General features: G+C 42.0%; 8 protein-coding genes across 16 annotated transcripts; 3 read left to right on the top strand and 5 right to left on the bottom strand.

Moving 5' to 3' along the window:
- The first annotated feature begins 4056 nt into the window (after positions 1–4056).
- dnm2b (dynamin 2b) lies at positions 4057–30718 on the top strand. 5 transcript variants are annotated; one of them, XM_078166063.1, is made up of 20 exons: positions 4057–4472; positions 7865–7938; positions 10568–10717; positions 10811–11014; positions 12195–12293; positions 12544–12704; positions 13063–13205; positions 13292–13427; positions 13876–13943; positions 14337–14475; positions 18418–18504; positions 18628–18698; positions 22328–22382; positions 23750–23860; positions 24573–24682; positions 24805–24916; positions 25877–26044; positions 26171–26394; positions 28429–28671; positions 30539–30718. In XM_078166063.1, exons 1-20 carry the CDS (start codon positions 4312–4314, stop codon positions 30576–30578), a joined length of 2556 nt encoding a protein of 851 aa, XP_078022189.1. In that variant the 5' UTR covers positions 4057–4311; the 3' UTR covers positions 30579–30718. The 5 variants fall into 5 exon arrangements, with proteins under 5 accessions (XP_078022189.1, XP_033479888.1, XP_033479887.1 ...); XM_033623997.2 differs by lacking the exons at positions 14337–14475; positions 30539–30718 and adding exons at positions 16126–16264; positions 28977–29969; XM_033623996.2 differs by lacking the exons at positions 14337–14475; positions 30539–30718 and adding exons at positions 16126–16264; positions 28974–29969.
- Positions 30719–31682: 964 nt separating this feature from the next.
- On the bottom strand, positions 31683–39528 carry tmed1b (transmembrane p24 trafficking protein 1b). Its single transcript, XM_033624923.2, has 5 exons — positions 39251–39528; positions 37652–37749; positions 37361–37550; positions 33506–33673; positions 31683–33399 (listed from the first exon to the last, which is right to left on the bottom strand). The coding sequence occupies exons 1-5, from the start codon at positions 39500–39502 to the stop codon at positions 33349–33351; spliced, it is 759 nt and encodes a 252-aa protein (XP_033480814.1). The 5' UTR covers positions 39503–39528; the 3' UTR covers positions 31683–33348.
- Positions 39529–46972: 7444 nt separating this feature from the next.
- On the top strand, positions 46973–50137 carry LOC117255769 (tumor necrosis factor ligand superfamily member 14-like). Of its 2 annotated transcripts, none has more exons than XM_033624946.2 (8): positions 46973–47180; positions 47292–47381; positions 47718–47989; positions 48759–48827; positions 48942–48975; positions 49078–49149; positions 49272–49509; positions 49685–50137. In XM_033624946.2, exons 3-8 carry the CDS (start codon positions 47792–47794, stop codon positions 49902–49904), a joined length of 831 nt encoding a protein of 276 aa, XP_033480837.1. In that variant the 5' UTR covers positions 46973–47180; positions 47292–47381; positions 47718–47791; the 3' UTR covers positions 49905–50137. The 2 variants fall into 2 exon arrangements, with proteins under 2 accessions (XP_033480837.1, XP_033480838.1); XM_033624947.2 differs by having other exon boundaries at positions 46977–47180; positions 49700–50137.
- Positions 50138–54287: 4150 nt separating this feature from the next.
- LOC117255777 (uncharacterized) lies at positions 54288–56632 on the bottom strand. The gene is made up of 3 exons (XM_033624956.2): positions 55988–56632; positions 55832–55865; positions 54288–55501 (listed from the first exon to the last, which is right to left on the bottom strand). The coding sequence occupies exons 1-3, from the start codon at positions 56207–56209 to the stop codon at positions 55107–55109; spliced, it is 651 nt and encodes a 216-aa protein (XP_033480847.1). The 5' UTR covers positions 56210–56632; the 3' UTR covers positions 54288–55106.
- An 18804-nt stretch (positions 56633–75436) lies between these two features.
- On the top strand, positions 75437–85726 carry LOC117255053 (phospholipid phosphatase 3-like). The gene is made up of 6 exons (XM_033623605.2): positions 75437–75907; positions 82335–82492; positions 82610–82896; positions 82992–83049; positions 84536–84712; positions 84803–85726. The coding sequence occupies exons 1-6, from the start codon at positions 75700–75702 to the stop codon at positions 84893–84895; spliced, it is 981 nt and encodes a 326-aa protein (XP_033479496.2). The 5' UTR covers positions 75437–75699; the 3' UTR covers positions 84896–85726.
- Positions 85727–87800: 2074 nt separating this feature from the next.
- adgrl1b (adhesion G protein-coupled receptor L1b) lies at positions 87801–119667 on the bottom strand. Of its 3 annotated transcripts, none has more exons than XM_033624109.2 (25): positions 118792–119667; positions 108948–109067; positions 106458–106671; positions 105838–105947; positions 103471–103678; positions 102639–102903; positions 102196–102535; positions 101818–102111; positions 100097–100200; positions 99772–99957; positions 99618–99656; positions 99346–99526; positions 99100–99222; positions 98707–98924; positions 97290–97463; positions 95710–95922; positions 95394–95614; positions 95174–95240; positions 94937–95025; positions 93075–93243; positions 92831–92980; positions 92635–92731; positions 92438–92548; positions 91063–91086; positions 87801–90744 (listed from the first exon to the last, which is right to left on the bottom strand). In XM_033624109.2, exons 2-25 carry the CDS (start codon positions 109015–109017, stop codon positions 88757–88759), a joined length of 5655 nt encoding a protein of 1884 aa, XP_033480000.1. In that variant the 5' UTR covers positions 109018–109067; positions 118792–119667; the 3' UTR covers positions 87801–88756. The 3 variants fall into 3 exon arrangements, with proteins under 3 accessions (XP_033480000.1, XP_033480003.1, XP_033480002.1); XM_033624112.2 differs by having other exon boundaries at positions 91063–91083; XM_033624111.2 differs by lacking the exon at positions 91063–91086.
- A 2007-nt stretch (positions 119668–121674) lies between these two features.
- On the bottom strand, positions 121675–123397 carry nxnl1 (nucleoredoxin like 1). 2 transcript variants are annotated; one of them, XM_078166064.1, is made up of 4 exons: positions 123266–123397; positions 122650–122915; positions 122185–122274; positions 121675–122055 (listed from the first exon to the last, which is right to left on the bottom strand). In XM_078166064.1, exons 2-4 carry the CDS (start codon positions 122883–122885, stop codon positions 121719–121721), a joined length of 663 nt encoding a protein of 220 aa, XP_078022190.1. In that variant the 5' UTR covers positions 122886–122915; positions 123266–123397; the 3' UTR covers positions 121675–121718. The 2 variants fall into 2 exon arrangements, with proteins under 2 accessions (XP_078022190.1, XP_033479128.2); XM_033623237.2 differs by lacking the exon at positions 123266–123397 and having other exon boundaries at positions 122650–122967.
- Positions 123398–123819: 422 nt separating this feature from the next.
- On the bottom strand, positions 123820–129971 carry LOC117255740 (nucleoredoxin-like protein 1). Its single transcript, XM_033624894.2, has 4 exons — positions 129794–129971; positions 126808–127067; positions 126609–126698; positions 123820–126448 (listed from the first exon to the last, which is right to left on the bottom strand). The coding sequence occupies exons 2-4, from the start codon at positions 127041–127043 to the stop codon at positions 126073–126075; spliced, it is 702 nt and encodes a 233-aa protein (XP_033480785.1). The 5' UTR covers positions 127044–127067; positions 129794–129971; the 3' UTR covers positions 123820–126072.
- Between the last annotated feature and the right edge of the window lie 2562 nt (positions 129972–132533).

Below are 132533 nucleotides of genomic sequence, written 5' to 3'. Positions count from 1 at the left end.
ATTTAGTCAGTTTCTTGGGGAATTCATCAGATTGGGATATAATCAACAGAAAACCCTTAACTGGGCCGTGTTATGAGTCTGCTTCCTATGGCTGAATGTCTGGGTCTTGTGTGGCAAATAATGATACACACTGCATTTCAACAAAAAATAATGATAGATAGTAATCTCTTTTTGTTTAATTGTACAAACACCTGTATAAGTTACTGTAATGTGGATATTTCAAAGGTCAAGAACTGGTCAGCCTAACCAATTCCTGTTCTCTCTCCAGTACAGAAACCATATCACATCATCAGTTGATGAGGAAACTCTGATGGCCCAGGTGCATTACACAAGTCTGTCCATTTCATGTAATTAACTGATGAGTCCTGTCCACAAATTTGCACTGTGGAATTACTGAATGTCAAAAATGTTACATTTGGTGAGATGTAAAATCACACAGCCACAGAAGAAGATGGAAATCTGGTCAAAACCATATGACAGTACCTTATAAGGCAGCGTAGCATCCTGGGATAATTTCCTCTGTGATGTTATTAACATATATTATAGACTGCGTGATGTCTAAGCTTCAGACACTTTAATGCACCCTCTAGACGTCTGCACCGCAGCGTGTATGTAGTGTCATTTTTGTAGTACTCAAATCTTAGGTATACTTGCTACTATCCTCCTCTCCCAAAATGGCCTCAATAATGAGTGATGTTTGTTTCTTCCTATCATTAATTAGAGTTAATGAAGGGCAGCAGATGAAGCAGCACTTCCAGAGGTCAGCGACTAAAAAATGATCCTCCGCACTGCCAGGAAAGTGGTCAAACAAAAGCATGAAAAGACAAAAAAAAAAAATGTTTTGATGGATCATCCACACAAATACATCAGAAATGTATTAATCAGTACCTTGATACTATTATCTGCTCTGCAAATCAACACACAAATGTGAAAAGTGTTCAGACTCCTTAATTTCTTTCCATGAAGGCTCGGCCAAGAATACAGAAGGTAAAGATGCTCCAAAGGACTCAAATATGCTATAATTTTGCTGCCACCAAGTGACAAGTCTTTGAACAACATGTCTGTGTTGCCATTTCTTTGCTACAGTTGAGGAAGAGGCTGGCAGGAAAGCTTCATCGCCCTCTTGTGGTGAAATAAGTAGGAATAATATATGTGAAGGTATCTTTAAAGGGCACATGATAAAGTAGGAAAGAGAAGTGTGTGCAGCTGGAGGGAACTAAGGAGAAGTTTCTATCCTTAATTCTTTGCTGTACCTGATGAGGTAAGTTTAGATGGCTTGTTCCACAAATGTAGCAGGCTAAGTGGGGCCAGGAGGCAACTCCAGTAGCTCGACAGCTGGTGGACTCTGAGGTAAGTCACAAAATAAGAATATCTTTCAAACAGCAGTGGGACAGGGCAGCAGATAGGCCTTAATTTGTCTAGTCCAAGCTGGAGAGTTTATACGTTGTCAACTTCAGAGAACATCTTCGTAGATACTTTGCATACGGAGTCCATTTTGACTTTCTTGTGTCTCAGGCTCAGGGATGCTGGGTCTCTTTACTCAGTGAGACACCTAGAGGACTCAGAGCAGGTGTCTTTGTTTGGCTCCTCTCAGAGTGAGGAGAAAGAGGTGGCATTATGGCCTGTGGACTGGTGGACCATGAAGCAGGTTTGCTGGGCGTGGACTCTTGAACAAATGAGCCGTTAGCCACAGACACCCATTGCTGTAGAGAACAAGGACCTTTTCCTTTTTGGTTTGCCAATTTTGGTATGGGCTTGGTTAGTGCAAATAGTGTAGATTTATATCTCATCACAAGTGCTAGACATGCTAAAGGAGTAGTTTTGGGAAATATACTTTATTGCAAGGAGTTAGATGAGGACACTGACACCACTTTAATGTCTGTACCATAAATGTACAGGTACCACCAGCAGCTAGTTAGTTTAGCTTAGCATTAAGTCTGGAAAGGGGGGAGCAAATTTGTGTTTACTTGAATAGTGAAGGCCCTACTCTCAATCTGATTGGCTAGTACTCATTGGCCTCTTTGGTTGGGTTGGTTAGGTTTCGGCAAGAGGAGTGAGATTGGTCAGAGTTAGTGTAAAAATGTCACGGTAAGCCAATCAGAGGCAGAGTAAGGCAGGTCATGCCTTTGCTATGCTAGGAACTGCAAATTTGCAACACTGAACAGTCATTGTTGTTGAGTTTTTCAATTTATTAATTTATTTTTATGGCATTTTGAGCACCACAAGCTGAGCGCCATGTAGTTTAGTCAACATTGTGCAACTCACACCAAAATAATCTAGTAATTGAGAAAGGGCACAACAGGTAAGAGGTAAAACATGTGGTTTTGATTTTGGGGTGAACTGTCCCTTTAATGTCAAGTCTCAGCAACTCAACTGCTCACTTCTTACTCAAGCTGGTAACTATATCATGAGTCATATCAAGGGCACTGCCTGGTTTGACCTTTCAGTTGCTAAATAAAACAACAAAAACAACAAATTAAAGTCAGGCAGCACACATGAACAGATCTTAGATCAACTGAGCAAGCTTCAGACCATATTTTAATTCAATAACAACAAACATCAAACCTGGTCTGTACATCCATACAACAGTAAGCATTCTACCATTAAATTTAAGTCAAATTGAAGGTTTAAAAGTCACACTAATAATTTATAAGTCCACACAGAGACAAACTGATGATCCACTTCTTCTTAAATGATGAATCTAATTCTGTCTACATTTTCAGTTAATATCAGCAAACAAAAGCCTGTGTGCACCTTCATCAGAAATCTGGCATTTAACAATTAAAAGATATTAAAGCTCCTTTAAATTCAAGTATGAATGAATCGGTTTAGTCTTGTCATGTTTTTTTTTTTTTTGATAAAGAAAATTTAAGTGACAAGTCCGTTTGCAATAACTGATAAGCTATTGTAACCTCCTGAGACCTTGTGTCCTCATGTGAGGACATCACCTTTTGGGTTTACTTGACCTTCTACTTAACTAAGACCTGTTGTCCTCATTCGTGGACACTTTTTTTTTGTGCCATCTAGTGGTAGTAAGAGCACAACACACTAATTCATGTAAAAAGAAGATGACACCCATCTCCGCCAAGTCAGTCTGCAGCTGATCCTGACACATAAGTGGACAAGGTCCAAAACCTGATCACATTTTATGGTTGAAACTTGTTTATTTATGATTAATAATGTTTGTAGTTTGATATGGCAATACATTTGACCACTTTTAGCAACAGTAGCAAGGTAAGACTGAAGAGACTGGGACTCTATTGTTGTCTCATCTGAGGACATTAGGACTTAATTGATGTCTTGTTTTAGGACATTGGGACTTTATTATTGTTTCATTTGAGGACACTGGGACTCTACTATCATCTTGTTTGAAGACACTGGGACTTTATTATGGTCTCATTTGAGGACACTGGGACTTTATTGTCATCTCTTTTTAGGATAATGGGAGTCTATTGTTGTCATCTTGTTTGAGGACACTGGGACTTTATTATGGTCTCATTTGAGGACATGGGGACTTTATTGTCATCTGGTTTGAGGACACTGGGACTTTATTATGGTCTCATTTGAGGACACTGGGACTTTAGGACATTGGGACTTAATTGTCGTCTCATTTGAGGACATTGGGACTTTATTGTCATCTCATTTGAGGACACTGGGACTTTATTGTAGTCTCATTTGAGGACACTGGGACTTTATTGTAGTCTCATTTGAGGACACTGGGACTTTATTATAGTCTCATTTGAGGACACTGGGACTTTATAATCGCTGACAGAGTTTAGTCTTTTATACTTCCTACTGATCCCAAATATTTAGGAGAAATTAAAAATACATGCTAAACAAAAGTTTGAGTGCACCATTAAAAGCTATTTTTTGCAAATGAACCCTTAAAATGTTCCAACGCCTGTCACTCCTCCTGTTTCACAAACTGTACTTCAGAAATGATGACATGTATGTTTACATTGACAGACGTCCCAGCTGACCAATGACAGAGGAGAGTGACGCTATGGGCGGAGCCACAATCTCCGGCGGAGGCTGGGTGTCGCCTGACCGGATGATGACAGAAGTTTTCGGTTTAATGTGGCTACTTTTATCATGCAATCATCCAGCTAATGTCGTCTCCAGTGCTCTGACCGCAGTCGGGACCCATGACTCCAATCTGCTGTGTGTTTTAATGAAATAAACTCACAGACACTGTGACACAGTGCGGTGCCATCTGGGAACTTTTGCTGTGCTGGAAGAGCGACCCTTTGGCTCTTATTTGACCGGGGAGCAGAGCCGGATAGAGCCCGCTGGGCTGACCGAGGTGCCGCTATGGGAAACCGGGGGATGGAAGACCTTATTCCCCTCATAAACAAGCTCCAGGACGCCTTCAGCTCCATCGGACAGACGTGCAACTTGGACCTGCCGCAGATAGCGGTTGTCGGCGGCCAGAGCGCAGGGAAGAGCTCCGTGTTGGAGAATTTCGTCGGGAGGTTGTACAAAATATATGTAGTCTTGGAGTTATCTGACATTGTGAATGTTTTTTTTTTTTTTTTTTTTACTTTAATGGCTGTTGCTTGTGCCTGTTGCGCTTCTTTCAAGACAAACTGCGCCGGGCTTTTGCGTAAAAGTCGCCAACTAAGCACTTGGTTACGCGCTGTGTCGGTGCCTCCCAGTTCATAACGTTTTTTTTCTCCCAACGGATTCTTTCCATTTTGGAGCTGAGCTATTCACCAACCACAATTACGCATTTTACGGAAAACAACAGCTGTTGAATCACAAAAACGGAGGAGAAATGGGTTTGAAGGGTGCATAGAAGTGATTTTAGTGGATAAAAATGAACCCTCCTCAGCAGGAATAAGATCTCTGATCTGTGCAGTCGCTGCTTCTCATTAGGCCCAGTCTGTCAAACATTTACAAAGGTTGTTTTTCCTTGAGATTTTGTTTCCTGGTGTTGTAAACACATCTTTATAAGCCTCACATTACATAGGTCAGGGTAATGTTTTACTTTGAAGGGTGAGGTACAAAAAGATTACTGGCAGGTTTGAAGAGGTCATTGTCAGACAGATGAAGTATTGGAGGCAGTGCAAATACTGACAGAGCAAATGGAAATGACTCCCAGCTTGCCTGCACTGCTGAATATCACAGTGAGGTTGATGAATGAGTATAAAGGAATTTGAATTGTGGACCCCCGGTTGATGACAAATAGCAGCAAACCAACTGTTCCATCAATGCCATGTGTTTGGATCGCTCTGCTCGGTTTATAACCATGTGGAAAATAACCACTTAGCCAGCTTGTTGTGCAGTTGAAACACTAACTCACACTTTGGGAGAAGATCTATTCATGAGGAAAGGGAAGGGGAAGAAGACATGTCTGTGTTGCTGCCGCAGAGGCCTAATCTGCTTTGTGTTTTTATCTCCAAAAGACGGTGCCCAGAAAAGGGGACGCTTAAATCTTCGACATGTTAGAATGATTCCACTTGTTGTCCAAGAGATAGGGAATGTTGATTAGCCAGCCACGTCTCCTTTTTTTCCTGTTGCCTTTTGTCTCCGAGTCCCAAGCAGTGGCTGGGGGAGACAGTAGGGGCATTGATGTGTTTGTGCTGGGGTCATCAGTGATGTCACCAGCTGCACTGTCATGTGTATATGACACACTGGGTACCAGATACCCACAGGAGGCTACTTAGCTGTTTTCCTGTTTGTTAATTAGCCCACTGACATGAAGGAGTGAGACACTGGCTCTGCTTATTTATTCATTCTTAGTTATTTGGAGTAGGTCTTAGTCAGTCAGGGCTGCAAATAGCAATTATTTTAATTGTTGATCAATCTACTTTTCATTTTCCACTTGAACATGTAGATCAATGGTTCTCAACCTGGGGGTAGAGACCCCTTCAGTGATGCGCATGATTAATCTGGGGGGTCACAAGACGATTAATTAGAAAGAAAAGTAGATTTGGACATGGTTATTCTATAATTTAATTATTTTGTTTGTGAAATATTGAATATTTTTTCCTCTTCAGGCCTCGAACAGTTATTCAAGCATTAAAGTCTGAGTTGTTTTCAAGGAAAGAAATCACTCTTTTGTGCTCATATGTAAGCTCCTACAAGCAGTGGTGCTTCATTTCAAATTCTAAAAACCAGAATGGTTGATAAAAGCATTGCAACTGGTTATTGTCATTACTGATCAATTTGTTGATTATAATTTTTTTGGATTAATTCAAATGTTTTGTCCACCCACACTCCAGAATGAAAAGATATCCAGTTTGTACTGAAGGAAACTAGAGAGAAGCAACACATGCTCACAGTCAAGAAGCTGAAACCAGAATAAATTTGACATAGTCTCTTCAATGAATGAATCAATACGGAAATTGTTGCAGATAAATTTTGTTACAAATCAGTTTGTCGAACCAATTATTTCAGCTCTTGTTGGGAGCCAATTATATAAATAAAGTGTAAAAAAATAACCAAAAGAGCCTAAATCCTCACATTTAAGGAGCTGCAACCAGCAAATGTTTGGTTGGGATGTTTACTGGATAAATGACACGTTTTAATTGATTACCTGCTTTTTCAGTAAACGTTAGTACCAAGCAAGATGTAGTTGTTGAATTTTTTTCACTATATTACTTATTCATTCTGTTCAGCCATTTTTAAAATGTCTTCGTCATCTCCTACAGTCGCATCTCACTTGGACTGCGCTACACTGCCCCCATGATCTCCAGTGGTACTGTGCTGTTTGTTCATATTTGTAAGTTTTTAGAAAACGTGCACAGATACGGGCGAAATGAATACAGAGTACGAACACAAGGCGCTGTCCGTGTCCGAATACGTATCTACTGATGAGCATAAATGAGTCATTATATCTGCCTTTATTTTGAAATTCCCGTGGCATATCTGTGTCACCATTTCTGTCCAAGCGCACCTCCTTCTTAAAGTTTGAACAGTGTTAGCGGCCTAGTACCAGGCAGACAGGGAAAAGCAGCCCGAATAAAAGACAGTGAAGATGTTTGCAGATGTTGTCTCATATTGATCACAGGCCCCTTAACAGAATCAAATCAGAATCATATTGTGGCAGACTTTGTGATATCAGCAAATATCATATCGTGTGAAACTTGAGATTTACAGCCCAAGTAACGTATTATTCATGATGTGCTTTCATAAGTGACAGGAAGAGATGAGGAAAGAGGATGGGAATCACTGTTGTGTAACATCCTGACTGCTCTGTCAGCAGTGGACAGCAGGCACAGGGTGTGTGTATGTCTTAATGTATGTGTGTGTGTGTGCGTGTGTACGTATGGCCTGCTTACCTTATGCTAAAACTACTCAGTCTTTGCTGCTAACCTGGCAAACACACAGACAGAAGGACGGACAGACATAGACATATTCTCATAGCCTGGAGAGATGTGTAGTCAGTGACCTGGAAATAATCACAATTCTATTGAACAGTTTCCGTTGTGATGAATGTGCGTGTAATGAGAAGGAGAAACAGAGAGACATGCTTCTTTCCTTTTGCACTATTTATAATGAATAAGGTTGTAAGGCAATCTTGGCCTTGCATTAATAATGCACGAATGTACATGCGTAGACACCAGGGATGGATTTTAGAGCTTGTACTCTTGTTTTAGTAGAATCTGAGACAAATTCAGTACTTTGACATGTTTAAAGATGCTCATGGGCTTTTTTCCCCTCAGTTTGTATTTTCTGAGAATAAAATATCATGTTGAATAATTAATCAGGGATCGATGAGGAGCAAGCTCGATATCTTTTAAGATTTGATCTGACATATTGTTGTGACATGTCCCTGTCAGCCTAATGGCCATCGGCCTGTCAGTACTCTTGTCCCTTGGTTGTCTGTGTGTATTAAACTTTATCTCTGTCTCTCTCTCAGGGACTTCTTGCCCAGAGGATCTGGCATCGTCACCCGTCGTCCTCTCATCCTCCAGCTGGTTAACAGTAAAGCAGGCAAGTTGTTTACATAAGTCGGGTTGGGAAAGGGTTTGCACGCTAAAGCCCTAACACACCAAACCAATGGTTAGCCTTCGGTCAGTGTCAGGCCGTTGGTGGCCGCCTGTTGCCCTAGTTTTTGCTGTGTGTCCTGCACTGTCGGCTTTTTTCGGCTAATTCAGCATGTTGAATTGGCATCGGAGACAGCAGAACCCATTTGGGAATGAAATCAATGTGATCAGCAGTTAAGCTCAGTGCATGAGAAGAGAAATGGAAGTGAGGAAAGTAAACAAAAAAATAAAGTCAAGGTAGAGTGAGAGCAAAATTAACTTGTTATATTTTGTAAGATTATTTTTCAGCCATTGAGGTCTTTGTTAATGTGCTAACTGGCTAAGTAGCATCTTGAATCCATTCTGTCGGTCTTCCAGTTTCCCTTTTTATATGACAATTACAGACTACTGCCACCTGCTGTAACAGAGTTATCTCCTCTCACACAGGCATAGAATGTTAGTATAAGTTGGCCGTTAGCTGTAGTCTTTGTGGTGCATTCTAATGCAACTTTTTGGCCAAGACACAGGCGACATGAGGCAACACAACAGTCGGCCTTTGGTGGCACTAGTTTCTTTATGTCAGTTCGGTATGTCTGGACCTTTATCTAGGCTTTTCAAGACCCGGTTAGGTGTGTGTAGCCAAAACAGTCCAAGCTAATAATGTTGTCACCATACTGCGACTTTAAACTCTGATGCGATGCTAGTGTAAAAAAAAACCCGATACAAAACAATACGTAGTACCTCTTTCAAAATCATGGCAAATAGAAATAAAAACTAATAGGCACTGACATCCACTTGTGTGGTGCTGCCTGCTTGTGCCTCTGTCTTCAGTTATATGGTGGGTTCATTGCTGGAGAGAATGCCTTTACTTTTTATAGCTTCCCTACCTTTGATCATGCGGCAACCTTCGCTGCTGAAAATAAAACCAACATGGAAGTGCCAAATACTGCAGTTCCTTGAACAGCCACTTGAGGCTGGCTCCAGAAATGAATCAATCCCCATACAGACAGAGCGCAACGCGTCATAATCTGAAAGCCACGCCCCCAAAGGGGAAACGAGGCCCACTCTCCCCTTTGCTACTTCGCTCGTTCGCTGTCATTCTGCCTCCGCAGCTGCGCCTTCAAGTCTCCACAACTGAATTGCTAGCTAGCGAAAATTATTAACTATAGCTAGCTAATAATTAGCTAATAATAAGATGGCAAAGGATTATTTTAGCATGCTATGCCTACCAGAGAGGCAGCGGTATATTGATAAGCTTAATATTGCCGGTCTGCCTCAGTGTCCCTTCTCCTTACCTTGCTCGTCTTGGAAAAAACATGATGTGGAGATTCTTTTTTAAGAAGATGAGCATTTCGGCATGCTCCTACTACCTGCACACATTGTTGTTTTGAGACATGCCTCTACATGCTGGCAGATTGATAGAAGTGCTAGAGCGGACCGCTGGAATGGACTGCTTGAATCGCGGAGCGCTGGGCACAATTATAACAGAAGTTGCATTCATACTGTCAATGCTTTAGCTTAACATAAATACAGTTAACTGTTACTCTAAAAAATACATTTGGAGGGTTTGACAAAGTGTGTGCTGCACACATAGGCACACCGAGTGTCGGGATCCCACAATTTCTTCCCTGTTGAAGCCTCACGTTTTATTGCCTGTATCCACTTTTGTCTTCTACAAGGTTCCGTTTTTCTGCTCAGCAGCTGATAAAAGCTAAGCTCTGGGTTTTTATTGGCCGTGCAGCCCATCACACAGCAACTTTTCAGCATTTGGACTTAGGGAAAACTCACCAGGCTGGAAACAGAGGGGGAAAGTGTGAGGGGAAAGTGGGCCTCGTTTCCCCTTTGGGTGCGTGGCTTTCAGATTATGACGCTTTGCGCTCTGTCTCTATAGACCTCCAATGTTAAAATTCTTCACTTTAAAGCTAAAATAAATATGTTTACAGCCTTGCCAAAATACAGCTTGGGTCTCTATAGCTAAATTTCCCATTCATGACAACTGTTCAGTGGGTGGATTTTTATATTACTTTTTACATAAGGCTTAAAGTTACACATAATTATGGACGTGGCTGCTTTGAGTAACAGGCTGTCGGCTGACAGTGTCCTCAGCTTCTCAGTTCTATCCACCATTTGTTCCTCCATAGCTCCACCCTTCGTCCAAAATATAGTCACTTCTGGCCCCAAAAAAACAAGAAGTCGATAGGCGAAATGTCAAACTCTTCAAAATGGGAGTCCACAAACCAATGAGTTATGTCACGGTAGCTTTTTTTTTTGTACAGTCCATGCTTTCGATGCTATTGAATGTTTAATTAACAGAGATCATATCATTTTTGACAGTCTCACTAGCCAATAGAAATTTAGTAAGAATCAGAAACAAAATAATTAATTTATTCCAGTGCAAAAGGTAATAAAGTGTGAAAATAATGAAAGTCAACTGTCAGCACAATTTAGTCACCATGTAGTTGTAAAACCATCAAAATCTCACACATGTGCCAACTTCCCCTCTGTGCTGTCCACCTTATTACATTTGTTTTCTATATTTGTCTCCCATCAGTCCATCGCCTTCTCTCCTGTCTCAATCTCTCATTTTTTCCATGTAGAGTATGCTGAGTTCCTGCACTGTAAGGGACGCAAGTTTGTGGACTTTGATGAGGTGCGTCTGGAGATTGAAGCAGAAACTGACCGGATCACGGGATCCAACAAGGGCATCTCCGCCATCCCCATCAACCTCCGCGTCTACTCCCCTAACGGTAGCACACACAAACAAACCCCGCCTTCTAGGTGTACGTTTTTAACCTCCGACTAATTCCTTTCCTTCCTCCTGCTCCATCACCATCTCTCAGTGCTGAACCTGACCCTGATCGACCTGCCGGGGATGACTAAAGTGGCCGTGGGAGACCAGCCTCCAGACATTGAGCACCAGATCAGGGACATGCTGCTGCAGTTCATCACCAAGGAAAGCTGTCTGATCCTGGCCGTCACCCCAGCCAACACTGACCTGGCTAACTCCGATGCCCTCAAGATTGCTAAGGAGGTGGACCCTCAGGGTAAGGAGACCTTGTGATACATTGGGGAAAGTTTGTGTGTAGGATCCTGTTAGTCTGTATGTCTTTTGGTACCCTTTCTCTGGATATTTTTATAAATGTTATCCATTTTTGGCTCTAATTTGCTATGAAGCTAATTACTTTTTGCTGTACCTTGAAGCCATTATCACTCTTTTTCTTTTTATTAATCCTTGCCTCGGTGCAGGAGCCGGCTCGTCACAATAATTAACAGTTACATTATTAAAAGACTTCCTGGCAGCATAGATATATTGAATAAGATTAGTAGAGATGTAATTAAATTTAATCACCCTCACCTTTAGCCTTACTTCATTCAATCCAGAAGATGTTATTAAAGGTACAGACTTGTAACTGCAGAAATGGTAAATAGTCTGCGTTCATATAGTGCTTTTCTAGTCTAGTGCTTTACACAACAGGCACCACATTCACACACACATACACTGGTGGCTGAGGCTACCATATAAGGTGCCCATCAGATAATCGTAAGCACAGTCACACAGCGATGGGCACGGCCATCGGCAGCACTTTGGGGTTCTTACCCGAGGACACTGCAACACATACTGCAGGGGCCAGGGATCAAACCTTCTGATCTGTAGATGACCACTCTACTTCCTGAATCACAGCCGCCCCAGTACATAGGGTAACAGCTACAGTTTGAACAGCTTTCCCTTAACTTTTCATCTTTGTCTAATACTTTGTTTTATGACCAAATACCTGCAAAACTAATGGCATTCCCCACCAGCCTCAGCTGTAGGCTACACTGTGTTAAATGCTGCTGCTAAGCAATTGCTAAGCAAATGTTAGCATGCTAACACACTGAAAAAGATGGTTAATGAGATGGTTAGCTTTTTATCTGTTAAACATCAGCATGTTAGCATTGTCACTGTGAGCACGCTGATGTTAGCATAGCGCACTGCTTTGCCTAATGCTGTGTTCACACACACTATGAGCAACAATGCAGCATAGCCAGCTACACTGGTGTTGGTCCAGTGCTCATTAACGTAATTACGTCATCACAGGATGTGTGTGTCTGCTTGCCACAAAGCACCTAAACTGAATGTCATCTTAAGTTTGTATTTGGTCAAAAAAAACAAAGATAGATAGATGGTAGAAAGATAGAACAAGATAGATAGAACAGTCAAAGCAATGACACTTTTGTCTTTAGGCCTACGGACCATTGGTGTGATCACCAAACTGGACCTGATGGATGAGGGGACGGATGCCCGAGACATCCTGGAAAATAAACTGCTGCCGCTTCGCCGAGGTGAGACCACTGTATACACATTCTGCTACACATTAGCTCTCAAATTAAACACTGACCATGATGTTAAATTGACTATCAGGTTAAACTTCATTGTGTTTTCGTCCACATCAGATGAACAGCCCCTCTGATGCACAGTTCCCAGATTTTAGACGTCGTCATACTTTAATATTTTCTTGAAAATCCTCTGCGATCAGTGATGGTCTTTAGTCTACAACCCACAGAGAACAGCAGACACCTTTTCTTTCTTCAGGCTACATCGGGGTGGTGAACCGCAGTCAAAAGGACATCGATGGAAAGAAAGACATCCGTGCTGCTTTGGCTGCTGAGAGGAAGTTCTTCCTGTCCCACCCGGCGTACAGACACATTGCAGAACGCATGGGCACACCACATCTGCAGAAGACCCTCAATCAGGTGAGACACACACCTCATCATACACACACACACACACACACACACACACGCACATAGAGACATGGAGTATGTTCTTTTATAAAGCTCAGAGAATGGTGACAAATTGTTGAAGATTAATTTGTTAACTAATATTCAGGGCTGAAAATATTATTTCTGGCTTGTTTTCCTTTGTGCTTTAATGTTTTTTATGTTATCGCATTAAGATTTTTTTTTTGTTTTAAGTGAGTGTGTACCAAGGGAGCACACATGGTAGAAAGAAATAAAAACAGATCTCCTCAGCATTAAAATTCTCCCTCAGGTCATAATTAAAATGAAGTGATATATTTTATAAAGATGTATTATTTTCGTGTCTCTCCAGCAACTTACCAACCACATCCGCGACACGTTGCCCGGGTTACGCAGTAAGCTGCAAAGCCAGCTGCTATCACTGGAGAAAGAGGTGGACGAGTACAAGAACTTCCGCCCTGACGACCCTACACGCAAGACAAAGGCCTTGCTCCAGTCAGTACACACATTCCGACACACAGACGCAGACACACAAATACATTACTTCAGGACATTTCATGTATTCTGTGTACGATCCGTAGGATGGTGCAGCAGTTTGGCGTTGACTTTGAGAAGTGCATCGAGGGATCTGGGGATCAAGTGGACACCTCCAACTTGTCAGGTGGAGCAAAGATCAACCGCATCTTCCACGAGCGGTTTCCATTTGAGCTGGTGAAGGTGAGTAGTGTGAATTTCTAACATGATTATCATCATTATTTTTTGTGGATTAGTAGTTACATTTATAAAGCACATATTTTTGCATTTGTCATTTAATTTGGCAAAGAGCTGCTCTCTTAATTGTTAGTTAATTTTTAACTGTGTCAGAGGATTGTTTATTTCTAAGGGTGAACAAGTGCGCTCGTAGTTAAGTTAATGAATTCCTCTGTGACTGTTTTTGTGTTGACACTAACTGATGTGGCAATCTTCATAAATACTGGTGTCATACTGTAACCATGTTGCCTAAGCCCTCTCATAAATCCAGCGCTAAAAAAGTGCACACAAACCCACAGACTATCCCTCTTGTCTGGCTTCATGATCGACTGTGTGCCAGTATATAACTGGCAAAAAGAGGCAGCATTTATTCAGCATAGGACAAATACAATCTAAACTTTGCACTGTGTCTTAGATGGAGTTTGATGAGAAGGAGCTGAGGAAAGAGATCAGTTACGCCATCAAGAACATCCACGGAGTCAGGCAAGCCTGCAAATTGCACCTAACATGTCACACACGTTTGCCTTCACTGTCTTTGTGTCTGCAAACATGTCAGCCAGCTTTTTCCCTGTTTGTTTGTGTCCATTAGGCTTTTTCTTCAAGTGTCAATATCTGTCTTGGTTTTCATTTCTTCATTTAGTGTGTCTCTTCTGTCAGTCTTTGTTTTCCATTCATCTGTGAGCCGGTTTTAGTCAGCCCTCCTGGCTGCTTGTCTTCCACCATGTTTTCTTCCACTGCTCCTCATCTGATCTTCCTCAGTGTCTGTTTGCTGATGTCCTCCATCCATGTGCCTGTCTCACACTCTTCCTGTGTGTCTATCTACCCCCCCTCTCCTGCTCCATGTCTCCATGTTTGTCTTGTCTGTATGTCCTTCAGGACAGGCCTGTTCACCCCAGACCTGGCATTTGAGGCCATAGTGAAAAAGCAGATCATTAAGCTGAAAGAACCCTGTCTGAAATGCATCGACCTGGTCATCCAGGAGCTCATCAACACAGTCAGACAGTGCACTAATAAGGTATCGCTGCATGGTCTCCTGCCTGGCTGCCACACCCGTACATACACACCACAGAGACCAGCCAACGTTACAGCTGCCAGGGGCCATTTTGGGGCCAAACTGTTTTATAAAGCAGACGTTTTAGTTTTTTAAGCTATATGCTTTTGGATATCATTTTGGCATCTTGGGTTCAGAGGGAGGGTTTAGTCCTGCTTTGAATTTCACTTGCATGAACATCAGTGAAAATACTTGATTGTTCTGGCTGTACTGCAGTGCACTGAAGTGGTGTCTCTGAGAGGCTGTGTGGTTAGAAGCAGACAGGCTGTTACATGTTCCCATACAGGTTCATTACAAAACAAGCTGCAGGCTTGGTTTTAGGCTACAGCTTAAACAAGACTTAAAAGAATATTTCACCCTTAAAGTGGCCATTTGTACATCAATTATTCACCCTGTGTTACACTGGATTTGTGCCGAAAACTGAATTGAAGTTACAGGGGTCCACAGTTAACAACAGCAAAACTATATGAAAGTGTCTGTTTACAAGCTCTCACACAGCTTGTGCAGAGTAATCTAATTTTAATTTCATATTCTCAGTACTTCCCAATCACATTCATTTTTGCTAAACCTTACTATTTAAACACTTCCGCATACAAGTAGCACACATGGGTAAGCGCATATGTTTGAACTCGGCTCGTACATTCCACTGAACAGAGATCAAACGCACACACTACATGTGCGTGAAACTGTTCATGCCGAAGTGTTTAGATATAAATTCTTTAGCAAAAAAACATGTCTTTGGGAAGCACTGAGCATATGACTGGATAAATTAGTCTTGGATTATGCTGCACGAGTTGTGTGACAGCTTGTAAACGGGTATTTTGATATAGTTTTGCTGTCATTAAACATGGCCCCGTTTTACTCAGTTTATGGATTCTCCATTCACCATGGAGGCATGCGAGAAAAGCAAAGTATTCTTCAAGTAACATAGGGTGAGTAACTGATATAAAAATGGTCATTTTATGGGTGAAATATTCTTTTAAGACTCTACAGTTGTGCTAGTGGCTCTATGAGGCTGCACTTGTGGTGCTTTGAGCTAAATGCTAACATCAGCGTGCTAATAGGCTGATGTTTAGCGAGTATAATGCTAATTCAGTTTATTGCTAGCATCAAAGTACTGGACAAGTTGGAAATTTGACCAAGTAGTAGCGCAAGAGGAAATTTAAGGGAGCACCAGAGTGATTATGATTCATCGTCTGGGAAATATGACTGTCTGTACAAAATGTCATGGCAACCCATCCAATAGCTGGATCAAAGTGGTGAACTGAATGACACTGCCATTCATAGAGCCGTGCAGCTAGCATGGCTAAAGCGCTGTAGGCTGACTCTTAACATGCATGTGAATAGGAAGCTGAAATTAGAGTGAACACTTCTGAAAACCTGCAGCTTGTTTATGTTCTGTACATGAAGTAGAACTAACTAAATACCTGTTTTTTTCTCATATTCCTTGACCTTTATCATTCTTTTCCTTTTTGAAACTCTTTCTTTCTGTTCTATCCAACTTTATTTTCCTGCCACCGTTCCCTTTTTCCTCGTCATGGCCCCCACCCATGCTTCACCGCCTCCTCCTTCACCTGACATTAAACCTCCAATTCCCATGATGCCTCACCACAGGACAGGCCTGTTCACCCCAGACTTGGCGTTTGAGGCCATAGTGAAAAAGCAGATCATTAAGCTGAAAGATCCCTGTCTGAAATGTGTCGACCTCGTCGTCACCGAGCTTGCCGCCCTGATCAGGAAATGCACTGAAAAGGTAAACAGGAAGAGTGGAGGGGCAGATTTGAAAATGATGAATACAGAGAGAATGAAGGCAGAAAACAAATGCAAGCAGAGTGATAGAACAATCAATGAAAGGAAAAGAGTCAGAAAAATGTTAATCAACTAACTTGTCACTGTCTGTTGTTGATCGTTCCCCCTCACCGCTGCTTGAAGCCCTCACTCAGCACACGTCCCACCCACCTTACTCTGTGGTTCCCCTCTTTAATGACAAATCTAAAAGAGCCCTCTCTGATCCTGGACCCCTACCAGCCCACTTACCCCATCAGCACTGTGATTGGTGATTTATGTAACACTCCCTCACCCTGCCTCACTTATGAAATCAAATCCCCGCTCACACACTAATAGTCCTTTTCCATACACGTGCTGGCTTGACTTGACTTGGCGCGTCAGCTCAGCACGACAGGGATTTGCGTCTCCGTACAACAGAACTACCCACTTGAAGGTGTCTTTTACTGATGACGTGCTTGAATTTGTGAACCAGTGGAACATTTTTTATCCACCCCGCTGGTATTATAGTGGTTAACAGCTTCTTGTTAGTGGAGTTTTCCTTTCCTTACCTTTTGGCACTGCATGAACTCATGCCGGATGCCTTCTCCTCCAGCTTGCCTGCAGCGTCTCAGAAGCATAGGTATAGTGCTGCTGGAGTGCACTAGAGCAACCCTCTGCTGATATTTAAGGCTTGTTGATTGAATCACAAAGTCCAATCATGCATTGAGTAACATGCTAAAAAACATTCCACCTTAAAAGCTGCCAGTAGCCTTTGAGCAGCACAGTGAATTAAATTATTTTTACTCAGTCTATAGAAAGCTAACTGTATATGAAATATGCATCACTCCTCTGAAAGTTTCTTGATTGACATGTTGCTCAGTGGTCACTGAATGTTGATGCTAAGTAGTGATAATGAAGCCCGTTTGACCTCACCGCAACCCACCTGGAGGCGGTTGGGCGCGCTGTTGGCCCGACTCGACTGGGTGTGACTTAGCGCTTAAACTAGTAATGGAAATGCAAATCGATTTTTGACTAAAGCACCAATGGAAAAGCCTTTTGAGAAATTTCGCTGCTTAGAAAATGACACAACTGTGGCTGTGATAGCCTGAGTGTCAGACTGAAGCTCCCAGAACCTTCAGTCTGACATGGCTTCCATTGAAGGCGATTTACAAGGGGGAGGGAATTTGATTTTTTCCCTAACCAATCAGTAGAGATCAACGACTCACCCAGAATCTGACGTCATTAGTATCCATGCCTTGGGGGTGCCGAAAACAAGCGAGCATTGCCCGTTTAAAATGTCTCCGTCGCCGTGCACGCCCAGCTGCATTGCTGTTAAATCCAGTTTAGCAGCTTCCTTAATTTGGTCCTCCATTAACGGGAGTAGTGGCGAAATACCTCGATAGCATCGTTAATGTGGTCTGTAGGATCTGTAGCGGTCGCCATTGTTGCTATCCTTACCAGTTACCCACCGGCGTACAGCTTGACATCATCGTGGCGCTGATTGGCTAATTGCTAGACCCCCGGCGTTCATTGGTCCGTCCATCGTTTGGATGAGATAAATCGCAAATTCATTGAAGCATGCCAGACCAGAGATGCAAGCCTACTCAGTTGAGTGGGCGGGGTCTATGGTCTGGAACCAGGCTATGGCTGTGATTCACTCTGTGTTGTTAAGGGAGATTTTAATGTATTTCTCCTGTGATACACTCTTTCCTGCACCACACTAATAATCCACCCCCCTCACCAGACTCCACCAGACCCGACCCACTCTTCATCTCTTTCTGGTCTTTAACCTGATCCTTTTTTTCCACTTCCTCTCTGATTTGTTGAGACTCACTATCAGCTTGAGATGACATTATGCTTATGCTCACTGTTCCCTCACACTCGCTGTCACCACATCTATAGCTGACAAGAAATCTCAAGCTGATACGGAGCTCATTAGTGCATGCCTCCTCAGTTTTAATGTGTCAACTGTCCTGCCTCATATTGTGTGTTTATACTGTATCAAACCTGTAAGTGGTTGGGTGTAGCAACTTATGAGGATACACAGTGTTCTCGGTGTTGTCTAAGCCTACATAGGTGTGTGTTCTGTAATCACGGTGCCTGCAGCAGTGGGTGTGTTTTCTGTGTGTGGGTCTACAGCTGGGTTCGTACCCTCGGCTGAGAGAAGAGACGGAGCGAATCGTCACCACCTACGTCAGGGAGAGAGACAGCAAGACCAAAGACCAGGTTTGTGTGTGTGTGTGTGTGTGTGTGTGTGAGATAGAGAGAGGAGAAAGATGCAGCTCGCCCATATATTCGTACAGTCTCACTTCTTTGTGTACATAACACGTGTAATGTTTTGCCTGTCAGGTGCTGCTGTTGATTGACATTGAGCTCTCCTACATCAACACTAACCATGAGGACTTCATTGGATTTGCCAAGTAAGATACTCACTTGAGAAACTTATTAATGAGTTTTATTATAATCAGAGATGAAGATCGTGTCCAAATTTTCTAGATCTGACATGATAGGTCAGTTGACGTGAAATTAATCTGCAACCATTAATTAAGTTTTCAAGCAAAGATTGGAAGGTTTCATCCTCTCACTGTGAGGATTTGATGCTTTTTTGCTGTATTTGATACCAAATCTTTGCATTTTGGACTGTATAAACCAAACATAAGTCATCCAGGGCTCTGGGACATTCAAATATTTTGTAGACAAAACAATAATCCAAAATATTATCAGCAGATTAATCGCTAAATCCTCAGGAAAATAATCATTAGGTGCGACCCAATTCCTATTCAAAGATAAACTAAGCAGGATTTTTCTAAAAAGCAACGTTTTGACTGATACAGAAGTAATCCCTCTCAGTCATCTCTTATGACCCACTTAAAGTGTGCAGCGGCATAATTATTTGCGGAAACTCTTGCTCAGTCAGGAACACTTTAGTCGAAGAAAACTTTCATTTGCAGTATTAAATTTGGCGGTATGGCTCCGTTCTGGGGCCTCTTTGCCTTTCCTCAGGCTTACACATAAAGCCTCTTCCACGTGCAAACAGGGAAAGCCTAAGGCGGAGAGAGCACACCTCTCTGCCCTTCCACATGCAAACGAGAAAAGCCGTAAGGCAGGGAGAGCACACCTCCCTGCCCTTCCATGTGCCTACATAAAAAGCCTAAGGAGAGCAGCAGCAAAGATCCCTGGGAACAGAACAGAGCAGCACCAATGACAAACAGTAATAATACTTACTAATAAGTCAGACACAGCATGAAATAGGGCGCCCTGAATGAGATTCCCCAATTGGTTGCATAGAAAGCAATCATGTGATCAGTCAGCTGACTCATCAGTTGACAGGGCTGCTTGAAATCAGCTGATGTAGCTGGGATGTGAGCTGAGCTTGACATTGTGTCCTGCCTGAGCTAAGGCTATGCTCAGTTTTTCTTTACATTTTCTATGCTTGGGAGGTTTGTGGGCGTGTAGCCCCACAGCGCTCAGGTGAGGGCGGGACTGTATTAAAAGGTAGTGACCAATTGCCAGATCATAAGAAGCAGGGGTCCAAGAGATACAATGTTGAAATAAACACAAATATAGTGAGGCAAAAATCCAAACAAAAGTGAATCTGGAGTTGGCTTTCACTGTCAATTTCACTCGAGAATGTCTTTACAAACAGTAACTGACAGTCCTGCATGGTTTACCTTTAACATCCCGCCAGTCAACGCGTCACGATTGATCAGTCAAATGTGAAGATGAGTGTGCTTTTTAATTAAAAATTGCTGAAATGTTTTCCTGTGCTGGGAAGAAATTAAACATTTTTAGTATTCATAGAAAGTTCAAAAAAGTTGACTCATGATTACCGCAGCCCAACCAATACTAGATTTTTGAGGCTATTTAGCAGTTTAAAAATCAAACATTTGCATTGCCAATATTCCTCACCTCAAATATATCTTTGCCATTTCTGTATTGTAATTTTTTGTGACTTAACGGTATCTTCTTATGGCTCGGCTCTGAAACCATAACAAGTAAGGGAAGCACATGCGAGGGTTAAACTAAAAGACAGGAATTTTATTTAACAAACGTTAAAGTTTAACAAATATAAAGATTCTGAAACTAATAAAGGATGCTGGCAGAAAAACATGCTGCCAGGTAAACTAAGATAATGCAAAAATGAACTATAGAGAAAAACAAAAGAACTTAAAATAACATAACGTGACACCAGGGAGACGAGGTCTGCCAAACATGACCAGGATGGGGCGGGTTTTACGGAGACCTGGCCAGTGGCCAGCGGCTTCCAGTTCCCAAACAACCTCCAGCTCCAATCAGCCAGAAACAGGAACACTGAAAGTACACACAAACAACACACACAAGCCCTGGCAGAGGCCCTGGGGTCACTACAATCTGTCAACAGATGATATTAGCTAATACTGGCCAGTTGAGCTTTTACTAATATCACCACCATTTGTATTTCAAAACCGCAAAGTCAACATTACCGAGAAGAATTTGTAGAAGCACATACAGCTGCACTAGTCGTCCTTTACAGGGATACTTCTGTTTTTCTCAGACTTGTGGAGTTGAACAGTGAGCTCTCCTGCTAGCTTGTGGGAGCAGTGCTTCTTAAAACTGCCTAAACATGAAACACAGATTGTTTAAAAATATGTGCACATTTTCCTATAATTAACTGTTTTTCTGAAGATATCCAAAAGTACAAAATCCAAACACTTAGATCATTTTTTCTAACCACTAGTCTGCATCTGTGACTTTGGGTACAGTAAAAACATGAAGGCAATGACCTAAATAATTAAGTCTACGTATATTATTAAGAGTTTATGATTTTATTAATAGCTAAAATAGGGCTGGGCAATATGAAGATTTTATATCATTACTGACACATGAGACTATATAGTGTCTTAGATTTTTGATATCATTGTTGGTGATTTGTCTCCCAGTTCTAGCATTGATTAAGTGCTTTTGAGAAAATGTAAAAATAATTGAGACTAGTCCATACCCACTACACAGTTGTCCACGTACAGTTTCACATGGTGTGTGTTTGGGATACAGGTCATAGGAAACTGCAGATTAAATAGTCAACTGAACCCATTAAGAAGAGCAATGTATTCAGACAGAGGTTTTATGAACGTGATAGTACGATTGCTTTATTTAAAGTACAGTAGTACCATTGCCAATAGTGGGATAGTTAGTGGGCTAAAACTGTACATTAGTAGTTGAGGTAGCACGTTGAAAGGCGGATAGTTAAAGTGTTTATATGTTGTATTGACTTAAAAGTGGGGCGCACTGGTAGTTCACATGGGAAAGGTGTGGCTAGCCCTTGTTGCAGCGGTAGAGGTTGGAATCCGTCCGTGATTATGTACAGCATACCATACCATGACTTAGTCATACCAAAAATTAGCAAAAAAACAAACATTCAGCCACGGGGGGAGCCACAGCGATCAGTCACATTTTAGCTATTTTTAAGCATTTTTCTGTTGTTATAGCGCCACCCAGTTGCCCAGTTGAGTTAAGTTTCTCCAGTCACCTTGAGGCGCCCTGTTCTACATGGATATGGCGGTTAGGCCTAGATATGAAATTAGCTCTCTAGCACCCACATTGTGTTTGATTGGGTCAATAATGGAGGGGTCCCCTCAGATTATGTGTGGTCATATGCCTACAGAGTTGCATGGTGATCAGTGAAACCCTTGAGATGTTATACACCTTTATGTGATGAGCCACGCCCTCCACAATATTCATTGCCTTATAGAAGCTCAGTTTTAGTAAGTTTTCCAACTTTTGCCAAGAGGGAACTTTAGATATTGGTCCCTAGATTATGTTCACCAAGTTTCATGCAGATCGGTCAAACTTCCTAGGAAGACAGAAATTGTGATGGGCACCTTTTACCAGTTCACTGAGATCTTTCTGAGATCTAGACCAAATTAACTTGGGCAGAATAATAGATTATGAAAACAATAGTAGTAGTGATATCATAAATATTTAAATAATGTAATGTGGTTTTGTTGAGCTATTCCTTCATCCTTGGATTATATTATACCAGAGTTTATGTTATTGAATGTCTCTCCTGCAGTGCTCAGCAAAGAACCGCTGCCAACGCCACCAAGAAGAGAGTCATGCCCAATCAGGTAACTCACCACACCACGTAAAGCTATCACACCACTGAAGCATCATAGCAGCTGCTCTCTCCTCCTTTTTATTTCTTGTTCTTTATGTTGTCTCAGCCCATCTTTCCTTTCCATTGTTGCCCTTTGTTGCTTCACATTTACACACTCTAGTCTGTGCCTGTGTTGTCTTTTTTCTTCATTTCCCTTTTCCTCTTTCTCCTCTTCTGTTCCTCCTTTTTACGGCCCAGGGAGAGATTCTTGTAAGTACCGTACCCCCTCTGCACCTCCATTTGTCACTTCCTCTTTGGGTGGGTGGGGGAGTCAACGGTCACTCGGGGCCATGTCGAGAAACAGGATTTGTGCTCCTTGATGGAGAAGAGGGAAGTGAAAGAGTTACATTTACAGATATATCATGAGGAGTAGATACCCTGTAACAAGATGGTGGCCTTTCATCCCAGTTTTCCAAGTTTCTCACCCAGCGAGTAGGCTGGGAAAAAGTTTTTCCTCATCTTGTTTTGGTTCTTTATTTTTTGATCATATGTGGGATGTGATGGAACATACGGAGCCTGTCTTGTTATCCATGTCTTTGATTGTTACATGGCAGTGTGAACAAATAAAGTGTGAGTCACAAAGTAAGCAACAGCCAGCAGTTTTATCTGAGCTTCAGCCCTCGTTAAAGTGTTCCCATATAGAGTCAGCCTGCAGAGTCACCTCACAATCAGCTGTATGTTACAGCATTGCCATAAAGCTTATTTAACAATGAAATGCATGCATAGACATAAGAGGGACCTACTTAAAAGTAGACTGGGTGTCAAAGAAATCCGGCTCTTTGGTGCCGAGCTTGTCTATGCCTGAATAGCTCTGATTATAATGGCAGTATAGGGAGAGCATGCTTTTTAGGCCGCAGGGGAATGTTTTATTGCAGCACCTCAGTTTGCCACTGAGACAAATTGGTGCACGGCCAACTCTCCAACTGTAAAATACACTCATTGTCACAGAACTGGGTATTGCACGTCTGCTTATTATCCCTGTGTGTGTGTCTGTTCCCTTTGTCTTCCTGTCCGTCAGTCTGACAGAGAGAGGGATGCAGAGAAGGTGACTTTTAATTGGAGTGTGTCAACATTTATTTTTATGTCTCTGTTTGTTTGTGGTGTGTTTTCAGTTTCATGCAGTATGGGTGGATCTGACTGCACTCTGCTCTTCTTACTGTAAATGAAAAATACCGTTGCACACGCATGGCTTTTCTTGTGCTGTATTTTGATGCCAATTCTCTGTGTTTTTTTTTTTTAATTTCATTTGTTTCTAGTATTCTGTTGGCTCTCTGTAGATACATATTACCCCTCTTGTGGGGTGTGTAGTTTAGTCAACTGTTGGGCTCTCGTGTGCAGGTGATCCGCAGAGGCTGGCTCACCATCAACATCAGTATCATGAAGGGAGGATCCAAGGACTACTGGTTTGTCCTGACCGCTGAGTCTCTATCCTGGTACAAAGACGAGGAGGTAAGGCTGTTTATGGGACATTAAATGATTGGAAAATTTGTGACTTCTTGTTTTATTCTTGGCGATATGGAAAGATATCACAATTATTTTGACCAAATACCGCAATATCGTTATTGCGACAATATTGTGGGGTTGCCAGACTTTCACAGGGCTGACACATAGAGACAGACAACCATTCACACTCACATTCACACCTACGGACAATTTAGAGTCACTGGTTAACCTGCATGTCTTTGGACTGTGGGAGGAAGCTGGAGTACCCAGGGAAAACCCACGTTGAGAACATGCAAACTCCAGCTCGGGTGGAATCAGGAACCCTCTTGCTATGAGGCGACAGTGCTAACCACTGTACCACTGTGTCGCCTAAATAAATAATCATCAGTAATGTGGATATAATGATGAAGTGGGTAAAGACAAATACTAGAACAGGTAGAAATGTTTTGGTAAGTTCAGAAAATTACATCACTTTACTATAATGCAGCCTTTAAAACCAGGAAAAGACAACACTCATGATAATACAACATCCAAAACCTAACAAAATACAGTATACAGAAAGGAGGCGGGCTTGTTTTCGAAGATAAAATTTCCAGCATCTCGTAAAGTAACACTACAGTAAAACTGAAGTCATCATGTGTCACGGATAGTAAATGTTTTATTTGTTACAGTCTGCCTTCTTTTATATTCATCATCACATCACTGTGTGTTTGAACAGGAGAAAGAGAAGAAGTACATGCTGCCTCTCGATAACCTGAAACTGAGAGATGTGGAGAAGGGCTTCATGTCCAGCAAGCACGTCTTTGCCATCTTCAACACAGAGCAGAGGTGCGTATGCTATGATCCTCCAAAACAATCATGTTGATGGTGTTGTATCTGCTCTGATCTTTGGTTAATGTGTATGTGTGTGTGTGTGTGTGTGTGTGTGTGTGTGTGTGTGTGTGTTACAGGAATGTGTATAAAGACCTGCGTCAGATTGAGCTGGCATGTGACACTCAGGAGGATGTAGACAGCTGGAAGGCTTCCTTCCTCAGAGCTGGTGTTTACCCAGAGAAAGACCAGGTACACCAGAGTGAATTCGCATTTCAAATACTGTAGGCAGTTAACAAAGTGTATTTACAAAGGACTCCAGCTGTTCTTGAAATGCTCCATAAGTATATTTAAAGATAAACAGAACATCGGAGGATTTTTTACTTACTTTTGTCGACTCTTTGCATAAATTTGGGTGAAAAAAGTTTGTGAACAAAGTTTTCCAACTCAAATTACATTACTTTTTTTGTCTTTAAATTGAAATGTTGCTGGAGTACGTTTGCAGAGCACAGATGCTCTTTGTATTTTTTTAGCAAAGCCCTGCCACACAACCACATTGTGTGCAATTGCTCATTCAATTCACTGCTCTGCTGGTCCAGAAAGCACTCTGGGGGATCCAATATCCAGGCCACAGCTTCCCACTGTTTACCTCCCGTGCTATTATACATTCAGGTCGTTTACTAAAGAGAGTGTATCCAACAAGATCGAAAATACTGGTGTAGTGTGGACGGAATGCTGAAACTGAAGAAAAACAGAAGTGCCTTCGTCTGTATTTGTATCACGGTGGACAAATCTTAAGTACGCCCACCCTCTGATTCCTCGCTGGTTAACACTGTTAGCTCTGTCAGCACTGTTGCCGTTGTTAGCGTTGGTTATGGAGCTCCATTAGCGGCTTTCTGGCTCAGCTGCCTCCATATTGAAAACAATGTGCAGACAATGTCTGATTTAGACTCTGAATTATAGATATGCTCTGAATACCCAAATACAGCTCCTTTAATTTAAGAGTTTCACACAACCCACTCGCATCCATCCCATTCTGATTCAAATGGTGCCTCATCCTTATTGGTGCTCAGAAGTGTGACATCACATTTTTCACTTCAAACCAGTACAAAGTGTGCAGACAAAAACTTAGAACTTATTTTAACGGATCACACTCACACAAACCAAACATCTCTGCCGCTGCACCCCTCACCGCTCCTCCTCTGTCTCCAGGTTGAGAGCGAAGACGCGATGAATCCTAGCGACACCGTGTCCATGGACCCGCAGCTGGAGCGGCAGGTGGAGACCATCCGCAACCTCGTGGACTCGTACATCGGCATCGTCAACAAGTCCATCAGAGACCTCATGCCCAAGACCATCATGCACCTCATGATCAACAGTGTATGTGTTCTGCTTTATCTTTTTCCCATTAGTCATATTAGATCTAAAGAGGTATGATAAACAAAAAGGAGTTGCAGTAACATAGGTGGCTCTTTCTTAACCTACTTTTTCCTCCTCTATTTCCAGGCGAAGGACTTCATCCACTCTGAGCTGCTGGCCTACCTGTACTCGGCCGGGGACCAGGGCAGCTTGATGGAGGAGTCAGCAGAGCAGGCACAGAGGAGAGATGAGATGCTGAGGATGTATCATGCTTTGAAAGAGGCCCTGGTCCTCATCGGAGACATCAGCACCACCACTGTTTCCACCCCAGTGCCTCCACCAGTAGACGACACCTGGATCAAGGAACCAAGGTAACAAACACGAATACACACAAATACATTGGCTGATGTTGGCTTATTGCAGATATATTTGTATCTGTGTTAAGCAGTGTTGGGAGTAACTGTGATTCCAGTACTTTTGGTGGTAGATAGGAATGTAACTTACTACTTTTTCAAATTACATATTACAATTACAGCTACTGGAATTTAAATGGACAGACAAACTCAGCCTGTTTCCTAGATAGTTTTCCTGGTTATAATCTAACATTACCCGCAGTGATGTGTGGCTCATTTAAGTGATGCTCAAAACCCTCTGTCATGTGTGTGTGTGTGTGTGTGTGAAAGAGAAAGAGACACAGAGGGGAAGAGAGACGCAAGGTGAACTGTTGCACCCAGTACTTCAAGTTATCAGTAACGTTACTCGGAACATTGCAGGACCCACCGTTCAACTTGCACACATACAGTATAATGTACAGGCGTGATTCACCCGACCTTACACAATAAATTGTGAGAATCAATCAATCAGCACAAGACTGTTACTGCACACAGCGGCTGACAGTTCAGGTCATTTGAGCTTTCTGCCCTGGAAATATCGACATAATTTATCACTCCGAGATCAAGGACAAAAATAGGTCTGTAGTTGTGAGTTACAGTCTGTGTGCTGGATTTGAATTACTGTTAAGGTTACAAAGGATAAAGCTCAGTGTGTTTTTTATTAAATAGCTTTTATCAGTTTAATTCCATTAGGCCTTTCATGATGAGAAATCACTGTCACATGTCTGATACACAGTCGTAATGTCATTTTACTCTGCGGAATGAGGAAAATCTGACGTGTGTTGCTTTATTTGAAGGCCTCTCCAGACCCAAATAAATAGGCCTTAACATATCTGTCATGTTTTATTGTTCAGATACTTAAGTTTCATCATATTGATAAAGAATAATCATAGATAACATTTAACAGTGCCACAGCAGCACAAAATAATATAGCTATGTATGTGTGCATCAATGAGAGAGTTGAAGCAGATATTACAAGGCAGAGCAAAAGTTACTTTCCTTTGCAACTAATTACTTTTATATGCAGTAATTGATAAAGTAATTCAGTTACTTTTAAGGGAACCTTTATTCACTTGCACAACACTGGTGTTAAAAGAAATGTCCGTGCAGACAAGCCAAACTGGGTTCAAGGTAATTTTAGAAGCAGTGTCACCATTACATAGTTTGGCCACTAGAGGCCACTGACATGTTGAGTATTGTACTATACAGTGTCCTGTCTGGCAAAAAAATAAATAAATAAATAAAAATCGAAGGGAAGATTGTTGTTTATGTTATGTGTTTATGTAAAAAAAAATCTCTTTGTAAAACATCTCCAATCAGATAGCCATAAAGGGGACACACAGACATTGTGTCACATTCATTATTCATTATTATCGTTATATTTTATCCCTGTATTTTAACTTGCATGATTTTATATTATATTTTATCTTATATTCTCATTTTGTTAGTCACTTCTGTGATTTTCTTCATATATATATATATATATATATATATATATATATATTTAATTAGCATTGCTCAAGGGAGCCTGAGACAGCGACTGCCTCTGTAATTATTGTGCATTTGATGATGAATAACTTAAATCTCTGGGGTCCTGAGCTGCAGACTCTCTTAATCGGGATCATGTTATTGCTACACAAATTTATATTTGCACACCAAAATAGCTTCAGGGTATTACCACCTGATGCAAATAAATGAAATAATGTGTCCTCAAATAATATGTTCTTGTATTTAAGCATATAATTGTCATTCAATCATCAGTTTTGTGTAATCAACCTATTGAAAATATGCATAGAAGTTGATGATGTTATGAGAACATATGACATCAACAAATAACGTAAAATAATATAAGATTATGTTTAATTGGCTCTTATAGGTCCTAATAATGTGACTGATTAGCCACAGTGAGATTTATCTTCCATGTTAACAGTCCTCAGTGAACTGATGGTGTAATCAAGGACACCTCATATGAAATGTAACTCCTCACTCATTAGCATTCTGTCCCTGTCTCAGTCCACCGGCGTCCCGCCCTGCCTCAGCAACAGCGCCCCCTCCTAGCCGACCCCCGGCAGTGAGGGGGCCCACCCCGGGTCCTCCGCCCCCTCTCAACCCTTCACCAGCGTTCGGAGCGCCGCCAGTACCGTCTCGACCCCCGGGCCAAACGGCATACGCAGGCGATCCCAACTCTGGTTCTGTGCCTCTTGTTCCTTCCAGGCCGGCCCGCGTGCCTCCTGCACTGCCACCAGGGATTCCAAGGTAAAATCGTACACACACACACACACACACACACACACACACACACACACATACAATCTGATGCTTTTTTTGTGGATTTGGTATTGGTGGAAGTTGCTGGGGCAACTGAGGCTGCTGGTGAAGGGTTGAACTCTGTGTTCTGGCTTTTGGTGTTTTGGGGAATCTTTGGCGCATGACTATATGATGATATTTTTCCTTGCATGTTTCTTCTCCCCCTCCCCCTCCCCCTCGCCCTCCTCCTCCTCCTCCTCCTCCTCCTCCTCCTCCTCCCCCAACACCTCTCGTCCTCTCTCTTCCTGCAGCAGAAGACCCCCGGCTGCTCCCAACCGACCCACTGTCATACGTCCATCAGAGCCCTCCCTGCTTGACTAGAAACACACACACACACACACATACACACACATATTAAAACATTACTTTTTGTTTAAACTTTTATATTTCTCTTTTCTTTTCTCATGTATATTCCTATAACTGCAAACTTTGTCCTACTGTAATTGGTAATCTGATGCTGTTTCAGTCTGTGCATTTCAGAAGCATTATGTATGTAATTTTGACTTAATGTGTAGTTAGTTTTATTTTTTAACAAAGATATGAGAGCTTTTCTGCATTCTGTGTTATGAAAAGGGATAAATTTGATGATTTTATTGATTTAAGGTTATGAACCAGCAGGTCATCTTGAATATTTTGAAATGAAATGTGTCTTAAAACAATATACGACTCTTAACGTTTATATAATGGTAAGAAAACTCTTAGATTTTGTTTTTTTGTGAGATGAATACGTGCTAACATTTGTCCGTGATCTTACACACTAAGCACCTCATTAAGTAAGCCGCACTTTCTGATTAAGTCTTTTTTCTTTTCTTCATTGGTAGATTTTCAAAGCCTCCAGATGAGCTTATTAAAATCAGACTGACCAATGAAATTTGTATTCTTCAGTATTTCGGCTAATTACTTTTATTACAAGATTTTTCAAGCATAATACAGTTTCTGTGTTTCTTTATTTGTGGACCAATTAAAGCTGAGACAGAGGAGGAGGAAGGGTGTTGGGAGAAAGCGCAGCAGTGGGCGTGCGGCGTCTTCCAGTGTATTACTGATAATTATACAGTAGTTGAGGTGACCTTGCCCGGTGAAATGTCCTGACAGTTACCTCCCACCACTTCTCATTCTTCAGTGCCTTGAGAAAAAATTATTTTGTAGTTACTTCTTATCACCTTAAAAAAGTCGTAATGAGAAAAAACGGATCATGAAAGGAAAAAGGTGTATAAAGTGATGGACTGAATAAAGGACTAGAAAACAAAGATGTGCTGGCTGGTGCTTGTTTTTGCTGTTAGACATTTTTTTGCCTCATTTCTTGTCGTAACTGCACTACCGAGCCTTTCTTTGTCTGCTATGTTGTTGTTTGATCTGCCATTTCCATACACATGACAGTAAACATGTAGGACATGTACATCCTGTCACTGTATGATAGCGTCAGCGCACAGCTCACTGAGTATTATGTACACAACAGAGTTCGGGTCACCTCTTGACTCGCTCAGTAGTCAAATGGAGACGGCCATGCAGAACAAGAACATTTCACTTTTCTGTGTGCAGCCTGGCATGACCTCCCTTCCTTCCTACCTTGCTGTATGATGGAGCTGTGGGTTGCCGTAGCAACCGTGGTTGCCAGTAGCAACACACATTAAAGACAGTGTTACTCAATGCTTTTTGGGCTGTTCGTAGAGTCAAGCAGGGATGAATAAAGGTATGCAATCTTTCTGTTTCCAAGAGATCTTCTCCTTCTCTGTCAGCTCGTACTGATCCACTGGTGAGCAGAAACTGATCATAAAAAATCTTATCATGGTTTTCTTGTCATGGTCTTCTCACACAGGCGACCTCCGCATGTCCCCTCTCGTCCCAACCACTGGTGACAGAAAGTCAGATGTGGAGCACTCCAACTTGTAGCCACACGACAGTCTCAGTCAGCATGAGCTGGAAGAGTCTGGCTTTATGTCCTGATTCTGAAACTGTTGTTTTTTATAAGACATTTTAGGATGCAGAGTAACAACAAAGGCTGTGGCTGGATCAAAGCTGACATCCTGCTTCGGTCCACAACCTAAGAATGATCCTACTGCAAATAAATAAATGTTATTAAGCTTATATGGTGTTTCCAATATTAAATATATACTATAGAGAAATGATAATCTGTTTTTTTCTGCATGTAAGTACTACTGAAATACTTTATCTCATGATGTTTTTTCAGTTGAAATGTGTGCCAAATTTTGGGATGGATGGGTCAACTAGGATATGGGAGAAAAACCTGTGTGTGCCAAATTGAAACATCAAGAAATTTTATCTTGAAGCAAACTTGGCAGAAAGCACAGCACATGCAGTATGTTGTTATTTCTTCCTTCAACACTAAAGAATAAAGTAATTTACAATCCTCATGCATGTTTTTTCTATACTCATAAGATACTATATAATGTCATCTGTGACTACGAACTACAAATTTAGATCCAGGCTCTTCTCTGGCAGGCTTACACAGCATTATAAAGCAGAACTGCCTCAATGTAACTTGGAAATTGGACAGTTTCAACAAATCCAGTGTTTTGTTTTTTAAAGTATTTCTGCTCACCGACAAGTGCATTTAAATCATGCTGATACTTAAAGTATGTGATCAAATAAACTTGGTATTTAACCTTTACACCAACTTCAACTTAATGTCAGATAATGTCAAAGTTGTTTTTGAAAATGTTTTTTAAGGTCAGACATTAGGGGGAGCTACATCAGCAGAAATAAAGTGTGTGTGCATGTTTGGTCTCAGGCAGCAGGGTTATGTTAAATTAAGTGTGAATAAGAGATACAAAAAATGACGAAATAAATAGTGTTTCTTGGGGTTTAAAGCTGTGTCACTTGATCATGAAATGTGGCAGCTTCTCATGATTAACATTCACGATATAATCATCACAGACACATTTAAAGATTATTCTGTGTATTGCCATTTTGAATCCATCAAAGATGACTCACACCAAGTGTTTCCTGTGTAAAAAATGCATTTATTAATATCAATGACTCCCATGTAAACCTGATTTTACTTACTCTATAGAACATGAAATGAATGCCTGTTCTTACTTTTAAAAAAAAACACACTCAGTGGCTGAGCAGAATCGAAATATCACATTCTGTTATCACAAACATACATCTGAAAAATAAAGAAAGCTGATCATGTCGAAGATCGAAGCCAGAATCACACAAACACACATCTAACAATCAGTACCTTCACACTGAATTATCCTGATACATGTCTGAACTGACATACACATACGTATTTATCTGGAAGAGTACTGACATATTGTACATTACTGGCAATCACACTGCAAATCACATCTCCTTCTTATTCTACATTCTTATTTGTCAGCATGGACTTGAACTGGCACGCGAAAAGAAGTCAGTAACATCTCAAAAAAAAAAAACCTCAGCATTAACACGGGTGTAACCAAGGAAACACCCGGTCAGTTGGACAAATCACTGATTTAAAGGAAAGATCTTAAAAGGGACCTATTGTGCTTGTTTCCAGGTTCATATTTGCATTTTGGGCCTTTATTAAAACATGTTTACACGCTTTGATAGTCAAGCAACACTTTATTTTCCTCACACTGTCTATGCTGGAACACTTGTATTCACCCTCTGTCTGAAACGCTATGTTTGGCTCCTGTCTCTTAAGCCTGCCTCCCAAAAAAGCCATGTCTGCTCTGACTGGTCAGTGTTTCTGTGTCTGTATTTTCTGCCATGAAAAATCACCATAACCAAATCAACCAAACCTGCTCAAGCAAGAAAATGATCTGAAATCAGGGAGAAATTAACGTCAGTAACCAAGATTACATGTTTTCTGACGTTAGGGTGTAGCTACATGTAGCAGCTAACAGAGAAAAGCAGCACTTTCTACCATGAAAAGCCACCAATAAAAGCTTCTAAATACAACCGGACACGTTCCAGCAGGAATTTGATCCGAAATCAGAGGATACGAACAACATTAGTGCCCAAGCTTACATGTCAGCCTGATGTAAGCATGTAGCTACATGTAGCATTGGGTAATGTAAACACTTGCTGTAGCATACCTGGAGCTATGACCATAAAGAAAAGCACAATAGGTCCCCTTTTAACTGTCAGGAAAAATACACCAACAACACTATTGCACACTGTTCTCCCTTGTAAACCAGCAGACTCGGAGTTCTGTGGATCAGTTTTTCAGGTGTGTCATTTAACCGACCTTTAACCTTTAGCAACAATAATTTAACATTTAATGAAAAATTCCTAAAACCTCTTGTCAGTTTCAGAAACAAAGGACACCTATACTACAACGGTTATCGTTCTATGCGGGCAGTGCCTTTAAAATGCATTTCCTCATTGGTTTGTGGTGAGATTTGGCATTAAAGGCACTAATGAAATGAAATAACCAAGTTTATCTTCCTCATCTGGTTACCCTTCATGACTTCATAGTATGTTATTATTGCTCACAAACTGATTTAAATGAGATTTTGGAAATAAAATAAGATCCACTGAAACTGGTGTTGAATGCTGGTGTTCACACAGACCAAAGAAAAGATATTGGAGCATAATCTGAACGGGTAACCAGCTGGACATCTTGTACTGGATTGTTCTTCTTCAAAGGCTGTCTTTAATTGTGACGAAATAATCCCTTTATGTGCAGACCCTCCGCTTGTCGTCAAACAGTTTACGGACAGTGTAGACCTGGGAAATGGAGAAATAAACACAGACAGCATGGTGTTGATTAGCCAAAACTTTTACCGGTTTAATAGCCATATTCCCCTGTGTGGTGTGTCAGTGCTTCGTTTACCTGGGTAAGAGCCACACACAACATCACCAGCACACTGGCGCAGGACCAGAATGAGACCCTCCACAGGTTGTCTTCCAAAAGATTTCGGTCCCGTGCCTCAAAAGCCCGCAACACAGTCTGCATCTGCCGGCTGCGCTCCAAGCGTCTGTGCAGAGAGTCCATGGACTCCTGAGGAAATTGCAAGAAAAGTTGTGGGTATTTAAAAAAAAAAGTGGTGGCTGTAATGACAGAAAAGTAGAAGTAAGAAACATAGAAAACAGTCACAAAAGTACACAGAATTTTCAATCACTATCGACACATCCTCTGTTGCAGGTCATGGTAACTGTGTCGGCGGGCAAACCATAATATTGGGTCATGCAACCATCACTGTGGTTGTGTCTAACTAGCCTGACCCACAGAGCAGCTGAATGTTTCCAGCTGCTGTTAGCTGGTAGGACTCTTCTAGGAGACACATCTTAGTTAAAGGTTACAACTGACGTATTTTATATTTTCCATAATGTCAGCAGATCCCAAAACCAAGACTGCGTCTTTCAATACTTTCCCACTTCCTCAACCTGTCTGTGGCACTCTGCCTCAAGCTCAGTTTGTTCCTCCTAAAGACAAAACAACAACGGGCCAGAGATTTATAGTTTCAAAATGAGTCTAAATGATTTACCGCACGGCTGGCCACTGTAGTTTTCAGCAAACATTATAAGAAGAAGAAGAAATCTATTTTCAGCCATGGATTAATATGCTCTGGTGAGTATTTACAGCAACAGGACAGCGTATTTGGGACTGACTGTAAATAACCAACAGTACATTTGCTCATCATGATGCAGGAACATGTCACGCAGTGCAACAATGAGGCTCACTGATGTGTTTTTTTTAATCATTTTTTGGACAACAACAAAGCTCTCTGGCACAGAGGGATACAATATAAATATCAGGCTTTGGCTACAGAGACGATACGCGTTAGTAGGATCAGTGGATTGTTGGTTTGGGTATTTTCATGGGATTTGCTGACAATATGAAACACACAAAATAATGCTAGCCTCATCCTTTGAACAGCCGAATTATCAAGAAAGCCTAATGGCTGGTGGACAAAAATCAGCTGCAGTCGTTATTGCCTTTTTGGGGAATTTTTCTTGGGCAGAATGTTTATTTTTTTTAAGAAGTGGATCAATTTCTGTACAGATGCAACACACCTGGGGCGCATTTTAAGTTTGTACACACACCCACTTAGGTGCACACCCATGAGCGCCTCTGGAGACTTTACAGCTGGGCAGTGACGGTCTAGTAAACCAACAAATGATTACAGGTAAGATAATAATGTCAGAAGGCAGATTGCTTTTCAACGCCTTTAATTACTCCATCCATGACTGTATCCTTTTTAGCGAAGTTTAGAGCAAACAAATCTGGAGGCAGGCGGCACAAAAAAAGTATTTTGACATTCTGAGTCAAACCAATTTAATTCAAATTATATTTTGAATATTTTTTAATCAGGAAAATTGGAGACAATATTTTTTTGTCATGCACGATGCCGACCTAATGTTAGTGTCCAGGTGTTTCCCCACTGCTCATTAATGTATGATAGCACATTCTGTTTTATTACAAATAGTAATTCAGTGGTATCATTACCACCTGGCTTCCTAGTAGGGGCTTGTTTTTATAATCCTAAAAACATTACAGCAAACACACTCCAACCTCTGCTTAAGGATACTTTCATTTGCTGCCATTTTAAACATACTATTACAGTAACTTGATTACATTAGCTTTATTAAAATCAATCACAATTAGCTTGTCTTTAATAAAGAGACATTCGTCATGGCTTGGTAAGTTTAGCAGTTAATCTCATGAGCATTTATTTGGTTAGCTTTGCTGTGACACGTTATGTTTATTGTATTTATTGGTTACATATAATGTAATCGGACTTTGACTAAAAAAAAAAAAAAAAAAGTTTAATTACGCATCTGTCTGTGTCTCAGTAACCCTTATAGAGTACTATAGTAGTGTATCCCAGGCCTTATAGTGCTGCTGAGCACCATACGCTGTGCTGAACATCTGCTCTCAGAGCAGTAAATACTCTGTACCTTGGGACACATGCATTTCTTACCAACAGTGTAAGTTTCTTTCTTACTTTACCTGCAGGAATTAGAAAAAAGTGTTGGATGTATAGATTATTTAATCTGTGTTGAGTTATGTGTTGTAGGTGCCTAAAATTGCCCTTTATTTTGGATTGCTTCAGACCACTATCACTGCAGGAACTTAAGATAACTGTGTCACTCATGAATCCCTCCTCTAGTCCCCTTGATATTATCCTAATAAATCAGTTTAAAGACACAACAGAGTCACTCGGCCCTGAGCTGCTGACTATCATCAAGAGTTCTCTGTCATCTGAAGTTGTAACTGATCTTTTCAAAACTGTCTTTGTTGAACCACTACTGAAGGGACCTGGTTTAGATCCCCCAGACTTGGAAAAATTTCTGGCCTATCTCCAAACTCAACTTTGTATCTAAAATCCTAGAAAAGGTAGTGCTGAACCAACTATTACATACACTCAACAACAACGATGTATTTGAAAAACTTCAGTGTGGTTTTCGCAAGCTGCACAGCACAGAAACTGCGCTCCTAAGAGTCACAAATGACTTACTGATGGCTGCAAACTCCGGTGCATGTTCTGTGTTAATGTTGCTTGACCTCAGTGCAGCTTTTGACACTGTTGACCATTCCAGTGTTATAGACTGACTGAAAGAGTGGGCAGGTTTTACTGAAACCGCTCTGGACTGCTTTTCTTCACGTATAACCAACAGGAAACTTTTTGTCACTGTTGGGGAATGTTCCTCAAGAAGTGCTCAGCTAAAACATGGCATACCACAAGGATCAGTTTTGGGACCTGTTCTGTTCACCCTGTAAATGCTGCCCCTGGGCCAGATAACAGATCATCACAACTTCTCTTTCCATATCTACGCAGATGACACACAGCTCTACCTGTCTTTTAAACCCTCTGACACCAATAAATTAGCATCTCTTCATAGTTGCCTGTGTGATATAAAAGGTTGGATGTCCCAAAACGTCTTAAAATTCAACCCTGAAAAGACAGAAGTTCTCATCATTGGCCCTGAACATATCTCAAAAGCAAATTCAGCCACTCATCAGCCCCCCTCACTCTGGTGTAAAAAACCTCTGAGTTATTCTGGACAGTGATTTGACCCTGGAGCAACATGTATATAAAGTAGTCTAGTCTTGTTTTTACCAGCTGAGGATCATCTCCAAATGTAGGTCACTTCCGTCCTTAAGTAACACAGAGAAAATCATACATGCTCTTATATTCTCTCGCCGTGACTACTGTAATGCCTTGTTAACCTGCCTAAACAATCGATCTATACATCAGCTCAAAATCATTCAAAATTCAGCAGCTACCCTTCTGACCAAAACAGAACGATCCTTATACATTACACCTATTTTGGCCTCCCTGCATTGGCTTCCTGTCTCTGTCAGAATTCATTTTTAAGTTCTTTTAATCGCATACAAGGCTCCCAATGATCGGGCACCAGAGTATATCCAATCCTGGCTACTCCACTTAAAGTTGCCCAGCTCTGCCACTACTGTTTACAAGCGTTAATGATGGTATTTGGTCCAGAGACGAGAACTACAAGAGCAAGGACAGAACTAAATTGTCTTCATATAATTCATGTCTAGTTAAAACATGATATATCTGCTCTGTGTTGCACCTACACAGCAGCTATCTCTCCTCTTATTCCCTGGACGTTGTGTGAACATTGGTGTCAACAACAGGGGGTTATTAAGAGTTCAGCTGCACAGTGAACTAGATTTCCTTTTTTGAATGTATTCTTAAACCTCAAACGAACATCTCACCCGGATGTCCTCCAGCTTGTACTCCAGAAGGCTTCCATCAGGCTCGTCTAATCCCGGCCACTCTTCATCTCCACCCACATCTCCTCCCTGACCCTCGATGATGATCTCAAAGAACACCATCTTCTCTGAGAAGCGACTGAAGCTGTTGTCAAAACAGATTTCATAGTCTCCCTCCACCGTGGGCTCCACCCTGCAACAACAGGAAATGAAGTCAAAGATAAACAGACAGATCCAACACCGCTGGCTCTGTAATATGAAATATAATCGAGGATTGAGTGAGGTCGCACTGACACGTGGACTCCGTCAGAGCGTCGAGACTCAAATACAAGCTGGCTGCCTTCTGGAGAGATGACGGTGAAGTCAACATCCATACCAGCACCTGCTATCACCTGGATGTGCACACACAAATACAAACACACACTGAGCAACAAGCTCACAAGAAGAAGATTTTGAGATTATGTTTGTTCATTAGATAATGACAAAAGAGATAAAGACAGAAAAATACTGTATGTGAAGAAAGACAGGGGTATAACATGCACCAAAGGTCCCCAGCTTGGGTGGTACAGGCACGTTGTAGTCACATGATGTGCATCTTAACCACTACACCACCAGGATGCCCCAGGTCAAACATTTCCAAGAGAGACTACGTGTGCATTTTAAGAGAGAGTGTACTGTCGTCTCTTGGATTGAGACTCTCCCACTTAACAAACACACCACTGACTAATAGGCTAGAACTTTACATTACAAGACGTGTCCCTGTGTAAGTAAGTGTTTAATTGTTTTATGTGGTGCTGGAAGTAGAGCTGAAATGATTAAAAAATGTTCCAAAGTCACTATTTTTAGCATTTCTAGCTCATTTTCTTTGCCTTCTGTGACAGTAAATTGATTTTATCTGGATTTGGGACAGGTTTTTGGCCACAACAAGCAATCTGGGACATTATGGTGGACATTTTTCTTTATTTTCTGACATTTTTCATGACTAATGGAAAATAAATACTCTGCAGATTATTGGATTTTGAAAATATCTGTTGGCTGCAGTGGTAGACTGTTGACTTCCCTGTGCAAACGGAGCTCCTGTAGCTTGGGGGGGCAGCTGCTCAGAACCACTCAAAAGTGTTAAATTAACTCTAATGAGCGTGCATCCTGTTCAGTAAATGAGCACTGTGAGCAGACTTTAACATTCTGCTGCTGACCTTTGAATAGCTGAAAGTAGTGTCTGATGAAATGCCAGACAACAGCCATTTGGTTTCCCTCTCCTCACCCACTCAGTTCACCCAAAACTTGTCTGCTACCAGGAAACTACAATTGTCATAGTGTCTGTAGTTTTCCTGGTCTGCTGCAGGAACAACCTGCTGGATGATCAGAGGCTACCAGGATCTGAAACTTTCAGACATAGTTTCATACACATGGTGACTCATTGAAACTTGGCACGAGCAATGTGTGTATTATCTCATTTCCTGTGGAGTATTTTGCTATCTCTAATCTGTGTGTGTGTGTGTGTGTGTGTGTGTGTGTGTGAAGCTCGTGTGGTCATCTCTGTCGGGAAGTCATTATTTGATTGCAGTCTGCTGTTACTAGATATATACAGTTTAATTTGAAGTTGTGGACTTTTTTTTTGATTCACAGTTTCTGGAAAATGTGAGCTACAGTCACGCGGTTATTATATTTGTCGCGTTAACTCCCACGATATAAAGTTAATGGAGGAAGCTGTCATTAACTGCAGTTATAGGGTGTCAGCATGTCAGCTAGCTAAAGGGATAACGGTATGTTAGCCATTAGCGTGTCCCTGTATCGCTGGTGTAAACCTTCAACATATAGCATGTAAATGTGAACACAGTGAGTGATTATGTGTGACCACACACACACACACACACACACACACAGAGTTACCTGATATTCGACCTCCATCGTACCATTCTTTACTGCTGTCTGAAAGAAACACTCGGATCTTCCGGCTTGCAGCAGAAACGTAAACTCGCTGTCTAGGCTCTGTCCGAAACAGCTCACAGACCCTAAACACCACCCCAACACTACTGCGAGGACGAGCAGTCGCCCTCCGCTCGCCTCTTTCCTCCGGAGAAGGTCCATGGTGAAGATATTTCCACACACAGGGCTATCTAAGTTCAGCCATCTCCTTTGCATCCCTCTTCCGCAGCAGAACTTTGCGATGACGCGATTGGCTGGAGGCGACGATGTTGCGAGCCAATCAGAGGAGGAAGAGTAGCAATCCTCCTCCAATCACTGCAGGGCTGAGGTGTTCACTCAGAAACCGTGATCCCCCACCTGGTGCCACTGATGGCGTCATTTAAACGTTAAATCATAATGTGGTTATGTTTTTCAGATACGTCGATAGCGCTAATCAGAACAACAGCTGGGTTGCCAGGTTGTGAAAATTCTGTCTTGCAGGTGCATCAGATATAGACGGGAAATTTTACTTTGCAGCTACATCTTTTGTGGTTATGAAGCAGCTGTTGTTGTTGAAACAAACGTGTTGAATAAACTTTAATGAACTGTGCAACCTATAGTCAGTGGGGCCTCCAGAAAACTTTCATAGGGGTGACCACACAGGGCCACTGAAAAATCCCCCAAACCAAAACATCTGCTCTTACATATGCTGGAATTCACATATGCTGTTGAAGCATAAGCGAAAACTGTGTCAATATTAGAGTTAAGGAACTGCATAATGACACACTTTGGTTCCTTATTTTACAGTTAATATTACAAATTTGCTGATGTGCATACACAATACCAGCAGAGTTAAAAATCTGAGTACCACAATCCTGTTTAATATCGTATGTATCATTATGTAACTGGTGGACTCTAGTGTTGTCTGCATTGTGTTGATATGAAGAGGCCCAGAATGTGGATATCTTTCGAGGCGACCTCCGTTTATTCCTGACAACTTTGACAGCAAGAGGTAAAAACAAAATCCTCTGTCAATTTCGACCATACAAGTCAAGCCCCTCTCCCATGGAGTACAACAGCAAAAAGGGCGGCCATGTTACATTCAATTCAGTACAATAAAACACAGAAAATATACCTGACAGCAAGAGGTAAAAACAAAATCCTCCATCAATTACGACCATATAACTCCAGCCCTTACACAAATTAGGTGACACAGGGAAATGTTTGCATATTATACAATAAGTTTAGGCTGAAAAACCTATAGCTTAACAGCACCAAAACAAAACAAAATACTACAAGAGCAATGTCGCTTACCTCTCCCGTGGAGTACAACAGCAAAATGGGGAGAGGTAAGGCAGGAGGTACCCCTTTATAGGTTGGGTCCCTCCAAAGGTGAATGTAGGGGTACAGAAACTGACTATCAAACACTCCACATCTTGACTGTGGAGGCCTAAGCATGTCAGGTAACTGAAACTAATTTTGTGTAATTATAATTCCTAATATTATAAATGTACATTTGACTTCGTCACACATATCACTGCTGTATAATTGACCCTGTTACATATACATGTCAGAGGTGATATGCAAGCTGAATGTCCTTCTCCTTAAGAAAGACAAATATACAGCTTTAATTCAAAGGAGTGCATTGATTGTAAGGAGCAAGGCATTTACTGGGAACAAGTCCTCTCAAATTTAGAGGAGACTGGTGGTTACCTGTAGAACCATTTTCATTAAGATATCTTGAGGTGAGAATTCTAAGGACCCCTTTGAATATGGCCGTGCCTGTTTCCTCATAAAAAGATTTAGCCTAATGGATAGGTGTGTGTTATTTAGCCACTTTCCTAACAAGCTATGGTGACATTGTTGGTACTAATGGATGCCTTAGGTTGTTTAAGTTCACAAGATATTACTTACTTCCTGCTAGCTCAAAAATGAGTATACATCACACCCTCTTAGATAGTAATATAGGTCTCCAGTTATTTTCCAGAGTGGGAGGGCCACCAATTGTACTGGGGCCATGGCAAAAGTGTGCATTTAAGTAAGTAAAAGCTTTGCCATTTGCTCGTCTCCCCCAACAAAAATAACTGAACTTTGATTTTATTGTCTTTAAGAAGCTGCAGTGCATGGTAACTTGTAAAACTAGACAACCTAAGGTATCCATCGGCACCATCCATGTCAGCTTGTTGGAAGACGGTTAAATAATGCTCCAAAGTTAGGCTAAATTATTGGGAAAAACTGACATGGCCATTTTCAAAAGGGTCCCTTGAACTCTTTCCTCAATATAACTGAATGAAAATAGGTTCTATGGGTACCCATGAGTCTCCCCTGAACTTGAGAGGGCTTGTTCCGTGTAAATGTTTTGTTCTGTAGAATCAGTGCACTCCTTCAAATTCAAACATTTGTCCTTGTTAGGGAAGAGGACAACCAGCCTATCTGAAGAACAATGAATCACCTGGCATGTGTAGATATTGCACATAACACATTAAAACAGCACAGTGGTGTAGTGGTTAGCACAGTTGCCTCACAGCAAGAGGGTTCCTGGTTTGAACCCAAGGTGGGGGGTTTGAACCAGGGTGGGCAAGCCCTTTTGTGCGAGTTAGCATGTGGCTACTAGTATGAACATCAACATCCTGTATATTGTAACTGATGTTGACCCAGCATCTGGGCCACAACAGAGCCTTATGGGGGAGCTGGCCTATTGTGGGCATGATCCTTTCCTTAACCCCGTCAGGCTCAGAGAAAGCCTGTTTATTATGATCTCAGATTTAGTTATGGTTGGGGGGAGAAATAAGGTGACACAGGCCTTCCTTTCCTTACTTATTACGCTTGATAGTTCCTCCTTCATGCACTTACTACAGTAGACACACACTTTCACAGGATGCAAACACTCATTAATTTAATGCTTTCAGTTGTTGTGTCTTGTGTCAAACACATACTGCCGCTACTTTTGCACTCCACTCAGTACATATCCATTTGATCATTTTTACATATCACAGCAGGGCAGACACAGCTGCAGGTAATCAACTTAATGATGGGAAGGTCTGTTGGCTAGAAAGCAGAGACAGTAACAGTAAATATTGTCAATGCTTGCTAATTAGCCCACCCAAAACAAACCTAGCCATGACTCATTTTCATAGCTGCCGCTGTGATAAGGGTCCTGACAGGAAAATGAAAGTACTGAGTTTGCACAGTTTATGAATGCTTTTTTAGTACACACAGTTTACACCACAGCTTGGGGATTTTTGACTGTGGTTTTTGACGTGACATATATCGTGGCTGTGACAACGTGACACAACTGGCATGTGCTGGTCATTGACTCCTGGTAATGGAATCAGTAACATCATACTGAAACAATGTCTTATATCGTTTTGAACTGAAGGGAGTGTGTCCATAACAGTTTTCCCAAGCTGTGTACAAAATCACTCCCTTGCTCACTCAGTCACTATGTCTTGCATGACAGAAATTAATCAGGCCTTTTTTTACAGCAGAAATTCTAACGACTCATTGGTGATGTTTACATGCGCACAAGTATTCCTCTTTTTCCGGATATGACAATATTATGAATTTGATACAGGTCATGCAATCAGCATGTCTCATTTGGATTTTCTAGGCCTTTTTCTGAATTAATCATTTTCTGAATCAGACATGTTGGATTTTATTCAGGTTGTAGCAACATTCTCTGGACATACAGTGCATCCAAAATATGCATCTCAATTTAACAGCTGCTTGCGAAACACGGCGTCTTGCCAGATTACGGTCAGCTCTGTGTGTTGTCATGGATGCATTGTACACAATCCAAATAGCAGACAGATACAAGGTTTTTTTTATTATATTACTTTATTGCAGGTTTTGGAGATTACAGAATGATTTCATCAATTGGTTTATTCATCCTGCTAGATTTATAATTTTTTAAACAGACAGATACAAGGTTAAGGTAGAGATGCATACTCAAAAGAAAAGCCCACATTTCTGTTTGGAAGTAGAAACACACCTACTTCTAAACATTAACAGGTTTTTGGATATATGCAACTATCACAATGCCAAACTTTCCAAGAGGGTGGTTAAAGGAATGAAAGAGGGAAGCTGTGTTCCCACAGTTCAACAAGTCTGTGGAAAACGGTGGGAAAAAATCCAGTTTTAATTCAAAGAAGCAAAATTTTTCCACTTCTCCATATTGTAACATGATAAACGACATGTTATGGCACACCAATCGCAATAAGCAAGGCTGCATGTAAACGAGAATATCAGTGGAATATTCATTTTCATTTGCCATCTTAACAGCTTAGTAGGAATCTTTTTATGAATACAGAAAAAAAAATGAAAATTTTGTTCATATAAACGTGGACATTGTGGGAAAATCACAGGTGTTGATAATAACAGGAACAATGGCTTAGTCCTGGTAAGCCATGATAGTGAAGCAGTGACTTGCAGCGTCAGAAACCAACAAAACCCTTTAATGTTAGCATGTTACGTGGCCGGTTGCCGTTACAGTCAACACCGTCAGGGGGAAACAAGGTGGGCCAAGGACGAAAGTTAAGACAGCGAGAGTCGAACTGGGGCAGGCTGGAGGGGTGCTGGATGGGTCCAATAAACATCAACTTTCACCCGAGAGAGCAGTGTTCACGCACCATAACATTCTGAAGCCAAACCCTGTCCTTTTTTTCCTAAACCTAACCATGTATTTTTGTTGTTGAAGGAAAAAAAAAATTGCAGTGTTGTACCAATGTAGTGCGTTTATTTTTAAAGAGACTGTATGTAAATGGTAAATTTCATGTGAAAACTTAAGTGTTTTTTCAAAGGAGACAGTGTAACAGGCAAAACTTGACACAGTGTCCAAGAACATCAACAGCCAACGCACACAGGGTACCTTGCACATCGTATGTGGACGTGGAAAGTCCATGACCAAATGTCAGTATGTGACAAGGTCGGTGTGAGAATGTGTTGGTGAAGCAGCTAAATGGAATTCAGCCGCTATTATTTGTTAACAATTTACAGGGAAGTTTGAATGTGTCCTCAAACACAGTTTACCTAAGCAGTAATTACACATATACAAACCACCCTCATTTTGTGTCATTAGCGGCAAGTATCACACAGCTGTAATTTTGACATAGATCAATTGTGACGCAAGCATTTTTGTTTTATTGGTGGAATTCCCCCGGGTGAATTATTGACTCCTGGACAATAGCTGTGACATTAGTAATAGCACCGTGTCATTTAGCTGAACCACAGCCAGGCTTGGCCCTGGTGTTAATCTTGCTGGTTCACTTTAAAGGCTAACTGGGATACCTGAATGGAATGGATTTATCATTAATGTTATTAGTTACACCTGTGCTCTTCCTGAAGTGCAAGCCCTCCTCCCCACGAGCCTGAGCAGCCTCATCCCTGCAGATTCAGACCGTGAAAGCAAAAGGGATGCCAGTGACGGCTGATTCTCTGAGCCGCTCACCTACTGAGAATGCAGTTTGCAACACACATCGTTTGTCTGCATTCCTTTTGTACGAATGTCAGACACCCACAGCCTGAACAACCTTTGTCCTCTGCACCAGCACATCAGTCTCAATACCTTATGAATGAGAAACAAAGAAGTATAAAGAATATAAGCAGGACAGGAGCACCTGGTGGCCTAGTGGGTAGAGCAGGTGTTCCATATACGAAGGCGACGTCTTTGCCGCAGTAGCCACAGACTTGATTGTGGCCTGTGGCCATTTGCTGCATGTCATCCTCTCTCCCCCCTTCATCCATCCATCCATCCATCCATCCATCCATTTTCTAACCGCTTATCCTCTTGAGGGTCGCGGGGGGGCTGGAGCCTATCCCAGCTGACACTGGACGAGAGGCAGGGTACACCCTCAACAGGTCACCAGACTATCACAGGGCTGACACATAGAGACAGACAACCATTCACGCTCACATTCACACCTATGGACAATTTTAGAGTGACCAATTAACCTGCATGTCTTTGGACTGTGGGAGGAAGCCGGAGTACCCGGAGAAATCCCACACTGACCAGGAACCCTCTTCCTGTGAGGCAACAGTGCTAACCCCTGTACCATCGTGCCGCTCTCCCCGCTTCATGCTTAAACTAAAAAAATATTTTTAAAAAAAAATAATATAAGCAGGGGTGTGTGTGTTTGTAAAAGGGAATCGAGAGCAGTATGGGAAATGTTATTTGGCAAAAATAGGAAATAGATAATTACTAAACATGTGATAGGAAAGTGAGGAGATAATAGAAAGCCACTGAGAGTATGAGAAGAGGTTTTTTAAAAAAATTCTTATTTTATGTGCTATTTAATGTGTGTGTGTGTGTGTGTGTGTGTGTGTGTTAATTATGTAAAAAGTTACTTCTGGGGTTCCACACATGTCCAGGTCCGTCTCTCTCTCTCTCTCTCTTTCAATAACTGCATTTATCAAGAAATAACCGACTGTAGGCTTCCGTCTGTCCTCCCTGACTCTTTATCTCCACTGAACACAGTGTGCATGTGTGTGTGTGTGTGTGTGTGCGCGTGCGTGCATGTTTGTGTGTTAAAGTGTGTGGGTAGCAAGTAAGTCAAAGTGTATGTAGTGTAGTTTCAACATGTGGAGTCTGTCATGTCAAACTGCCCCCTCCTACAGCAAAGAAAAAAAAGTTTCACTCTCTACAAAGTGTGAATCATCGCTTTTTTAGAATCAAAATACTTTATTGGACCTTTAATACATTTTACATTTAAACTGCAGGGAAATAGGAAAACATGCAAAGTCATAAGCACATATGAAAAGATATGTTTGATAAAGAGAGGGAGATGAAAGTATGTCTCACAGTACTTGGTTCAGAGGAAGAGCAAAAAAGAAGAAAAAAAAAATTATAACACAGATTGCCCACATTTCTGTACTTCTACTCAGCTGTCCACAGACATATCGTGATGTGGGATGACTTTCGTGGGATGTTGCAAGCATAGCAGAGCAGGGAAAGGACATGGTACCTAGAAACAGAAAACAATCAGTGATAAATCACCCATGATTAAAAGACATGCGGGAAAAAAGGAAGAAGAGAAGAAGAAAAAAAGTGAAGCAATCATTGAAAAAAAAGAAAAAAACAGTGACCGTAAACATGGAAAAAGAAAGTGTTGCCTCATGAGGCCTTGCATTTGAGCCGCGGTTTTCTTCACCGTCTCCAATCCTCTACAATACATTAGTCATTGTAAATCACTGCCACTTCTTCGCTGAAACGAGATAGCAACCACGAGTTCCCGTAAATATTTTTGTGGAGGAATATATTTTACAAAGTAGCAGCCTGACGGTCTCTGTAAATGTGAGCTCAGGGTGAGTGATACTGTTGCATCAGGGTGCAGATGAGTTAGACCGTGGGTGATAGTGTGCAAGGCTGTGGTAGCAGCTGTGAGTAGTGGTCAAAAGCAAGGGTGTGAATTTAACAACTTGACCCCCCCTCAAGTTAGCCTCCACAGCCATTCTAACACTTAAAATCACACGGCGTGGCTCAGTGGGTTTAAAAAAAAAAAAAAAAGTGCCAAATGCCTGGCGCGGTGAGACTGAGCGATTGTGCAAGTTTCTCAGAAACTGACAAGTAAAAAAAACTAATAATTGCTACAGACACTGAGACAAACAAACCAAAAGTGCTAAGAGAACATGACACATACGGAGTGAGAAATTGAAGAAAGAGAAAAGGAAGTGTCAGCTGAGGGATGATAACTATATTCAGTAGTCGTAGGGAGTGTCCCACACAAACACACACTCTCACATGCACACTACTCACCCTCTCTCTCTCTCTACCCCAAGTCATCTTCATTTCCTCCTTACATGAGCTTGCTTAAAGAGCAATATTAGCGATAGCTGACAGCAGGCGAGCAACACAAGAGGTGAGGGAGCACAGAGAACTGTCCGCAGCGGTGCAGAGGAGGAACTTTCATCTTCTCAGAAGGTGAGGCATGGAGAAGCTGTGATACACCGTGGCATATCAGAGAATGTCATTAATATTATTTCAGTTTTAACATAATGTTTGGGGACATTTTTGTCATTTGAAATCCCTAAGGTGTCAGAAAGGAGAGTGTGAAAACCACCCTGTGCTACTGGATGGTTGACTGAGCTGTGGGGGAACATCTGGTGCACATTTAAATCCAAGGTAATTTCTGTCTGATCTACCTTGAACAAAAAATAGGATTGGTTTTTTCTTTGAAACATTGGACTTGTTGAAGTTGCCTCTTCTTGTGTGCTTGCAGTAGTCAGGTGGTGTAGAAATATATTTCCCAGAAATTGGTTGCATCGCATGTACCTAGTAAGCACAGCAGACTTAACTCCCGAGGCCAAGTCTGTATGTGTCATGTCTTTCTCTCATCCTGTCTTGTATTTCTTTGTTTCTGTCTCTCCACTGCCTCTCCCTGTCTTGTCCCCCTGCCTTTCTTATCTCCAGATTTATTTATTTTTTTTGCTTTACCTAACTGTAACCTTGTCTTTTCAGAACCTGTCCCCTGCACCAAATCGTACCCTTTGACCTTTAGCCCTAACATCCCATTTGGAGTGTGATCTGGTGGGATGGCAGAGGGCGGTGTGCCTACATGCCCCCAGGTATTTGTGGTTGACAGCCAAGCCAACTATGTCTCTGTGCCCAGTGGAAGGAAAGCAAGATGGGCAAGAGTAAGCCAAAAGTTTCTTCTCCTGCTGGTGGGACTGGCCCTGTTGGGACTTGTCGTGGAGGGAATTTTCATCTACAGTCTGTATGAAAAAAGTCAGGTGAGGCTGTGTGTGTGTCTGTGTGAAGTGAGAACCCAAAGCACTTGGAACACGTGGAAATTCCTTTTCGCGAGAATTTCCCTATTTTCCTTTACGTCATCACCAGACGCGCACTACCGGACAGCTACACACATTTTTAAGTGGGTGGTCATTTGCGCTTGAAGTTGCAGGTCCAGAATGACAAATGTGTGAAATGGACTTGTTCTCTAGTTCTACTTCCCTTTCTTTTCTCTCTAGTGCAAACCCACAATATAACTTCACTTTTCTACGACGGTTTCATAACGTTGTTTATTACACACCTGCTGCTATTATGCTGTACACTCTGTGTGTTATGTAATATGCACTACGCTTAAAAATCAAACCATAGAGGCTGTGCAGTGTCCCAGAATGACTCTCATTCCCTTACCAGCCTGTATATTTCTCAATAGCTCACTTCAAAGGCAGAAAGTTGTTTTCGTGTCAACTGTATATCACATGAGGCTGAGACCACAATTTTGATTAAACTCATTTAAAATGTATTTTCTGTTTAACTTTTTTAAAACTTCAGGGCCTCGATGTATATTTTAGTTTTTTAGTGTGTGTGTCAAATGACCTTATGTCTTTCTCTCTGTGTACATTTCTTTTGGTTTCCACAAGGCAGGACACTTCCTGTTCTTACGTACTCCTTGAACTTTTGACATCTTACTTGCGAGCGCACACAGATTTTGTTACTCACCCACGTGTTTGTCCTGTATTTCTCACCCTCTTTTATCTCATCCTCTCCCGGCAGGAATTTTCCATCTGTAAGTTTCATCCTCTCTGCCAGAACCTGTCCAATCCCCAAACATCTGGCCAGCAGGTAAGTGTGGGTGTATATGTGAGTGCTGAGCCATGAGTTACACTGACGCACAACCTGATTTGGATTGTTGTTGTTGTTGAGTTTTTGGCTTTAACACCTTTTTTTCTGTTTCAGGGTGGCACCAAAATGGGTCAAGTGGGACATAAAGGTATTGAGTTACTCTCTGTTATTGTAACTGATTAAGATGAGCCACTGATTGATTGATTGATTGATTGATTGATTGATTGATTGACCCTGCTTTCTTTAACAGAGTCCAATGAGATTCCCACAGTGGGACCACTTCTGAAACAGGTCCAGCAGAAACCCTTTGCTCAACTGACAGGTTAGACACCTCTAAACACTCCAAAATATTGTATATGATCTTAATGATTAATTTGAACTGATCTCCTTTGTTTTCTTTGTTCACACTAACTCTTCCTTTCTTCTTCCTCATCTTCATACCAGGCTCCAGTAATCCTTATGGGAGGGACAATGTGGTGCTGTGGGAAAATGTACATGGCGATGCTGTCACCTACAACATGGGCTATGACAATGGCCGGTTGTTGGTAGTGAAGGCTGGTTACTACTACCTCTACTCCAAAGTGACAGTAAATGCTGTACAGGACTGTTCGCTTATTCAGCACAAAGTCATGAGATACACCGCCTCCTACGGAAAACCAATGGAGCTTATGAGATCAAAAAGGTTTGTCAGTGTACCCCTCCTTACTTCCTTCCTCTGTGGCTGCACATGTGCTCACAAGTGCACAAGTAAACTTGGGTGCAGCCAGTTTGTGGCTTTGCTTCTGTGCATTTGAATGCAAGTTAAAATCAGTGCTGTCTTCATTATGATGTGGTAAGTTTGCTTTCTGACATCTTAGGCATGTTTCCTCCAGAAACCGCTGCCGGACCCAGGTAACCCCGAGTACAACGACTCCAAGCGGGGAAGATCTGTGGAACAGTTTCCTGGCTGGGATCTTTCACCTGGAGAAGGGAGATAAAATTTTTGTCACACTGAGTGATATACAAAAACTGCGTCAAGGATCTAAAGACAATTTCATGGGGGCCTTTATGATACTTCCAGGCCAACCGCAGCAATAATACCTCTGTCCTACATCAGATTCTATGCTTCTGTGTGTTAATTTACTCCATATGTTGTGATGAATTTTATATATCTAATATATATAATCTAAATTATACTGTACACAATGAATGTATTTCAATCCCTTTATGAGAAAACAACAAATGGTTGTGATATAAAAAGTACCTGATATTCAGGTTATATAATTCTACTTGATTTTTGTTTTGTGAATAAAATTCAGTTTTCTATCAAATGGAAGTGTGAGGTGGCATCAGTTCTAGATAAGGTCATATCTTGGACTGATAAGTTCAATGGCTAAAAATCTTTCAATGACAATCTGCAGAAGAATACAAACAGATTTCTTCTCTGCTCACACGATAAAGCGTGCAAACATGCAAGACTGCTTGTAACCAGCTGTGTGTGTGTGGTGCAGGATGTGGTTGAGTAAGGATGCACTGAGGAGAGGATTGAGGGGAAGAGTTACTTAGGTGCTGAGGTCGGTGTGGCTGACTCAGCACTTCTCACAGTGTACACAGGGGAAAGTTTTGCAGCCATTGCAGCTGCTTCAAATGGAAAAAAAGGCATATGGAGATACAGAGATGTTAAGTCGAGGAGAGTTTGTTAACCAACGAGGGAATTCTGCCTGAGAATTGGGTTGGAAAAAGAAATGCAAAAAGCAAAGTGTTACAAACTCATGACAAAAGTGTGAAGACACAGGAAAGCATGTAGACAGGTAGACAGGTAACCAAATGTATATGTGAGTGGAAAGACTGACCTCAGATGCAGCCGAAATATGTGGGTCATTTCCTGCTCTGAGACACAGATAATCATCTGCGTGTTTGAGCGAAAACAAACACACAACAAGATAATGCTCTTGCAGCTCGAGCATACAGGTTTGGCACAAAAAATGTTGCTGTTTCGGTCCTTGCAGTGTTTGAAGGTATCAACTGAACTGCTGCACTTAAGTACAATTTTGATGTACTCATGCTTTATCTGATTGTTTCTATCTTGAGCCATTTTTTACCTCTACTCTGCCATGTTTCAAAGACAATTATAGTCATTTGAGAACTGCAGTTTTAAGTTATGATTATGATTTTGCATGCATCACATATAACCAGTTTACAGAATATGATGCATTGCTCTAAATTAAACAACAGTGTTTATGTAAATAACTTCTGGGGAGTTGGGGTGTAGTTGAGGTGCATTGTTGGGTGCATGGATGCACCTCATATCATCTCACTACTCCATTGATCAACAGGTGACGGTAATGCAGAGAAACACAGGAATGCACCAACAAAGGAAAGAAGAAGAAAGCCAGCATTTTGACATGCATGTAAACAAAGCGTTGATTTAAATTCCTCCTCCAGTTATGTCCCCTAAAATGTTTGACCGTGACTATTCTGACTTGTACCTGTGCAAGTTTGTCACTAGAGAGGTGTTTTTACAACACTCTACCGGAGGGGGTGATGTCTGTGCATTTTTCTAAAATCTGCAGATTCAAACCGCAGGAGCTAGATCAGGTTGATCACATATACCAAACCTGATCACTTCCCAAAATCAGAAAGACTTATCAAACAGACTTCAACACAACACCAGCAAGAGACCTGAAACCTCCAGCCCAAAGTGCACTTGTCAGAGAGCAAGAGTTTGCCGTCGCATAGTGAAAGTTTTGACGGCAAATACAGCAGAGTGTGCAGTTTTACTGGGTGCAAACCAGACCATGGAGCTTCCTTCCACTATTTCCCAAAACCTCTTCATAGCAGATATTACTGTGTGTTTCACAGTCACTAACGCTGTGTTAGCTGTTAGTTTGTTAGCCTACAAGCTAACAAACAGCATAAACATTCTAATGTGTCTGCTAGTTGCCAATTTTGGTGCGCAACAGATTCCTAATATGAGTCGAGGTCTGACTCAGGCTCAAACATGTATGGCGGAATCCTTGCAGTGTTTCCTGTGATGCTAGCGCTAGCCATCTTGATGGGCAATGCTCTTTCACTAGTCAGCATTGTGCTGGAGAAAACAGAAAGTAAAATCCTAATGAATTTCTCAAAAAGGGAGAAGCTGTAGATCTGCTTTCACACCATTTTTATATTTCTTTTTTAACTATTATGTAGGAAAATCATATTCAGCTAAATATTAGTAGCATGTAAGTATTTTTAAATAGTGTAAAACATGTCTAGAAGGGACTTTAAGTACTTTAGAAATTGGCTTTGTATATTTTTTACGCATGGAAATGTACCTTCAGTGGTGAGTTTTCTTGTAAACATAGGAAATGTATGTTTACATCACCACAGCAAATTTTGATGCTCTTGAATTTAAACACGTGTTGAATGTATTTTCTCCCTCACAAAACATTTGCCAAACATTTTTTGTAGTATTTTCAGTCACACAGTTTACACTCATGCTTAGTAGCCTGTAGTCTTAAGTGCTTGTGCCTGCAGATCAGTTGAACAGTGAGAAACCACTGTCAACAGTGAATTGCATCACCTGTATGCATGTGCACAATACAGACGAAACAGGGACTCACAGCTCACAGCTCCTTACCGCTGCTAAAGGTCAGACACTTCACAGGGAGCCTTTCAACCTGCGATAACACAACATTTACATAGCATCACCTTTTAAGCTGATAAAGCAAACTTTTTGACAAACAGTTGTTTATTTATGTATCCAGCATGGACGTATTATGAGACAGTGGGCCTCTGGGCACAGATATTCAAAAGGCCCCACCACCTCTCCTCCATAGGAACAAGACACTCAGACTTTGAGGTGGTTTTGCCTCTTTTTTTCGTCTCTTTGTGGTAATTATCCATCTTTTTGTGTAATAGTTTTTTCAAAAACAGCTTCCAAAGTTAAAGTTTTTAAAAAAATATCCATTTCTGTGGAGATGTTAGCAGGATAGACGGAGTTTTTGGAAAACGATGACGTTGCAACCCAGTTCGCGCATGCCCATTAGGTGCCTCGTAACCACAACAACAATGGCGGATATATGCCGGGTTGTTTACGTTTTGTTGGCACTTTTGGGACTACTTACCAGCTTACAAATGAACTTAGCACTGCTGCATCAACATCACTGCTACATCGGCGAACAAAGACGTCTGTTGTGCCCAATATTATTAAGTGCATAGCAGCTAACTATGCTACGTAAGGTTAAAATGTAGTTTATCATTGTTTTTATCACTAGCGCCAAGAGGAAAACAAATCACTGTGCATGCATCACAACTGATCGTGTAAACCCGGATTTTTTTTTTATACCGGATAAATAAAAATCTGTTTTTATTTGTATCAGTATCCATGTAAACAAGGCCTAAATCTCTTCCTGGTCAGTATGTGTTAATGTGGGTGATACAAGGCGGGTCTCTGACACTCTAGGCCCCTGGTCCTGTGCCTGGCAGGCCCGTTCAGTAATCCATCCATTACATTTTGCAGTTATGGAGCAACAGTATCATTTATTTGAAGGTGTGTCCACCAGATCAATGCAAGTCCAATATTCCATCTCTTTTAGCTCTGTTTTTGGTCTCTACCACCTTGTGCGGGAAATATCTGTCTCTTTAGCTGCTAAATGCTCCACAGCGTTCACCAGCTTAGTCGCTAACTGTATCAGTCTGCCATTTAGTGCTGAGCAGGGAGTGTACAGTAGGTTTTTAGGGCTTTTTCACTGAAACACCTGCCTACTGCAGCTAAAAATTACGCAATGTGAGCGGTGAAAGTGAACCAGAACTGTTCAGTTGCGGTCTAGACACTGACAGCTGAACAATGAGCTGAAACTCCCCATAAAAATGTGGTAGTTCTCTGTAGATCTATGACTGCCCCCTTTCAAATTGTCATTTGGTACACTGTTAAGTAAAGGATCTACAGGAAATGCTTGAGCTGCTGATGTGTAACTTTGAACATAAACATTATTTTGTGCTTACTTTATATGTGTCTCAGCTTGGGTATCAATAATTTTGAAGAGATTCGCCATTAAGAAAATTAATAGCAGGGAAAGAGTAGAAATAAAAAAAAAAGAACAAATTATACACACTACAGCACTGTTCAGCAGTAATGATCTGATTAAAACCACCTCCAATTTCTCAAGTAGCACTTTGCATTTCCTCTATAATTATCTGAGCATGCCTTATGTCTGCGCTGACAAGGTGAAAGCCGCAGCTCGTATGTTTTAATAGCGGGTAGCATTTGTTTCAGTTGACAGGAGGTGTGATGTGTTTGTTTGCTGGCCCACATATTTTTTTTTTCTGAACCACATTCTATGGTAAATAAACAGGAAGTGATGTACATCCAGTTTACGGTATACGCTGCGTAACAGCAGGGAACTTTCCCTTACCTATAAACTTTCAAACATTCCACTCGAAACTTTGTCGCAGTCACTTCCACACTCGTCACTTTCTACTTTTCACACCAAGACGTTCTCAGTGTTCAACATATCCATGTTTAATATGGACTCCAATAAAATACATTCAACAGTGTAGTTTGTCCACAGGACTTACATATCTTTAAAAAAAAAAAACATTTCCTCAGTCCATGAGTACACATATTACAGACATGTTAGCCATTCTGGTCATGTTTTGATTACAGAAGGATCACTATTATGGGATGTAACTGTTACTCATCATTTACCAGAACATATTACTCCACTTTTTTACACTAGATCTAAATGAGGTCTCTGAGGAGCTTGTTGGCTTTTGGAGCAGAATTATAATCATACACATTTTTGTAAGCCTCAACTTTATGCCCCAAGCCATTTATAAAATGAAAACAGAGCTATGAGGTCACCATGAACCCAAGGCAGGCTGATTGGACTTGCAGCTATTGCACATCAACACTAATGTAGTGATATCTACATCAAAATAAATGTCTTTAAAAAAAAGTATAAATATAGGTACATAAATAATTCCATATCATCAAATAAATATATCATACACAGAGTAACATAATACATATCTATACAGAATGAGGTGAATGTACAGTCTTGTCCATACGATGTTTGCATCATCCTAAATGCAACTTCTCTTCAGATTCCACCTCACAGCCCTGCTAAGCTTTATCATCTTGCACCTTTAGTTTGCAAGAAATCTGGTCATAGCTTTGAAAATGGCACCGGCACCTGCCCATTTTCACCTACTTGGACTTTAAGAAAACACAAACTGGCGTTGTTCTCTAGTTAGGACCCAAGGTCACAGGCAGATCTGCATCTTGATGACAGCAGTGGCACTGCAGTGTCCACATTAGGCGACATGGAACATCCCAAATCCTGAGGCATGCAGCTCCAGTTTCCAGTTCTGCAGTCCCTCCTTTGGTACAGTCATCTGAGTGACCAGTTTCTGATCACCATCCAGCTGGCTCACTGTCCAGCACTTCCTGCTCACACGTCTTGAATGAGCCGGGAGCTCCACCTCGCAGGTGAGCTTATCGCCTTGATCATTGGCCACACGCACGTTGAGGAGGCCCCCAGCGCAGTCGAAGGTGCAGGTGAGGCTGAGCTCAATGTACATAAAGTAGGTCCCCTTTCGTTTGGGTGTCAGCGAATGCTGGTTTTCATCAAACAAGTAGTTGCTTCCCACAGATGTCCCTTCACCATAGGGAACTAAGGCCCAGTGCATGGTGGAGGTTTTCAAATCGCCTACAGGAGGAGACAAACACATCACATTTAGATGACGTTTACACCATGCAACAACAGACTTGATAGTTACATTCCTTTCTGGTGTTTTTTTGTCTAAAGTCTGACATGATTTGGCACAGCTGTAAACCATAGGAAATATGTCTAATATCATATTTCAGTAATGCAAATGGGAGGATCTGTTTATTTTTACTACGATTATGGCCCTTAAGGAAGTGACCATTATTATGTGTCTACTCTCTATTTTCATTTCTTTACTTTTCTATACTTTTGTGATTTATTCCCTTGCCACTCTGTTATATGTCTGCTTTTAGCAAATAAAAGTAAACTTACTTGAGAAGGCTTCCAGATAGGCAAAGTTCTCCATCTGTTGACAATCCCGAAAAGATGAAGTTGATTAAAATGTGCAGAGGACATGAGTCAAACTTTACAAAAGGTAGGCAACAGCAGGAATGATTCAGACTAAAGTGATAGGAGTCATTTGTTTACCTTATATGCTGGGTCAGGCGTGTCTCCTGTCTGCTTTGCTGTCTGAAACTCAGGAGAAGGACGCGTGGAGTCCAGTTTGGACCGCAGCTCCATCACAACCATCACTCCGCCGGCAGCCACAGCTGTCACAGCCACGAACAGAAAAATGATTGACATGACGAGAAAAACGTCCAGGCAGCTTCCACGGCGGCGGCCACTCTTCTGGAGAGACTCAATGTCCATGTCTTTATCTTGGTGTCGTATCAGTTGGCAGGATGCCTGAGCTTCAGGGAGACTGTCCACGGCGTCCAGTTTACAGACTCAGCGAATTAAAGACTTGAGAAGTTGTGCAGCTTCAGGTGTTCCGGTACCTAACCTCCACAAAATAGCCTAGTTGTCTTGATATCACACAGCCCTGTTTGCGTCTTCGTGTGAATGTCGCTTCTGTGAACTGAGGACCATGATGTCTTTTTATAGGCTACTGTGCTGTGCACACGGTTTCAGACAGGGAGGAAAAACGCGGAAGTCATGGATTTCCCTCTCGCCTCCTCACAGACGGCCCCCTCCTTCGCTGCGTGTACGCGAGGTGAGAAAAGAGACGCACAGACTTTCCGCGGCTCTCACTGAGATTGCGCAAGTGCGCCCCAGAGACACCGCGTGCGGTGGAAATCGAAAGGGAGAGAAAAGGCAGCAGCATCCTCTACAGCTTCATTACATTCCGACACAGTCAAACTAAAACATCTTTCTCACTCCACTCTGAAGCCTCGACACGGCTGGCAAAAGTGGCACAATGGAGATAACTAAAGCACAATGTGAATCTGGACTTGATTGCCTAATTGGAAAAGTACTTTTTGGCAACAAGAGAGACAGTTCTGTGTGTGCGCGTGTGAGATGTAATAGGAAAGGGTGGGTCACTTGTCAAAAGTAAGGATAAGCTATTTCATCATCAGGCTAAAGAAAGCTCGCAGCGTCACACCACCAGGTTTATATACCTGGCGTAACACTGGCATAACCACGTGCCAGCTGACTAACAAATCAGAACGTGAATTTTGCAGTTGTGCAAAAACAACCAGGAATCCCCCACCGTATTTCGTGTGTGTGTGTGTGTGTGTGTGTGTGTGTGTGTGTGTGTGTGTGTGTGTGTGTGTGTGAGAGAGAGAGAGCGAGAGAGAGAGAGAGAGAGAGAGAGAGACAGGTGGGTGTGTACAAGCCGGAGGAGCTGGAGCGACAGGTATCCTATAAAATTACTGCAGTCTTAAAGTGGAACAGTGTAAAGCCTGGAGGACGACTGATGTGGGGAATTCCCCACATCATGTGTGTGTGAGAGGGGGAAGAGAGGTGCTTCAGACTGAGAGGGAAAGGAGAAGACAGGGAGAGTGGTTTCCAAGTGTTTCCACTATGTCAGTGTTCATATAAGGGAACACAAAATGGAAACATGCACTTTGGTGTTACATTAGGTCATCTTGGACGCCACGTTACACTTATCAGTTTAATTAATTAGCAATCATTTATAGATATTTTTTTTTGTGTGTCTTTTTATAATTTGCTGAGTGGGCCCTAGTATGGGCTGGTTGACGCTGCAGCCCTTTATATCACAATGTGTCAGACCATTCAGATGCTGTGTTCACCATTAGACAACTGTACTCCATTTTGCAGTATTTATTTGTGCCTGGATTTGTCTTTCTTTTTTTACTTTACATTAAAAATGAAGAGATTACAGTTTATATACACTGTGTATAAATGCTCATTGTGAAAACAAAAAGCAGTAGTTGCAGTTATGAGACTGAGCATGTGACTGTAGGCCACAGGTTTTGACATGTAGAATTGCATCACCCTGCAACTTTTGTGCAGTCCTGAAAGTTGCACTGTCTGGGACATTTACATGTAAATTTTGTGGCTAAAAGTGTTTGGATATATTTGTCCACGTGCTTTTGTGTACTTTTGGGCGACGGATAGTTTACAGTATTTTGAGGTTGAGATTCAACTGTTTTGCTTTGCCTGTAGATGCTTATCTGTAGAGTATTTGTGACAGTTAGGCTGAGTTAACACTTCAGCTAAATTATTCTGGGAAGATGTAGTGAAATGTCACATATACAGTTTGTAAATCTCAACACTGGCTCTAACTACAGCCCTTCACTTTTCAATTGGCAATTATAGTTAGCAGCCCCTCGGCGACAAACCGAGCAGCGTTGGAAAAAAAAGATTTTTAATGTGACGCTGCTTTATTCAGTGTTTTTAATCATCTGGTCTGTTTGTTTTGGTGAGGAAGAGACCTCTGTGGATAATTTGGCTCTCAGTAAATACTCATGAAAGCTTGGATCTTAAGTTATTAGAGTAAAAAATTTGAGTGCACATTTTTGGTGGGTGACCTTCATCACCCCTCTGCGACGAGCCAAACAACACAGCAGAAATACATATTTGTAACTTGAAACTGCTTTATTCAGTGTTTTTTACCAGTTTTAATTACCTGGTCCATTTGTTTTGGAGAAGAAGAGACCTCTGCGCATAATTCAGCTTTCAGTAAGAACCTCAAGAACAATGAACACTGACGGAATCCTAATCAGCAGTTCACTCTTAACACACTGTTCTTTTAAAGCTACATCATAGTGATATAGGCAATAGTATGCCTCCATGTTTGTGGCAACAGCCTGACTGAGGCCCTTTAAACTTGATACTGCTGTTGTGTACAAAATGAGATCAGTAAAGGTATTTTTTTCTCAGTTTGGTAAGGACAAACTTGACTGGCCCAAACCTACACAGAGCCCTGATCAACACTTTTCAGATAAATTGCAACGCCAGGCTCTATCAGCCAACATCAGCCGGACCTCGCTAATACTCTTGTGGCTGAATGGCAACAAATCCCTGTGGACAGGTTCCAAAGCCTTCACAGAAGAGTGGAGGCTGTTTTAGCAGCAGGTTAAAGCCCTCAAGTGTGACACCTTCAATTTTTGTGAGAAGGGGGCTGTGGCAAAAAATAATCAATGAGAATACCAACAATAACAAAAGCCTTCCAACTGATAGCTTAAAAGTAGCTGAACCCCGGGGTCAACAAGACTTTGTGTCCCTTCAGTCTGAATCAACCTCTATAAGAGATTTTATTGTCCTCTATGTTTCTGTCTATAAAGACTATTTTCACGCAGAAAAAAACACCACCTGAGGTCCTTTTGAAATCATAGTGAAGACACAGGCAGTCATGGTGAAGTCATGTGATTACTCTTATTACAGTCTGGCATAATGTGTCACGCATGGCTCGAGGTGTGGCAGTGTGGGTCTGTCTGCCGAGCCCCCGCTCTGATTCAGACTGAAATATCTCAACAATTACTGGATGAATTGCCATGGACGTTGATACTGAGATTCAAGGCCCCAAGAGCCCCACTATGAGGCTGATGTTTGTGGCTTTGAGTGAATTGTCTTTCAAAATACTTGATGGATTTCCTTGAAGTTTAGCACAGACATTCACATCCCCTTAAATGAATTAATATTTTTTATGATCCCCTAACTTTTTATCGACCAACATCACAGATCACAGTTTTAATTCTCACATACTTTTGGTTTATAGCCAAATACCTGTAAGGGCCCTGATACACCAAGCCAATGGGCGGTCGTGGGTCTGCACTGTTGGCACTAGTCGGTCCTTGTTGCCTGTTTTTTCAGCTCAAGAACTGAAAATAAATGCACAAGAAAATAAATTTAATTGAGGAAAGCAAACAAACAGCTAAAGTCAAGAGGGCGTGAGATCGAAACAAGCTTGTTATATGAGGTAAGATTATGTTTTTAGCCGTTGAGCTATTTAGCAGAAATGGTTTGTGAATATTTGTGCTGTTGTTTGTGAGCAAAGTTTTTCATTTTTTTAACATCAGGTTGTGTTGTCAATGTGCTAACTGGCAAACTAGCATCTTGAATCTGTCCTGTAGGTCTTCCAGTTTCCCATTTTTAATAACATATAGAGACTACAACCATCTGCTGGTATAGAGTTATTTCCCCTCATGCAGGTGGAGACAGTATCTGCTAGTTGGCCATTAGCTTGTCAAGTGCAAATTTTTTGGTGAGATACAGGCAATGTGAGGCGAACCAACAGTTGGCCATCTTCCCCATGAGTTCATTGATGTTGCTTCGGTGGATCTGGGCCTTAAAACTAAGTAAAGCTAATTGACTTTTTCATCAGCTCCAGATCCACTTTAGTGCTAATTAGAAAATGCTAACATGCTAACTAAGACAATAACAGCTAAATATCAGCATGTTTGTAAATGTGAGCATGTTAGGATGCTGAGCATGTAGCTCAAAGCATCACTGTGCCTAAGTACAGCCTCACAGATCTGGTAGCATGCTGCAGACTCTTCCTAATCAGTATTTGGATCAGTGCAGAGAACATGCAGCTAGAGAGATTGCTGGTAAGAATTAAACTGCAAATGCAAGACTGAATAAATGCATTTTAAGTCTATATGTTTCCTCCAGGTGAGCAGAGCTGATGTGCCAACTGGACCTTTGGGCTTTGATTATTTTTCACAATGAGATACAGAAAGTCACGAACTAATCATCACCAGTGTCATCACTGATGCAACTGGTGCAATTACTGGTGAGAGTTGTCCTGCTGCATCAGGTGGTGGTCCATACAGCACCCGACCTCCCACAGGAGAGTTTACACTGGGACTTTCGGGAATCACACTCAAATACTGATCAAAACACAACCAGCTGATCAGATCCGCGCAGTTTGCAAAGAGAAAAATGTCAAGGGAATGTTTGTGGTTGTTACTGAAAGGGAAGTGAACAGTGACATAAAGACAAGCATAAGACGGGAAGTGACTGTCACTGCTAGGAGATGTGTTCATGCTATGAGTTGACTGTACTGCTGAGAAAGCTAAACGTGTCAAAGCTGACGCTGAAAATCAGACTATTGCGAAACAGGTGACGATTAAAAAAACATCCATAGGATGTTCACAAAACACTACAGGCATAGTCAGCCACAACATTAAAACCACTGACAGGTGCAGTGAATAACACTGACCATCTCTTTACAATGCAATGTTCTGCTAGGAAACCTTGGTTCCTGGCATTCATGTGGATGCCACTTGACATGCACCACCCATCCACCTGCTGACGCCCCACCTTGCAACCCACATGACTCAAAGGATCTGCCAGCAATGCCCTGGTGCAACACACCACAGGACACCCCTAGAGATCCTGATTCATGCCTTGACAGGTCACGGTCAAATTCAATTCAAGGAGGCCCCACCATGGATTGGGGGTACCTCGGGGGTACCATTATGTCCTACGGATGCTCAGTTGGATTGGGATCTGGGAAAGTTGGAGATCAGAGTGATGCCTTGAGCTCTTTGTCATGCAGTGTGGCACGGCACCTTTTTCTGTAACGGCATTTCCCGTGCCATCAGGAAGTGCTTTTGCCATAATGGGGTGGGACTTGGTCTGCAACCAGCATATCCTCATACAGTGGTTTGTATGATATCCTATGAAAGTTTACATACCGCTGTCCATATGATCCGTACAAATTAGGTATGCTTGCCCAACAAATGATGTTACGTCCTCAAAGCAAGTTACAGATTTAACGTAAAATTGCGGAGGTTAGGTTTAGCAGAAGTTCACACGGTTGCAAACACTGACCTCCTGGGGAAAGTCTCAGGGAGAAGTCCTACATTTTATGACCCATCCACTGCCCCAACCTGCATCCTAACTGGACCTCTCAGGACCGCTTCCTTCTTTATTACCATAAGCTCACTGGTCATGTGATCACAGCCTTTTAAAATACATGGATTATGCACAAATTACTGCCTCATCATTATGTGGTAAATGTACGAATTCTGGTGCATTGTTGCATGATTTTTCGTAGGAAAAATGTACGAGCATGAGAACAGTGAGTGGTGTGTGTCAAGTGACATTCATGTGACTGCCAGGACCCAAGGTTTCCCAGCAGAAAATTGTCATTTTTCTATGTGATTGTTCTGTAGCCTATTGTGTTAATCTAAATGTGTTGTTTTCAGGAACCAGTGCTGAAGTGATGCTGTATACTGGAATATCATTGAGCAACATGCAGTGATATGCAATATTCTTGTCTGCCACATGCTCTTGAAGTTCAAAAGTCCTCTTCAAGTAAATAACATGTTGTATTGTCTTTTAATATGGCTCTGAATTCCAGTGAGAAAACAATGTTCCTCTAAAAGATAAAGTTATATATTGTATAGTTATGTCTGTAAATACCCAGAGGTTGAGTTGTGGTAGCTCACATAGGACATGCAGATATAACAATTTGGAGCAAATAAAGTGCCCCAGGAATGAGCCCTAAATGGAAATGAGTTAGCATTTCAGCACTCTCCATTCCCTTGTCTAACAGTCATTGTAATTTTTTGAATGGGTTCTTGGTTAGATGCCTGAGATAAGGTCTGTGGTTAAAACAAGCTTAAGAGACTTTCACATTTTCTTCTACAACATAAAATAAGTCTGTCAATACCCCACTCATGAAGGAAGCTTTGAAGCTTTTGCTTCTGCTGCTTTGCTTCTGCATCAGCCTGCAGAAAAAACTCTGTTGCTGATAACTGCCTCCCTCCCTACCTCACTTAGGAAGCCATTATTGTAATGAATTGTAACTATCAAAAAAAAGAATAACAGTATTATTAATTAATCATTTAATGCCCTGAAAACCACACATGTAACAATAAAATCCAGAGTAAAGGGTCAGTCTTGAAAAACACTTGCCTGTAATGGATCAGACTGAGAGGGACATGACGTGTGTTATTCTTGGCCAAAGCAGAATAACAATTGCACAACAACAACTGTTACAGTTATACTAACAGCTGTAGTTGGTATTTTCTATAAAACCTATCTGAAACTGTCTCTGTACCCACACAGTAGTGCGTGAGACAGATAACCTTTGGAAAAAAATTCATACTCCTCTACCTACTCCATTGCCTTGTTGCACTTCTGATAGAGTCCATCAGGGAAGACGTTCTTCTGTAGACCAGCACGAAATTAAGTTAGCGTCGCACTGGTTACCTTGTCAAAAAGCCTATGGGATTTTCCCATTGGATTTTGGATTATTGCAGAAAATAAGCTTTGTGGCAAACAAACGTTCATGATCCTAACATGTTTTGTTCAGCAAGATAATCTCCACAAATGAACCCCACTTTTTGATTATTGAAGTCTGAATGCAATCGCCAGAAGTCAAAAGCTAATGTTAGCTATAAATGAACTACATTTCTGTCGCATGACTTAACGTCACCACTATAACAGACTGTGAAGCTGTGTTTTTTGCGCGGCTCGGTGTGATGACATTCTGTAGTCTTACATAGCCACTTGAAAAAAACTCAGGATATATCCTGATGAAGACTTGTATAGTCGAAATGCGATGATATCCCCATTTTATTAAAGGATTTTTGCACTACCCCAGAGTGCCTCGGACTCTTAGTTTGGACTACCTTTTGTTACATTTTGATATCTCTGTTTACGAATAGGACAGTCCTTCTTCTTCTGTCTATGTCAATTTTTTCCTTGTCCACGAAGAGCACCTGTGTGGTTTTTTGATTCCTTTTATCCTGACCCAGGGCAGCACTCACTTTTTTCTTTTGTTTAATTATAGCCACTTGTTCGGAACTGACATTTTTAAGTCACATAGAAGCTTCAAAATTTACAGGTATACGGGTATTTACTGGTGTATTTTATGTCGCAGAACAAAACATGAAGACCCCTCAAGCTTGTATTAACTACAGACCTTATTTGAGGCTAATAACAAAAAAAAAACATTCAAAGCACCTATTGACCTTGAGATGAGGGAACTGGAAACTCCAAAATTAGAACTATTTATTGGTAAAATAGTGAGTTATCAGTTGGTAACCTTGTGCAACTCTGAGAAAATTTATTCAAGAGGATGCTCAGATGTGTCAGTTCATAAAATATAAAGACTTAAGTTCCAGTACTGATGAAATGGTGAATAAACATTTACTGGAGTCTAAATTGAGTAATTTCAGTTACAGAAGTTTCTTCTTCCCAGAAAACTGCCTGGAAGAAATGTAGAAATCATTACTAAAGCACAGATCAGCAAAGTAAAGCATTACACAGCACGTTTATTTTTTTTCAATCCTTAACATTTACATTTACATTACAATAAGAGAATTTTAATGTCAGTTGCGATCAAATCTGAAATGTAACCTGAAAGATAAATAATCTATAAGCTGGCTTTTACAGCACAAGGACATTCAGATGTGATTACATTTCTACAAAGATAACAGGCCTAAGAAAATTTGCAAAAAAAAAAGAAAATAAAAGCCAATGCAATTGCACATTGTTAATGATTTTGTCAAATAACAGTACAAAAAACTCTAAAATTATAAATTAATTTATGAAACACAGGAAAGAGCCTTTCCATGGGGGAATGCGTTCAACAAATTGAGCATTTTAAAAATAAGAAAGATGGTACGGCTTGTTGGCGGTGCTGGGTCGACTGTATTCTCATTTTGCAGCTAAACAGTACACTAAAACATGTTTCTGAAAACACCTCAGGTAAGAAGTTCATGAATAGTGAATGACATGACTGACAGCTGCGTTAGAGACCCCTCGGCTCTGATTGGTTGTTTTTAGCGTGCCGTGGTCAATTCTAGTGAAAGCCATTAGGGGCAGTAGGAGGGGAGGAGGGACATTATTTCTTTTCTCCACAGAAAATCTGTCTCATGTACTTTTTCAAATTATAGTGACAGTTTCATGACAAAAAGTTATGTTCATAAATGTTGCCAAGTAGCTTTATACAGTGAAAATCACTGACTTTGACATAGACGGTAATAATGTGTCAGGAGTGATTATTGTATATAATTATAAATTAACTGTAAATTATACAGTATTGGTTCTTGTATAATATATTTCATGCTTATATTCTTTTTGTTCTTGCTATATTGTACTGCTTGTTTGGTTTCAAGTAAACTACGATAAGAATGTTTATTATTACAATTTATATTTATTCTGTCAAGCAATGTGAACAGATGGGAAGTAATTGAGTAGATACTGCACTTAAGTATCTGGAGGTACTGGTATTAGTAGTATGGTACTTAAGGTTAACCGTCTCCAACTCCATTCGGTTTCCTGCCCTGGAAACCCGCCAACAAACTGCACATCCTCCAAGTTATCATGTATTCCATATTCAACCTCTGTTTCAACTTTGTTTTCATTTTCTAACTTCCACTTTCCTACAACAGTGTGGCTCCTGTTGAGAGCGGAGAATCACTCTGTAAATTTCTTCTTCTTGGGTTTCTTCTTCATATTCCCCTCCTGTGCTGAGTTTTTTTGGGGGAGTTTTCTTTTATCTTCTTAGAGAGCTTGGTCTGGTCAGGAAGCTTTGATGTTGCAGGTCTGTAAAGCCCACTAAGACATTGTTTGTGATACTGCAATATAGTACATAAATTTAACTTCACCACATTTAGTGTTCCCATATAACATCATCTAACTTTAAAGAGTAAAAAAAAAAAAGTGCTTCACTCATTAAAATGTCATGAGGAATGACAAGTGAGAAAAGGCAGTGGGTATGATGGGAAAGAATGCGGGGACTTCTTTCTGTGTGGGAGTGACAGAGAGAGATGGGGAAGTCAGCATGAAACAGAGAAAATGAGAAATTTAGCATTTAGCATTACGAGTATGACATACAGTTTGCAGAAGGTCAGATGCTCCTGCAGGGCAAAAACCCATGTCTTCTGTTCCCTAATGAAACTGACAGCGCTTGTTCAAATATAAGCACACCATCAGGCACGACCACACACACACACACACACACACAGATAAATTCCTCAAAAGTTTCCAGATTTGTTCACGAAAGCTAAATCTTGCCCAAAACCAACATCACACCTGATTGTCAGGACATGCTTTCACTGCCAGGACTCACTGCTTATACACTGTATTTATTGGACTGCTGATGTGGTTTATCAACGTGTTAGTGAAAGAAACCTCAAGTTTTCCCAGGCCACTGCTTCTCCAGCATTGATCAGAGGAAGTGACATACAGTATTACTCAGCCAGCTGCTGTAATGTGTCACATGGATGAATGTAATCATTTTATTAATGGTAACACATTTCCTTAGGCCAGTGAAAATGATGAAATACACAAGAGAGGCTGAACCGAAATTGCGTCATTATTTTAATGGCTCACCTATGGCACTTTATCACTGTAATTATAATCTATAAACTTAAACACACTCATACTATACATGCACACACATGCAGTTTTCATATCCATAGTTGGGTTTTCTGTGGTCAGGATTACATAAGGGCATTTTTGACAAAAATAAAACCCACCATCGTGATGTGCTGGGCTTTCTCACAGGGAAGTCAAAGCCTCTGTTTTCACTTCACAATCAGAAAAGTACAACTCTCTCTCTCTCTCTCTCTCTCTCTCTCTCTCTCTCTCTCTCTCTCTCTCTCTGTCATGCTCTCTTTCTGTTTCCCTCCACATATAGAAATGAAACAAACATCAGCAAAGACAAATGAAACCTCACCCAGTGCTGCCCCCTACAGCACAAAACCCATCAGTCCTGAATGTTCCGCTGCAACTGCAATTTCACAGTCAAAACAAGAGCAAACACAGTCTTTCCCGCTAGTGTCATAGAGTTAAATTATAAAACCTTTCCATACACTTAGTGTTTTTTCACTATCCTACTGAATAAAAGAACTTATATGACACGAAAGTTTCTTTTACTGTGAGGAAACTATTGTATCTCATTTCCCATGTTGTTAACTGAGACGTATAAACATTATTATGTTGATCTGTTGCTCCCAATCAACCATTCCTCGACTTAAAGGGGAAGTTCTGTTTTTTACAACCTGGACCTTATTTCTGGCATTAAATATGGTTGTTTACTCACCCAGATAAGTTTGGTGTCATTTGGAGTCCTTCGGAAGATATTTAGGTCCGCGAGAGCCGCGTACATCCATATAGCGGGAATGATCGGGGCACCGACAATGAGGCTCTAACTAACACATTATCTGCCGCAAAACTCGTTCATTTCACCAATATGTTTTTATGAATCGCCAGAGTTGCTTGTCATCATCATCCGGGTCATTTATACTGACCTACTAACCTCTGACCTGGATGATGTCATCCAGGTGCGCACGCCACCACACACCCGCAGCACGGCTTTGTTTACAACTGGAATTTGCTACTGTTAATTTTTTGAAACATGGCTGAATATTTGTCAGATTTTGAGGTTGTGGACGACGACTTTGAATAAGATGGACGTCCTTACCGTTTTGAGCCAGAGTATACGGATGAGGAGCTCTTTGAAAGGAGGATGCGGAGGCAGAGAGAGGAACAGCTGGCCAGAGAACAACAAACCACTGCATGTCCGAGAACTGTTGGTGTTCTTGTGGACAATGCCAACACTATGCCAACAGAGGAGGAATGCCTTTGTTGCTCCGAGTGGGATTGAGGCCAGGAGATACACGTCTGGATGTCTCCAGAAATGACTGTCTCACAACTACACAGGATTTCACTTCTATGATCAACCGGGCTGTTTTTTTCGTGTCCCAAAAGTAAACTGGAAGACCCAGCCAAAGCCTGCAGGACTGAACGGGCAACTTTCGATTGAGTAAGTAGCCTACACAGCTGCATAAATTGTTTATTTTCCTTTAATTTGTTTGCTTGATAAGTAAATAACTATGAGAATTTACATTTCTTTAGTTTCTTCTCATCGCTTGTGTAGAACACACTGCACAAAAAGCAGAGGCACTTCTTATGCAAAACGTGAATTTATTATTACATAGTGCTCAGTGACAAAAAGTGAGAAACAGAAAGGTGAACGTTTCGGTGGTAAAGAGGATTGTCTTTACGAATTGCCTCTGTTTTTTTTTTTTTGCAGAGGTTAGTAGGTCAGTATAAATGACCCGGATGATGATGACAAGCAACTCTAGCGATTCATAAAAACATATTGGTGAAATGAACGAGTTTTGCAGCAGATAATGTGTTATGTAGAGCCTCATTGTCGGTGCCCCGATCATTCCCACTATATGGATGTACGCGGCTCTCGCAGACCTAAATATCTTCCGAAGGACTCCAAATGACACCAAACTCATCTGGGTGAGTAAACAACCATATTTAATGCCAGAAATAAGGTCCAGGTTGTAAAAAACAGAACTTCCCCTTTAAGTCCCTGAACCCATAAGAAAGAAAAGAGGTCAAAACAAAACAAAAGAGAGAACGTGGCATAATGTGACAGGGTCATAATACAAAGTGAGTTTGTGTATGTGATTTCCTGCTAGTACTTGAGCTGAGTTGAGTTTGACAAAATTAAAATATAGTAGAAAAACACAAGCATATTTGTCAGGGATAACACAACAAATTCCAGGACTTATTTCCATCATAGTCCCAGGTCTTCCATCAGTCCATCCTCATCACAAGATGGAAACAGATCTTCAACACCCAAAACAGATTATATATGACCTCAACATGCCACATCCCAGCACAACAATCCATTTACAGATTAATATGCCAATTATAATATTTATACAGTATGTGTATGAACTCTGGGTGGTGACCTAAAGAATGAGGTGACTGATACATATGGCCGAAATTAGTTTCTTCCGTGGGGTGGCTGGGCTCAACCTTAAAGATAAAGTAAGGAGCTTAGACATCCGGAGGGAGCGCAGAGTAGAGCCGCTGCTTCTTCTCGTCAAAAGAGGCCAGTTGAGGTGGTTCGGGCATCTGATCAGGACGCCTCCTGGACGGCTCTCTTTAAAGGTGGCCTGCTGCCCCCGTGACCCAGCAAGCAAATGAAAATGGATGGATGGGTGATTAAAATGACCATGACCTCATTTGGACTTGTTATCTAGTAGCCTCTGTGTGACTGATTTTATCAAAGGCTTGTGGTTTTACACCACCATTATTGCAAGAATTTGAATTTGAATTTATAAAAGGCTAGCTGTGGTGGCAGCAAGGTTATGGACCCAAAATGCAGACAGACCGAGGGAAAAGGGTTTAACAGTTTTATTGAGCCAGAATGATGCAGAGAACAAAGGAGATCCGGAGTCCAGGTGCAGAGTGGGATAACCAGGTGAGAGTGCTGGGCTGTGGGCTGCTGTGAGGCACGGAGGGAGACACTGGAAAAAAGGTAGGAGAACGAGGGTTAAACACTCGACGAGCAAAAAACACAATCAAACTTGCAAGATTACTCAAATCACTGGAGGAATAGAGGAGCCGAGATACCACTGCGTGCAGTCACAAATACTCTGGCACTGAGGCTAGAGTCGGTGGCAGTCTTAAAGCCCGTTGATTGCAGATGACTCTCAGGTGTGCACACTCAGCCTCAGTGCAGGGCGGGGGAGGGGAGAAGCCTCTGGAGACAGGTAAACACAGCAGCACACAACCCACACAGGAAGTAGACTCCGGAAATGTTCATAAAATAAAAGCCAAAAATCCATGCTCACCACACTAGCCCTCTCATTTTCAAGGGGATCCTCACAACACAAATACAGAACAAAAACATACAGACAAAACTACATTACATATTAAATATACACTTCAAATACACAGAAACAGAAGTCTCTCTCACCATCACCCACCTACACCTCCTGCCCTCAGCTGGAGGGCAGGAGGTGTAGTGGAAACTGGAATTGGATAACATGACCTTGATAGTTTCGGGGCAGTTTTCAGTATGACGACTTAAAAACATGAGCAAGTTGTTTTGAGATGAGAATATAAAGAAGTTCTGAAGCAGTGGAAAAAGGTAACATCACAAGAAAAAGGAATATCATTCCAGTCGGATAGAACTCGATATTGGAATGACCTACGTCCAACTTCTTCTAAGGACAAAGAAAATGTGATATTGCATATATCTAAGAGGAAATGCATGGAATCAAAAAGTGTTTCAAATATGAGGGACAACTGAAGTGAACATATTTGAAAATGAATTGAAACCAGTGAAATTGCCTTCTAGATTTAGGCTGCAACCAATTTATGGATACATACGTACATTAAACAATGGTAAGTTCTGTATAAACACCTCAAAAGAAATGGACAATTATATACATGGAGATTATGCACTACATCTAGAGGTCTAATATTAGTGGCAGATGTGTTTTGATAAACAATGTCAGCATAATAATCTCCTTCCTATCACCATACCTGCTTGCACCCTTAGATCCTCTTCTTCTATTCACCTCACTGTCCCCTCCATTCGCCTCACTACCATGGGGGGGCAGAGCATTCAGCCGGTCTGCTCCCCAACATTGGAATGCACTTCCCCCTGACCTCCGAAAAATTGATTCACTACCACACTTCAAATCCAGGCTGAAAACTCACCTGTTCAGGGTTTCCTTCTCTCTTTGAGTGGGTAGATGTTTTGTTTATGTTTGTTTTCTTTGCTTTTTAAACTGATATTTGTTTGTTTGTTTGTTGTAAAAATGTTTAATTATCTTGTTCTTTGTATTTTATTGTATTTTACTTTGTATTTTACACTGTAGGGCGACCTTGAGTGTCATGAAAGGCGCCCAGAAATAAAATGTATTATTATTATTATTATTATAATCAATATTAGGCAATATCAATTGTGAAATGACTCTTTTTCTGACTTGAATTGTAAAACAATTAATTGATTGATAAAGTGAACTCAAATAACCATACACTTTTTTAATAATAAAACTAATATGGGGCTCAAAGGAGAGTTCAGGATCAGTCCAAAGTTCAAGATATTTGAATGAGTCACCTTTTGCAGAAGAGGTGACCCATCATCAAATTAAATGTGCAAATTCAGGGAAGCGAACGATTGTATTGTGTACCACAAACCATGCTGCAGGACTTCTTTGTTATTCAGTACAAGCTTGTTGTTATGAAACCAATTTGGACCAAGTTAAAACCTAACTGTAAAGAATTTGGATTTGTGATATACAGTACAGGCCAAAAGTTTGGACACACCTTCTCATTCAATGCGTTTTCTTTATTTTCATGACTATTAACATTGTAGATTCTCACTGAAGGCATCAAAACTATGAATGAACACATGTGGAGTTATGTACTTAACAAAAAAAGGTGAAATAACTGAAAACATGTTTTATATTCTAGTTTCTTCAAAATAGCCACCCTTTGCTCTGATTACTGCTTTGCACACTCTTGGCATTCTCTCCATGAGCTTCAAGAGGTAGTCACCTGAAATGGTTTCCACTTCACAGGTGTGCCTTATCAGGGTTAATTAGTGGAATTTCTTGCTTTATCAATGGGGTTGGGACCATGAGTTGTGTTGTGCAGAAGTCAGGTTAATACACAGCCGACAGCCCTATTGGACAACTGTTAAAATTCATATTATGGCAAGAACCAATCAGCTAACTAAAGAAAAACCAGTGGCCATCATTACTTTAAGAAATGAAGGTCAGTCAGTCCGGAAAATTGCAAAAACTTTAAATGTGTCCCCAAGTGGAGTCGCAAAAACCATCAAGCGCTACAACGAAACTGGCACACATGAGGACCGACCCAGGAAAGGAAGACCAAGAGTCACCTCTGCTTCTGAGGATAAGTTCATCCGAGTCACCAGCCTCAGAAATCGCAAGTTAACAGCAGCTCAGATCAGAGACCAGATGAATGCCACACAGAGTTCTAGCAGCAGACCCATCTCTAGAACAACTGTTAAGAGGAGACTGCGCGAATCAGGCCTTCGTGGTCAAATAGCTGCTAGGAAACCACTGCTAAGGAGAGGCAACAAGCAGAAGAGATTTGTTTGGGCCAAGAAACACAAGGAATGGACATTAGACCAGTGGAAATCTGTGCTTTGGTCTGATGAGTCCAAATTTGAGATCTTTGGTTCCAACCGCCGTGTCTTTGTGAGACGCAGAAAAGGTGAACGGATGGATTCCACATGCCTGGTTCCCACTGTGAAGCATGGAGGAGGAGGTGTGATGGTGTGGGGGTGTTTTGCTGGTGACACTGTTGGGGATTTATTCAAAATTGAAGGCACACTGAACCAGCATGGCTACCACAGCATCCTGCAGCGACATGCCATCCCATCCGGTTTGCGTTTAGTTGGACGATCATTTATTTTTCAACAGGACAATGACCCCAAACACACCTCCAGGCTGTGTAAGGGCTATTTGACCAAGAAGGAGAGTGATGGAGTGCTGCGGCAGAAGACCTGGCCTCCACAGTCACCGGACCTGAACCCAATCGAGATGGTTTGGGGTGAGCTGGACCGCAGAGTGAAGGCAAAGGGGCCAACAAGTGCTAAACACCTCTGGGAACTCCTTCAAGACTGTTGGAAAACCATTTCAGGTGACTACCTCTTGAAGCTCATGGAGAGAATGCCAAGAGTGTGCAAAGCAGTAATCAGAGCAAAGGGTGGCTATTTTGAAGAAACTAGAATATAAAACATGTTTTCAGTTATTTCACCTTTTTTTGTTAAGTACATAACTCCACATGTGTTCATTCATAGTTTTGATGCCTTCAGTGAGAATCTACAATGTAAATAGTCATGAAAATAAAGAAAACGCATTGAATGAGAAGGTGTGTCCAAACTTTTGGCCTGTACTGTATATGTCATATAACAGGGGCCAGGGGGGATAAGAGTTTACAAGAAAATATTAAAAATATAAAATGTTTTCTATGTGTAAACTTACATTTGTGAATGTGAAATCTTGCCAAAAGTAAGATGAGATTAATGATAAATCTTTCAATGGGTTTTGCCGTATTTCTGTTAAAGTCAAAAAGTCCAAACAGCACATCCCTCCAAAACTGCTTAAATTATTTTTTAATATTGTCCGCAATAAAATTACAAATATCACTCCAGAGTCATTTGACAATGGGGCAGTGCCAAAATAAATGAGTAACAGTTTCAAGCCTTGGGTGTAGTCTTTGTGGTGTGTTCAAATGCAACTGACACAGGGTGACGTGAGGCGACGTAGACGATGCAACAGTTGGCTTTCGTTGCCGCTAGTTCTTTGATGTCGGTTTGGTGTGTCAGCACCTTGTACAGAATAACATGGATGGTCATATTAATGTGTATGTGGTCTGAAAATAATTAATTAAACTCTTCTCAAGAATCCTGCTGTCTGTGATTTTATTTGTTAATGAACTAATTGTAAAGATGATGATAATGTAATGAAAGACTACTTATTATGTGTCACTTTACTTTAGGACATAAAAAGGTTAACTAATGGACGGGTGAAATTTGATCATGAGTTAATGAAGAACTGACCATTAACCAATAGTTAGTTCCTCATTGGTTCCTCAGTAGCTACTCCTCTGAAATTTGATCAGGGGTTACTGAAGAACTGACCATTAACTAATAGTTAGTTCCTCATTAACTACTCCTCTGAAATTTGATCATGAGTTAATGAAGAACTGACTATTAACTAATAGTTAGTTCATCATTAGTTCCTCATTAGTCCCTCAGTAACTACTCTAATTTTATGTACCTTAGTTCCTCAGTGACTACTCATTAGTTCATCATTCGTTCCTCATTCGTTCCTCAGTAACTACTCTTATTTTGTGTAGCTTAGTTCCTCAGTAACTACTCTTTCGTTCCTCATTAGTTCCTCATTCGTTCCTCATTAGTTTCCCAGTAACTACTCTAATTTTGTGTAGCTTAGTTCCTCAGTAACTACTCATTTGTTCCTCATTAGTTCCTCATTAGTTACTCATTCGTTCCTCATTAGTTCCTCATTAGTTCATCAGTAACTTCTCTAATTTTGTGTACCGTAGTTCCTCAGTAACTACTCATTAGTTCCTCATTAGTTCCTCATTAGTTACTCATTCGTTCCTCATTAGTTACTCATTAGTTCCTCATTAGTTCATCAGTAACTACTCTAATTTTGTGTAGCTTAGTTCCTCAGTAACTACTCATTTGTTCCTCATTAGTTCCTCATTAGTTACTCATTCGTTCCTCATTAGTTACTCATTAGTTACTCATTAGTTCATCAGTAACTACTCTAATTTTGTGTACCGTAGTTCCTCAGTAACTACTCATTAGTTCCTCAGTAGTTCCTCAGTAACTACTTTAATTTTGTGTACCTTATTGTAGTGTTACCTCCATATTAGTACAGTGTGATAATAATATGATATATTATGTAAATTAGAATATAAGTGTATATGATGTTTTATTGTCCATATATCATTTTGTACTTGACTCTTCTTCAATGACAACATAATGATGAATAAAAACAAGAAAATCTGTAATGTTTTAAGTAAAGTTATTTGGCCTTTAGGGTACTTTTATTCTTAAGTGTTTATATTTTGTAATGAATGGCTTTATCATGTCTTGGCTGGGCAACACAGACCCCGGGAAGTTACGGCGCCCAACCAAGAGATAGACCAACCCTCTCCAGGAAGTTACTGCACCCAACCAAGAGATAGACCCGACCTCTCCAGGAAGTTACTTCACCCAGCCAAGAGATAGACCAGCCCTCTCCAGGAAGTTACTGCACCCAGCCAAGAAATAGACCAGCACATAGTGAAGTCTTTATACTTAAATAATAATAATAATAATAATAATAATAATGATAATAATAATAAAGAAGACAGAACATGTTAACTAGTGAGCTTTACAGGTGCTGGTCGGCAGATTTATTTACATTTTGACAGAGCTAGGCTAGCCATTTCCCCCTGTTTCCACTCTTTATGCTAAGCTAAGCTAACCAGTTGCCAGCTGTAGCTCCACATTTACCATACAGACAAGAGAAAGTTATCGATCTTTTAATCTTCCCCAAACGTCAAACTATTATTTTAATTATTTATTAAAGCTTTACAGAATAGTTATTAATGACAACAACATATGAAATGCCAGGTTGTAAAAACCCTTTTGACTAGTGGGACGTATACATTCAATTTATTAATACTTGGAATGCTAAATAACAATTTATAAGCATTTTTCATTTGATTACCAAAATTCACAACTGTATTACCAGACAGAAAGGATATACACTGCTGATTATTGGCCTATAGGATAAGTGATCTATTACTAAATGTATTTATGACACATTAATATGGGTTACTATGTAAATCCTTTGGAGTTCACACTGAGAAGCAACAATAATGTTGGCAACATGCCAAGATGCTGATTCAGCGATAACAAGGACAGAAATGAAAATGGTTACTGCAGATTTACACATATGATGAATTAGATTCATCAAATCAGTGTGGCAATATTTTCAAGTGTCATATTGCTAAAGGTTACTGTCTAATCCTTGAGTTACTTCACAGTTATAAGAGTTTCGGGTAATGACTGCAGCTGTTCAGGTCAGCTCGGGATTTTATGAATGGAATTTTAAGAGGAATAAAATTAAGGTGAAAGGTGAATCATAGAGCTCTCCCAGATTACATTGGTGTGGATCACCACCGTCACCGTGACACACATCTCGTGCATTTGGTGCTCTTCCTCTCATGTTCGCGGAAATTATAGTCACATCCTAAATATGTAGCCTCTTTAATGCGCACACAGAGAGAGAGAGAGAGAGAGAGAGAAGAGAGAGTTACTCGAGTGTTTATTGCGCAACCAGTCAGGAGTTTTCCGCTGCACCGTGGCTCATATCTTCAAGGTGACGGATACCCTGCAGCGAGTCAGGGCGAGTCCTGCAGACTCTGTGATGCAATTAAAAAATGCGTAAAAACTATACTCTGACAAAGAGGCGACACGTGGGAGCATAATACTGTGCCAGCTTGTGGGGTTACTTACAGTCTCTCCGCAGCTCTGCACATGAGTAGCTCGAGTGCGCTCCTAAGTTTTTGGTGCCAACAAGTTTTTTACTCCGAGCTTCCACCCGCAGCCAATCGTCATGTTGGATAAATCTGGGACGCACAGTGTCGGTGTGCCCGTCTCCAGCGCGGACCTCCAGCTCAAACTGACGGACAACAAGAGCAGCCTGGCTGCAGCAGGGATAGGGATGGAGAATGGTACTGGGAAGAAATTCATAGAGATAACTGGCCCGGCATTATCCAAGAGAAAACTTCTGGTGGGCTTAGACCTCCTCTGCCTCTTCCTGGGTAAATACATAAAATTCAGCACAAATACTTAGGATTTGTTTGTTTGTTTGTTTTTGACTTGCTGAATGCATTGCTGCGTAGTACTTTGCTGATGTAGCCTACAAAGTGGCACCTGTGCAATATCATTCACCCCAACAAAATAGTGCCATTATAACATATCTGTGAGTACATTTTAGTTCAGTGTGTGTCAAAGAGGTGCTGATACAACTCTGTGGTCCATGTTGAGGCCATGTGGTGTATTGTTTGCACTAGGGGTGTAATGGTACACAAAAACCTCGGTTCGGTACATACCTCGGGACACAAGTCACGGTTCGTTTTTTTTCGGTACAGTAATGAAAAAAATAGACAACTATTAAATATCTTTTACTTACTGGTAACCTTATTAAAACATACCACCATAGCAGTTAACTCTTTTTACACAATTTTTGAATGAAGCAAATATATATATAATCCTGCTTTTTCACATTGTTTGAATGAAAATAGAAATATAAAAGTGAAAAATAAAATCCTGCTGTTTTTTTAACACATTTTTTGAATGAAAAATATAAATATACATTTCTGTTTTAACAGTTTTACTCAATTAAAATAAAACGTATAGTGCAGCTGGTCAGCTTTAAAGCCTGCTCAGATTCAGTTTTACTAGGAACTTACTTAGCTTTCCCATTTTGTTAAAGTGCAGTAAACAAAACATGCTTATATCTAAAGTGCAGCTTAAACAATTTTACTCAACTCCAATGGCGTTGGTTATTTCTTTAGCGCGATGGTCAGGGAAACGCTCTTTCTTTTTAAACAACGATGATATCGTAGTTTGCACTAGATTGCTTTTTCTAGTCGTGCCGGTTAACGTTCAAACTCGGGTGGTGTCGCTTTAGATGCGTTAGCATGTTAGACGTATTTCCAAGTACATACCCGACCGCTGTTCTGCAGTGTCGACACACTGCTTTTGTCTTGTCAACTTGTTTATTTCCATCTTCGTATTTTACCCTGAAACCAAAGTGTTCCCAAACGGAGGACTTAAGGTTTGCAGGTGGGTCTTCAGGTTCGTCAGGCTCACTTGCCATGTTGTCAAAATGCGAGAATGCGCTGCACAAAGTGAAAGCGGAGATTTACAGGACTCGGTCCGTCACTCAATTATGTCCGTCGGGGAACTAGATATTTTAAATGGTTCGGCTCGCAAAAACGGAATGAAAACAAAACAAAATAAAATAAAATAAAATAATATCCTGCGCCCAATAATTCGGTACAGGGTCGTACCGAACCGAAAGTCATGTACCAAACGGTTTGACACAAATACATGTACCGTTACGGCCCTAGTTTGCACTGAACTGCATTATATTGAAAGGCGTTTTTGTTATTTTCTCCATCCATTCATAAGCTATGTGAGTGGTACTAAATTGCACTATGCACTTATTTGCTGATATTTTATATTGATTTAAAGTCTCTTTTACTCATGTATAACTTCATCTGTGCACTTTTTTTAGTTGAAACAAAAAGTTGAATAATGAATTAGTCGATTGATAGAAGTAAAAGAGCAATTTAGGTCATTTTTCAGCAAAAATGTAAAGTATCTTTTGGCTTCAGCTTCTCATTTGCAAGGATTTGCTGCTCTATTTTCTTATGTTAAAATTGTTAATGTAAATCTTTAGTTGGACAAAACAAGCAATCCGGTCTGATCCATGTTGTGTAATTATTACAATTGTGATTTCTTATATTATATTAATCAAAAATGAAAGTAATCATTATGTGCATATTTGTAAAGGAAATGGACATTCATTTTTAACTTTGAAGACTACAGGTGAATTCCCTAATAAATGTATTCCTTCCTATAAGGTATCTCTGGTCTGGTGAGGGTGAACTTGAACATGATGAGTTCTGTTCTGCTTTGTTTCCATCCCTTCTTATTTAGTCAACAAGGCCAATCAGTAGCTACACTCAGGCTGATGATCAGGCATGTGGGTCTGCAGAATATGAGCTGCAGATTAACGCCAGGGTTGTAAGTAGAGGCAAAAAAGAGTTTTTTAAGTTCTTTCTCCGTCTACATGTATTTCTGGCTCTCTTTTTTCCACTTGTGCGCGCTCCCGAGCGCTCCGTGCCAGCTGGTTCGTGCATTGCCTAGGGAATTCTACAGTTTCCATGACAACCCCCAGTTCTCAGGGTAGAGCCGGGCCAGGGGGAGTTGTATTTGGTATAAATAAATAAATGCACGATCTACTGCGTGTGTGTGTGTGTGTGTGTGTGTGTGTGTGTGCATGTGCACATGACTGTAATTGCTGATCCCTCCCATGGTCCCTATATGTGACAGGAGGGGGTTATATAATGTCGGCTAATTGGAAAAAGCTGGACGGAGTGGTAGTCTGTTTTGTATTAACAACAGATTGGACATGTGTAGAAGGGAGGGAGTCTCTCTCTGTCTTTCTCTCCCTCTCTCTACTGAGTGTGTGCAGGCATGCAACAGAGAGAGAGAGAGAGAGAGAGAGAGAGAGAGAGAGAGAGAGAGAGAGAGAGAGAGAGAGAGAAGGACACCCAGAGACAAACAGAGACAGTGTGAGCCTGGTTCTGGCTCTGGTCTGCTGCGGCATTTGCTCTTTGTCTTGTAGGGAAGACTTGAACTGAAGTCACAAACAACCCCCCTTTCTCTTCTCATCAACAGAAATACACACACACACACACACACACACACACACACACACACACACACACACACACGCACAATCCAAGCTGGGTCTCTGCTGAGCTCTGCCTGCTTTCCAGAGAAACAGTCAGGGTTCCCACCCTCACTTTCCTGTAAACTATTCTTTATTTGACCTTCCCTCAGTCTCCCCACTGCCATATTCCCTGTCAGTTTGTTATAGCTTTGAATTTCTGTTACATTAATTTCTCTTTTGGATTTTAGACCTTATAACTTTCATCTGTGATCAAGTAGATACTGTGTCTCTTGTGTGTGACAAGGATGAAGAGTCAAAGTACTCATATCTGCACTGGTGCTGGGTATCTAACATCAGTGCTTTTGTGGCACTGAAGTATCAAGAACTGCCACGTTAAGCTGGCATTAAAAAAACGAAACAATCCTTGTACTCTTATTTATTTGATCAGATTAAAATCACTCTTTTGTTGGTTTTGAGCTGGGGATTTCCATCAAAGTTCTTGTAAGGCTGCCTGTATTGAAACAACATTAGGAATTTAAGAAGTTTGGCTTCTTCTGTTAAAAGCATCTACATGTTATTGGCTCTGTGAGGCTGCACTTTGTCATAACAGTGCTTCAAGCTAAATGCTAGCATTACTTATAATGCCAGTGTTAACATGTTGATGTTAAACAGGTAAATGTCCATTGTCAAATATCTGTTTAGCGTGGATGTATTGAGAGACCTGGATACAGCATTGGCTGAGCATTAGCAGAGCTATATTCATTCCAATGGAAGTTGCTCAGTGGTTCTTTAAGTATTTCTGCATTGTGAAATTACCTGGATGATTGGCACTTCTTCTGCAACACATTTTTTGGACATGGACATTCCACATCCAGATACAGTTTTCCAAGTACTCTGGGTGCATTAATTGTCAACGTTCTGGGAGGCCATGTCAAGTTCTGCCTGTTACATGCATTGTCTTCTTTCAAAATACAGTTCTGTTTTCACAGGAAGTTTACTATTTACATACAGTCTCTTTCAAAATAAACACACTACGTCAGTACAACACTGCGAAGTGACTTTTTTTTTCTTTGTTTTTCTCCAAAAACGAACACACATGGTTGGGTTTAAGCAACAAAGACACATGGTAAGGTTTAGGAAAAAAGGACAGGGTTTGGCTTTATAATCCAAGTCAATGTTTGTTGCGTATCATGCCGACGTTAAAGGATGGCTTTTTTCGTCAGTGCCTGACGCCACAAGTCACTGCTCAAGCGCTAGTCTCACCACCAGACAACCAGAGATCTCCGCCTTCTGATAGTCTAGGGACACTTTTTTTTCCCCTCCAAAAACGAACACACATGGTTGGGTTTAGGCAACAAAGTCACACGGTTAGTTTTAGGAAAAAAGGACAGGGTTTGGCTTTATAATCTAAGTCAATGTTTGTTGTGTATCATGCCAATGTTAAAGGATGGCGTTTTCGTCAGTGTCTGATGCCACAAGTCACTGCTCAAGCGCTAGTCTCGCCACCAGGCAATCAGAGATCTCCGCCTTCTGATAGTCTAGGGACACTTTTTTTCCCCTCCAAAAACGAACACACATGGGTTTAGGCAACAAAGTCACACGGTAAGTTTTAGGAAAAAAGGACAGGGTTGTGTGCACCCCCTTTTCTCGCCCGCAAGGAGACAAACACACAGAGAGCTTGAAAATGGATGTCGAGAGATTTAACTCTGTTTTATCAAACGTGTGCTCAGTCCACAAGATTGTGGAAATGAAGGACTTACAGCGACTTTGTTTAAAACTTTTAACGGAGTCGGACTATGTTTACGAGCACAAGAGTTCAGCGAGCCACCGAAGGACCGCCCTGCAGATTTACTATTGGTTCTGCAACGTAAAGACTGACTTGTGAGTCTACTCAAGCGCTGGATTTCAGTGACTTCAGAGTGACACCATGTTGGCTTCCGCAACATTGGACCTATAGAGCAGGCGCGCTAGAGACTTTGGGCTGCTGAGCACGGCTGAGCGTAACCAAGCAGCCAACGTCCAGTTTAGTGCTCCGCTAGCTTGAATGAGTTTAAAACAATTATATCTTGCAGCCCTTTTTCGCTTTTGAAATGTTATCGGACCAAGTGGATTAAAGCTTTATAGTGGAATGAGTCATTTCACAGTGGTTGTGATGCTAACAAAAAAAAATCATCCATTGATTTATAGACATTTCTTTCCTAATGTAAGACCATGGGAAAGAATCTTTTTGGACCCAATGCCATTGTGTGACAGACCCAGGAAATTGCAGTACCACTATTTGGCCACTACAAAAACTGGCATCACAGCCCAGCACTCCTCTTGGGGGCCTGGTTGGCACTAGATACAAAGTTCAGCTGAGGCTTATGGGAAATGTAATAGTTTTGCAGGTATTTGGTCATAAACCAGTTTGTGGCAAATTAAATGTTTACCTCATGATCATGCTGGATGAAAAGTGAGGGGATCACCAAAGTCAGCAGGATTTATCCCCTGGAGACCGTGAGTATTTGATGGCAATCCATCCAATAGTTGCCAGTGGTGCCCCCAGAAATTTTTCATTGTGGTGGCCAGATGGGGTCACTGAAAATCTTGGGGTGGCACGCCAAAATCAGAAGCCATAACTGAATTTCAGGAAGTCTTGATGCTGTTGAACTAAATAGGTTAGTTTTAAACGATGTCAGCATGAGAGTTAAGGAATCACATACTGATATACTTCTTATTTTAAAGTTAATATTTCTAATTATCTGATGTGCACAGACTAATACTGGCACAGTTAACATTTTGAGTTACACAAGAGTCTTCTTTTAATGTGTTGTGCATCTGTGTTAGTAGATTTATTGTTCACCAAGTAGGCTGGTTTTTAAAAAGACAAATATACACCTTGAATTTGAAGGAGTATTACTGGGAGCAAGCCTCTTCAAGTTTAGGGGAGACTCGTAACTATAGAGCCCATTTTCATTTAGATATCTTGAGGTGAGAATTCAAGGGACCCCTTTGTTGACTCAAGTCATTCCCTCGCCAAAATTTAGCCTAAGTCGGAGCATTATTTAGCCGCCCTCCAAACAAGCTATGTCGACGTGGTCGGTACCAGTGGATGCCTTTAGGTTGTCAAGTTTCACAAGATACCACTACCTTCGCACTAGCTTAAAAGATTAGCAAAACACAGCCACATGGCAATGGCATTAGTTTTGCAGGTATTTGGTCATAAACCAAAGTTTGGGGCAAACTGAAATGTTTACCTCATGATGGTGCTTGATGAGAAGTCAGGGAATCACGTAATCCTTTGGAGACCGTGAATGATTGTTCAAAATTTGATGGCAATCCATCCAACAGTTGCTGAGATATTTCGGCTTGGACCAAATTGTTGGACCAACCATCCAACCAGCATTGCCATTCTCAGAGGCAAGCTGCTAGCATGACCAAAAAAGCATATTGTAGACAGACTTTTTTAGTTAACTTGGAGTAAAGTACTGAAAAGATTATCATGGTGGTTTTGGTACAGAGCCACAGGTGTTAGTTTGACACCAGTATCATGTTCAAGTGACACCCAGCACTTGTCTGTAAGCATGAATGGGTAACACTGAATATAACATGGTTAAGAGCTGGAAAGAGAGACATGCATATTTTAGGTTCTTCTTAAATCGCCCCCGCTCATCCTCTAGTTTTGCTCCTCTCTTCTCCTCCCACACATCATCTCCGCTTTCCCATCACAAACAGGAATGTCTATACTCCCACTGGGGATTGTTGTGATATCAAATCCTCTCCCTTCTCCTCCTTCTGTGCAGCTTCCATCCCTTTCTTTGCGTGTGAGCTGAAGGCAGTGAGTCCTTACAGAAGGGGCTTCATGTGCGGGGACCCCAGCATCACCTACCCTTATCTGCATCGGGAGGCCATACCAGATGAGTTACTCATCGCCGGTGGCATCATCATCACTGGCCTCACTGTGAGTGCTCATCACCCTGATCATCGCTATCATGGCAATCAGTACATTATTCATTTTACACAATGTGAGGGTGAGGAGAATGTAATGTGACGCTTCTCACTACATGTCCCTGTCTAGATCGCCCTCGGGGAGTGTTACCGGGTTCGTTTCAAAAGCGTCAGCTCCAAGGCCTTTGTGAGGAACCTGTATGTGTCCTGTCTGTACAAGGAGCTGGGCTGCTTCCTGTTTGGCTGCTGCGTCGGCCAGTCGCTAACCAACATGGCCAAGCTGAGTGTTGGGCGGCTGCGACCGCACTTCCTGTCTGTGTGCGGTGTCACCTATGCATCACTCAACTGCACACCTGGAACCTATGTTGCAACAGTGAACTGCCGCCAGCCTGACCACCGGTTGGAGGAGGAGGCCAGGTGTGTGTGTGTGTGTGTGTGTGTGTGTGTTAAAGCACGTGTTATATATTGTGTTTTTGTTCTGTGTTATTCTAAATACTTCTCCAATTTTTTAGGAAGTCCTTCTTCTCTGGCCACGCTTCCTTCGCGATGTACACAATGCTCTATTTAGCAGTGAGTATTTCTATCTTCTTTCTATCTATTGCTCTCTTTTTCCACACATCCCCCCCCCCCCCCCCCCCCCCCCCCCCCCCACACACACACACACACACACACATACACATACACACACACACATACACACACACTGGCAAACACAATTTACTGTCTCTCCAATTTCCAATTACCATCTCTCTATAAAATGCAGAGAGAGAATGAATGAAACAGGCAGCCATCATCAGTCCAGTTAGCAGCAGAAAGCAAGGGAATGAAAGAGGAGAGGGAGAAAGAGAAGGACTGAAAGGAGAAATGGGACAAACAGAGACAGCTTTGTTCTGCGGTGGGAGGAGTGTGACCTCGCCTCACCGCCTCACTGCTCTCCTCTATTGTACGTGTGTGTGTGTGTGTGTGCACAAGCTCCTGCATTGATATGTGTTTATGGTAGCTTGTGTGTGTGTTCCTGCAAGTGCCTGCATATGTACATGTATGCATACAGCATATTAATGTGTCTGCAACCTTGTGTGCGTGGGCAGGCTTGGCTTCCTTGTTAAAAAAGGGTTAAGGGATGAAAAACTGAGGCATATTTAATGCACCAACAAGACTGTTGATACTAGTTTTCACTATTGCTTGTGACCTTGGAATCTACAGAGTGCATCAGATTTTGTACTGTATTTGGCACATTGCATCTCATGAATCTGCAAGTCAGTTGTATCTATATTGACATTTTTAATACATTAAGCCTCTCATACATTCTCAGATAAAAACCAAATGGTGGTTTTGTGGGTGAAGTATTCCTTGAGGGCTTCATTTTGGAGAAAGGCCCTGAAAAATCAAACTTGTGTGACATCATAAGTCTGTACAGATGGAATTTATACTGTTGGAATACACATAATGCAAGCAAAGTAAACATGTTGAGTTTAAGGGGAGGTGTGTCTCAGGAGGTAGAGTGGGTTGTCCACTAATTGGAGGATCAGTGGTTGGATTTTCAGCTCAAAGTATCCTTGGGGAAAATACTGAACCCCAAATTGCTCCCGATGGCCGCTGGTGTGTGAATGCGTGTTGATATTTAGGTGAGCAGATGGCAGCTTTGGCCACCAGTGTATGAATGGGAGATGTGACATGTAGTCTAAAAGCACTTTAAGTGGTCTGTGGACTAGAAAGGCAGTGTACAAATGAAAGTCCATCTTCCATTTACATTGGTATAAATTACATGAACAGCAATTTAAAATGAGAGTACATCAAAGGACATAAAACTGATATAAAATATAGGCCTACATAAATATGATAAAATCTACTTATAATGGGAAAAATTAGAAAAAAAAAGGCCAAACTAGTAACAAAACTAGTATAAAGTATACCGGCTGCTCGGCTGGGGAATCTATTAAATGGATAGAGTTTTCCTTTAATGTTAAAAAAACATCTTGGCTATAATTTACAGAAACAGATAATGACCTTATTTTTCTCTGCATTAAATAACCTATCTTTTATTTTTGTCATGTAGTTTTACCTGCAGGCGCGGCTGACATGGCGTGGGGCTCGGCTGCTGAGGCCGGCAATCCAGTTCTTCCTAGTTCTGCTGGCAGTCTACACAGGTCTGACCCGCATCTCAGACTACAGGCACCACCCGTCCGACGTGCTAACAGGCTACATACAGGGAGCCCTCACTGCTTACTGGGTGGTCAGTATACCTGTTCGTTTTTGTGCATCAGTGCGTGTCCACATGTCAGCGTCTGTTGAAATCTTAAGGTTGTGTTTGTTTGTTTCTCAGGCCTTCCACATCTCGTCCATGTTTAAAAGCTCAAGTTCAGATCTGTCTCCGACCCTGGACAGCCCCTTGTCACCCCACCATACAGTCTGCTAAACCTCACCTCCACCAACCCCGCGTGTGCTAGCGTCCACCTGCTGCCTGTAGTCTAGTTTGAATATACAAGAGATTTGAAGAATGTGAGACCATTTCCTGTGAAGTCAAACCACATACCTCAGTATTGGGACAGAGTGCGAGAGAGAGGGAGTCTAGCCCGTGAGATCCTGTATGTGGTTAAAAACATATGAACTGGGAGAAGGGAAGAGGGAGGGTGCTGAAAACTATACTGGCTGCTCAGCTGGAGCAGTGTGTAAGCAGCCTGAGCACTCCACCTTTTGTCCTTGTGACTGACCTTAGCTTCACATGTGATACTTACCTGTGAGATGATACGACTGAATCCTGAACACACAGCAACCACTATGTCACCTGTAAATATATACAGATTTTGTACAACTCGAATGATACTGTAAAAGCACTTTTTTTTAAAATTTCATGTTAGTATTATTAATTACCACTTTGCAAAGATTTGGTACGTAGTATGTAATATATTTTATACAAACGTGTAATATATGTTGTACTGTAGTTTTTTTTTTTTTTACATAAACCCAGTGAATGTAATGGTGTTGAAGGAAAACACAAATAGCGAGAAAGCAACTCATTTCCCGAATGTGTTGTACCATATAGATGTGGTAGGATGTGTCCGTGCTTCTGTGTGTAGTTTATTATTGTTTAATGAGAGAATGACTATGAGAATGTCGATAGATATAATCCATGTTTTAAAAGTACGGACGCCACTAGCTGTCAGACTTTTTTTTATATAATCCTATGTATGTTGCTAGACTACTTACCACTCCAAGAGCACTCAGATCATTAAAGAAAATGTGATTTTTTTTTTTTTTAAATCATTGTCTCTTATGGTTGGTTTGTGTGTCTTGCTAAAATACTAACGTAACACACACATTTTGAGAAAAACATTTTTAAATATTACTGCATAATGCTCTGAAAGATGATTACTGTACATCCTTAAGCTATTTGAGTTAAATGGACACTTTCTAGCAAAGCAAGAAGCTATGTTTGCCATATTAATAAAGTTAATAGGGCAACTGTTAGCAAACAGTTGCCGATATTTGTGAATGAGTAGACAAGCATTAATTTAGAGAAATGTTTCTGCCACCTGACAAATGCCGTTCTGAAATTTACTCTCTTTTAGCTCTGTTTTTGGTCTCCACCAACCACCTGAGAAAAATCAGAATAATCTACCAAAAATTGTAGATAAATAAAAGTATTATCAGCAAAACATACCTAGGTATCCAAATTTAAAGTACTAGTTAAACAGCCCAATGGTCCCTGTCAGAATTATAGAATTATAAACAATACTACTGTATTATGAATACTGATGCAAATATGTATAAGAAGCATTTCAGTATAGCTAGTTTAGGTGGGGTGAGGTTGGGTTGTTTAAAGGTACAGTGTGCAGGATTTAGTGGTCTGTTGGCAGAAGTAGTGAAATATTCATTATTCATTACTATGTTTTCAGTAGTTTATAATCACCTGAAAATAAGAATTGATGTGTTTTTGTTACCTTAGAATGAGCCGTTTATATATGCATAAGAAGCGGGTCTTCTTTCACAGAGTCTGCTGTGTTGCTCTACAGTAGCCCAGAATGGACAAATCAAACACTGGCTCTAAATAGAGCCATATGCTTTTTTGCATCAGCCTCCGTAGTTTTCCTACACGCTTGGCACGTGAGAAGTTTCAGCTTTGTTCAGCTCACCACTTGATGCCACCAAACCCTACACACTGAACTTTTAATTTGTAATGATGCTTCATATTTTAAAATCATCCTATGTTTAGTAGAAGTGGGGTAGTCATTGTTTTGTAAGTCAATATTCTTTGCACAACCAAAGTCCAAAGTCCTAAACTTGAGTTTCAAGTCCTGAAAAATGTGTATTCATTTGTTAAAAGTTCGTTGGAAGAACATTTCAACCTAAGTATTTTTCATATTGCAATTCATTTTTTGTTCACCACTGCAAAGATTGGTACACAAATTATTTTTGGTGTTCTCTTTTTTCCATCTGGTACTCAGTGATTTAACATTAGGTCATTATGCTTCCTTTCCGGCATTAACATGGCAACAACATTTACTGTCCCTGTTATATGTCGGCTGATCTCGCCCTCTGCTCCAGATCTCCTGGAGATCATTGTTTTTCCCAATTTGTTGACATTCACTGTTCTTCTTCTTTAAGTTAGCCGCTAACTGCTGCTACCTGCTTTTTAAGTCTCCTGGTGGGTCGAACGCATAATACAATACAATCGCCAGTTGTCACACTCATCCCACCCATGGTCCTGTCCTGCCAGCTGTCCCTTTTATGCAGACATTGTTTTGACACTGTTACTTCCTCCACTGCCTGCTTTAAGGTGAGACAAATGTGTCCCCCCATTTCGCGACTGTACCTGTGCGACGCAGAGGCATAAGGGCGTGAAATTCGTGCCCTGAAGAGGTGTAAAAGGGGCTCAAGTGAAGTCACAAGTCATTGGTGTTAATGTCTGAAAATCCAAGGCGAGTTGCAAGGGGTTTGTTTTGTTTTTGTCAAGTCTGAAGTCATCAAATTTGTGACTTGAGTCTAAGTCCAATCCAAATCGTGTGACTCGGGTCCACACCTCTGATGTTTAGTATAGTAACTACAAACTGTAGCTGTCAGATAAAGGTAGTGGGGCAAGAAGTGCAGTGTTTTATAGAGTTGTGGAGTGGAAATATAATGTAGCAGGAAATGGAGGTACTAACGTAAAGTACAGGTACTGTTCAACCACTGTGTGTAACAGTACTTTTATCTTTATTTCTTTCTCCTCATTATATGCATCAACAGTCTTTCTTCTCCTCCTTTTCCATCCAGATACCTTTCTCCTTATTGTGAACCCCTCCCTCTGTCTGTTCATCCACACAAAGAGAAAGACAGTAACATTTATTTCACATGTTTACTTGAACTTCAATAGCAATACAAGACAATCAGAACACTTGAGGTCGATATGTACAAGGATCTCAGGGGGTTGCAGAAAAGTTCTGAGGTTTCTTATGATCTCTGGCTCTGGAGTCAAGAGTTCTGTTGCTATGACAAACTCCATGGCAACGAGTTCCGTCACCGACAGTTTGTGGCGAGCGGAGGGAGGGGCGGAGGCGGGGGGTTTTGGTCTTGATGTGAAATGGGGTTGGTCAAGAGTTCAAAATCAGTAGGAGGGGATGTGTGTAAGAGGCCCCCCAGTTGATATTGATAAAATGCTTCACTGTGATACATTAATTATACAAGAATGATGTATATACACACACTCACACACACATTCGTCCTAACACGCACGCATGCTCATCAAGCTACACACGCACGCACGCTCGCACACACGCTCACACACACACTTTCATACAGTATGTAGCCTTGTAAAGCCACTATAAAGTCATGCACATGTTCTTTGAAAGGATTTTTTTGGCAACACACAAGTGCTTCTTTGACACACTGTTTGCTTGCTACAGGGAAGGGCAACACCCAGCCGACGAACCAATAGAATCTTAGACGATGGGCCAATAAGGATAAGCACCAATGAGACGGGAGGACACAGCAGGGTTTCGGGAAAGAGAAGATAAGGAGAGGAAGTGGAGGAGGAAGAGTTATAAATGGATCACAGTCATAGAAAAGTAACAAAACATGAAAAGGGGGAAGTCTCGTGGTGATCGGGAGATAGAATCAGGGAGGAGCCATCACTGTCATCATCATTACCTTTATCATCCATCATCATCATCATCATCATCATCCTCTTTATCATCATAGTCATCATCATTTCCATCAGTTTGATCATCATTATTTGTTATTATCACCAGCTTCTTCCTCCTCCTCCCTGGTTTCTATGTCCCGATCACCACCGCCCTAGTCACAGGCTCGTCACCCGCTGCATCTGTCCGTCGTCTCCCTCAGAGGTCGGCTCTGGTGTGTACGCTGCCTCTCCATTTGATGGCAGCGGTGGCGGCTGGTAGAAGGTCTGCAGGTGATTTGGCCGTGGGCCCAGCGGTGGTCGCCCCAGGCTGTAGGGCAGTTCCAGGGCGGGCCGCTGGGGCTGGCCGCTGGGGCTGACTTCTTCTGGACCTTCAGGGCTGCTGTCGGGGTACGAGAGGGTCGGAGGGGAGGTGCGGGTGTAGAAGCGAGGAGGGGAGCTGCTTCGGCTGTACACCTGGGGGGAGTGGCGGGTGTAGAGATTGTTTGGAGGCGAGTTAGTGTCTCGGGGAGCGAAGATATTTGTTGGGGGAGAGCTTCGCGGGAAGATGCTGAGAGGAGGCGAGCGTCGGTCTCCGGGGTAGAGCGGGGAGGGGTTTGAATCTCGGGCGTAGATTGGTGAGGAGTCGGGGTCAAGGTCAAGGTCAGGAGTCAAAGGCAGAGCAAAGCTGTCAGAATCCTCTCGTTCGTGGAACCGAACAGACCCTTTTTCTTTCCCTCGTTTCCTCCCATCGAGACCGCCATCTTTGCTCTCGAACAGGAAAGATTCATCCCTGTCTATATCCATCCCTCCTCTCCACACATCCAGCGCTCTATCCTTTTGTTTCTCATTGTCTCGTTCAATCCCTGCTCTCCATCCATCTCTGTCCTTTAAAAACAAGGATTCATCTTTCTCTCTGTCCATCCCGCCTCTCCATCCGTCAATCCCAAAGTCTTTCTTCTGAGTTATAAAAGTCTCTTCCTGGTCCGTCTCTGCTCCTCCCCGCCAAACCTCCATCCTTCCACCTCTCTTCTCCAGCAGATGAGATTCCTCCCTCCCTCTCTCCATTCCACCTCTCCATTCGTCCATCTCTCCATCTCTTGTCTGAGAGGCAAAAGACTCGTCCCTCCCTCTCTCAGTTCCTGCCCTCCATTCGTCCATCATTTCATCTCTTTTTAAGAGAAATGTCTCGTCCTTCTCTCTGTCCTGGCCTCTCCATGTCTCTGCGCCTGCCTCCCTCTGTTTTATCAGCAGCGGCTCTTCCAGAGCCTTATACAGGGGCTCAGACTCCTGTGGTGGAGGGGGAGGAGGAGGCGGGAGGGGCCTGTCCCGGTAGCGCTCCCTGTCTCTCTCCCTGTCCCTGTCTCTGTCTCTGTCTGTGACTGCGTTTGGCTCCACTGCGCCACGATGGCGGGACAGAGTACCAGGTGTGCGACTGAGGGTTGAGTAGGGCCTCGCCTGAACATCAGGGGGACGCGCTTGCTGCCTGTCCTGGAGCCCGCGACGACTCAGAGTGCCTTGCAATGACCTGTCCCCGTCTTTAAGCAGCTCACGGGACTCAGAGTCCCCAGAAACTCGTGAGTGTGACCAACCATCTTGCAAGCGCTGCGTTGTGGCGTGATCTTGTCCCTTTGTTGTGGAATGTGTCTCAGGGTCCTGTGTGTGGTGCCGTGTATGCGCCCAGCCTTCTTGTGCGTTGTGGCGTGCATTCGGCTGCATGGTGGCAGCCCAGCCCTCTTGGGGTGGTGGCTGTGCGTGTCGAGTCAAAGTGGCAGTGTGTGTGAGAGCCGCCCTGTCATGGTGGTGAGGCCTTGCCAGGCTTCCATAGCGTTCAGGAGGAACAGGCATGGCAACTGAGGGCCTCAGGTTGCTCTGCACCAGCTCTGAGATGATCATCTTTTCCAGTGCCGCTGCATCAGAGAGGTTACGGCGCATTCCAGCACCGCTACTCAGATCTGTGGCCCCGTGGGGGGTGAGGAGGGCCGGGGAGATGTCATCACCTCCTATCCCTCCTCCTTCCCGCAGAAGGTCAGTGCTACCCACCACTCCAGCTCGAGATCCAGGTGTGGTTCCCAGACCGTGCAGGGTGAAGGTGTTGGGGGTGTATCCTCCGTTGAGACACACACTGTCCAACCCACAGGACTCCTGGCTCTGAGACACACCACCCTCTGTTGTAGGAAACAGGAAGATGACAGTTACCAAACGGGGATACCATAAAACATTCACACTGAGACATTGACATGAATGAACGTATGAATGAATGAGCAGAGTTTAAGGTTCATGTGTGGTTTCACCAACAAGATTTGGATATTAACAATATTCTTTACTGAAATGTTCGATTATGTGGCCACATGGGAGGGATGTATGTTATGTCGTCATGGTCTATGAATAATTACTGTGTGCAAATGTTGCACAGGTAGTCTATGAACTGCACAAGGAAGTGGCGCTCAATGATTTGAGTGAGCACAACAAAGGAGAGCTCATACTCTGCTTGTTTCTGAAGGTTCCTACTGGTCCACGTTAAGACAGAGAGACAAAGAGAGAAAGGATCAAAAAACATTTAAAAGACAAACATTTCAAGGTCAAAAATTAAAAACAGAACACCACACTGGTATAAAACAAAAACATTGCAAGGTTTAATTTCAAACTTTTAGACTGTACAGAAACAGAAAAATAAAAAACTGTACTGAGCAAAAGTCTGAAGCCACATCAAAAAATTCAGACAGTAGAGCCCAAGCGGTCATTTGGATACCTGATATTATGAAGCAATATTATCTTACCACAGCATATAGGCATATAAGTAATTTATGCCAGCATGAAAGATATCTTTGAGCTCAGTTAGAAACAGTGATGTCATCACATAGCTTTTTAATATAAGAGAGCATTTACATTTCATCTGTCCTGCCCATATTCACAAATCTTAAAACCCAAATTCAAAGGATCCTTTTAGTTTTAATTGCTAAGACTCCTCCATATCGATATCAGGATTGTCCACAATAATCCAGCACAGGTTGGACTGTGCACATTTTAATCAAGAAACTGGAGGGATTTACTGCTGGATAATTATTTTTATACGCTAACAAACTCCACTCGAAGTAACACTCTTTCCTTCATGTTAGAATACTGACAAACACCAAGAAGGGAGAGCACATTTTTGCAGTCATTAGATCCTTACACTGGCTTCTAGTTAGATATAGAATTGACTTCAAGGCCCTACTTATTGTCTGTAAGTCACTCAGCGGTCTGGGCCCAAAATATATTGCAGATATGTTTGCTCTCTCACATGTGTAGGAAGTGGTCAGTAAGTGGTGCCAGAGTTCAATCTAAAAGTGTTGAAACAGCTTTTAGCCATTACACTGCCCACTGCTAGTAACACCAAGATCTGTGACCTGTCAGATTCTGTGACCTAGTGCCAGACTCTCATAACAAACAGCTGAGTTTTGTGAGTTGTTGAGCAGTTGGGATTAGGGTTTTGGGGCAGGGTCACACCATCTGACACAGAATTCAGTGTTTTTACTGGAACCAGCTCTCCTTGGAGCTAAGATGTGCTGCAACTGTCAGTTTTAAAATGATGCTAAAGACTTTTTATTTCTTTGGCTTTTAATTAATCAGTTTTTTATGATACCTTAAAGGTAGTGTATAAATAAACTTGCCTTGCCTCCATAAATACTAACTACATACAGTAGGTAAGTTGCCCTTTATAGCTGTTTTTTAATGTGGCATAACAGATTTGCATGGTACTGTGAGCACACATAAGTAAAAGAAACTGTAAAAGATACCAACATAAAGAGGGAGAGTGAGTAAGCTGTGTAGGAAATGTCATAATTAGGAAGAATGACAGGACATTGTAGTGAAACATACCTGTGGAGGTGAAGGGTTGGTTGTATCCCTGGGCGAGCATCGTGTCATAAGGAGAGGCTCCGGCGTGAGTCTGCAACACTGGATTAGTGAGGAAATGGTTCCCCAGAGCAGCTGAGGAGAGAGGGAGAGAAATAAATATGACATTCTTGAACAACAGGGGAGGCAATGCTGACATTTAACAGAAAAAAAATCTTCACCACGGTTAAGAGTAGGTGTGTTGTTAACGTCTGCAGCGATGAAAGAAGATTCAGTCTGTCTGCGAACAGTGTCATTCCACATCCTCCTGATTCGGCTCTGGAACAGAAATAATCCACGCAAGGTCAAACTGACTCAGACACAGTAAGAGCGAGACAAAGAGCTACAGACTGAGAGGTTTAGTGTACTGTAATGTACCTGTCTGTTCGCAGTAGCTCTCCGACTCTGGCTGCTGGTGTAGCGGCTGTTGGACCTCAGGGCGGCACCTTTCACAGAGTCTGGAGAGCTGGAGGAGGAAGTGGCGCAGCACTGCGAGAGGCGCAGACATCGACCGTAGTCTTTCTGACCCTACACGCAATATATATTAAAACATGTTTAGTCACAAATAATGATGTTACAGAGTCTTGCAGTTACATAATGACACATGAACAGAGAGACAGACCTTCCTGGCAAGGGTGCAGTGCAGTATGGTGATGAGGAGGCCCTGGGCGGTGTTGAGGGAAGAAAAGAGGTAAGCCAGGAGGAGAGACGGCGCACACAGGAACATCAGGCCTGAGGACCAGGTGACGCTCTGCAGGAAGAGCAGCGTCAGGGAGCCCACCGCCCACGCCCTGGAAATGACATTTAATTTTCAGTCTGATAAGTGATTTTAACAAGAGTTCACTCACCTAAATCTCCTAGAATGATTGTGCAATTAGATTTTTCAGGTCCTAAAGCTTTAAATAGCACATAGCTCAGTGTTTTCAACCAGGACCCTATTTTCCCAGGTTTTTGTGTCTGTGTAACTAATGAGAACAACAAATTTTGAAATTGGTCCAGTATTCAGGAGACCACTGCTGCCAGCAGTGGAGAAACAAGCTGCAGTGTAGCGTTAATGAGAAATTGTGCACCATCAATTTACGTCTACTGCTTGTTTTTGCTACTGACAGGTTCAGATTGTTATCTGAAGTGTCTGACAACATTATGGAAAATACCATACAGAGACAGACCTTTTTGTTGAAGAGTAAGATCCTTTTCATTCGATCAAAAACAGCCCAGAAATTGCTATCGCCAAACCCACCAGACTCCATTTAAATGAACTGTAATTTTATCATCGTAAAACACACTTCATTCAAAGTTAACAGAAACAAAGTAAAGCTCAAAAAACAGTCTTGGTTCATCTCTCCACTTTTCCAAAGATCACCAACCCTAGTATGGTTAGAATAAATAACCAATAGCAATATCTGGGTTGTTTTTGGTTAAACAAAATGGTCTCTATCCGTAGGGATCCTTTCCATAATGTCGTCAGACACATGAAATAACAATCTGAGCCTGTCAGTGGCAAAAACAAGCACTTTTAGTGGACGTAAACTGACGCTGCACAATTGCCCCAAGTGGTTACACTGCAGCCTGTTTCACAGCTGCTGGCTGCAGAGCTTTCACACAATACTGGACTAATTTAAAAAAGAATGCTGTCTTCATTAGTCATTTGGACACAATATGAGAAAACACAGTCCAGGTTGAAAAAGACCAAAGTTACCCTTTAATTGTGTTTCTACTTTAAAGGGCAGCTCAACCATGGACACAAAAAACTGCTGTGCATGTATCTGATATCAATGTCTAGCAATTTAAAGAAGAGCTTGCATACATCCACATCATCCTCAAGCTTCCCTGAGCTTAATTAGAAACTGAAAAACTACAAATAATAAAACACTTTTTCCTTTGTTGAGCGCAAATACCCCCCTTCATTTTTCATTTTTACAGCATAGCTAAGGTTTGGCCTTTACGTACTCAAAATGCAGAGATGCAAAATAGTTCATGCTGCTGTCAAAACTGCTGAAGTGCATTTCATTCCAAAAGCTCCCAAAGCTCAACTTGAATTTATTTTAAATGATGGAGCTTTACCATATCCCATCTGTTTCATGAAATTCACATTGGCTTAAATATCTTCAATAACTAAAAATCTCTAAATACTGGCTTCTCCACACATAACAGACTGTCTCCAGCTCAAGAAACATTCATACAAAACTTGTTTTTACAGTTTTCTTTTAACTTTAATATCTGGTTTAATCAGGTGTTTGGGTCACTATTCAACATTATACAAGAACTATGAAAGATAATAAAATTATAATAACAGTACAGATGAAAATGCCACAGGAAGGCAGAGAAAATATCAGTAAAATTTTCTATAAACCTTTTTCAGTTTATCAATACGACTTTACTACATTTCTCTAATTACCGTGTGATCAGAGCCAAAGCTGCTGAAACACAATGAGCTCTAGACATAATCACCCAAAACAGATCAGCATGAGACACTGTACTTACCTCAGGTTGTCATGGCGACTGGAGTCTGGCTTCAAAGCAGCAGTGCTGTGCATCTTATGTAAGGTCATCACCAGGACAACCAGGTTCAACTAATGGACAAAAAGATCGAACAGCACACACTGTTTCAAATGTACTCATCAGTAATGACTCAGCGTGATGTCATTACACGCTGATGATCCAGGATATATGACAATGTATAAAAAAGGTTGGCGTTTGTGTTCGAGCGTGAGCTCTCACCGTAATGATGACACCGACGGGTCCAAGGAAACTCCAGATGAAGTAATTGTCTGTTCGCAGCCAGCATCTACACACATGCACACAAACATAGAAGCACACAAACTAATCAGTGTAAATTAAGAATATCTAAAAAAGCTGACACAAGAATTGAAATATGCAGGAAAGGAACTGTCTCCATCCAAAAACATGCACACAGACACAACCAGGTCAGTCAACGTACGCAGATTTTGAGCCGTAGCCTCTGAAGTCTATGGCTGCAGACACGGCCACCACCAGCCCAGGAATAGAATAGCCACACAGGTAGAAATACTTCCTCCTGGAGTTACGCCCCTCAAATACCTCCCTCTGCAGCAAGTACAGTTCCACCCCCTCCAAACACAACCAGCAAAACACTGACAGCAGGGAGAAGTGCAGCAGGCCAGCAATGATGGAGCACACAACCTGCAAATTTGGATAGACAGGGAGGAATACTTCACAAAATGCTACCGCACACAAAATGCTTTAAACTACAGCCACAGTCACATCTGAGCACTCACTGTGTATTGCGTCTTGTTGGCACCAACCAGGAACAGCAGCTCTGTGATGAGCAGGTTGGCCCACAGGTTGCAGTGGATGGTGCTGTGGTCTGTGTGCCAGGGCGCCCCCTGGCAGCACAGGGTGGTAAGGCAGGTGGCCAAACACACCAGCGCTACAGAGATGCCAACCCAGGAAACCACATAGACGAGAAGCTCTTCTACACCGACCCCGAACTGATGAAGATAAGGCAAGAAGACAGGAAAGGAAGAAAAGACAGATTAAAAAACATGTTTTATGTGATCATGAAGAGCGCATGTATGAATGTAGGCAGATATTTGTGATGTGGTGTGGAGCGCTCGTGTGTCTTTTCGTCTGGTTGTGTGTCCCTGTGTTACAAAACATTTATTCAGATGAATAAAATCACACCGAACAAAGAGAACATCTTGCAGAGAAACACTTAATTCAATTTCATGGCAGGACAAAATAGCCTGCAGCATTTATCACTCTCCCTCTCTCTCTCTCTCTTACAGCTACAACCACACAATTATCACCCCCTCTGTGTTTGATTTTTAAACAACATTTTGGAGAGCACGGTGAAGTCCAACTGCGCTTCAGCAAATGGGTGCATAAAGGTGGAGTCAGGAAGCTATTGTTGGCCGAGGATGGAGCTGGATTTATGAAGTTAAAGGTTGGCACCTGGCCAACTGAAAAGAAAACTATAGCAGTAATGATGTTGAATACAGGCCATTCATATGTATCCAGAAATGCTGCATACACAGAGAAAACTTGTGCATGCCTATCTTCAGTGCGGTGTGCATTTTGGCTTATAATCTGTAAAATTAAACACACTGAAAGTCAAGGTGAGTGAGATAACATTTTGCTACACTGTCGTCCTCCTGTACAAGAGGAGGTCCATGCAAATGAAGCAAAAGCACACACATACTGTTGCCTTAAATCTGCTGCCTGACCGCCGTGAAGGTGATTTAAATGGATATATTATTCATGACTTCTAAAAAATAATGTATAGGCTCACGCAAAAGTAATCTCTCTCAATCATCACTTATGACCCACTAGAAGCGTGTGGCGGTGTATTTATATGCAGAGACTCTGCCCTCTGCCTGTATTTTCTTATTTTACTGTGGGCATTTCTGGGCATGTAGCCTCCAGCCAAAAACAACGTGCAGGGGAGGTCGGGACTTTTTTAAAAAAAGTTTTGAGCAGATACTTGCAGCACACATCCAAGAGGAAGCTACAGAAAGTGTGGCCACAGTACCAAAAAAAAAGCAGACAAAGCTCGCTCCAAAAGAGTGAATCTGTGGTTGGCTTTCACTTTTTCTTCCACAGGCAAGCACTGAGCGACGTGGAGTTGGACGGTTTTCTGTTGGACGCGTAGGTGCTGGCGGTTAGCTTATTTTGCTTGCTAAAGTTTCGGCTTCTCCATTACAACAAATTTAATGTTCCTACAACAGCGTAGCAGCTCGCAGTGTACGTCCAAGTAATGAAGGGAGGAGAGGCCAAGTTTGAAGGATTACAAAGAGTAACTGACTCTTCCTCCATAATATACCTTTAAATGTGTTGTGTTGTGGTGTGTGTCACTCACAGCAGGTTGCTGATACGTCATGAGGACAGCATAGCTGGATAGATGGTTGCAAGCGCAGGTAGTGTGAGTGTTGTTGGTGTGTAACAGGCGGCAGCCCTGCGTGGACCACCTGCCATTGCCAGAAACACCTGATCCGTTCCAAAAAGAGCAGTTCGGGCCAAAGTGGTTCTCCAGCTGTGAGGACAAACACATATGAAATATATATTAGTGCCTTTAAAGAATACTTAGTAATCAGAGTCTGCACAGAAGGGATTTATGTCTTTGAGGGGACCTTTTCATTTTCATGTTCATACTTATATGTATTTTGGGCCTCTACTGTAACATGTTTACCTGCTTTAGTGTTCAGAAACACTCACATACACACCTCATTCTGTCTATGCTGAAACACCTGTATTCTCCCTCTGTTTGAAACGCTCCATTTTAGCACCTGTATTTTTACGCCCCCCTCCCGAAAAAGCCCAGTCTGCTTTGATTGGTCCATATTTCCATGTCATCCACATCTGCGTCATCATTGCAGCCGGGAATAAGTGTAACAGAGAATAGCAGCACCAAAATCTTCACAGCTGGACATGTTCCAGCAGGGGAAATGATTTAAAAATCATTGACTCAGGAAGAAATTTACAAAACTGTCGACCAAGTTTCAATGTTTCCCTGACGTTACCACATAATTATATGTAGCATTGTAGGCTTTGTATTGTAAAAATTTGCAGAGACTTGCCTGGGGCAGATTGACATATAAAGAAATCTGTCATAGTGTGACGTAAAAAGAAGAACTCATTGAAAACAGAGTATTCAGGAAAAATCTGAGGCCTTCTGCATACATTTACGTCATTACTTGAAACTTTTCCTACATTTAACATGAACATCTGACCTTGTTATAATATACGGTAGATCAGGGGTGTCAAATATATGAGCCAGGGGCCAGATCCTGCCCGCCAAAGGGTCCAATCCAGCCCTCTAGATGACTTTGCACACCTAATGTTGATGCACATGTGAAGGCTGAGAGGTTTCAGGAGCAATTTAAACAGTGAGCAGATACTTCATGTAAAATACTGCCTTAGAGGCTTTTCACTCTGACTAGAATACAGATCTCTCAAATAATAATAAGTACTTTCTATATGGTCATATTTAAAGATATTGAACATTGTGCAAAATATTGTCAACCAGCAGCTTCAGTACAAAAGAATCTGTATCAGACTTCTGTCTTAAAACAATATAAGGGGAGACCTACTGCTGAACTTCAGATTGTAAGGCAGGGGATGACTTAACCTGCTTCTTCATCAGCTTCCACTTCAAATTGGGCTATATGTGGCCCCTGAACTAAAATGAGTTTGACACCCCTGTGGTAAATATATGACAGAAAATGGAGAAAAGCATAAAGAGCTCCCCTTTAACATTAATTTTGAACCAAACAGACCTGCAGGTGCCTGAGAGTGAAGATCACAGGCTCGGAGAGGTACACTCTGTTGGATCCTCTGTGCACAGAGGCGGAGATGACATGAGAGTTGACCACCAGGCTCCTACGCCTGGCCTCTGAACCCTGACCCAGCCCCAGCCCGAGCCGCAGAGTCGAGTTCTGGGTGGTCAGGAAAGAGCCCAGGTTCTTATAGAGAGAGAGGACCAGCTTCACTTGGCCTGCAGAGGAAACGGGGACATAGTGATGAGCACATTTAACAGGAGACAGTTGATATGTGGAGGAAAACTAGTGTTATTTCCATAGCCAGTTACTTGTCTAACCCAAGCAATATATTTTATAATGCTGAGCTGTCACTGTGTAAAATGTTGATTAGTTTTGGTGTGCGTCACAGACCGTTGTTGCTGTACTGTTGCAGAGCCAGTGCTGATATCTGCAAGATGCTGTCGCTGTCGTAGGAGTGAGGAAAGGTCAGGTCCTGTATATCTGCCTCTGTATTTAGCACATACACCTCCAGATCTGTGCACACACAGGAACAGATCAGACACGAAAGCTTAGATGAAGTGCTAATTTTCACGACGTGGAGAGCAAAAGAAATAAATAATAATAAATAAAATAAATAAAAAGAGAGAGACCACATACCAACATTTGGTGCTCTGTCACTGAAGCGACCTTCATAGAGATTGTTAGCCAATAGGAATGCTCCTTTCTCTACCGCGTCTAATAGCAACGATGCCGAGCGGGACTGATCAACACTGCTCATATCCGCCCAGGACACCAGAGCCTCAGGACCCAACAGGTTATCAACTGTCTGAACGACGGCCTAACAGAGAGACAGAGAGTATTTCATTCTCACTCCTGATCTTTATCTCACTATCTATCCGTCTGCCTGACAGTCTGCTTGTCTCTCTTACCTGAACGTAAGCTTTGCAAGTGCGCTCCCTCTTCTGCAGCTGAAAAGATGAAAAACATCTATTGATAGAATCATCATCGCTGACATTTCCACTCTCATTTCCAGGAAAGGTCAAGTACATGTACACTTCTGCACTGACAACAGGAACAATTTACCTTGTTGTAATTCCGTGCTGCCGACTCTTTATTGGCTGGTCTCAAGGCCTGGAGCTGGGAGTCCAGGATGTCTAATAGCTGTTCAATCAGCTTGACCGACATGCTGACGTCACCGGCATAGATCCGTCCCCGGGTCAGGTTGACCAACTCCCCAGCGATGTTGGCCGCGTTCTCTCCGCTCTTAATCTGGAGTGAGGTGGGGGCGTTTGTAATGTCAAATGTTTTGACATTTAAGAGAGCACTGCTTGCTGAGTGGCTTTAGGGCATTTGCACAGCGTGTATATGTGTGTGTTCATGTGTGTGTATTTATGTGTGCGAGACTAACCTTTTGTGCAATTTGGCTGACCCAGGGAGAGGTGCAGTTGGAAAGGTCAGGCCCTCTGGAGCTCCAGCCCACCGGAGACTGCATGCACTGATAGGAGGCTATACCTGCAGAGACAGACGGGGTGACACAGACTGTCAGAAAAAGGAAGGATAGCTTGAGTTGTGCAGGACCTGAGGTGGTTTGTCACTTCTCTTTCTCCTTGCATGTTTTCCCATGCGGCCCAATAACACTTACCTAATGTAAAAGTAAGGACTTTTTAAAAATAAGGCAACCATATATAGATTTTATGGCAAAAAGGGCAGCTTCAGGGACTAATGGTGAATATGCAGCTCTGTAATGTGTTTGTTTATTTAGCTTTCCAGTGCAAATTGTAATGTGATATTCAGTAGCAACTTTCCTACTGTCAAAATTGCAACCAAAGCATGTAACGCTCTGAAACTTTCTTTTTTCTCTTCCTCTTTTAATTATTTATGATTTTTATATTGTTTTTTCTTTAATTCAATTTTATTTATTTATTTTTTTACTTTTTGGGGCATTGCTTTGGGGTTGGGAAGGCAGAGAAAGCTGTGCATGATTGTCTGTCAATTTTTGTGGAGATCAATTAAAACACAATAAAAACACTTTTTTTAAATTACAATTTCTTCTTTTTTTTTCTTGTAGCAACGAAATAATCAAATGTGTTGTTTAGAGGAACAGCTGCTTGATTAAATATGGATTTCATCAATGATTATAAAAAAGACAAAGCTGTCAATAAATTCCTCGTTTTTCCCCAAAGACTTCAAAATGTACTTTAATACATACTTCAAAAAACCTAAAAATATGTGCTCCCAATAGAATTCTGGCTGTTGGAGTCTAGTAATGGATTCTGTATTGGGGGTTATGATTTAGTTTCTATAAAGAAAAAGAAGGAAGGTGTTTTTTTTGGCCACTTGTGTGCAGAAGGACCCCATGTTAAGCTTAAAAAAATACATACCTAATATGGGGATATCAACATTAGCATGTGAAGCTGGGTTTGAGTCCACCTGCTGGATAACAGTGCAGTATTCACTCTTTCATCTTTGGTTTGGTGTTCATTAGCATCTAACAACAACACCTCGGTTGATGACTGGTAAGTTTTAGTTTGTTTGATTGTCTTCACCAGCATGTCCCTAACTTTTAGACTGAACCATGCCGCTAACTTCCAACTTAGAAAATCTTAATTGGTACTTTGCGAAGATATTTTATGAAAAAAATAGGGCAAGAGAGCGTGTTACACACCACTTCTGAAAATTAAATGTATTTATGAGACAACAGCCTCACCCGCGTTCAGTAATAAACAAGATTTAATATTAGATTATCCCCCAGTGAAATCGTCACCTCTGTGCTCAAACCATGTCCAATCCATTCAGCGTGATTAGGACGAGGCAAAATGCACCACAGGCTTATCTCCATAATCTCCATAACGGCTTTTGCGTGGAGGGAGTGCTACACTGAGGAAGACAGCTGCACAGCGAGAGGAAGAGTTGACGAACTCAGCCTCTCTTGACACTATAACCTCTTTCTTCTCTCTCTCATCTGAGGGCAAGTTCAAAGAGGGGACATCCGACTACATTTCAAAGGGAAACGAGATACAGACACACACATGCAAATACCACACACACACACACGCTGGCATGCTCACATCTGCACACACACACACACACACACACACACACACACACACACATGCACGCCACACCTACCCAGTGACCCTTTTGGACAGGGTCTCTCCACTGTCTCTCCCTTCAGCGTGGGTGGCCACTGCACCCCTCGTGCCACCCGGCCCTCACATCCGCCCACCTGACCAGGGCCCCCGGGAGCAAGGGGGACACGCAGAGGTGGACGTGGGGTCAGAGGAACCATCGCTGTGATTGGGCGCTGGTCAAAGGGTCCTCGGTTGATGACGCCAATTGGATGAGAGGCTGACGGTCGTACTGGGGTCAGCGCAACAGTGGCCGTGTAGGAGCGGACGGTCGTCATCAGAGAGGAGAGGGGACCTGGAGGGAAGAAAACACTGTTGATTCTCTAGTTTCATTCCATACCAGTATGTCCAAATATACAACTGGACTTGCTGCACAAACCTTTAGTGGGTGGTGGCGGCGTAAACTGTAGCGGGTATCTCAGCACATAGTAGTTATTCCACACATACAGCTGGTTGTCTCTGGGGTTGTAGTCTATGGAGGAGATGTACTGGTAAGGGTTGGGGAAAGGTATTTGAACAGGCAGCTCCTGTCCACGACTGGTGTCGTAGGCATAAACCACCATGTCGCTGCCGACTCGGCCGTCCGCCTGCCCCTCGTCATCCTGGAAGACGGAACGCACGGCGTAGAGCACGCCACAGGCCATAAAGGCATTGCTCGCCCCTCGCTTGTCAAAGCCGGTGGCCCACGTACCCTCGAAGCGCAGGGTGTACGGGTTCACCTGCAAAAGACAAAAAGGCACAGGAAGATGAGAGGATTCATCTACAGCCCTTCTTTCTTCTTTCTTTCCAATCATCGATCTGTTTTCCTTCCTCCCACTGTACCTGGCTGACCACGATGCGTCCATTATTGGCTTCAGTAGAGTAGATCACCCAAAGGCCGTTCTCGTCCACAGCCAGATCGATGTCTGACTTCCCTCCCCAGCGGTACGGCGAGGTGTCGTGGTAGTTGGCATTGACCACCACGGCCTCACCGCTCTTGATGCGTGTCCGTAGGTCGTACTTGACCAGGTTGCGTGTTCGCTCCTTGTTGTAAAACACAGCGCCGTCATACACCACAAAGCCTGTACCATCCACGCGGCTAGGTAACCTAGGACAGAGAATGATGAGGAATAGTAAGTGTACTTACAAATTTACTTGATTTATATCAGGATTTAATCCATATTATTAATCAGGAAAAGAGGGTAAAGGCCCTGAAAACCTGTTTTTCCTCAGTCAAGCTCCAGATCTGACATGAACTCACATTTTTCTGTCACAGTTCTGGTCATTTTACATGACATATTTTTGTATCTGTGCTGTTAGATTAAGAAAATATGATCTCATATATTCCTGTCCTCTATAAACATGTAAATCATTATCTAACAGCAGTTCTGTGCCCCTTTGTGCATATGTACACTGTTTTAAGCAAGAGTGAGAATGGCGGACTCCGCCACTGACAATGCAAACTACTATATAAAGAGTTAACTAATGAGTGTTGACACATTTAATGGCTATAGCAGAAAAAATACCAGCCACAAAAAGCATCAAATAAATAAAAATCCTAAAATTAATAACTTTAACTGTGATTGTTGTAAGCAATCAAAAAACAGTCATAGAAGCCTGTTTTCAGCCTTGTCCAGAGCACAAGGTGACATGAGTACACACGGACATCACTCACTTATAGGTGGTGGTGACTCTGTTCTGACGGTAGTCGTCCCAGGAGGCGTACTCATACAGCACCTCCGTCCTATATGGCGTCCACGGCATGACGTACAGCCTGTCACCAGCCTGCAGCGGGTCCTTACACCACGCCCCTGACTGATGCTCCGCCTCCAGGAGAGAAGAGGCCGGCTGGATGCTGAGCAGTGAGCCGGGGCACACGAAAACTGGAAGATGGGAGTTAGGAAGGGAAGACAGCAGGATGTGAGAAAGAAGAAGAAGAAGAGTGGGAGAGAAGAGGAGTGGGGAGGGAAGTGAGGGAGAGGGGGGAAAAGAGTGGAAAGATAGTGGAGGCAGGTGTGGGGAGAAAATGGATCGATGCATGAAAAATGGATCGAATTAGATGCAGTTGATGCAGCAAGAAGAAAAAATAATGAAGAGAAAAAGAGAGAGAGGGATTTAAAACACCTGTGCTGATCTCGAGAGGCAAGCAACAGAAGAGACGTAAAAGTGTGTCGTATTACACACTGTTAGCGTGTGTGTGTGTGTGTGTGTGTGTGTACGTGTGTGTGTGGTGAGTAATACAACAGGGACACTGCAATGAAAGGTGTGTGAGTGTATTTATGTGCTTTGTGTGTGTGTGCATGTGTGTGTGTGTGTGTGTGGGTGGGTGGGTTAGTGCAAAAAGAGTGAAAAAGAGTGTGAGGTAGAGTCAGGGACGCAGAAGGCGGGGCTAAATTTTGCCTTGAAGTGAATGAGAGGGCAGGTTAGTTTACGCCGAGCACAACGATTGGTCCACCCACATGTCAATAACTGTATGGACACATATGTATACTGTACAGTCTCACACTGGCATGCAGATAGGCATGCACACACACACTCACACACAGAAGCAGTGCTTGGTAAGCACACATCCAGAAGGATATACAATCACACACATTTGGTCTTATTTTTCCTATGAAGATAAATAAGGGGCTCTTCCTATAAGGGAAGAAAAAGGGAAAATAAGCATGAAGAGGATGATCAGACAAGTAGGAAGGAATGACTTGAAGGAAGAGAGAGTAAGAAAGAAAGTAAGAAAGTAAGTAAGTAAGAAAGAAGGAAAGAAAGAAAGAAAGAAAGAAAGAAAGAAAAGGTGCTTGTGTGTGAAAAAGAGAGCAGAGAAAAGGCCGAGAGGATTATGTTTATGTTTGTGTTGTGTTTATGTTTGTGTGTGCACAGAGTGGCCGAGGGAGAGAAACAAGAGACAGAGAGATCGACCAGGAGCAAGAGAGCAAGAAGAGGGGAAGAAACCAGAGAGAGAGAAAGAGAGAGAGAAAACAGGAAGAAGAGAGACTAGGTGCAGAACCTGGATAAAATTGGATAAAAGGACGGGTTTCAACAACAAGAGATGGATAAAATGGGGGGTGGGAAAAAAAATAACCGAGTAGGAAATGAAAAAAGGGGGGCAACATCCAGCATGACTACGAAACAACGTCCTAGGGTAGGAGGAAGAGAGAGATGGTAGGAGAGAGGAAGAGAAGGAGAGAAAAGAGTGGGGGTCGGGGGTAAGGAGAGATCAAGATGCTACAATGTTTTGTCTTTACCTTTTTGGTCCACTTCTACTCAAGCATAGGAAAAAAAAGAGGGAGAGAAAGAAAGAGAAGTCAGAGGGTGAAAGAAGGGAAGTAAAGAAAAAGCAAGAAAGCAAGCAAGAGAGGAAGAAAGGAAGAAAAAAGAAAGCAAGAGAAAAGAAAGAAAGAATTGCACAGATAAAGACTTTGGAACTCATTCTCACCACAAACTTTATAGTTCACATAAAAGAAAGAAAGAAAGAAGCACAAAGGAGACCCAGCATACTCCCCTCCTCTCCTCTCCTCTCCCCCTCACCTCCCGCCCCACCCCACCCCCCTTTCTCCCCTCCCTCCACCTCCCCCCCACGATCTCTCCTTCCCTCAATCAGGCTCCTGTGGAGAAAAGAGAGCAACTCCCGTGGCGTGAATCTGAAAAAGAAAACACACACACGCATGCACGCGCAAGTGCGTACGCGCACCCTCGCAGACGCTCGCACACACACAGAAGACATACAGTATGCAAATGTCCTACAGTTTCCCTCTCTGTCATTTCTCCATCCAACTTTCTGTTTATATTTCACACACACACACTCCCTGAGAAAAAAAAATCTGTTCTATCCATCAATCTCTCAGGGATACAGTCGACATCAGAGGTTATAAGAACAAAAGAAAAAAACACCGTAAGCCTACAATGTAGCTAGACAAAAACAGGTTAAATCTCTGTGTGTTTTTTTTGCATACGCATGCACATATATGTGTGTAATCATGTTTGTGTGTGTGTGTGTGTGTGTGTGTGTGTGTGTACATGTGTGTTTAAATATATGCATACTCACTGTAAGGGACACACTCATACTGGATCTCCAGGTACTTGTATGTTCCAGGACAGGGGTCTGGGAAGACGTCGACCCCCGCGACCACCACACACTGAGTCCTGTTGTTACACCTGGAGGACAGCAGAGGGATGGATGGATTGATGAGAGGATTGATGAGTGAAAGGGACGATAGGAAGGGAAAACAAAGGAGGAAGGTAAAGTGATTAACAGACAGGAAAGGGGAAGCAAAGGACACTCCATTTGTCTACTCTCCTTCTCCCTCTCGCTGAATATTGATCAGTTCTTCGAGGAAAACACTGCTGAGTACACAGCTAATGGTGCAGCCCGGCACTCAGACTCAGCTGGAGAGATTACTGCACTCGCACGTACACACATGTATTGGCTTTGTCTAACGTTTCCTCTGACATGAATCCACACGTATGTTGGACAGCAGTGCACACACACACACACACACACACACTGTACGTACGAAACAGTAGATGCTCTCATTGATTGCTTTAACTGCTTCCAAAATGTTTGCACATACTCAAATGGCACGAGAGTGACATTTCAATTTGCGTCTTTGCTGTATGATTTAAGCTCTTACACAAACACAGTCGTGTAAAGCAACACATACACACCTCTGGGCCATAATCTTGAGTGCGTCAGGGAGGTAACACTGTGTGTTCTCCATCTGGAAGGGGTCTGCGTCACAGATCTTGTCATCAGTGCGTCCATAGTTGGCTGTCTCCACCATGACCACGTCACTTCCTGGGCAGCGCAGCTCTATTGGGTAACCCTCGCATGCCAGCTCCCTGCGCAACAGCCCGAACGGCATGGCGGCCCGGGACATAGCTGTTCATGAGGGGTGGATGTAGAGGGAAGACGAGGGGGATGAGATGAGGCAGATGGTGAAGGGTGGAGGAAAATAGAAAGGAAACAGAGTTTGTTAAAAGAACAATCATTTATTTTGTCTTCAGACTGTGTTGATCTGGAGAATCCAGTTGACAGAAATCATTGTGATATTTTGTGAAAAAAAAAACAAAACAAAGGTTCATTGTTGCTCAGCATTAGATGTGTATAGACACACTGATGGAGCCTTGTCTATAGTGGTGCTCATTTTCTGAAAGCTTATGAAGGCAGATGAAATGGAGCAGTCGTGGGGGCAGTGTAGCGTATAGTTCAAGTGAGATGGGACTGTAGGACACAATGAAGACATTTTTTTTAAAAAAAGGAAAGGAACAAATCAGCACTGTAGTGAAAGGAAATCTCTATCCACATGTCATGGTGCATTTAATAGCCTCATAGACCACCTTCCTCTACAATGCCTCCCTTAAAAGGTACATTATTATGACCTCCTCCACCATCGCCATGTTTGTCCTCCTCTAGTGACGTCTAGTTGATGTATCTGTGTCAACATAAAGAGTTCATGGGAGTATGTGGGCAGTGATGATTACAAAGGGTGAAATAAACTGATCTATTTTTGTATGCAAAGAGTATAGATGAGCCTTTAGACAGCAAATAATCTGGTTGTCTCTTTGTAGGAAGTGTGGTTGATTTGTACAAGCCTGTATCACGACTTAAAAGGGCAATCTAGCAGTTTCATATTGCACTTTCATAAAGCTGGGGAGCTCACGAGGGACAGCTTTTAATCAAGATTCAGCCATGTTAATAGCTCAGTCAGGCATGAGTGGTACTTTGAGATAAATGCTCATCAGCATGTTAATGACAATGCCAACATACTGATGCTAAGTCTCAAATATACCAAATTTCATTGCACTCTATTGTTGAGACATTTCACTGGAAATCACAAATGAGAATCCATCCATTAATCTGGACCAAAGCGGCCGATCAGCATTGCCATCCATGGAACCACGCCTCTAACATGGCGAAGCAAATGGTAAAAATTGAAGCAGAGGATGAGATTTCAGTCTCTGTATGGGTCTGTTATAAATTGTAGCCCAAAAGCCTAAATTTAGATAATCTTAATGACATCATCTGGGTTATTTTTTTTTCAGACTTTGAAAAGATCCCTCCAGAGCCACAGAAAAACAAGTGTTTCCACAGGCTGAGTGGTACTCCCAGTGGTGATTATACAGACCTGTATATGCAAAATGGATGAGTACTCCTTTAAATACAGTTCCAGGGATTTAATCAGCCATACACAGACACACACTCTAATAATTTTGCAATTACAGCAAATGTCATTTAAACATCACACTCTGATTATCTCAATCTAAACCTGTACTTGGTGTAAGCACAACATAGTTAACGCACATTCCTGCACCTCAAGTGTGATTTAATTAAATCTTTAAAATGCAGACATGTGCGAACACCTACACTGGAGGGATTCCCAGAGGCAAACAGAGGATGATTGTTGACATAAATCACACCGCACCTCCGCTGTGACACCTGCATGCGATGTGAAGCGTGGGCACATCACAATATCTTGTGTTTTAAGTCAGTAGGGAGGATAAAGCTTATACATTCGGCTGTCAGATGCTCCGTAAACACAAATTGACAAGAATGAGATTTTATTTTCTTTCCTTTGAACGCTGGATCTCACTAAGTCACATCTATGTGTTTGTGTGTGTGTGTAAACCCACCTGACTGCCATATTAATCCATGTAAACCAGGGTTATTGGAGAAAATCACATTACCATTACCTTAATCCTGTTGTTCACATCATCTTGAGTATCATGTACGCATGAAAAGGTGCTCGCCGCATCAGGATTAAAGCCACATTCAAAGCCAACACGTCGGCGTGATCAGTATGCTGCTGGTGTACTGTAACTGTCCGTGGTGCTGAATGACTGATTGTTTATTAACTAGGAGCTACAGGCGGATTCTCAAACGACTCCCTTTGGCAAGCTGCTCACTTCAAATGTTTCAGCTTTTGTTTATGTGGGTCACAACATGACTTTCTTCACAGGCAGTGGGCTGAGTTCCACTTCTCGTGACGACTTTGCTCACTTCGCAAAACAATGACTTACATTTGAGTCACCCAAATCTAGGAAGCACTGGCATCATCTATTGCTTCCTTTAAAAAAAAAAATTGTGATTCATCTTTCTGATCGCTGTGTCAGGATCAACAGCTCAACATTATACCACCTCAATGCCGTTACGCTTACCTTGGCTGGAGGGGGCAACGTGAGCCAGAGTGAGCACACACACCCCCAGGAACCACAGGGACGCAGCCATGCTGGGCGGGAAGAGTTAGGATGTCACACCACCAGCTGCGTTAGGAGAGCCTGGGGAGGAAGCAGTGGAAGTGTGAGATTGGGAGTGAAGAAGTGCAGCATCTTCTTGTGAGATCAGTCTGTGTGTGTGTGCATGCGATGGTGTGTAACACACACTGACAGTGAAAGAGTGCACGTGAGAACACACAACAGGGTGGGAGGGGGACAGAATAATACAGGGACAGACAGGGAGGAGAGAGAGAAATAGATAACAATTGAGCATTCGGTGCAGTGAAAAGTCCCTCAATCTCCTGTTACCATGGTGATAGCACAGTGCGGTCTAAAGGGAGACAGAGAGGGAGAGATATGCTGGGTGTGTGTATCTGTGAGTGAAAGCACACACATGTGAGTACGTGTTTTAAGTCCGTAATTAGCTGGGAGCAACAGTGGCCGCTGACCCATAAAAGAGTCTTAATCTTTCTATCCTCACACTCTCTCTCTCTCTCTCTATCACACACACACACACACCGGCAGAGTGTTGGGCTCAGCTTAGGCCACTTTTCAGTAATCCTAAATAAATGATGTCGTGGAGACGATCTCTCCCCCAGCAGGGGTAACGAAGTAAACAGCTGACTGAGGGCGCAGGTGATCAGAGGGCGATGCTGTGCTGTGGAGTTCTACGAGGGAACATACGGGACGCAGGCGGGCAAGATACAAGAGAACAACAGTAATATGACTCCTTAATATAGACTGAACTCTTGGCCCTGGACAGAAGGGAGGATGGAGGCTGAACTGCATCATGCACGGCATTGCATTTATTTATTTCATTTCTTGCTTAGCATTCTCAATCTGCCGCTGCGGTGTGTGCAGAGTATCCATCCACCATGATGGTCTCCAGTCTGTGTGCATGTGTGTGTGTGTGTGTGCGTTTTAGGGAGTGTGCGCGTATGTGCGTGTGCAGATATACATATGTGTGCTTGCGTGTGTTTATTTGCAACTTGCTTTTCTCTCCGTCTTCTTGTTAGGTAATGATGGCAGACAGATTTAGGTCACTCCTCAACAAATGTCCAACATGCATTCAAAGGGTTGTGCATGTGCAGGGCACACACAAACACACGCACATGCACACACACACACACACACACACACACACGTATGAAAGAGAACAGAAACCTCTGCCTTCTTGAAGTCCACTGAACCAACAAGACTGTAATAAAGGCCTCAGGTCTACCGTGATACACGTACACACACACACACACACACTAAACATAGTGCATAAAAGACTCAGTAGAATGCGGACCTTTCTGTTTTTCATCACATACACACACATGTGCGCACACACACACACACACACACACACACACACACACACACACAATACGTCTCGTCTCATCCAAAACCCTTATGGCAGCATGTTCTTTTGCTTGAAACCCCCATTGCGCTCCTGCTCTCTCTCTCTCTCTCTTTCGCTCACGAACACACACACACACGCACACACACACACACACACCCTTAAGTGTTGATGCAGAGTAAGTAGAGCAAGGACACTGATGGGCCTTGACAAAGCCACACACCCAGTCCCCCTGTTCGCAGCACCATGCTCCCCGCCTGCAACCAAAATCCAGCCCCGGGCCACCGGCCGGCCTACTTGGAGGAGCAGCAGTCTCTAAGTGAGTGTGTGAGTAGTGAGCCTGGAGTGAAATAAATTACACACACACACATACACACACAGGCATTAATGTACATACATACATACATACAGTATACACAGTGGAACTGCATATAGTGACTCAATAGCAACAGAAAATGTATCTGCAACTATTTTGATGATGAAATTAACCCTTAAACATAAAGTGCTCTCCTTTTAAGTCCCATTAATTCATTTTAAGATTGTTATTATTCCCATCTGTCTGTAACAGCTTGTTCCAACTCTCTATGAAGTGAAATATTCAGATGTAAGACTTCAAGGTTTTTATGGCTGCGCCATTTAATCAAACGCGAATATTCTTGTACATCATTATACACAAATATACCCGAAGTTCATTCTGATATATTTGGTATCTTTGCCAGGCTGTAGCCATGGAGTCAACATTGAGGTGTACCAAGTGTGCCGGGGGGATCAGGAAAACATTTCAAAATTTGGAAACTAATTTCCAATTATATTACATTATGTATCATATGTAAGTACTGCTACACTACATATATGAATATACAGTAAATGAAAGCTACTGCTGTCAGCACAACATACATTAATGACACTCTTCTCAGGCCTCACATGGGCTTTCTGACACATATATTATGTAATAAAGACATTAATGTAAGTTGATTACGCCTGTGATTCATGTTCTGCTGAGGTACGGCAACACCATTTGGACAAACCACATCCAGAACTGCAGTACACTGTAGTACTAGCATCAGTATTAATAATAATAATAATAATGGAAATTTACTATGTTTATTTATGATTTTGAAGACATATGCTAATGACTATTGTTAGGCTGTCGCAGAATTCAATATCTCTGCAGTATATTTGTCGAGCAGTCTTCATTTTCTCTATCCTCTGACATTTCTTAGAATAAATACACCTTTAATCAGTTAATCAAAAAATAAACGGTGGATAATTAATAAAGAAGATGATGTTAGCTTTCAGCCCTTAATGGCAGAGATGTCAAACAGGAGTCTGCCAAGAGAATCCTGTGTGGTTTGACTCCTCCGAAATTTAAGCAATAAATAAGAAAGAAAATTGACTGACTCACTGCTGTGGGAAGCAAATGATACCTGAGAGCCATTAAAGTCAGCCTGTCGGAAATCATTCAAACCAATGTGAAATCATGCCAGGTACAAAGATTCACACGATCGGAGGCGGAGGCCATAAAATCAACAGAGAGAGAGAAAGGGAGAGAAAGAGAGAGTAACCTCCCCCTCCTTTGGTCTGAGAGCTATCAGTGCCTGAGGGCAGATCGCTATAAAGCACAAAGTGACAAAACAGCCTTGTAGCGTTATGTTCCTAATGGAAGAATGAATGTGTGTGAGAGTGTGTGTGAGTGATGGAGAGCAATCAGTAGATGAGGGCGAGACAGAGAGGTTAGACTTCTAGTTTTATTGGCTGAAACACTTTTTTAATAACGGCGGTGTTGAGCATTTCCTTGTCGCTGTCGATGATATTTAAGGCTTAAAAGCGGACACACTGCGGTGCCCTGTGTGACTGTGAGCCTGTTTCAGACCATTGACCTCTACAGCTCCCAGAGGGCTGAGGCCTACTCACCGCAGTCAAAGCCACTTACAGGGTTTTAGAGCCTGTATGTTTGTCTGGTCGATGCATGACTCTGGGGAATGGAGGTGTCGCCCTCTGTCAATCATTCGCTTGTTGCAGGCAGGAAATACAGGCGACGCTCAGAGACAAGTTCAGAGCATTACGACCCAAACTGCATGCTGGACACCCCTGAGAGCATTAGTGTATATACTGCATGAGGGACATGATGGTAAATTGCTTGCAGATATATGCAGATCATGCTTTAAAAGTCATTCTCAAAGTCATCCGCTGCTTGTTTTTATGATGTTAGCATCCGTTTTCACATTATAGTCCTCTGCTGAAACACCAAACTGAACAAATATCTGTGATCCTAATACATATTTATAATACAGGAGGCCAAGGAAGCAGAAAACCCTCCTCCTGTACTGTTCTACATGTGTATCTGCATCAGTTTTGTGTGAGAAGTCATTTGATTTTCTTTCACCTAAAGAAGTGAGTCTCTTCTAAAGACTGCAGGAAGGTTGATTAAACATTGATACGTTCCCTCACATATTTATCAAGATTGTAATCCTGCCCTCAGCACTCGCTTGCGGAGTTAAAAGCACACTGTGTCTTAGTGCCCTATAAGCACTTTCTGGGTGTATGAGAATTTCAGGGGTGTTTGGTCATTTATCATTGTTGTGTTTTCACCTGATCACCATACAATATGAAGTAGAATAGATCACCATGCACAAGACTACAGAGTGAATCTTAAAGAAAAGGTTCACAGGCTTCTTTTAATAAGTCTTAAAACACACGTATATGTACATTGAAAGGCTTATTTGTTGCTGTAATTGTGTCTTCTCTGAACTGATGAGTAACCTATGCTGCTCGGAGGGAAGAGATCCCGTGTTAACATCTTGTCAGGATGATTATATGATTACACAGTTGGCGGTGTGAGGATTATAATATTGTGCAGTTAACACCAAATCCAGTAAATCTTGGTTTAATTACATTTAACGATGGCCTTTGGCTGATGTGAGGTGTAACCAACATTTTGTTTGGTTTTCAGATAAATCTGTTTTTCCCAGTCTTAATTATGACTTGCATATTGGCAAGAACTATCACAATTAGTGATCTGAAAAACTATTTTATAAAACAAATAATCCCAATTTTTTAAGCAAAAATGACCAATATTTGCTGGTTTCAGCAGCAACAGCAGCAGAAATTAGCTATAGAAACCAAAACTGTACCAGGCTGTAAACATGTTTATTTTGGCTTTTAAAGGAAATGGCCACTTTAGAATGAAAATACAGACAGTACTTACTGACCCTCATGCGGACAAGAAGTCCAGTGTAGTTTTTTAATCCACAAAACTTGTTCGGGGTATCGGAGGATAAAAGCTAGCCGGAATAACAGCTACACTTGAAGTGCACGGAACCCACATTTTGAAAATGTAATAAAACTCCGCTAATGCATTTCAAAAACGTCAGAACGGCTTGTCTGTCGTAATCCAAGTGCCCTGAAGCCGCGGCATGCAAAATTTATTTTGAAAAGACGTAATTTACTCCACTTTAATAGCATAATTTCTCACCGTGGTCAGTTAGCCTGCCCTGCAGGCGTGTTGTGTTTACATGGCAACTCGCGCGAGACTAGCTGATAGCTAGTGGTGGTGCTAGTTCTTGAGTCTCGCCATGTAAACACAGCAGCCTGCTGACCACGGTGAGAAATTATGCTATTAAAGTGGAGTAAATTATGTCTTTTCAAGTCAATTTTGCATGCCGCGGCTTCAGGGCACTTGGATTACGACGGAAGTCTGAAGTTTTTGAAATGCATTAGCGGAGTTTTATTACATTTTCAAAATGTGGGTTCCATGCACTTCAAGTGTAGCTGTTATTCCGGCTAGCTGTTATCCTCCGATACCCCGAACGAGTTTTGTGGATTAAAAAACGACACTGGACTTCTTGTCGGCATGAGGGTCAGTCAGTACTGTTTTCATTCTAAAGTGGCCATTTCTTTTAAGTTAGGCATTTGATTGACTGGCTTGTGGAGCCAGCCTCATGTGGCCATTAGTGGAACTGCAGCTTTTGGCACTTGTGGGTTGACATCATTTTTCAGTCCTGGAGGTTGCCCCTTATATCATACTGGCCAAAGAATAAATGTATGGTGTAAAAGCAGTGGAGCCAATATGGCCTGGAATCGTTTATTATCATATCTCTTTTGTTCAGTTCTTCACAGCACTATATAACAGCATTTCATAGTTATATAACTACATAAATTAACAGGTCCTAGACCTTGATAAGTGGCAGAAAATGCATTGATGTATTATGCAATGACAAATTATTAATCCATTTTAGGGCTGGCATGATTACAGATGTTCATTACATGATTATCGGAGCCAAAAGACTTTGGGATAACAATATTTGGCAATATCTACACAAGGTTTTAAAAAAACACGATCAGTCAAATTCACCTCTCACTTAATTAATTGTGCATTTTGTCCTTTTTTTGGCAAATTAATTACACTTAAAATACGAGTGTAAGGAGGTGAAGAGGGAGCCTGTAACCATAGCTGAAAAAATCATACAAAAAGAGCAATTACACTTAATGGATACTGAAAAGGAAACCAGATGACATTAGGGGAGGGAGACAAAATGGGATCATAAAGAAACGCAAATGATTTAAGAGTCATTGGACAATTTACACAGTATCATCATATGTATATAACTAGCATCATATCAAGATATAATTTTCAGATTTCACTTATATCATCAGTATCAGTGTATCATGACACCGCTAATTCATTTTTTTCCCCTGTTAAAGGGTTTTTTTTGAGAGCTGTGAGGGTCCAAGGACAGAGGGATGTCGTGTGCTGTAAAGCCCTCTGAGGCAAATTGGAATTTGTGATATTGGGCTTCATAAATAAAATTGAAATTGAAATGTAAGTTCAGCTTCAGCTAACATGTACACTTGAGCGGAGGCGCTGCCTAGCTCCTGCAGCTAACAGCAACAGTGTTTGCTACAGCTCCAGTGGTGCCGGATGAACAGCCTCTTGCATCCACAGTCTCCTGCTTTATCTGCTGTGTCGATGCAGAGGCTCGTTAACTAGAGCCAGCCACCAGAAACCATTTCTTGCCGTCTGACTCACACCAATTAAATGGCTATCTTCCACAAGTTTGTCCTTTTAGTACAAAATGACCTCTTTGTGTTGACTGCTGAAGCCTCATATTGGCTTCAGCTGAACTTTACAATGCATTTTTGAACAGAACGAGGAATGCAGATTTTGTTCCCAATTTATCACAGCCAGTATGAAGAGTACTAGGATTACTAAGGGATTTTGCTACACTGAATGTATCTCCAGTGTATTAGGTTATTATGGGCAACACTGCAAATTATTGAGAAGAACTGCTTTGTGGAAATATCCAATTTTTAATCTCAATAGATTTTTGCAGAAAAGGCACCATATCCAAAACCAAATTACATATTCTGTGAAACAGGGTATTTACCTGTATGTGACTCACCTGTATAGGAGCAGCAATTACAGGTACTACTGTGGCAGTGGCACCACTGTGTTGCTGTAATTAACCCCCGCACACTGTTCTTGGCTTGCACAATAAAACAGCAGGCAAATGCTGCAGTAAAGGTCAAAAGGATGTTGCATTTCCTGGAAAATGTATTTTCCAATATCTGAAGTATATCTGAAGTAACCGGGAACCAAATGTATTGGGGTTGATTAATAATTCATAATTGTCTGCTAATGTCAAACACATGACACGTTTACAGATGTAGTAATGTACGAACACTTGCTGCCTGAATGCGCGTTGTCATGGAGAGTTTGAGAATTAAGGGAGTGTGTGTGAACATTTTAAGTGACTGCAACGCCTTACTGGAAATATAACATGACGAGTATTCAAAGCAGTTACAGTGTTGTGCGTTGTCTGTTGCACTGTATGTCCTGACCTGCCTCTTTGCACTTAATATGATTTGTGTGTCAGCGTGACATGTTACTATAATATGAGCTGTTTCAACTGAGACAAAACAAACCCCTGGAGAGAAAACAGCATTGTGGTCCTGAGGTGTGACTCAAAGTCATGGCTACAAAAGCTGCTTCTGCTTTCCGTTGAAATAACTGACGGAGGTGTGACAGAGCAGAGCCGAGTGCATCCAGCTGCTTTTGTTTGCAGGACGCTAAAACAGGCTAGAGCTTGTCAATAGGTTTAGACTATAGGAACATATATACAGTAAGATCACAGAAATTTTGGCATACCATTCACAAGATGGACGATGTCCTTTGAAAAATTGTTCAACCAAAAGCAGGCATGTCTGCTTATTTCATCACGTACCTCTGTGTCTGATGAGGAGCCACTCTGGGCTCCAAACGCTATACTGAGATGGATTTAAAGGGAGATCCTGCAATGTTTTGAGGCTTTGACTAACAGAAATTACTGTACAGTTTTTGGACTCAGCACCTGGACAAGAGTGGGTTTTCCGAAATGATTGCCTGGTTATTTTATCCAAACTGTTTCTCACATGGGTTTTCAGAAAATGGAGGAGGGGACACGTGCATTTGTCCCTCTCAATAAAAACACAAAAATAGCAGTGGACTTTTATTTTGACAAAATTTAAGACATTGACACCATAAAATAATGAAGAAAAGGCACAAATTGGTGCATAATAATACACCAGAATGCAGGAAATGTACGTGTTTGATGCTCAAAATGTTTTTGCAGAGGACTTTTAGGGACATTGACATGCAAGATTTTGAGTAAAAAAAAAAAAAGTATGGTTATGATGGTCATTACTGCTCATTTTCTTTCACTACAACAGTCTGTTAAGCTCAGATAATTGCTTCACTTATCTCTAACACTGCTAGGAAAACACAACTGTACGGCTCTACATCTAACTTACAGCAGCTATTTGAATGAAGAAAATCAATTTGCAGCTTTTTACAAGTGATCTCTCATTTCAATAACCTTACGAGCAAAAAAATGCTCACTGGCTTCTACGTCTCAAATGTAAGGGTTTGCTGCATTATTTTTCTCTGACATATTACAGTGGAGGTTTTTGACTGAACAAATCAACCTGACATCACCCTGGGCTATCTATTTTTTCTGTTTTATAGACAAAACATTCATTTCAGGTTAATGAACCATTTTTGAAAAATAATCAATGATGAAAATAACTGTTGCAATATTGTAATAAGTCAAATCCCAGCTGACGTCTCATCTCATATCAAGATATTGATATTACACTAATAAATCCGCCCCCAGCTCTGAAAGGGCCTGCGCTCACGCTCACAGCACAGGCAAGGAGACTGACTCAGTGTGTCTGACTGATGCAAAGAGACATGATAGGAACCTGTGTGAGGTGGTCTGAGGAGAAAAGAGACAAATCTGGTGCGTTTTACAAGTCAAATCCATCCAAATTGTGTGTGTGTGTGTGTGTGTGCGCGCATGCATATGTGCGTGTCTGAGTGGTTTAAGCAAATCAGATTTCTTTTTTTTTGTCCTCAGTGGTTAATGTAAATGATCCCTACATGGAAACAAACCTCCTTACCTCTGTTTTCTGTGTCCCATCTACATGCACGGCACACACACACACACACACACACACACACACAACTACGTGAGTCAGCTTATTAAAATGTGTTTTCACTAACATTTCCACATATAAATCAGATCAAATCAATCGTCCTTTTCACTCCACACAATACCTCAGCACACACACTCAAGGTTACAAGCCCGGCACAAGAGTCCTGTCAGCCACTGAGCCGTCTCTCTTTCTCCTCTCATCCCTCTCCTCCTCCACCCTTCATTTGTCTCCTTTCCTCCTCTCCATCTCTCTCTGTTTTCTCATCCTTGTAGTCGCTCCTGCACTCCCTGGCTGGCCTCCTCCACTGACCCAGTCCTCTCATCCCCACTCTGAAATATTGATAATGGACTCTCACTCTCTCTCTGCGCTCTCTTCCTCTTTCCTCCTCATGCTCCCATCTGTGGTGAATCAGCAAACCAAAACCAGCAAACATTCCAACCAACCATCCAACCAAACCTTGCATTTATACCTCCTTTGTGTGTGTGTGTGTGTGTGTGTTTACACCACTTTGCACTGCAGCATACCAGACACTGCAATGAAGGAGTGTGATGATGTGTGTGACTGTAATGAGCATATTCAGCCCACTCGTGACAGACCCCTCTGGTGGGCCAGCGTGGGACACCCTGAGTCATTATGCCACTTTCCCCCTGCTGCACTCCCCTCTGAGGCCCAGAGGAGGCTAATCACGTGCCCATGAATATTTCACAGCACCCATGCCTCACACTCCTATACTACTGACCCAGCTCTTAATGGCAGCCAGCAGTATGAGGCCCTGCAAAGGCAGCCCATCAGATCCCTGTCCCTCAGTGATCAAATGGCCCTTGACAGCAGCAGCAGCAGAGGAGCAAAGCACCTCTGCTGTCTTCTCAGGCATTGATCATGTATGTGCGCGTGAGCATGTGAGAGGGAGAGGGAGAAAGAAAGAGAGAGGAGGGGCGGGGTGCATCCTCATAGCCTATATCCATATCTTACCGTCAATCCTCCGGTTTCCCTCCTCCTCCTCCTCCTCCTCCTCGCTCACTGCGTCTCCCGCATCCCGTCTCTCCGCGCCCTCGTGCACCCACTGTACTCTCCTCCTTTTCTCCCTCTCCGCTCTGCCCGATGCATGAAAAAATAAAACCAAATATTCAGTGTGGAAATGGTGGTGGGCGATACCTGCTGGGGCTATACGGCAGTCATTAGCGCGATGTGTCCAACAACAACTGGGCGTCCTCCTCCTGTGATCAGCGCACTGTGCAGGGCTCTGCTCTGCTGGACCTCACACCCTCCCTCCGTCCTGTCGAGGCTCGATGTCTTCCCCGCTGTGCTTGTGTGTGACTGCGCGGCACGTTGGTATCATAATTCCCACGGGTTTCATGTCCAGAGACGGTGCGGGCTATAGGCCTTACAGCTCCGATGGACCAGGGGGAAGGAAAATACGCGATCGCACACGAAAACAATAATTAGGCGCAAATTAACGCACGGACCCGAGCTGCTCCGTCTCCCTCCGTCGATTTCTACAGCTCATTAAGCCCGGTCGTCGTTTGTCATCGTTGATCACAGCCTCCCGATATTACATCCTTGCATTTATTGGCAAATAGCGTCGACGTGATGACAGCCGCTTTGCATATCCTTGAAGAATCGTGATGAGGCGCAGCAGCACATCAGGACGGATACAAGGGAAATATCAGGCTTTTTTTTGTTTAAAAAAAGGCAGGAATCGCGCTATGAGGTGACGCTGTGATAAAAAACAAAAAGACAACTGGACAGTCAGGAGAGATGTGGTTTTCTGCTCCTGGCCTCGCCTTGCATCCGTCCTTCTCTCTTCTTCTTCTTCTTCTGGCTCTCTCTCCCTCTCTCCATCCGCTGGTCCGCTTGTTGCGCGTTCTGCACTCGAGAGCGCGCAACGCGTGTGTTGGCGTGCCTTTGTGTGCGCACGTGTGTGTGTTTGTGTGTGCGCGTGTGTGCAGAGAGGCAGGGAGAGATGGGGGCTTCGACTATATTACCAAGGTTTGTCTGAGTGAGCAACAATAAGCTGCTGTGTAGGCAAAAGGCACAGGAATATGGAACAAACAGCGGCTCATGTTTATTTAGGCCGCTGTGTCTTTTTACAGGTCTGGCCAGCTCGGATTTAGGTTTAGCGTTTCTCCCATGGCAGGAACATGCAGAAAGGGGAGCTATTGTGTTTGTCGTGCATGCCTGTGCACATCCAGCAGGCACAGGCATTTGCAACATTTCTATTAACCTTACAGGAGGAGCTTTGCTTTGAGCAACAGCTACATCATCATGTCACTGCAATGTATATGTCAAACCCATCAACCAGTCACACCTTGATGACACCTGATGACATGCTGGTTTCATCATGCCCCTGCAGAAGCATGTTTATCCCATCTGTTCCTGCCATTACTGCCATTAGTCCTACAATGCAAAAAACTGCTTTTTGTATTTGCATTTGAGGAGTAATGTCAGCATGCAGTGACGGCCCGGGTCACTCAGAGGATAGAGGATGGATGGGAGATAACTGACTGATCTCATAAAAGCATCACTCATGCAGTTTACATGTGCGAGGAAGTGTGCAAAGGCTAAACACAGTCCTTGGCTTGAAAGAGGATGAGTCATGTCAGAGGAAATCACTGATTATTTCGAAAAGCCGGTTTCTCCATAATTTCACTTGACTGCCTTTGAATGGCTCTGATTGCTTCTTGTGTAGCCTGTAAAGTGGAACTAGACTTCATAAACACTCAAAGCACAACAGTCACTAACAAAATTATTTTAATGGCGCTGAATAATTCATTGATGTCAGATTATGCGTGATGTGTTTTGATTGGGTGGTGCAAATTATCATGCAAAAAGAAGCAGGTGGGGGGGAGAGCATTACAGTGCTGTGTCGCTGAAAATGAGGAAATGGTTAGAATAATCTCCGGGGAGTAATAAAACAAGCCATAATGGTAAGACTTGGCTCAGACCTAAGCTTGGCTTGACTGTGTACTTGGCAGCTTTCAGATATATTAAAGACAGCCACTTCTAAGCTGAGGTCAGCATTGGTTAGCAGCATTCAGTGTTCCTTTAGATAGTGTTTTAAATTACTTTTTATTGGTTGTTGGCATTTCCACACCCACTTATATGGGTAATATGTTTGCAGTAAGACTTCATACATGGGTGCTGAATCTAGTCATAGTAACATCAGTCTGACATTTCTACCTCTTCAGTAAGATTAGATTTGTCTGTATTTTCTGATATTGAGCTCTGAAAGAGGTTTAGTTTTGTTAAAGGGACGGTTCACTCCAAAATCTAAAATACATATTTTTCTTCATACCTGTAGTACTATTCATCAGTCCAGATAATTTTGGTGTGAGTTGCCGAGTGCTGGAGATATCAGCCATAGAGATGTCTGCCTTTCTCTTCAATATAATGGAACTATATGGCATTTGGCTTGTGGCCTCTCATCCATGAGTAGATGCACACTTCCTTCTGCGCATTGATATGGTTGGCAGGTGCACCTCAGTAAAAAGAAAATAGTTCCTAACTGCTCACAACAAGGTGTGTGGATTATCTTGAGTAACTGGGTCATAACTTCTGGAAAGAGACATTGCTGTTGAGTTTTTCAAATGTATTTTTTTGGCGCTTTAAACACCACAAGCAGAGTGCCATCTAGTTCCATTATATTGGAGAGAAGGCAGACATCTCTACAGCCAATATCTCCAACACTCAGCAACTCACACTAAAACAATCTGGACTGATAAATAGCACTACAGGTAGAGGAAAAATTTGTATTTTTAATTTTGGAGTGAACTGTCCCTTTAAATAAAACACTGTCACATTTGCAGCATCAGTAGGAATCTTTGAAACAAAGCTTTAATTGCTAATCATGGCAACTTTTGGAGAAACTCTCAGTCTTGTCCTCTTGTTCTTGGCCTCCATCACCATGAAGGCCCTCCTCCATCCACCTCTGCATCTTCCTCTCCACCTCTACCCCACCCTTTGCGCTTTTTCTTCTTGTTCTTCTTCTTCTCGTCTTCCACCTTGTACTTCAGCCTTCTCACCGGGTCACTCAAGCTTCGCATGGACTTCTCCTCAAAGTCCTCATTGATCATGAAGTTCCTGTCAATGAGCTCCGCCGCTTCCTGCCAGTTACGGTAACAGCCCGGGCCGAGGCCGAGTATCTCCTCCACTGCATTCGGGATGAGGATGGAGCAGTCGGGCCGCAGCACCACCACTGTGGGTAGCTCCTGCACATTAAACATGGCCTCCAGCTCCCTGTGGACACACGCACACACTGGCACACACATTGGCATACAGCTAATAGGTTTATACAGCAAGGTATATTTACACTTCAATCATCCACCAGCAGGTTGTGCACACAACTAAATGGCCAAACCCACACACCTCCTGTAGGGGTCCTCATAGGCCAGGAACAGGCACTTCTTGGGCAGCTCTTTGAGGAAGCTTTCTTGCTGTTCCTCTGACTGGTCCAAACTGATGGATGAAAGAAAAAGGGAGAGAGATAGACTCCAAGTCTAGAAAAGCTATGCAAATGTTTGCTTATCTGTGTTATCCTGCCTTATGAGGACATTTAGCTCTCACAAAATAGGAATGTTTGGCTATAACTAGGACAAGACTATTTTATTTTCCTTGTCCTTTCCAAGAGATACAGTGGGGATTAATACATGTACCGTATGCTGCCGCACTTGTGCACACAGAATGTGTACACAGATGATGAAGATGTTTTAATTTAGGATAGGATAAGGGTAGTAGCTGAGCAGCTAAGTACATTAAGTATAGGTTTTGGTTTTGAGAATCTGTAAGCTTCAGCAACACCTTAATGTGTGTCCTTTTGTGTGTGTGTTGTACCTAATATACAGGAGAACAAGCTGAGCAGCGCGGTCCACATAAAATTCATCTGTCAATCTTTTGAAGAAGTCGGCGAGCGTGGGAGCAAACTGCTGGCAGCTCTCACATGCAGCAGATGCAAAGAAGAGCATCAGGATGCGGTTCTGCAGGCGCATGACGATCTCTCGTTCTGTGTCCAGCTCATCCTGGTCCTTGTTGTTTTTCACCAGGACCCGGTCAACGAACAGGTCCACCATGATGAGGTGTCACAGGAAGGAGGACTGGGGCTTAGGGAGGGATGAAAAAACTATTTATATACATTGGTTTGACTTGGACATCATGCACAACATGAAGTGAAAGGACATAAACAGAAAGAGACAGTTGTCAGGGTTTTTCACATTCATGCATATCAGTGCCAAACATGAAGAGAGCACAGACTAACAGCTATAACACTCTTGAGAATATCTGAAAGAGTTTCTGCTTTTGCAAAGGTTTATCTTGCATACTGTATTATTTAAAGACTCTGGCCTATAAATTAGATGCTATGTTTCCTCTCAGTCAGAATTACAGATGTCCCATTAATCATATGAGCCCATCTTGCTTGCTGTTAAATCGGATAATCCTCACAGTTGCTTACCTCTCACAAATATTATCTCCCCTTGAGGCCGCAAATCCAAAAAGAAAACAGCCTTCAAAATATAGTTTTTTTTCTTTCTTTTCAACTCCTCCTGGGTCGTACTTGAATCAGTTCCCAGCCTGTCACTTTATACCACATTCACTCATTGACTGTGTCTCCTTCACCTTGACGGCAGTAGCTGCTCACTCCCTTCTCCCTTTGTGTCTCTGTGCTCCACCTCCCCTCCTCTGTCTGGGAGGGAGGGATTGAAAGACAAGGTGACAGAGGGACAAGAGACATGAAGTGCTCACTGTGACTGTGTGTGTGTGTGTGAAGGAAGTGACTGAGCCAGAAAGCATAGAAATTACAGAATGAGAGACATGCTTGAAAAAATAAAAAGACCTTAATGAAGTGAGCCACAGTGAGACCTTTATTATTCAGTAACTAATGGAGGAACAGAACCACAGGGAATGTGCGTTGGTGATAGCTTGATTCACTCTGCAGGGAACGACACAATATGGCCATGAAGCCACAGCAGTGACACACACACAAAGTTTGTGTTTGCAGAATCAAGACTTTATTGCTTTTGTAGATCCATACAACTTTTATATAACAACTTATAATATTTAATAACAAAATAGAAATTAGCTCAAGAGACACGCCATATTTAACATGGCAAAATAATGCTAAAAATAAATAACAGACACACAGTGCTTGACAAAATATTAATTTTGATTTGAAAACACCAGCAGGCGCCAGCGCCTAAATTTAGTTCAGAGCTGCAATCATCTTTTTGGCCACTTGGGGGCATAAAAACTCCACAAAGACAGCCGTAACACATTATTACCATGACTTAGCAAACTTCTTAGTTTTAAACATTAATTAAACAGACATGGAGCAACATTATCATTCATTTGAAATATCTCCAGCCTTCACTGTCCTTTTTTCTGGTTTGGCCTCTACCGACCCATGAGAAAAATATGTGGTTTTTTAGCTGCAAGATGTGTGACTTTCTTTACTAGCTATCAGGGGTGTAGTGTTGCCTGAGTGCACTGAAACAAGGCTTCAACACTTTCTTTCTCCAAGTGAGGACATAGGCTACAATAGTCACAGTTTGCATGATTCATCTGAAATTCATAGACATTTTAAAGCACTTGAAGATCCAATAGTCTCCAAAGCATATGTTATGTAAGAGAGACAATAAAAACAAAAGGGATGGTTATCCTAGCTGTGCTGACTGATTCATGACATCAACTTATGCATTAAATAACATACAAGAAAATGTTTCATCTTACATGTTGCCGGTAGCAGCAGTAGCCTTTCAGTGGCACACTGAATTAATTTTTCTCTGTCTATACATAGCCTAACTAGTAAAGATAAAGAGGCAACAAAACATGCTTTCATTTTAAATTTATAGTCAGTCTGGTCCCACTCCCAACTCATCAAATACCATCATTTTTGTCAGTCAGTGCTAGTATGTGTAGCATGCAACGGAGGTGATGTATGTCTCGTGATGTTACATGATGCTTGTAACAACGGCAATTATTTTAAGCTAAACCATGATGTTTCTAATTAAACCTTACCACGTGTTTTTGTTGTTTAAACTTAAGGAAATAACCCTAAAAATAATGTGTTTTACACTTGCTGTAATTTTATTTTGAAAAAGACTGTATGCATGTGATGAGCAGAAACTGTACATTTCCTGTGAAAAGGGAAGTGTGTTCTGAAAAGACACAATGCATATAACAAGCATGCATTGACACACTGTCCCTAAACATCCAAAACTGACACAGGAGGGTACCTGGCACATTATATTTTGACATGTGGGCCCACTGACAAAACGGCGGTATTTGACAAGTTGCGATGAGGATGTATGTTATAGTTATATATAGTATAGACTCATGTATGTAAACTTGTAACTGTGGGAGGACTGTGGTTACATAACTTTCGAAACGAGCCACAACTGAACCATGGGGATGCACATTTGCACTCCATTACTTCAACAAATAGCACTACACCCATGATAGCTATAGTTGCCAACCTTTGCCATTTGTTGTTGGGCAGGCAACAAACTTCTTTCTGATTATTTGCTGATTATTTTTTGCTGAAAAATAATCTTGCTTTTCAGCTGCCTGAAAAGTGAAAATGGAGTGGATGTGACCTTAATCACTTTGTCAAAAACAATACACTTAAAAGGTCCAAAAAAGAGCTGCGTGGTGGGGTCTGTCACCAAGAGTAACCCCTTTGTCACTACATGTCGTCATTTTAAACACTGTTAATACACAAATATTGATTTGTGGAGGTTTAAATTGGATTCTGGAGTACAGTGTTCATAGTATATGAAGGCTACATTACATTATGAGAACAATGACATTTGCTGTGAGACTGAAAACGTAACGACTCACACTTAGTTAATTTCAGTCATTAATTGACAATGTATAAGACTGGATAATAATAATAATTATAGATAGTAGGCTACATTAAAATATTCAATAGTTAGAAGTAATTGTGGTATATTTCTTAAACTAGAGCTTCATTTTTTTCAAATTTCGTGTCACCTGTGCAGAGAGGCACAGTTATGCTTCTACATGCCAATACCTCCGGCAAAGAGGAGCTTTTTTCAGTGTGCATTTTTTAAGAATTCTCCTGCACATGCCATTGCAGGCATTGCAAGTATTTCTGAGTGTTTCTTCAAGAGCCTGTAAAGTGGCTGCAGTATCATTAACACAGGAGTTAAGTATTTACTTGAAGACTTATGACAACCAACACCAAAACCTCTGCCTCTTATACATATTCATATATGTTTTTTTTTCTTTGATTCCTTCTCTTCATCTTTTCCTCCATGGTCCTTTATCTCCCTCCTTTCTCTTTCTATCAAATGCTCCATCTTTCTCCTCCTCCACTTCATACGCATCTTTTCCCTTCCCCCACAAGTTCCACCATCTCTTTTTCCTCTTGTCGTCTTCCGTCTTGTACTTGAGTCTCTTCACGGGGTCAGTGGCTGTGCGCATGTTTAGGTTCTCGAACTGCTCGTTGAGCATGAAGGTCCTCTCGATGACCTCCGCTGATTCCTGCCAGTCTCGGAAACAGTCGCAACCGTAACGACAGATGTCTTGCACAGCGTTTGGAGAGAGGACGGAGCCGTCTGGACGAAGGACCACAACTGTTGGTACGTCCCTTACCTTGAACATGGCCTGCAGTTCTCTGACAAAGAGAAGAACACACACACAGTTATGGCAATGCACGTTATTCATGTCTAATCAGTTACAATGAAATGTCATCATGTTGTTTCAGACACATACACTCAAACAGGTTAGAAATACAAGTAAATTTACAAAAACATTTGAGTTTTCTTTCCACCTACTTCCCATATGGGTCGTCAAAGGCTAAAAACAGAACCCTTTTGTGCAGCTCTTTGAGGACTCGCTCCTGCTGCTTCTCTGATTGGTCCAAGCTGGAGAGAGATGGAAATGGAAATGTTATGAATGATAAAACAGTGTGAATGCAAGTTCATGCAATCACATGGGTGCGTCAAAGAGATGAAGAGAAGGAAAGATAGAGACCTGATGAAGACAAGCGCGAACAGTTTGGGGTATTCAATGTACGCTGGATCTTTCAGTCTCTTAAAGAAGTCGTTCAGAACAGGCAGGAACTCCTGGCACTTTTCACACTCTGCCGATGCAAAGAACAGCAACAGGATGCGATTTTCAAGGATCCCGATGATCTCGCGCTCCGTGTTGAGTTCATCTTGGTCCCAGTTGTTCTCAATCAGAACTCGGTCTAGGAACAGGTCCACCATGATGGAAGACAGGGTAAAGGGCCTCTGTGGAGAAAGGCGAAATGCAGGTTTGTATATTTGTGCTACAATATACATGTATAATCTCATCAGGAGTGGTGCAGTTCTTTGCTTGCATCCATGGTAATGCTGTTGAACATCATTAGGAAATCATCTGAGATTTTCAGTGCAGCCTCAGCAGTTTAACTTTACACTGATTTCCCAGAATGACTTTCAACATCCCAGAGTGTGAAGTTGTTGCATACAGCTGTGTTCTGTGTATATGTGTTTGGGAAGAGAAGTAGCAATGCAGCAGAAAGAGAATGGATTATTTCCCCCAAACTGGAAAAAAAGCACATTGTGGCTACACTGCATTATGGTCTATTAGCCCCTGAAAATTGGTTTCAAAACATAGGTATTAAATATTTATGACTAAGTAAGCAAGAGCCAAAGTTCGGTGAAAAAACAGCTGTTACTTAGTAGGAGTTTTACCATACTATAATCTCTGCTTCATTGGGACTGTGTGGGTGAGGTTTGATTAGACTTATCCGACTGTTGCAGCTCAATTAAAGAAAACTTAACAGCTGGCATGATTTTAATTCAGATGTTGCTGAATAAAAAGACGTCTAACAAGCAGATTCTCATGTAGGAGTCCATCTTTGGAGTTTGTTCCTGCCCCCTAATACTGTGACAACAAAGACAGATATTTATACATGGGTTATATTTCTCCTATATTAATCCTGAATAAAGCCCTTTTGTTAACACTAATATCATTTTTGGTGCAGCAGAGGAAGCTCAGAGGAAGAACAAAAGTAGCTTTCATAAGCAATGCTATTGATTTATATGCATATCCACAAAAATACATGAATAAAGAATCTTCTTTCTAGATTTGAACAAATAAATCCCTGCCACCTTAATCTGTTATTACCACACATCGGCAGAAAATAAAGAGTCTAGAAATTGATGATTGACTGATACCACAGTTTACTGTTTATCATTTTCTTTAAGGGAGCAGTATGCAACATTCAGAGCATATTGATAAATTCAGACTCTGAGAGGATTGCCTCCACATGGAGGTGGCAAAGCTGGCAGTTAGCAGCTGATGGTGCCAACAGTACAAACAGTGCTAACAATGGCAACAGTGCTGACAGAGCTAACGTAGGGGGGAATGCTAATGCTCTATGATGCCATTCCACCACCGTGGTAGGTGAGAGTGTGACAGCTATGGTTCCCTTCTACATGAACGAAAGTTAAGGCGACGAAAGTCTGAGTTGGGCTGGTGGGAGGGGTCATGGATGGGTCCGACAAACCCAAAGACTTTCACCCAGGAGAGCAGTGCTCATGTCTCGTAAGATTATAAAGACAAACCCTTCTTTTTTCCGAAATCTAACCACGTGCTTTTGTTGTTGAAGGCAAAAAAATTTCAATTTATAGTGCTGTACCAATGCAGTGTGTTTTTGAAAGAGACTGTATGCAAGCATTAAATTTCCTGTGAAAACAGAAGTGCATTTTAAATAGAAGACAATGCATGCAACAGACATAACTTGACACGGTGTTCAAGAACGTCAACAACCAACTCATGCAGGGCACCTTGCACGTCATATCTGGACATGGAAATGATTGAATGAATGAGTGGCGGCCATTAGCTAGCCAATGGGAAACACTCACAGAGACTCACATGCACTAACATGCACATGCAGCCAGACTGTCCACCACAACAAACAACAGAGAAGCTCGGATTACAACACTAAGAGACGCTGTGTGCCTTCACTCTCGGGACACCATTACTCTGCACATGATCTTAAGTCTGGACGTGGCTGTTTATGAGGATAAAGAGGTCCACAGCTTTTCAGATACAAACTGATATCTGACTGCTACTCTCTAATTGTTTGTTTATGACAGATGTACCCAGGACTCATGTACTTAGTAGCTACTGAAACTGAGTGGATTACTCTGGTGAAATACACTAAGCCCTTTGATTGGTTGGGTTGTCTGTAGCAATAAGAGACGCACTGAACTAAGAGGGGAAGGGCCAAGAAAAAATGTCAGCATCTTGCAGTAAGGTTCCCTTTAAGTGATGCTGCTCATTGACTGACTGATGTTTAGTTTTGTGTTGCAACCTACAGGAGGAGATCCAGTCTGCCAGCTACAATAGATTTTGTAGGAAAAGGTAATCTAAATACAACCCAACAGCCCAGCCAGGATCAGCTGGCTAGGATGAATCAGCCATTTATGGGACGGCATTTCCAAAACGCAGACTTATGGCTCAGAACAAAAAACCACATAAGAAATAAATTTCATATATAGAAATAAAGTTCAGGCCTAACATCTCAGAAATGTGCTTTATCTGTCTCTGCCAGCCTGTATTTCACTGTCGCCGCAGTCGCTGCAGGCTGTGAATTGACAGTGATAACCTCACAAATTAGATTTGGCTCTCTGGCTCTGAGCTGTGCCAGATCTATTTGAGACTACAACTCTGGACTGAAACTTCCAAGGCTGATGTAGGAGAAATATGTTTGAAATTGAGCAGCATTGCACCTTACCTGAAGAAAAAAAAGAAGTGAGGATTTACTGGAAGACTCTGAAAGGTCAGAGCTTAAATCCTACATTTGGAAAAGTTATTTCACAATAATCCGGTTCACTTTTTGAAGCTGATCGATTGCACCTGATATATACTAGCGACACTGCCTTGTTTTGTTAGTTGCGGATTTAATAGACCATCAATCTCTGTACATGCCGTGGCAGCTGCATATACCACAAGTAATTTACCTCACCTTGAAACTCCTCGACTCCTACAGGGAAGGAAATATATCCAGTTCCTCTCTCTTTCAAGCCATTGTACTCTTTCTGTGATTTGTTTTCTTTCTTCCTTTAAATCCTGCAAAGTTTATGTTAGTGACACCTTTCACTGCCTCTTCACCTCTTGCTCTGTAATTTCTTTACCTGGCACTCTGTGCTGTACTGAGGGAGATTACAGATAGCTGGAGGTGTGGCAGTGCTGTAATTCAAGGGCAGAGGTTGCTCCTGTGTCTGAGTGTGTGTGTGCATGTGTGTGTGCGTGTATGCTGCGGGCCCTAAAACTCCAGCTCAACAGTAGCAATCTTATTACTTAAAGAGAAGAAGGGAGGGTGGAAAGGAAGGATGAAGTAACAGGACAAATTGGATTGCAAAATGAGGACTGACATGCAGGTGAGAAGGTGGTAAGAAAGACAGACAGGAAACAGAGAACACAGACAGGCATGTTTCACGTTTGCAACAAGCAAAGCTTCCTTACCTGCTCCAACCTTTCCTTCACAGCCAAACGGTGCTGGTTGTAGTCTTACTAATTACTGCTGTCACTCATTTACCCCTCAGATAATTGTAATGATTCTTTAGCAACCTGTTACCAAGGGGGTTTGACAGCCAGGATGCGGAGCTTCAAGGAAATGAACTGGGAAAGTCGATAGTTTGAGTCAAGCCTGGTTCTAGTAAACCCCAGCAGGTCTTACTGTAGAAAAGTGGCTATTGATCTGCAGAGGCACTTGCACAAAATACCTGGGTTAATCTCACAGAGGGGTGAGGTAAATATAGAGGTGGGGGGGAGAGAGCGATCTAATGGGATTAGTCTGAGTCGCACAGACGTTCGCCACTGGCTGCACATGGATGCACATTCACACACAAATAATCCGAAACATACTGTGGACATGTGAGCATGGTCACCCAACACACGCTAAAGCTTTGTAGACATGACGTTAAGTGGCGTGGCTTTACCGTAGGGGCAGAGGTGTCGGTCTGTCGAGCCACAACAAGACATTTGTGTTCTCCTCAGGATGAGATGTAATACCTTTGCTGAATTTTTCATCCAGCACTATTTGTCCAGTACGTTTGATTGTGATCAAATACCTGCAGGGATAATGACATCCCCCATCAACCTCAGCTGTACTTCAGTTCAGTGCTTATAACCAAAACTAAGATGGCGAACCTTGTAAATACAACCAGCTCAACACTGGCATGTTAGCATGCTAATGTTTAGTTAGCATTTCACTTAAACAGCTGTGTTGAAGTGCAGCTTCAAAGAGCAACAAGTGTGACTTTAGACTTCTGTTGTTGGTCCTGAGGGACATGCAATAAAAAAATTCCGACATGATTATACACACAGTAGGGATGGGAATCGAGCACCAGTTCCAAACTGCCTGATCTATCTGATTCGTATGCCTCCGAGCTTATAAATTCCTTTTATCCCTGCCGGCATGTTTTCCTGACAGTTGTGCATTGCAAAACAACAACATCAAACCAGCTGCGTGTAGGCTGCTGGAAACCTGCAACAATAAGGGGTCACGGCAAGGTCCAAAGTAAAGCTTCACAAAGGAAGATGACATCAGTGCTGTTCGTAACGTCTGTAAAATGATCATTTCAGCAATATGCTCAAACATATTTCTGCGTAACATGGGCTTATATTTCAGGAATGTATCTGACACTCTACACGCTGCTTCCCAACCAAGCAGCATGCCCATTATCAAGGGTGATTATCCTGTTATATTAACATTAGTGCCACGCAGGTAGCCTTAGCATATTTTTTCTTTGACTAAGAGAAACCTAAATGAAAACGAAAATGCATGACAAATAAACCTACTTTTTACATACAGAAAATTTATCAGGAATCAGAAAAAGGGAATCAAATTATTAGGTACACCTGTTCAACTGCTTGTTAACATAAATAACTAATCAGCCAATCACATGGCAGCAACTCAATGCATTTAGGCATGTAGACATGGTCAAGACGACCTGCTGAAGTTCAAACTGAGCATCAGAATGGGAAAGAAAGGTGATTTAAGTGACAACCATTTCTTGGGTTTACAGAGGATGGTTCGAAAGGGAGGAAGTATCCAGTGAGCAGCAGTTCTCTGGGTGAAAATGCCTTGTTGATGCCAGAGGTCAGAGGAGAATGGCCAGACTGGTTCAAGATGATAGAAAGACACTCAAATAACCACTTGTTACAACCAAGGTATGCAGAAGACCATCTCTTAACCAACAACACGTCGAACCTTGAGGCAGATGAGCTACAGCAGCAGAAGACCACAGCGGGTGCCAAAACCTTTGGGATGTGGTGGAACGGGAGATTGACATCATGGATGTGCAGCCGACAAATCTGCAGCAACAGCGTGATGCTATCATGTCAATATGGACCAAAATCTCTGAGCAATGTTTCCAGCACCTTGTTAAATCTATGCCATTAAGAATTAAGGCAGTTCTGAATGCAAAAGGGGGTCCAACCTGGTACTAGCTTGGTATACCTAATAAAGTGGCCGGTGAGTGTACAATGGTATCAGAGAATGTCTATTGCCATACCTAATTTTAAGTTTAAAGTATAATATCTATCTCTTTTTAATTCAGCCTTTTTCAGTGACACAATCTTTGTCTTGGATGCAAATTACATGAAACTGTATTACTCAGCACAGCAGGGTCACTTCACAGGTTAACAGTGAATAAAGGATTGTCTGTGTAAATACAGTGAAGGAGGAGTAATTGCAGCCT

Source organism: Epinephelus lanceolatus, chromosome 3 (assembly GCF_041903045.1).
Source record: "Epinephelus lanceolatus isolate andai-2023 chromosome 3, ASM4190304v1, whole genome shotgun sequence".
Taxonomy (NCBI): Eukaryota; Metazoa; Chordata; class Actinopteri; order Perciformes; family Serranidae; genus Epinephelus; species Epinephelus lanceolatus.
Note: the sequence above shows the minus strand (reverse complement) of the source record. Positions and strands in the feature narration are given on the sequence as shown.

Bases quoted from the DNA above. Each gene is read 5' to 3' on its own strand.
- dnm2b (XM_033623996.2), top strand. From the start codon at position 4,312: ATGGGAAACCGGGGGATGGAAGACCTTATTCCCCTCATAAACAAGCTC. The intron at 12,294-12,543 runs GTGAGACCACTG...TTCTTTCTTCAG, and splicing joins ACTGCTGCCGCTTCGCCGAG to GCTACATCGGGGTGGTGAAC. The intron at 18,699-22,327 runs GTAAGATACTCA...TCTCTCCTGCAG, and splicing joins GACTTCATTGGATTTGCCAA to TGCTCAGCAAAGAACCGCTG.
- LOC117255777 (XM_033624956.2), bottom strand. From the start codon at position 56,209: ATGGACATTGAGTCTCTCCAGAAGAGTGGCCGCCGCCGTGGAAGCTGC. The intron at 55,866-55,987 runs GTAAACAAATGA...GATTGTCAACAG, and splicing joins CGCCTGACCCAGCATATAAG to ATGGAGAACTTTGCCTATCT. The intron at 55,502-55,831 runs GTAAGTTTACTT...CTCCTCCTGTAG, and splicing joins CTATCTGGAAGCCTTCTCAA to GCGATTTGAAAACCTCCACC.
- LOC117255053 (XM_033623605.2), top strand. From the start codon at position 75,700: ATGTTGGATAAATCTGGGACGCACAGTGTCGGTGTGCCCGTCTCCAGC. The intron at 82,897-82,991 runs GTGTGTGTGTGT...CCAATTTTTTAG, and splicing joins CGGTTGGAGGAGGAGGCCAG to GAAGTCCTTCTTCTCTGGCC. The intron at 84,713-84,802 runs GTCAGTATACCT...TTTGTTTCTCAG, and splicing joins CCCTCACTGCTTACTGGGTG to GCCTTCCACATCTCGTCCAT.
- LOC117255740 (XM_033624894.2), bottom strand. From the start codon at position 127,043: ATGGTGGACCTGTTCCTAGACCGAGTTCTGATTGAGAACAACTGGGAC. The intron at 126,699-126,807 runs GTCTCTATCTTT...ATCTCTCTCCAG, and splicing joins TTCGCGCTTGTCTTCATCAG to CTTGGACCAATCAGAGAAGC. The intron at 126,449-126,608 runs GTAGGTGGAAAG...TCTCTTTGTCAG, and splicing joins TTTGACGACCCATATGGGAA to AGAACTGCAGGCCATGTTCA.
- nxnl1 (XM_078166064.1), bottom strand. From the start codon at position 122,885: ATGGTGGACCTGTTCGTTGACCGGGTCCTGGTGAAAAACAACAAGGAC. The intron at 122,275-122,649 runs GTACAACACACA...TTCATCCATCAG, and splicing joins CTTGTTCTCCTGTATATTAG to TTTGGACCAGTCAGAGGAAC. The intron at 122,056-122,184 runs GTGTGTGGGTTT...GTGTGTCCACAG, and splicing joins TATGAGGACCCCTACAGGAG to GGAGCTGGAGGCCATGTTTA.
- tmed1b (XM_033624923.2), bottom strand. From the start codon at position 39,502: ATGCAAAGGAGATGGCTGAACTTAGATAGCCCTGTGTGTGGAAATATC. The intron at 37,750-39,250 runs GTAACTCTGTGT...GTGCACATCCAG, and splicing joins CGATGGAGGTCGAATATCAG to GTGATAGCAGGTGCTGGTAT. The intron at 37,551-37,651 runs GTCAGTGCGACC...CTGTTGTTGCAG, and splicing joins CGCTCTGACGGAGTCCACGT to GGTGGAGCCCACGGTGGAGG.
- LOC117255769 (XM_033624946.2), top strand. From the start codon at position 47,792: ATGGCAGAGGGCGGTGTGCCTACATGCCCCCAGGTATTTGTGGTTGAC. The intron at 48,976-49,077 runs GTATTGAGTTAC...TTTCTTTAACAG, and splicing joins GGGTCAAGTGGGACATAAAG to AGTCCAATGAGATTCCCACA. The intron at 49,150-49,271 runs GTTAGACACCTC...TCTTCATACCAG, and splicing joins ACCCTTTGCTCAACTGACAG to GCTCCAGTAATCCTTATGGG.
- adgrl1b (XM_033624109.2), bottom strand. From the start codon at position 109,017: ATGGCTGCGTCCCTGTGGTTCCTGGGGGTGTGTGTGCTCACTCTGGCT. The intron at 100,201-101,817 runs GTAGGTGTGGCG...CTGTCTCTGCAG, and splicing joins CTGTCCAAAAGGGTCACTGG to GTATAGCCTCCTATCAGTGC. The intron at 98,925-99,099 runs GTCTGTGACGCA...TTTCCTCTGCAG, and splicing joins GCAACAGTACAGCAACAACG to GCCAAGTGAAGCTGGTCCTC.